Source organism: Erythrolamprus reginae, chromosome 8, assembly GCF_031021105.1.
Source record: "Erythrolamprus reginae isolate rEryReg1 chromosome 8, rEryReg1.hap1, whole genome shotgun sequence".
Classification (NCBI taxonomy): Eukaryota; Metazoa; Chordata; class Lepidosauria; order Squamata; family Dipsadidae; genus Erythrolamprus; species Erythrolamprus reginae.
The window spans coordinates 36,232,740-36,376,918 of NC_091957.1; the positions used below are offsets into that span (position 1 = coordinate 36,232,740).

Below are 144,179 nucleotides of genomic sequence, written 5' to 3' on the forward strand. Positions count from 1 at the left end.
CTGGACATTTTCTAGAGTGTTTATGTCCAAAATGTGGTACAGATTCCAGACAGGTGAGCTGTATTCAAGGATTGGTCTGGCGAAAGTTTTGTATGCTCTGGTTAATAGTGTGAGATTACCGGAGCAGAAGCTATGTAGGATTCGGTTAACAACTCTAGAAGCCTTTTTGGTGATGTTGTTGCAGTGGGCTTTGGCACTGAGGTCATTTGATATGAGTATTCCAAGGTCTTTTTTTAAAACAATGTCCATAACGGGACCCTCTATTCTGTCTTTCTCAACTAACTGGGGAATTCTGGGAGCTGAAGTCCACAATCTTAAAATTGCCAAGGTTGAGAAACACTGGTTTATTCAAAAGTCATCTATTGCCTTTTCCAACTGTCTGTGCCAAAGTATTCCCCCCCCCCAGCTTTTGAACATGGAAAAATGTTGGGTTCGAGTAAGAGGCAAGGAATTATTTCAAAACAAATAGACGCTGGAATTCTTAACTACAGAAATGTAATTTGAAACAGTTGTCCTTAAAAAAAAAATCAAACTTCTCACCATCTATAAAAGAACTTTTTTTTTTCCTTATGTCACTTCTATCTCAAGGGAGAGCATCCTTTTTGGCAACCTGGAATCCAATATTATTAGAGTCCAGAAACGAGGGTATCGGGAAAGGTTTCTTGGTTTTGCTTACTGAAACCATGTGAAGTCTATTTTCTGAATTTACAACACTGTTTCTTGCCAGGGGCATCCAAGGAATGTGTGAACAGATGATCATGCGTAATATGTGCAAAACAGATCCATTTTACACGCATTATGCATGAAACATCACATAGAAAAAGCATGACTTATTTAATTTAATTAGATTTATAGGCCACCCTTCTCCTCGTGGACTCAAAAAATTGCCAAGGCAGTCCTTGACTTACAGCAGTTCATTTAGTGGCTGTTTGAAGTTACACTGGCACTGGAAAATGTGACTGATGATTACACTGGGGGAAGAATTTGTAACACAATTTCTGTTGAGTTTGATTTTTGAGCTGTTTTATAGGTAATTAGGCAAGCTGGTTTCAAAACTCTAGTTAGTTTTCTTCTACTTATATATATATATTATATAGTTAATTAGGCAACATGAGCATCAAATTGTATTTTTGACATAGCCATCTTGCTAACTTCCCGGGAAATCTTGGTGCAGTCAGTGAGGAGCAGGATGAGCGATTCCACCAAGATTTGAAGGTCATGGGGGCACGGGATCAAGGTAGATGAGATGATGGCTGACTACTGTTGGAGCATCAAGTGAGAATGATGCTCCACAGATTAAACATCCCAGAAAAAGCTATAAGCAAAACTTTTTACCTTAATATGTCTACTAATTATTGTTTGATTAAAAAAACCTTTTTGTATGAATACAATTTAACTTGCAGTAACCTTTGTATGAATAAAATTAAACAGTATATTTGTTAAGTTTTTACTTTCCTTTATATGCACAATTTGTATGAGTTTTGAAGGTATCCTGTAGCTTAAAAAGTTGACATGACAGACAGAAACTGTGGTCATTTTTGGATCCAGAGACAAAAAGTTAGTTGAAAACAAGTCACAGATTTAAGACAATGAAATTGCTGTGTTACTTTTCACACTTACAACTGTTGCAGTACTGTATTCCCATGATCACTTGATCAAAATCCAGACACTTGGCAACCGACTCACATTTATGACAGTTGCAGTGTGGGGAGGGGGGGAGGGGGTCATTGTGATCACATTTTGCAATCTTCTGACAAGTGAAATGAATGGGGAAGGCGGATTCATTTAACAATCATGTTACTAAAATAACAACTGCAACAATTCACTTAACAACGGTGGCAGGAAATGTTGTAAAACAGAGCGAAACTCGCTTAACAAATGTTTCACTTAGCGGCAGAAATTTTGGGTGCAATGGTTGTCGAAAGGGCAAGGACGCAAGGACAACCTGTGCACAAAATCAAAGGGAACTAATTTTGAGCAACTATTTATTTATTTATTAGATTTGTATGCCGCTCCTCTCCGTAGACAGGTGGCACCAAGGCAGTAGCAGGTTCCTACTGGTATGGTCAATGCCATTGTACCAGTAGTGAAAATTGAGCTGTGCGAGCAGCTCCATGATTCCGGTACATGTGTGTGTGCGCATCTGAGCAAGATTTTGCTTCTGTGCATGCGTTGAAAGCAAATCACATGAGGGGATGTGTGCTTGTTGTGGTTGGCTCACAGCCAGTTCCTCTGGTGGCAGATTTTGAACCAGATGAGCCAGGTCTGTCCGAGCATCGGAGACCTGTGTAGCTATCGGAGGTTTCAGAGAGTGAGGGGGAAGGAGAGACGGAAGCTGAAGGTGCTGGAGAGGTAGAGGCGGAGGCCCCTGCAATGCCTGTGGAACCCCCAGTTAGAGCCTCATCTGGGTCGGATGAGGAGGGGGTGATTAATGACCCCCTCCTCAATATCTGGGTGCGCAGGATTATGGAAAGACAGGAGCAGCTGCACAGACACGAAAGAAGATCTTAAATCACAGCTGAGAGTAATTAGGGAATCCTGCAACAGGCTTAAAAGGGGAGGTTTTGTGGGAGAGCTCTTTGCAGGCGTTATTGTTCATGGTTTAACAGAGAACAAGAAACAGACCTGGTGTTCCATCTCTAAACCAACATCTTGCATCTTTGGAAAACTACCCAGTTTTTGGACACTTGTGTTTCGAAAGACTGTAGCTCTTGAACAATAGAGTAGCTTTGCTGCAGCCCAGTTTGAAGGTCTTCTGTACAAACTTTGGGGGTGGGTGGGGGTTGAGACATTCGTTATCGGCTTGGCAGATAATCTCGACCTTTTGGTCATAAACAGACATTCTTCCGCTGTCATTGCAGTTCTCAGCCAATTTTTAAAGCAATATATTTTGTGTTTCGGAAACCTCCAGTCGGTATGTGTGTGTGTTTTGTATTTCCTTGCTGCTCAACAGGCCCATCAGGCGGAACAGTGTGTATGTGAGATTTTGGCAACTTTTTTCCTTCTGCGCATGCGCAGAAGCAAAAAAAAAATCACCAAGATCTCTCTCAAGTGTGCATCCAAGCAAGATTTTGCTTTTGCGCACGCCGGAGCTGTGGATCTGCATGCACAGCACACTGGGAATAGTGGGAGCGGCAGCCTCCCCTTGCACCGAGGCCACCCATGTTGTGGTTGGCTCTGGGCCAGCTCCGGCCCCAAGGACTGTGAGGGTTGATGTGGGTGAATCCTCCCATTGTCAGAGGCCAGTTTTACTGCCGACTGTTTCTGGCAGCGAAGCGTCTGTAGTTGATAGTGAAAGTGAAATGGGATCCTCCGAGGGGGTAATGGCAGACAGCCCATTAGTTAGTCGCCCCGTGAGTGATTTATCATCGTTATCATCACTGGATTCAGGAGACATATATTGATGTGCGCAGATGGAGGGCAATGTTTAGGAAAGAGTAACTGCGTAAATACTACAGGAAATAAGGTAGATCACCTGTGGCTGGGTGTAATTAGACTAATTGGGGCTGCTGTTAAATAGTCAGTGTTCTGGCCTCTGGGTGTGGAAGTTTATCAGTTCGGTAAAGGAGGACGTGTATTTTGTATCAGGATTCTACAAGTATTCTTTGAACTGTTTCCAGGACTTTTGAACTAAATCATAGTCAAGTTTGTGACTTTGAGAACTCTTGAAGGAGAGTGGCTGTGACGTCTTCACAGCTGCTTGTTATCTGCTTTGTGTTTGTTTATTGTTCTTCTCAGCATTCAAGGCAGTTGCTTTGAAGGTGAGCATTTTGCCTGACTAAACGTGTGTTTGGCTCCTCTTTTACTTTCGATAAACAACAGTGTTATTGACTTACAACTGCGTGTGTCTGAATTCCTACCTTTGAACTTAACCGAGGGCTCGTGCCGAACACCCCAGCGCACAGCTTCAAGTCTCTCCCCCTTCATTTATCCAGAAGGAAAAGCAAAGGTACAAAAATGTGAACATTATTTCATCAGAAGACAGAAGACTTAGAACAATTGGCCATACGTTTAACATTGGATACATACGATGGTTCTATGAAACAGAGAAATTGCTCAGAGGAGACAAGAAAACCTTTGGGAGTAACAAAGCTTACACAACCTTTACACTTCTCTGTGTAAAAAAAAAAGGCATGAAGACCATTTACGTAAGCGTTCTTTACAAAAGTAAAAAAAGTGTCACACGTTGGTTATGCAGGAATGCGATTGGATTTCATGGAACATGCTTCGATCATGCTGGGATAATTTCACGTCTGGATCGGAAGGGCTTTCCCTGCTGATAAATGTTGAGGCTGAACATGGCAAGCCCAGGTGGGTGCGTTGGAAGGGAAATACAGGATTGTGGCTAAGCTTCCCCATCAACTTTGAATGAGCTTCTGCTTTTAGTTTCTTGTCTTAAAAGGTGCGAGGCAAGAAGTATAGCAGGGACAACTAAGGACTGCGAAGGGCAAGGTTGAATTGCTTGATCTTTTTTCGGTTGGATAGAGTGCTTGGGGGAATTTTAAAGGGCAAAAATCTCTTTAATAGAGGCTTAAGGCATTCCTTGCAGCAGAGGTCTTCAAGCTTTGCACCTTTAAGACTTGTAGACTTCAACTCCCAGAATTCTCCAGCCAGCGTAGCTATGCTGGCTGGAGAATTCTGGGAATTGAAGTCCACAAGTCTTAAAGTTGCCAAGTTTGGAGACCCCCTGCCTTGCAGACTGGCACTCCATCCTGCCTGACATACATCTGACTCCCTTCTGAACCAAGTTCAGAAGAGGTCTGACAATTCAGACCTTGAGTGGGTGGTCAGTCCTGCCAGTTTGATTGTCTTTGACCGCAGTGTCTCTTACAGTGGCTGGGTTGATTTATTTTAATTACAATGTATAAATTGCTTTTGTGGAATGCCACCCAGGTTTGTTGTGGAGCTGTGTGGCCTTCTACATTTCTATTTTTTTTTTTAAAAAAACCCAAAATAAATGTTCTTGTCTAGAGAGTTTTAAGGGGCAAAATGAATCCTTTTAATTTCTAGAAGCCTTAAAACTTCTGTTTTACTAAATGGGCCAAGACATTGTGACATCATTAGCAAAATCTTCAGCAAAGACAAAAAGGGTTGCCGTTTATGTGTTAGGACTTAGAGTGTCTGAATGTCATCAAAATGTGGTTTACTCAACAAACTCAAGTCCCATAGTTATATCTTAGAACCCTGAGCAGGAGACGGATAGAAAACCTGCAAAGATTTCTTTTAAAAAAAAAAAAAAGAAAAATATGGAATCAGTGGGTTGTTGGCTACACAGCAACAAATTAGCGCATTTCTTCAATGTGTGTTTTATAACTTGCAAGAGTACAAGATTGTACTCTTTCTGTAAAATAATATTTTCTCACGTTGCTTCTGATAATTCCCCCACCTAATCTCAGATTGTGCCCCCTTATTCTTGTGTTCACTTTCCTATTGAAAACACTTCCCTCCTGAACCTTATTTAACCCTTTTAACATCTTTAAATGTTTCAATCGTGTCCCCCCTTTTCCTTCTGTCTTCCAAACTACAGTATACAGATTGAGTTCATAAAATCTTTCCTGATAGGTTTTATGCTTAAGACCTTCCACCATTTTTGTAGCCCATCTTTGGACCCCTTCAATTTTATCAATACCTTTTTGTAGGTGAGGTCTCCAGAACTGGACACAGTACAGTGATCCCTCGATTATCGCGAGGGTTCCGTTCCAAGACCCCTCGCGATAATAGATTTTTCGCGATGTAGGGTTGCGGAAGTAAAAACACCATCTGCGTATGCGTGCCCTTTTTTCATAGCCATGCATGCGCAGATGGTGGAGTTTGCATGGGCGGCGGGGAAGACCCAGGGAAGGTTCCTTCGGCCGCCCAGCAGCTGATCTGCTCGGCAGCGCAGCAGCAGCGAGCAGACGAAGATCGGGGTTTCCCCGCCGCCCACGCAAAGGGGAAACCCCGATTCGGCTCCTCGCTGCTGCCTCGCAGATCAGCTGCTGGGCGGCCAAAGGAACCTTCCCTGGGTTTTCCTCGCTGATGCCCCCGCCCGCCCGCCCGCCCGCCGCCCGCCAGCAAGAGGGGGAGAGATAGAGAAAGAGAGAGAAGGAAAGAAAGAGATGAGAGAGGGAGGAAGAGAGTGTGAGAGAGGAAGAAGCAAGATAGAAAAAGAGAGAGAAAGAAAGATGAGAAAGGAAGAGAGTGACGTCATCGGGTGGGAAAAATTGCGATATAGCATTTCGCGAAGAACGAGATCGCGAAAATCGAGGGATCACTGTATTTCAAATGGGGTCTCACCAGCACTTTATGCAGCGGGATCACAATCTCCCTCTTCCTGCTTGTTATACCTCTAGCTATGCAGCCAAGCCTTCTACCCGCTTTCCCTACCGCCTGACCGCACTGTTCACCCATTTTGAGACTGTCAGAAATCACGACCACTAAATCAAGTGTGAACCAGTTGTCAAGCAACTGAATTTTGATCATGTCACTGTAGGGATGCTCCAAAGGTAGTAAGTGTGGAAAATGGTTGTAAATCCTATTTTCTGGTGCTGTTGTAACTTTGTTCACTAAATGAACTGTTGTAAGTCGAGGATTACCTGTGGCTTCTGACAAGCAAAACCAACGGGGCAAGCTGGAGCGGCTTAAGAGCTACACAATTCACTTAACAATGCAGTTATTTACTTAACAATGGTGACAAAAGAGGCTGTACAATTGAGTGCAACTCCTTTTAACAACGGCCTGGTTTACTGATGGAAAGTCTGCTCCCAATTCTGGTCATAAAGTTGAGGACTACCTATAGATGGTAATGAAGAATGCAGATCTTGAATAATAAGGTCAAAACCCAGTGAATCTTCATTCCAGGAATGATTTGAGAAATGGGAAATTAGAAGCCCAGGTTTGTTACATCTCAGGACAAGAGATTCTCCACAAGCCTCCATTAACTTGGATGCTGTCAGCAAGCCAGGTTAATGTTTTGCATTTGTTTCTCCCTCCTGGGTTGTTTTCAGGCCCCGAAGGAAAAAAGAAAATCTTCGTTCCCCGAATGAAAGGGAGACACCTGCCCACTTCCATGGGCTCCTTCCTCTGTGATAAGGCTAGAGCCTCAGTTTCCTCCTCTGCAGCCTTTGGTGTAAACGTCCACTGGATTTTTATTTTCTTCCAGCTACCTTTCTGGAAACCATTACCATATTTTTTGACGTATAAGATGTACCTTTTTCCTCCCTAAAAGAGGCTGAAAATTCAGGTGAGTCTTATATTCTGAATGTAGCTTTTCCCCAACCTTTCTCCCCACAGCCCAAACTAGCTGCTAACGATCTTCCCAGCTCTTACCTTGCAGGCTCTTTCATTGTTACTGTCTGCAAATAATGTTTTCCAAGCCCTAAGTCTTTGCAGAGTTTTTTTTCATGACTATAACTTGCTCCAAATAAGTTTCTTTCCAGCCCTAAACAGATACTAACAACGTTCCCAGCTCTTACTGGCTTGCAAGCTCTTTCATTGTTATTCTCTGCAAATAATGTTTTCCAAGCCCTAAGTCTTTGCAGGGTTTTTTTCCATTGCTCTGCTTGCTCAGAATGTTTCTTTCCAGCCCTAACCAGGTGCTAATGATGTTCTTAGCTCTTACTGGCCTGCAAGCTCTTTCATTGTTACTCTCTCCAAATAAGGTGTTTTTTTTTTAAAAAGTCCTTAAACAGGGGATAAAATAATGTGCTGAAACTGACCAGACTAAGGATGCTAGCCAGATGACTATCTGGTAAGCAGATTCTTTTCCTTATTTTCCTCCCCCCAAACTAAGGTGCATCTTATACATCAGTGCGCCTTATACTCCGAAAAATATGGTATATTGGTGATTCAAAATAACAGCTTGTGAAAACTTGCATTTCTACAAGAATTGCATTTTGATGCAGGTTCTAGAAGGCCCTGGATGACTGGTACAGTTCAAGGCCCAAATATCTGTCAGCTTCTGGGTTAATGGCACTCCCAGGTATCTCCTAGGTAATCCCCCTTTCCCCAAGTAAGAAAATCCGAGATCTCTTGGGGGTCCAGAACAGCAGCATCCATGTTTTCAACTGGGTCCCTCAACTGTATCCATAAACGAGGAATTGTTCTTCCTTTTGAGATTCATTTAATATGCAAAAGAAATCAAATAAAGAATTCATAACCCAATGGAACTGGAAATGGGGGAAAGGCTAATTACTGGTTCGGGGACAGATTTTAGAGAGACAGGAGAAAAGGGCTAAACTTGCTGATCGAAAACTTCTTAGAAAAGGATTCGGAACCCACCCGTTCAGCTCTTGTCCTTCTGTCTCCATCAGTATTGATTAATTTACCTCTTGAGAATTTGGCAGCCTCACCAATTGCTCCGGATGGAGTATCCAGTGAATTTAAGCTCACCGTCAGCAAAATCACTAAGTATGGCTACAGGCTCTATTTTGGGGGAGGAGAGGAAGTGGTCCGACATAATCAATTAAAAATGTTATCACAGTCATCTATGCATAATCCACTAAGGTGCTAACTGGAAAAAGGAAATCACAACTGGGACATAAATGTGAAATCACAGCTGGGACATGAGAATGTTCGATAGGAAAGAAAGAGGCCAAGGAAACTCAAATTCAACTTGAAAGCCAAAGACTTTGATCAGGACCAACCGACAGAATGATTTTCTGTTATCACACAAGAGGCGAAGTTCGTCTTTCAAAAGATCTCGGCTCAGGTGGGGGATAAGAAAACGCTGCTGCTGGTGATGGGAAGGGTAACCAAGCCAGAGTTTACAACGTCGCTCCCTCCGTGCTTGGAGAGCCTGGGAGGAGTTCTCCATTTGGGACCAACTCTGAACCCAACATCTTGTCTTTGCCCGAATCCAGCCGTTCCTTCTTGAGCTGATACTGGTGGATGAGGGGAACAAATGCAAGAATCAGGCCTCCAATTATTGGAGGAACTCCAGCAAAGTAGAAGGCAAGCTTGTAATTTCCAAAATAGTCACGAAGGAGTCCTAAAAAAAGAAGAAGAAAAGCAGCAGGTGACATATAGTCTTCCCGAGTCTTCGGAGAGGGGTGGCATACAAATCTAAATAATAAATAAATAATAATAAATAAAATAATAAATATAATGAAAAATCAAGTTGGAGAAGGCTTCTGCCCTTGAGTTATGGAATCTTAGCAACTTCATTACTGGTTTTTTTTTATGCCCAATGATAAAGAATTCTGGACTTCAATAACTATTTGGATCTAACATTTGAACTCGGAAACCAGAAAAACAGAAACAGAATAAGGACCTTGGAGGTCTTCTAGTCCAACCCGCTGCTTAGGCAGGAAACCCTACATTACTTCAGACAGATGGATATCCAACATCTGCTTAAAAACTTCCAGTGTTGGAGCAACCACAACTTCTGGAGGCAACCTGTTCCACTGATTAATTGTTCTAACAGTCAGTGAATGCCCCAACACTGGAAGTTTTTAAGCAGATGTTGAATAACCATCTGCCTGAGGTAGTCTAGTTTCCTGCCTAAGCAGGGAGGTTGGACTAGAAGACCTCCAAGATCCCTTCCAACTCTGTTGTTGTTGTTGTTGTTGTTAAGATGGGAAGAAAAGCCAAACATAACAATGTCAAGCTAGGAAAAGAACAGCTAAGAACCCATTGATTCAGAAAGGTGAATGAAAAAGACCCAGGGTTTAAAATATGGACCTAACATACAGAGGGCTTAATTCCTGTGTTCTACAGAAGGCAGATATCACTTCTGTCTCATTTAAAATAAAAGCAACTTCTCTAAGTGGGCTGTGTCTTTGAAGTTGAGCGACTGGGTGAAGGGCCAGGTTTCAGAAGAAAGGAAAAGAATTTCTGATATAACATCTGACAGTTGGTGCCATCAATTCCTTGACCCTTTTGCAAAATATGCCCTCATTTTAATTGGAGGCATTCTGAACTAAATGATTAAAAAAAATGTTCATAGCGTTGTACAGTTCTGAGCCTTGAATTCTTTTTTAAAAATATTAGAAATAAACTTTATTTATAACACACATAACACAAACAACAAAACACAAAAAACATTTTTTTAAAAAAGTTGGACAATTTGTGATGTGCCTGTAGTACAACTCTAAAAGTACGGTACTTATTTTCTATTACATAAATTATATTTACATAATATACATCAAATCCCTTCCCTTGTTTTCCTTTTGTGACCAATCCTCTGACATTTGGTCTCCATATTTTCTAACATTTATTAACTCTCCGTCTTTGCTTATTCCTTTTTTTTTCATCCAATCATAGAACGTATCCCAACAGTTGGTATACTCTATAGTTCATCTATATTTTTTTCTTTGGTTAAGCTACCCATTTCTGCACACAATTATATCTTCCTCAGTGGGCGTATTTTCAGCCTTGAATTCAAGTAAAGTCTTTCAATTTAGCTTTTAATGGGCTTTAATAAAAAATACTATTAAATGTTACTTATTCCAAATTCAGATGACCGCTTGGGGAGGAGGCAATCTGATTTTTAAAGAGTACAAATTATTCCCAGAAGAAGGGGAACAACTGGTCCTGAAACCTTCCAGCTGCAGCACTTCTTGTGCAAAACCTTTTGATCTTTTTAATCTGGGAAAATGGGAATTTATTGAGCAACATTTGGCTATTTTCGAAGGAGTAAAATAATCTGGGCCTGCTGATAGTTGCCAAATTACTTCTAAAACCAGCCAGCATTTACACAGTGTCCAACAACATTATTTATTACCACTTATGAACCTCGCTACAGGGTTTTAGAGGTTTTTCTTATACAAGTTGAAGTACAAAGAATTTGATGGAGGTTAGTGTTAGTCTGAGATGAATAATTAGTTTACAACTACTTTTGTTGGCTGGTGGGGTGATGCATCCCAAGCTCATTTTAGATGTTTGGCTAAAAATTATAAATTATTAGGAATTGAGGATTTCTTGGTGCTCTGTGAGCTTATTTTCTTGCAGGTGTTTCATTACCTAAACTATTAACATCTTCAGTACTAGTAAGGAGTAAGAAACTGACAGTAAAAGGTCAGTTTCCTTCCCTTAGAGCTTCGGGTAGAGGACAATTTTCTCTGCTTCTGCAAGGCATTAAAGACATGCCTCTTTGATTCGGCAGAATAAAACATCCTTGTTCCGGGGATCAGCAAGAAGGGAAGACATTGGAGAGGTTGGGAATGGTTTTAACAAGGGTTGTGGTCTCAGCTGTGTTTTAGCTAAGTGTGTGTATTGCCTACTGTCTCTTCTTGTTAGTTGCTTGCTGTCATGCCCTTTGTTAAAAGGGAATTATAAATAAACGTTTATTATTATTATTATTATTATTATTATTATTATTATTATTATTTGTAGTAGTAGTAGTAGTAGTAGTAGTAGTAGTAGTAGTAGTAGTAGTGGTTTATATTTTGGTATCTTCTGGAGAATGAAAGCTTTGTCAACTTGTTTTGACAAATGAAGATGCAGTCAAATTCAGTTTTCTTCCGGCCTCTCCTACCCATTCCTGCCCTCCCCTTCACAAATACGGCTACTAAAAAGGAGCATCCAGACTACGTACATTTCCTGCTTCTTCTTGCAACCAAGAATCTGTGAAATGGGTCTATTAGCTCACAAACATCTCATCAACTTCCTTAAATATGGATAAATCTGAGAGGACCTGACATATGTGGGGGGTGGCAACTGAGGAGACAGTTTCCTGCCATTCCCCCTTTAATCCCGGCCATCTCGGGCTGCCAGAGGAGCCTTTCAGTGGTGCTTTGGCAGCCCAGAGCGAACGGAGCGTTTTCCTTTCTCTGGGTGCTTGGAGAGGGAATAAACCACTTCGTTGTGGTGACTCCTTCGCGCTGCCTCCCATACACCAGGTGCGAGATTGCCTCCCGGAGCATCTCAGTGTGGAAAGGCAAAAGGGGGCGCTTCACCCGAGCCGGATCAACTCGGCTTCAGCCAAACCGAGGAGACACCACAATGAAGGAAAGGTTCCGTCTACAAAGCAAGCGAGCGAGAGGAGAGGGGAGCCCTTCAGCATGGGAAGGAAGAGGAAGCAGGTAGCAGCAGCAGCAGCCACCTTTCAGTCAAAGGAGCAAGAGGTTCCCCCCTCTTGGCCACCTGGGTTTCTCTCTTGCGCGCAATGTATGGGATGCAGCCTCATGCCGGGTGTATGGGAGGCGCGTGTTCCTCCTGGCCGCCTCAGAGTCCCTCTTTCTTTTTTTTAAGCCTTAAAGTTTTGGATTTTTTGATTCCCCTCACCTCAACTTCTTCCTTCGGCAGCGACTGTCCTCCTCCTCTTCTTCTTCCTCCTCCTCCTCCCACCCAAATTCTGAGCTTTTATTTCTTTCCTAATGGGTTTGCACGCATTATTTGCTTTTACATTGATTCTGCTTCTACTTAAGAACGTTTCTACTTATGGGGCGAATTAAGTTCTTAAGTAGAGGTACCATTGTATACTTATACTGTTTATTCACGCAATACAGATTTGTCCATTTGTCATTTACGACAGTGTTATAGTTAGTGAGTTAGTTGAGCTACTGATGGCTGGCCAAGTCAAAGAATCTACAGATCCTGAGAAAATATTATTTGACTGAAAGAGGAGTGGATGCTTGGAACAAACCTCCAGCAGACGTGGTTGGTAAATCCACAGTCACTGAATTGAAACATGCCTGGGATAAACATAGATCCATCCTAAGATAAGATACAGGAAATAGTATAAGGGCAGATTAGATGGACCAGGAGGTCTTTTTCCGCCATCAATCTTCTATGTTTCTATCCTGGATTAAAGCTGAGAGACAACTATGACCCTCTACTAACTCTTTATATCTTGCTTGGATAAGAACTTTTTAGACATATTGGAAACAGCTTTCTGTCATCAAACTAGAAAGTTCTCTCACCTGCAATTGGTGGGCCAGCTGACATGGGAATGGCCATGAGTCCCAGGAGATAGCCAATGGCTTGAGAAGCCTCCATGGGCCCCACCAGCTCAAAGGCGATGGGGGCCATGATGGTGATGAAGAGTCCATCACAGAGTCCAAGGAAGAGGCAGACGACAATCACCCCCCAAAATGCTTGGCACTGTAGCAACATCATGCACATGATGCCCAAGGTGATGAAGGATGCAACCTGAGGAGTCAAAACAAGGAGGCTGTTTAGACCACCAAGACAAATATGGAGGAATTCCCTAAACGAGGGGGCTGAGAGCAGTGATGGGCTCCTACGGGTACGGTCAGGTACGCAGTACCGGAAGAAAAATTTGGGTCAGGTACGCAGAACCAGTAGAAAAATTTTGAATTTTTTTCTTTTTCCCCCCTTCTGGGCTCTGGGTATGTTTTTATTATCGCAGTAAATGAGGTTGAATGTGTATAATTTTAGAAGAGCTGTTCGTGCACATACACATATAGTTTATATGTGTATGTACATATAACATATAAAATATACAATAGATAATCGGTATTTTTATGTGCCTTTGTGCAATATGTATGTATACCTATGGCATATATATATATAGAATTAAATAGTATGTTTTGGATGTTCAGTAATAGTAAATAGGTGGGGAAATTGTATCTCTTTGAGGCGTGGCGAGGCCACCCACCCTAACCCTAACCCTTGATGTGAGTGACGTCTAGTTGGCCACCTTTAAGCCAGTCACATGACCTTTAAGCCAACCCCCAGTCACATGATCTTCAAGCCACTCCACCTGGTCACATGACCTGCAAGCCACACCCACAAAATAAGCCACACCCACAGTGTGGTAGTAAAAATATTTGTAGCCCATCACTAGCTGAGGGCAATCAGTGAGGGGAACACTTCATAAGTGACGAGAGGAAGTGACTTCTTTCTCTTTCTCCCTCCCTCATTCAAGTATTCAAACTCACATAAGTTTTCTGACGTCCCTGGGATTTCATGTGAAAATGCAACACTCTGTCATTCTTGCTTAGGAACCTGTGGGATTCTGCTACTCTCACCTGCAATCTCATCACATTTTGACATCTTCACCTGAAGTTACTGAAATCTCACCATTTCTTTTTTAAAAAGCTTTTTTTATTAATAATGCAATTAAAAACATTGAACATGATGTGACTTTTCCAGTTTGAACATTTCTGTCAAGTTTTACCTTACTAAATATACAGTTGCTTTTTCCTAATATAACTATGTTCAATCCATCACTATTCAAACACATACATTCTTTCGTCTGTGAAGCTTACATCCATATCAATTCTATACCTACCTGTCACCAAGTACTAACATAAATATTTCTACACTTTCAACTTATCGATAATCCTGACTACGATATTACTGAGTATGCTAAAGACTATAAAGACAATAAATCCTTTATCCCAATATTCCTCCTCGTCTCCAACCAATGGTACATTTTATTCCAGATTTCATAATATTCCATTTCACTCTTATCTTTGAGTTCCAGAGTCCATTTCAGCACAAGATCATATCTTGTTTAATACCTCTTCTTTTGAGGGGGAAAGAAGAGGTATTAAAAAATATTCTTTATTTTTCCACCATTGCACAAACGTTAATCTTGCTGCTGTTAGAATATGTAACATTAGATACCTTGTTCCCTTGATATATTTGTCCTTTGTAATGCACAGTAAACAAAAGTTCTGGCTTTAACTCTATGTTTTGTGTTAACATCTTTTCCAGCCATTCTCTTACTTGGTGTCAAAAATTCCCACCACATATGATAGAAAGTCCCTGGCATTGCTTTACATTTCCAAATGAGAGGTTTTTTTCTCATTTTACCTAGTCTAATGGGTAGCAGAAATCTTACTATTTCATCAGTATTCATTTTTAAACTGAATGCTGATATTTTGCAAATGCGACTTCAGATTGTTGCAGAAATCTTAACCATTTTTTGATTAAACAAACAAACAAATAAACGCCTTCCTGATCTCTGGTTAAGGAGGAGGAAAATATATCCACAGACTATGTTTAGAGAGCAGGATCCACTTTCCAGACTTTCTAATCTGGGGTGGGAGTGGGGGCAGGATTCCCCAAATCTTTTCATGGATGATCAATTCTATATGAAATTTGGCTGGGCAACTAATAGCTTGAAAGGCCACTTTGAGTCTAGATGTGTGTGGCTAGGCCAAAATTATTAAACTTCTTTGTAAGAATATAAATATTGTCTTCCACTTTGGTTTAGTAAGTTCTTCCATTCCTAAGCCTCTGAACAGTTCTCTTCTTTCCTGTATCTGATGTTCTCTTCTCTTTTTCCCAAAAAGTAGCAAATTACCTATAAAGCCCTACATGGCATCGGACCAGAATACCTCCGGGATTGCCTTCTGCCACACGAATCCCAGCCGCCAATTAGGTCCCACAGAGTTGGCCATCTCTGGGTCCCGTCGACTAAACAATGCCATTTGGCGGGACCCAGGGAAGAGCCTTCTCTGTGGCGAATCAACTCCCCCCGGAGATTCGAATTGCCCCTACTCTTCCCGCCTTCCGCAAGATGTTGAAGACCTACTTATGTCGCCAGGCATGGGGGAAAATAACTATCTTGTCCTCCCAGCACCACCTTTTTTCTGACTGTAATATATGAGAATGGTATGATTGTGCAGTAATGATCGTTTTTTAATATTTAAGGGTTTTAAATTGTTTTTAACTTATTGGATTTGTACTTTTTATTTATTTATTTATTTATTTATTTGTTTATTTATTCATTCATTCATTCATTCATTCATTCATTTATTTATTTATTAGATTTGTATGCCACCCCTCTCCGTAGACTCGGGACGGCTAACAACAATAATGAAACAACATGTAACAAATTTAATATTTAAAATAATTTTAAAAACCCTTATTTTAAAAAAACCCAAACATACACCCAAACATACCATGCATAAATTGTATAGGCCTAGGGGGAAGGGAATATCTCAGTTCCCCAATGCCTGACGACAAAGGTGGGTTTTAAGGAGATTACGAAAGGCAAGGAGGATGGGGGGGTATATTGTATTGCGGTTGTTGTGAGCCGCCCCGAGTCTTCGGAGAGGGATGGCATACAAATCTAATAAAACTTAACTACGGTAACTTAAATTAGCCAAAGTGTTTAAGATTTGACAACTGGAGTACAGTACTGTGGTTCAATGTCTCAGGCCCCAAGGCAGTCAAAGACAATGTGCTCTAGATATCTGAGAAGCACAGATAAAGCTAAGTTTCAAAGAAGGTGAAAATTTTGGAAGCAACCAGAGGAGAAAGTTGGAAGGTGATAGCAACTCTTGTGCCATCCCTTGCTCTTAGCAAAGTGCCGACCCCATTATAGGGATTCTTAAAGAGTTGTTTCCATCCATTAAATGTTTTTTTTGTCTGTTTAGATAATCTGAAATCTCTGCCATGCTTCCAACTTTACAACATACTCTCCTTGGCAACGAATGGAAGGTCAGCTCTAGGCCAAGTCTGGAGTTTTGGAAGGCTAATTCTTCCCTTCAGACTTTTATAATGTTCACAAATGGCTTAGTTCCATTGATTTTTTTAAACAAATTACATAAAATAAACTGCTTCTTCCAGTCAACAGGAAAGACTCCCACTATGGACAGCATGCAGAACATTCAAAGCTCAGATCTGACTTTGGGAGTTGAGGGAACACAAGTCCTCAACTTTCTGAACTAAAGATGGCTTGGAATAAGGCTATTTCTGCTAGGCCTGTAGAAATATTGTGAGGTCAAATGTCGATATGCATCCTTAAATTGGTTGGAGAGCTAATCCATCTTTTTCCTTCTATTTAATCATGTCTGATTCCTGGAGACTGCCTGGATGACCTCTTGCAGCATTCTTGTCAAGGTTTTTCATTATCTCCTTCCTAGGGCTGAGAAAAGGATTAACCACCCAACTGTCCTTTTGCCCAGGACTGGATTAGAATGGATAAGTAGACTAATACCTTAAACAAACACCCGACTGGTTCTTATGTAGTACTGTATGCTCATCTTAATTAATTTTCTTTGCTAATGTTATTTGGTCATTTATGGACAGTATAAATGGGAAATTGTGAGAACCAGCTAATTTGAACTTCTCTGTTTCTCTGAACCATCATGAGCAATCTTCTGGTTACCACAGCTGTTTTTATTGCCTTCCTATCTTCCTTTTCTCTGAGAGGTCAAGAAGACCTAGATGGAGACAACATCTATCTAACTTTCCTTCTGGAAGAGTTCCAGGAGGTGGGTCAAGTAGACTATGACGTAGATTACAATTGCGTAATCATAGATTAGGATTGTAGATTACAACTACGACGCCTTAAACATGATCTAAGTATTGCCCACAAAATCATATGCTGCAATGCCCTGCCTGTCAATGACTACTTCAGCTTCAATGACAACAACACAAGAGCACACAACAGATACAAGCTTAATATTAACCGCTCCAAATTGGACTGTAAAAAATATGACTTTAGTAATCGAGTTGTCGAAGCGTGGAACTCATTACCAGACTCCGTAGTATCTTTCCCTAACACACAAAATTTTACCCTCGGGCTATCCACAGTTGACCTCTCCAGATTCCTAAGAGGTCAGTAAGGGGTGTGCATAAGTGCACTAGTGTGCCTTCCAACCCCTGTTCTATTGTCTCTCCGATATCTCATATCTACTATTCTTCTATTCTATTCTTCTTACACTGCTCTCATAATATCCTTCTATTCTCTAATTGATATATTCTATTCCTAAATTTTCACTTCTATTCTTTCTCTAATATATTTTACTTGAGTATAACCTCTATAACTTTCATTGTGTATTGTTGTGCATTGGAATAAACAAACAAACAAACAAACAGTCTCCCAATGAGGTCTATCATGACTCTACTTAGGCCCAGGATCTTATTCACTCCTCTGCATTGCCTTCTGAATGAATAATAAAGGACCCATCTCTACTCTGATTGACTGACACGAAGACTGGCCTATTAGACAATCCAAAAATGCAAAAATGTTTAAAAATAAAAATAAATAAATAAGGAGGTTTAAATAAATCAGGACACGCAGAGCAAACTAAAGCTGGGTCTTCTTTGACCTTCATTAAAGCAAATTTGTGCAGTGCAGAAGGATTCCAGAACAGACTGTACTTACATTTTCTGCCTTAAAAAAAAATCTTTTAAATTTAAAAAAATAATTGGACATACTCATAAGTATGGCTTTGTATTTCATCAGAAAACCTTACTGGCTACACAATTTCCAGATGTTAGACTAAAATATATGGGAGAGAGCAATAGCAAAAGCAATAGCACTTACACGTATATCTCACTTCATGGTGCTTTATCCTCTCTGAGCAGTTTACAATGTCAGCATATTGTCCCCCAACAATCTGGGTCTGCATTTTACCAACCTCAGAAGGATGGAAGGCAGAGTCAACCTTGAGCCAGTCAGGACTGAACTGCTGGCAGTGGGCAGAGATTGCCTGCAATACTGCATTCTAACCATTGCGTCACTACAGTTGCTTCTTCTGCACTTTTTCTAGAGTATCAATATCTCTTTTGTAGTGTGGTGACCAAAACCAGATGCAGTACACTAGGTGTTGTGGTTGGCTCTGGCCCAGCTCCTGCCCCAGGGAATGTGGAGGTGGATGCAGGGGAAACTTCAACACGTCATAGGCCTGTGTTATTGCCGACAGAGTCAGTTCAGAGTTTAGTTTCCTCGGACGAAGAAGAAGGTGGGAGTGACTTGGAAGAGGGGGGCTTGGCACACAGCCCAGGCAGTCAATCTCCATTATCTTCCATTGATTCAGATGAAGACGTCTTGGACCCACGCAAGCGCAGAATTATGCATAGAAGAGACCAAGTAAGGACATATTACAGGAGATAAGAGAGGCCACCTGTGTTTGGATGCGGCTCCAGTAATTAGGGCTGCTGCTATAAATAGCAGTGTGTGGGTTTGGCCGTTGTGGAAGAGTATCTGATCGCAGTTCTTCAGGAATCCTGTGTTGCTGTTTTCTGGACTTCTGTTTGTTGATTTTTCACGCCTTTGAAACCAAAGCAGAGCAACGTGTGTGTGTGTCACTTCATTGGAAGAAGAAGGGGTGTGAAGTTTCTTCACAGCTGCTAGCTAAGTACTTAATGACTGCTTAAGAGAAATTGTACAGACTACCCGGTTGTTTTGGGACGAGTGCTCTTTGCAATACAAAAAGAGTGCTTAGTTTATTTTGACTTTTGGGGTAAAGAACATTGTTTTGAATTTTCAAACGTGTATGTGTCTGAAATTTGTACCCTTGAATTTTCGGGAGGCTCCTACCAGAGAGCCCAGCAGAACACTAGGTGGGGCTAACTAGGGCATTATAGTGGAATTAGCACCTTTCTTGCTTTGGAGTGTATTCCTCTGTTGATGCAGCTCAAGATTGTGTTGACTCATGTTTAGTTTGTTGTCCACCAAGACTCCAAGATTTCTCTCATATTCACTGCTGTTGAGAGGGTTTTCACCCAGTTTGTGTTTTTGGTTTTTCTTACCTAGGTGTAGGATCCTACTTGTTGTGGTTAGCTCTGGCCCAGCTCCTGCCCCAAGGACTGTGGATGTGGGGGAGACATCCACATGTTGCAGGCCTATTTTGCCCCCGGTGGAATCTGCTGATGAAGGCTCCTCTGACCAAGAAGACATGAGTGACAGGGAGGAGGAGAGTGTGGCAGACAGCTCAGAAGGAGATCAATAATCTCTCTCCTCCTTGGATTCAGAACAAGAGTTAATGATACAGCCACGCATGCGGAGAGCGATGCATAGGCAACAACAACTGAGAGATTATTATCAAAGAAAATGAGGCCACCTGTGGTTGGGTGGGGCTATGGTCATTAGTGAGGCTGCTATAAATAGCAGCCTGTGGGTTTGGCCATTGTGGAGGATTATCTGATCGTTGTGTTTCGTGACTGCTTTACTGACTTTGACCTTTTGTGTGCTGCTTTTTCCCCACTTTGAAACTAAACCTGAGCAAAGTGTGTTTCACTTTGTGAAAGAAGAACTGTGAATTGCCTCACAGCTGCAAGCTAAGTATCACAGAACTGATAAGGGACTTGTACATATTACCAGTTTGTTTGGAGACAAGTGCTCTTTGCTATACCAAAAGAGGGCTTAGGTTAAGTGGATTTTCATTATAAAGAACATTGTTTTGAATTTTCAAACGTGTGTGTGTCTGAAATTTGTACCTGTGAATTTTGGGGAGGAGGCTACCAGAGAGCCCAGCAGAACACCTACTTTTCTCTGCGTTGAACTTCATATTGTTTGTTTGGGCCCATTGCACCAGTCTGTCTAGATCCCTCTGTATCCTGAACCTATCCTCTGGGGTGTTGGCGTATTTATCCCAAACAAAACGGTGGATGGTGGAGAGTGTCTCAAACACAGATGAGACATTCTGGAGGAAGTACAAAGTAATCAATAAACAGTACTTTGAAATAAATACTTGTCTCATACCTGCAAATATATCTTCTTCAATCCAGGGATTAGATCCCCAATGTGTCCAGAGGCCAGGCGCCCAATTCCTGACATGGATCCTATGCAAACAAGCACAATCCAGGATCTTTCCTTTTCTTCGAATGTCACTTCGACGAACTTCACCTGAAAAAAAAAATGGAAGAGAGGCATCAGTCTTGAGTTTTTTTCTAACCCGCTTCGGAGTTGCCGGTTCCAAATTGTTAGATCCAGTGTGCATCTTGATAAAGGGAGATATCTGCGCACTGTGCCACTTCACAAAAAACTGAACATGCATGAAAAGAGGACGATAGCCCATGATTTGTGGTCTCCCCTTTGTATATTTTGGACAGGTATGGAGCGGGAATTTTTGGCCTGCTTTGTACTCCTTAAGCAGAGGTCTCCAACTTTGGCAACTTTTTAAACTGGTGGACTTCAACTCCCAGAATTCCTCAGCCAGATTCCTCAGTCCCCAAGTCCCAAAGTTGCCAAGGTTGGAGACTCCTGCCTTAAAGGCTTCCTAGTTCATATTTCTAGGGGGGTAGTTGAGGGGGTAATGGGTGGTTTCAGATTCTGTAAAGTCTAAGGCCGCATTTCCTCAGCTTTGCAACTTTAAGACATGCAGACCTCAACTTTCAGAGTTCCCCAGCCAGCATGGGGAAGGGCAGACTAGGTGGACCATGAGGTCTTTTTCTGCAGTCAATCTTCTATGTTTCTATTTTGATTGCACCAAAGAGTAAAACTGTTTTGTTGTGGTTAGTTCTGGCCCAGCTCCTGCCCCAAGGACTGTGGATGTGGGGGAGACATCCACATGCCGCAGGTCTGTTGTGCTCCCGGTGGAATCTGATGATGAAGGCTCCTCTGACAAAGAAGACATGAGTGACAGGGAGGAGGAGAGTGTGGCAGACAGCTCAGAAGGAGATCAATTATCTAGCTCCTCCTTGGATTTGGAACAAGAGTTAATGATACAGCCACGCATGCGGAGAGCGATGCATAGGCAGCAACAACTGAGAGATTATTATCAAAGAAAATGAGGCCACCTGTGGTTGGGTGGGGCTGTGGTAATTAGTGAGGCTGCTATAAATAGCAGTCTGTGGGTTTGGCCATTGTGGAGGATTATCTGATCACTGTGTTTCGTGCCTGCCTTGCTGACTTCGACCTTTGTGTGCTGATTTTCCCCCGCTTTGAAACTAAACCAGAGCAAAGTGTGTTTCACTTTGTGAAAGAAGAAGGACTGTGAATTGCCTCACAGCTGCAAGCTAAGTATCTCAGGACTGATAAGAGACTTGTACAAATTACCAGTTTGTTTGGAGACAAGTGCTCTTTGCTACACAAAAGGAGTGCTTAGTTCATTTGGATTTTTCGGTATAAAGAACATTGTTTTGAATTTTCAAACGTGTGTGTGTCTGACATTTGTTTCTGTGGATTTTTGGGAGGATTCTACCAGAGACCTCGACAGAACACTGTTTACCACTGCTTTTCTACAAAAGTGTCTTCGTTATTTCTCTGCACTGGTTCCTAAATTGCCACACTATAAATTCTGGCATCTTGTCAAATCCTACCGCGTAGCTCTGTATAACCGGACAGCCCCACTCTCCCTTCCCCTCTCCGTCTCACCAGATGCATGAAAGGGACAAAGTATCCTAAGATGGCGGTAGCGATGCCAAAGGCCCAAACGCTGTACGTCATTCTTCTGAAGACCCGCAAGTTGAAATATTTCCGCATCTGCGACATGCATTGCTGCATCCAGCTCCGGGTGTCCAGCTTGACCTCCCTGTCTCGGGGACTTGAGACAGAGGGAAACATCGGGCGGAAAGTCAGCGACAAGAAGATCTGGACCAGCAGGAAGGCGCTCAGCATCTGGAAGGTGCGCGCCAGGCCCAGGGTCTTCCCCACAACTTTCAGGAGGAACGGGAGGCCCACGGAGAAGAGGCAGCTGCCGGTCGTCACCAGCCCATTGGCCAGACCGAGTCGCCGCTTGAAATAGTGGCCCAGAATGACCAGGGACGGATGGAAGGCGAAGGAGCTGCCACAGCCAAAGAGGATTCCGTAGGTGAAGTAGCGGACCTCCAGGGACCTGTGAGAAAAAGAGAGAACCACAACAGGATTCGGTAAGAAATCCCACAGTCTCTCTTTAGAATTTTAAACATACAAATAATAAAATGAAATAAATAAATAAATACTTTTATTGTCATTGAATGTATATACACAGTGTACCCATGCAATGGAATTCATATGATGCCAAAGACCAATCTATTGTATTGGCAGTTCTGTGTTAGCAAAAACTTCAGAAGAGAAGGATTTAGGGGTCGTGATTTCTGACCATCACAAAATGGGTGAACAGTGCGGTCAGGCGGTAGGGAAAGCGAGTGGAAAACATGGCTGCATAGCTAGAGGTATAACAAGCAGGAAGAGGGAGATTGTGATCCCGCTGCATAGAGCGCTGGTGAGACCACATTTGGAATACTGTGTTCAGTTCTGGAGAGCTCACCTACAAAAAGATATTGATAAAATTGAACGGGTCCAAAGACGGACTACAAAAATGGTGGAAGGTCTTAAGCATAAAACTGATCAGGAAAGACTTCATGAACTCAATCTGTACAGTCTGGAGGACAGAAGGGAAAGTGGGGGGGGGGAGTCTTTTCAATAGGAAAGTGAACCCAAGAACAAGGGGGCACAATCTGAGGTTAGCTGGGGGAAAGATCAGAAGCAGCGTGAGAAAATATTATTTGACTGAAAGAGTAGTAGATGCTTGGAACAAACTTCCAGCAGACATGGTTGGTAAATCCACAGTCATTGAATTTAAACATGCCTGGGATAAACATCTATTCATCCTAAGATAAAATTCAGGAAATAGTACCAGGGCAGACTAGATGGACCATGAGGTCTTTTTCTGCCGTCAATCTTCTATGTTTCTAATCTCAACATACATAACAATCTGAAAGAACATACTCAACCAGCCACAATTTCCCACCTGAACCATCCAGTATCCACACAAGAGACCAAGTCGTATTGTCCAGCAGTTCACTGATGGCGACCTCCTAGCACCGGGGGTAGGCAAAGTTGGCTCTTCTATGACTTGTGGAATTCAACTCCCAGAATTCCTGAGCCAATCATGCTAGGTCAGGAATTCTGGGAGTTGAAGTCCACATGTCATAGAAGAGCCAAGTTTGCCTATCCCTGCCCTAGTACAGTACATTGTTAAGTACAATTATACTCTGGGATAGAAACTGTTCAGAAAACGTATGGTTCGCGTTTTAATCGTTCTGTATCTTCTGGCAGAAGGCAACAGTTCAAAAAGTTTGTAAACAGAATGAGAACAGCCTCTGAGAATGTTGTGCACCTTTCTAAAAGAGCGAGATGTGAAGATATCATCCAGGGCTTTTAGAATAGAATAGAATAGAATAGAATTTTATTGGCCAAGTGTGATTGGACACACAAGGAATTTGTCTTTGGTGCAGATGCTCTCAACGTACATAAAAGAAAAAGATACATTTGTCAAGAATCATGTGGTACAACACTTAATGATTGTCATAGGGGTCAAATAAGCAATGAAGAAACAATCAATATTAATAAAAATCTTAGGATACAAGCAACAAGTTAGTCATACAGTCCTAAGTGGGAGGGAAAGGATGATAGGAATGATGAGAAAAACTAGTAGAAATAGAAGTGCAGATTTAGTAAAAAGTCTGACAGTGTTTAGGGAATTATTTGTTTAGCAGAGTGATGGCGTTCGGGGAAAACTGTTCTTGTGTCTAGTTATCTTGGTGTGTAGTGCTCTGTAGCGACGTTTTGCGGGTAGGAGTTGAAACAGTTTATGTCCAGGATGCGAGGGGTCAGTACCTTTTTTACGTTTTAGAATGTGAAATTGGAGCTACAGAAGACTTCACAGAAGATTGTAGATACAGTGCAACAAAGAAAGTTAAAACATATGAAACAGTAACTGGGAGTATCTAGTTTAATGAAAAACAAAGATTACGGGTGACATGATGGCAGTGTTCCAATATTTGAGGGGATGCCATTAGAGAAAGAGCGAGTCAATGTATTCTATAAAGCACTTGAAGGCAGGACAAAAAGTAAAGGATGGAAAATAATTTTTGGAAAAACACTGAAATACCTCCAGAAAAAGCAATAATGAATAAAATCTACGATTTCTCCAAGATGGATAAACTCACATTGGAACTAAGAGATCAAAAGGAATCAGAATACTATGAAACATCGGATCAATGGCGCAAATGGGTTGAATGAAGAAAAACAAATAGGAAAATTATAGGCAATGGTCAAAATTATCAGCAATGCAAATTGTAAATATGTAAATATAAAGATATATTTTTATGCAATTGCATAATAGCAATATACAACTATATTGATTATCGAGTTAAAGAAATATTTTTGAATGAAAGTATTGTGATGAAATATAGATATGTGATTGTTTGTTTTTCTCTTTCTATGAACCAATGCAGAATTACTAAAAGTATAATTATGTCAACTACGTCATTGTTTTTAAAGAAAATGTTTTAAAAAACCAATAGAGTTTATTTTTTAAATAAAGGAAAATAAACAGGAAGAGATCCAACCTAGAAATAAAGAGAAATTTCCTGGTAGAACAATTAACCAGCATAATTTATTTATTTATTTATTTATTGTTAGAGTTGAAAGGGACCATGAAGGGCATCAAGTTCAACCCCCTGCCCAAGCAGGAACCCTATAGCACACCAGTCAAGTGGCTATAGATTGACTCCAAAAACTTTGGGTGCTCCATCACTAGAGGTTTTTAAGAAAAGACTGGGCAGCCATTTCTCTGGAATGGAATAAGGCTGTGATGGCAAACCTATGGCACGGGTGCCACAGGTGGCACATGGAGTCATACTGGAGAGCATACGAGACATTGTCCTGTATCAGTTCCAGCACACAAAAGTGTAGCTCCATCAGATGGACAGATTGATTTGTAGTTCGACCTCTGTAAAAACAAACAACCAAAAATGTTTTACTACACGCGAACATGATATCATTTACTTTGGCATGTCACTTCCTATGAATATAGCTACTGTGGCCTGTTAACCTGAGTTGGTTGAGGGTATGGTGGAAAACTGATATAATCAGTGATGGGCTGCTACAGGTATAGTCAGGTACACAGTACCGGTAGAAAAAAAATGATTTTTTTTCTTTTTTTCCCTTCTGGGCTCTGGCTATGTTATTCCTATCGCAATAACTGAACGTGTATAATTTTAGAAGAGCTGTGTGTGTGTGTGTGTGTACATCCATATACAATTTATATAGTATATAATGTATATTTTTGTGTGTCTGTGTGTAATATGTATGTACTCATATGGCGTATATACATAGAATTAAATAGAATATTTTGGATGTTCAGTGATAGTAAATAGAGAGGGAAATTGTATCTCTTTGAGGTGAGGAGAGGCCAGGCACCCTAACTCTAACCCTTGATGTTTGTGACATCAAGTTGGCCACCTTTAAGCCAGTCACATGACTTTTAAGCCACCACCGATCACATGATCATCAAGCCACTCCCACCTGGTCACATGGCTAACAAGCCACACCCACAGTGTGGTAGTAAAACATTTTGCAGCCCTTCACTGGATATGTTGTTCTTCTTTATCAGACATTCGGCAGAGGAAAGGATTACAGGTAGTCCTTGCTTACTGACAAGGAGGTTGTCAGGTTGGGAAAGAGAATTTTCAAAACCCACAAACGGAAAATGACGGAGTGTGTAATTCTTGAAGTCAGATTCTCTCCAGGCTATGGAGTCTCTTTTCTGCAGAAGCTGTCTCTGCTTTTCTTATGCCAACTGCCTGCCTTAAATCTCACCGAATTTGATGGGACAATTGCTACCACCCCTGAACAAGTCTGCGGTGTGTGGGTTTTAAATAGAATCTGAAATTAATATCAAACAACTGCTATGTTTACACAATCCCCCAACTGCAAATAATTTGAACTGAGTGGTTGGCTCTAAAAATTAGCCCAATTAAGAGAGGATTGCACAAACATTGCACCATTTTTAAAATAGAATCACAAGATTATTAATATTTATTTTCATATTTTTCCAGGAAATTCTTCCTTTGAGTAACTAATAGGCTATAATTTATTTTAAGTCTGAATTATTGTAACGGTGCTTGTTAGGAAAGCTGTGGAGAGTCCAAAGAACAGGCAAAGACAAAACGTTTATAAGGGATAAAAATGAACAGGAGCCATGTACTGCATAAGAGAAGATAATGTGAGATAAATGTATTCTCCTCCCAAAAAAGCTTTGCTCATCATCCTGATATTTAGAGCACACAGTCAAGTCAAGTCAACAAAGATAATTTGTCTCCATTCCAGCTTATAAGAAAACACAGATTTCCTTTCTTTCTTTTATTTTTTTTAAAAAAAGCATTTTATTAATGGTGTCAATTTGGAATAGCATTTCTTTTAAAAGCTAAACAATATGGATGAAAACATTTTGGACAGGCCGGTGGGTGCAATAAACCGTAGAGAGCCAAGCAGGAAAATTCAAAAGAGAATAAGTTGGCTTGAGCCAAATTTGCTAGTAGTCCAATTATCTCCCCAGTTTTCAAACCAACAAACATCCTTTCCAAGGGATAAAGATTCCCAGCCAGAGATAAAAAGGCCTGCAGCTCCTGCCATCTGGGTTTGCCTTAGCTGGGCTACAAAATGCAGACGGACCATGCTTGCGAAGGGCCTGGTGCTGAGAAGGGGGAGGCAGGAGGAGCTGGCCAAGGGCCCAGACCCGGAAGAGAGAAACTAGGCAGGACCGTGTCATTCTACCCTGAAACCAGAGAAGCCTTCCAGGAATCCTTGCAGTTGCCCGTCTCTTGACCTGGTGGGCTTCAGAGGGCTGACATGGGGAAAGGACAGCCAAGGGAACCTCCTGAGGGTTTCTGTAGGCCACCCCTGGTCACTTGATCTCCAGTCTCAGCTGGAGGCCAGAGAATACACCTGACCTTTGAGTGGGATGGCAGAAGAGCAAGAAGGGATAAGAAGAGGAGGAGGATGCTCCTTGAATGGCAGGGCAGGAGCCACTGAGAAATAAATAAATGAAGAAATAGAGGGAAGGAAGGAGGGAGAAAAGGAAGGAAGGAAGGAAGGAAAGAAGGATAAAAAATGAAGAAAGGGAATGTAGGAGGAAAGTGGGGAAGGGAGAGAGTGAGGAAGCAGAAAGAAAATGGGAAAGACAGGGAAGAAAGGAAGGAAAGAAAGAAAAAAGAAAGAAGGGAGGGAGGAAGGAAGGATATACCGGTATGTAAGAAATGGGACGGGAAGATGGGACGGAGGAAGGAAGGAGGGAAGGAAGACGCATAAAGAGAATGAGAAAGACAAGGGGGGGGGAGGTTATATGGTACCTAGGACATGGAAAGGGAAGGAAGGATGGATGGATATAGGAAATGTGAAGGGAAAAGGGAGGGAGGGAGGAAAGGAGGAAGTATAAAATAAATGAGAAAGACAGGGAAGGAAGGAAAGAAAGAAAAAAGAAAGAAAGAAGGAGGGAAGGAAGGAAGGAAGGAAGGGCAAAAATGATAGGAAGGAGGGAAGAGGGGGAGCTACGATTTTGGAGTTGAGGTGGTCCTGGTGTGAAGAACGTCCCCTTCCAGAAATCCTGGGGGTTGAGGACATTTGCACTGACATTTTAGGGAGCTCGCCTGCTTATCAGCAGTGGAGTCCTTCCTGAGCACCAAGCCTGGGAGATGCCTACGGTTTGTGTGCCTCGGCCTGGAGGACCCTTGGAGGTTCATGGGAGGATACGCGGCTCTCTGGTTGGAGGGCAAAGGGTCTAGAGACCAAAAGAAACTCCCCTCCCCCAGGCCAGATCCATGGCCCCTCCCACCCTCCATTTCGGAACCTTACTTGGTGAAGGAACTGGAGAGGAGGCCAATGAAAGCTATGGCAGCTCCCGAGGCAGCCGTGGTCCGGCATCCGATCCGATCGGTGAAGATGCTGACGATGGGAGAGCACAAGAAAACCATCCCCATGCCGATGGATCCAACCAAGGCTGCAGGAGGAGAAAAGAAAGGAAAGGGTTGTCAGCAAGGGTGGAGGTCGCCCCATGTTATGTGTCAGGAAGGGAGGGAGAAGCCCAGGGTGTCTGGGGGCTTGGAGAAGAAAAGCACGCTGGATCTGGGAGCGTAAGGCAATGGGTCCCCTCCTTGGAAGCTTGACCTGTGCGATAGTCTAGACTAGAGCAGTGTTTCCCAACCTTGGCAACTTGAATATACTGTATTTGGACTTCAACTCCCAGAATTCCCCAGCCAGCAAACGCTGGCTAGGGAATTCTGGGAGTTGAAGTCCAGATATCTTCAAGTTGCCAAGTTTGGGAAACACCGGTCTAGAGTTAGGGTTAGGGCCCAGCCCAGCCTAGCGTTGTCGGCACCAAGGTTGCACGGCAATGAATCCCAAATTTATCCAGCAAAACAAGAACAAAGCAAGGAGTTCAGACTCCGACAGGCGCATGAGACTTTTCTATTTATTTACTTATTTATCTGAACCACAATTTGCTTGTGAAAAAAAGCTTCTCAGCTTTAAAAGAAACAGCCGCTGGCGGTAATATATGGTTTGGTTTGCTGCAATACCTGGATTCCTTCACTGCAAGGGGAATTCCCCGGCTGGTTGTTCCAATCAAGTATCTGGGCTTGGCCCAGATCCTCCCCGGGCCTTCAGTTCACGCCTGTGCCTCAGGCAGCATTGGATCAGAAGGCACAATTATTATTATTATTATTATTATTATTATTATTATTATTATTAATTAGATTTTATGCCGCCCCTCTCCGGAGACTCGAAGTGGCTTACAACAGGAAAACACAGTACAAATCTAATGATTAAAAGACAGTTAAAACCCTTAATATAAAAACAGTCATACATCCCAAACAAACCATACATAAAACGGAAACGGCCAAGGGGAATCAATTTCCCCATGCCTGATGGCAGAGGTGGGTTTTAAGGAGTTTGCGAAAGGCAAGGAGGGTGGGGGCAGTCCTAATCTCCGGGGGGAGTTGGTTCAGAGGGTCGGGGCCACCACAGAGAAGGCTCTTCCCCTGGGTCCCGCCAGATGACATTGTTTCGTCAATGGGATCCGGAGAAGGCCGACTCTGTGGGACCTAATCAGTCGCTGGGATTCGTGCGGCAGAAGGCGGTCCAGGAGGTATTCTGGTCTGACGCCATGAAGGGCTTTATAACTCTTAACCAACACTTTGAATTGTGACCGGAAACTGATTGGCAACCAATGCAGACTGCGGAGTGTTGGTGTAACATGGGCATATCTGGGCAAGCCCATGATTGCTCTCTGCACAATCTGAAGTTTCAATCCTTGCCTGATGCTCTGGTTTCCCCTTTCTTTCCACCTTCACCAGAGAAGTGTGACAGGGCACACTCCGCAGCTTCTTCTCTGGTAACATTGATTTGCTAACTAGAGCATCCAAAACATTTGTCAGACCAATCCTCGAATACAGCTCGCCTGTATGGAACCCACATTGCATATCAGACTTCTATACAATTGGGAGAATCCTGAAATGTTTCACAAGAAGAGTCCTTCACTCCGCTTCCCGCAACGAAAAACTTTACTCCACCAGATTTGAAATATTTGATTAGACAACTTACAACTTTGATGCCTCCGTTCCGACTTAACCACAGTTCACAAAATCATATACTAAAATGTCCTTCCTGTTAACAACTACTTCACCTTCAACCCCAACAACACATGAGCATGTAATAGAGTTAAACTAAATGTCAACTGCTCTAAACTAGACTGCAGAAAATACGACTTCAGCAATGAAGTGATCAACACCTGGAATGCTCTACCTGATTCTGTGGGTTCTTCCCCCAACCCCAAAAACTTTAACCTCAGACTGTCTACAGTCGACCTCTCCCCGTTTTCTAATAGTCTGTAAGGGGCGTGCATAAGTGCACCATTGTACCTACCATCCCTGTCCTACTGTCCTATTGTCTTTTATCATTACTTTTTATCATTACTTTTTCTAATGTTATGTTGATACAAACTACCATCCTGTAATTGTTTGACAAATATAAATAAATAAATAAAAATAATTAAACCCTGTAAAACCCTTCATTTAGAATAGAATAGAATAGAAAAAAAGGAGAAGAAAAAAAGACAAATAACTTAAACCCTGTAAAATAATTAAACCCTGTAAAACCCTTCATTTAGAATAGAATAGAATAGAATAGAAAAAAAGGAGAAGAAAAAAAGAAAAAAGAAAAAAGAAGACAAATATAAATAAATAAATAAAAACAATTAAACCCTGTAAAACCCTTCATATAGAATAGAATAGAATAGAATAAAATAGAATAGAATAGAAAATAGAATAGAATAGAAAATAGAATAGAATAGAAAATACAGTGGTACCTCGAGATACGAGTTTAATTCGTTCCGGACCTGGGCTCTTAAGTCGAGCAGCTCTTATCTCGAACGACTTTTCCCCATAGGAATTAATGTAAATAATTTTAATTGGTTCCAGCCCTCAAAAAACTCACAAAGTTAGTCTAAATTATGCAGAAAGACATGTTTTTAATGAAGAAATGTACATGTACATATAAATGAATAATGAAGTTTCTTTCACTTAACTTGTAAACTTTCTTAAACTTTTAAATTTACATATGTTCAACTTCTCTGCCACCCAATCCTGTAGGACAGAGGTCCCCAACCCTTTTTGCACCAGGGACCGGCTTTAAGCGATCAAGAGAGGAATGGGTGAATGAATGGACGGAGGGTGGGAAGGAAGGAAAGAGGGAAGGGACAGGAACAGAGGAAGGAAGCAAGGAAACTTATGAAAGGGGAGAGTAAGAGAGGAATGAGTGAAGGGAGGGAGGGAAGAAGGTGGGAAGGAGAAAGAAAAGAAGAAATAGAAGAAGGGAAGGTAAAAGAGAGAAAGAAAAAGAGCAAGAAAGCAAGCAAGCAAGCAAGCAAGAAAGAAAGAAAGAAAGAAAGAAAGAAAGGGGGAAGGGACAGGAACAGAGGAAGGAAGCAAGGAAACTTATGAAAGGGGAGAGTAAGAGAGGGATGAGTGAAGGGAGGGAGGGAGGGAAGAAGGTGGGAAGGAGAAAGAAAATAGGCGTTGATTGCTTACCTGAACGCCTCTTCTCGTACGGTGAGCGGGTACAGCAGTCACATGGGTTGCTCATGTCCAATCCGGTGGAACTGAGCCTAGTGTTAAAAAAGCTTGCCGGATCCGCCCCTTCCCCAGAATTCGCGAATCCATAGACTAGGCTCAGCTGTGAAGCTCTGTAGTGTTCAACTCTTATAGTTAGAGGAAAAGGATTATAGAAGGTAAAGAAGACACATACAAGGGCGGGAAGTGACTGCTGTACCCGCTCACCGTACGAGAAGAGGCGTTCAGGTAAGCAATCAACGCCTATTCTCCGTACTGAAGGAGCGGGTCCAGCAGTCACATGGGACATACCCAATAGATGGTCCCTAGGGAGGGATTAGATTGCTATCGTGTGAGATAACGGATTGGAGTACCCTTCTGCCGAAGGCAGCGTCCGCTGAAGCGTAAGCATCAATCTTGTAGTGCCTGATGAAGGAATTTGGCGAGGCCCAAGTGGCTGCTTTGCAGACCTCCTCCAACGGGGCTTGAGTCGCCCAAGCGGCCGAGGTGGCTGCGCTCCTGGTGGAATGCGCTGTGATGTTCCTTGGGACTGAGAGGGAGGCCGATTCATAGGCCTTAGATATAGTCCCTCTGATCCAACGGCCTATTACTGTTGAAGACACTTTGGCCCCCATGACTCTGGGGTGATAGGCTATAAACAGTGCTTCTGACCTCCGAAAGGGTCCAGTGCGTTGGATATAGATTCTCAGCGCTCTAATAAGATCCAGGGTGTGCCATCTAATTGCCAAGGGATGGTCTCGTTGGAGGCAGAAGGATGGTAGGACAATATCCTGAGTTCTGTGGAACATGGAACTGACCTTGGGTAAGAAGGTGGGGTCCAGTCGCAAGACTACCTTGTCCTGATGGAATTGACAAAGGTCCTGCCTGATTGAGAGGGCAGCCAACTCCGAAATGCGTCGTGCAGAGGTAATAGCCACCAGGAATGCTACCTTAAAGGATAGGTACCTGAGGGACGCCGATTTTAGGGGTTCGTATGGTGCCTGCGTGAGGGAATGGAGAACCCGTGGCAAATCCCAGGATGGATACCTGTGGACCTTGGAAGGTCTGAGGTTGGCTATGCCCTTGAGGAATTCCTGAACTTCAGGGAAGGATCGGAGAGGCTGTCTGCGGGGACCCCCTAGGACAGATGAAATGGCTGCCAGATGACGCCGGAGGGTGCTGGTGGAAAGTCCTTTATGGAAGCCTTGCATAAGGAAGGAAATGATTCTGTGTATGGGGATGCACAGAGGAGAGAGACCTTCCTGTAGACACCACTGGTGAAACTTGGACCACGTGTGGTCGTAGATTCGATTGGTCGAACCCCTTCTGGCCTTTAAAATGACCTCCACTGAATCGGGGTCATGACCACGCAGTTCTAAGTCTCTCCTGATAACAGCCAGGCGGTGAGGTGGAACCACTCCGGGTCTGGATGGAATGAGGCCCCCTGCCGCAGCATATCCCCCGAAACGGGGAGTCGCCAAGGGTCCTGGACGGACAGCTGTTGGAGATCCGCGAACCAGGGCCGGCGGGGCCAATGAGGGGCGATTAAGATTACTCGGGCCCACTCGGTGATACCCAGCTGTACATCTCCACCCCATGCCCAGTCAACGAAGCAGTGGAAGTGATGTGCCGGTGCCTGGAGGCTGTTGGGGCCTGGATGGGTGTCAACAAACTCAAACTCAATCCAGACAAGACGGAGTGGCTGTGGGTCTTGCCTCCCAAGGACAACTCGATCTGTCCATCCATTACCCTGGGGGGGGAATTATTGACCCCTTCAGAGAGGGTCCGCAACTTGGGCGTCCTCCTCGATCCACAGCTCACACTAGAGAAACATCTTTCAGCTGTGGCGAGGGGGGCGTTTGCCCAGGTTCGCCTGGTGCGCCAGTTGCGGCCCTACTTGGACCGGGAGTCATTGCTCACAGTCACTCATGCCCTAATCACCTCGAGGTTCGACTACTGTAACGCTCTCTACATGGGGCTACCTTTGAAAAGTGTTCGGAAACTTCAGATCGTGCAGAATGCAGCTGCGAGAGCAATTATGGGCTTCTCTAAGTATGCCCATATCACTCCAACACTCCGCAGCCTGCATTGGTTGCCGATCAGTTTCCGGTCACAATTCAAAGTGTTGGTTATGACCTATAAAGCCCTTCATGGCACTGGACCAGAATACCTTCGGGACCGCCTTCTGCCGCACGAATCCCAGCGACCGGTTCGGTCCCACAGAGTTGGCCTTCTCCGGGTCCCGTCGACTAAACAATGTCGTCTGGCGGGACCCAGGGGAAGAGCCTTCTCTGTGGCGGCTCCAACCCTCTGGAACCAACTCCCCCCTGAGATTAGGATTGCCCCCACCCTCCTTGCCTTTCGCAAACTTCTTAAAACCCACCTCTGCCGTCAGGCATGGGGGAACTGAAACATCTCCCCCTTGCCCATGTTGTTTTGGTATTAGATTGATTGTATGTGTGTTTTGTTTATTTGTTTTAATACTTGGGGTTGTTTTTGTGAATTTTTAGCTTAAAACTGAAATTGGATTGGTGGGTATTGGATTGTCATTATATATTGTTTTTTGTCTTGCTGTGAGCCGCCCCGAGTTTTCGGAGAGGGGCGGCATATAAATCCAATAAATCTAATCTAATCTAACCTTGTGAATCACGTCCGGGAGAATTGGAATTGGAGGAAATGCGTAGAGTAGGCCTGGAGGCCATGGACTCCGGAGGGCATTGATTGCTTCCGCTCCCGGGGATGGAAATCTGGAAAAGAAGCGAGGGAGTTGGGCGTTCGCATTGGTCGCGAAGAGATCCAGGATTGGTAGGCCGAATCTGAGGCTGATCTGATGGAACAGGTCTTGATGGAGGTTCCACTCTCCTGGGTCTATCGTTGCTCGAGATAGCCAATCCGCCTGGACGTTGAGGCTCCCCGAGATGTGGTCGGCTAGGAGCGACCGAAGATGTTTTTCCGCCCAAAGGCCTAACTTGAGGGCCTCCCTCATGAGGGCCTTGGATCTCGTGCCCCCCTGTCTGCAGATATGGCTTTTTGTGGCAATGTTGTCGGTGAGAATGAGAACGTGCCGGTTGGGAATGCGAGGAGAGAAATGCTTCAGAGCCAGGGAAACGGCTCTTAACTCTAGCCAATTGATTGGCCTGGAAGCTTCCTCCGGGGACCACGTGCCCTGGGCTATCATCCCCTGGGCGTGGGCGCCCCATCCCGATAGACTGGCATCTGTGGTGATGACAAATTGATCCGGGCACCTGAACGGGGATCCTTTGTCCATGGCTGGAGACTTCCACCACTTGAAGGATCTGCGAACACTTGGTGGGATGACAATGCGACGATTTGAGTTGCTGTGCCCCGATCTCTGAAAGGGTAATAGGAGCCACTGGAGTTCCCTAGCATGAAGGCGAGCCCAGGGAATGATGCCTATGCATGACACCATCTTCCCCAAAAGGGATGACAGAGTTACTATGGATACTGAAGAATTAGATAAAATGTTAGAAATTAACTCCCCTATACTGAGTTTTCTCTCGGGAGAGAGAAAAACCTGGGAGGATTCTGAATTAATAATGGATCCCAGGTGTAAGATGGATGTGGAAGGTTGGAGGTGACTTTTATCAAAGTTGATGGAAAATCCATGGTCCTGAAGGACTGACATGGTGACAGAAAGGTCTGTTTTCACTTTCTCTAGGGAGTTCCCATGAATCAAAATATCATCAAGATAACATAAAATGTGGATGGGAGACGCCCGGATATAGGCCGCCAGGGACCCCAAGAGCTTTGTAAAGACCCGAGGGGCCGAGGAAAGGCCAAATGGCATCGCCCTATACTGGAAATGCCTGCCTTGAAAAGAAAAACGTAAAAATTTTCTGTGGCATTTGGCTATAGGAATGTGGAGGTAGGCCTCAGTGAGGTCTAAGGAGACCATGAAATCTCCCGTGTGGATGGCGGCCAAAATAGAAGATAAGGAGTGCATCTTAAACTTCCTATATTTGATGAATAGGTTTAGCTTCTTTAAATCCAAAATAGCTCTCCAACCTCCGGAGGACTTTGGAACCATAAATAGGATGGAGTAAAAACCTAGGCCCTTCTGACCGGAAGGAACCGGTTGAATGGCTCTGATGGACAATAAATGAGAAATGGCCTCCTCCATACGGTTACAATCTGAGGAGGACCTGGGAGAAGGGCAGGAAATAAAACGTTTCGGGGGAGGAGAAATAAATTCTAAAAGAAGGCCTGATTGAACAGTGTCAATGACCCAGGGGTCCTTGGAGGTGAGACGCCAATTAGAGGCGAAATGGGCTAGGCGACCCCCTATGGGAATTGAGGAAAGATTACCATCTAGGTTTTTTTGAAGCCCTGTTAGAGGACGCTCCCCTTTGGAAGCGAAAACCTCTGCCCCTGGAGTTCCTACCTTGGGAACGAAAGCGGGGGGAATACTGACCTGGAGATCTCTGATAGGAAGCCGCTTGATCTTGCTGGCGCCCTGGGCGACGAAAGGACTGCGTTTTGGTAGCCTTTTTTGTGGTTGGACCCAAAACTTTCTTCTTGTCCGTGGTTTCCGTGAGGAGTGGATCCAGAAGATCACCGAAAAGAAGGTCGCGCTTTAAGGGTCCCTGGGATAACTGCCACTTCTGGCGTACTCCCGCTTGCCAAGGGCGAATCCATAGGAGTCTTCTTGCCGTTGTAGAAGCTGCAATAGACTTAGCAGAAAATCTAGTAGATTGCAAGGTGGCATCAGCCACGTACTGGGCAGCTGCAAAGACCTTGTTGAAGTCTTGTTGACCTCTCAAGTCATCGGGAGGAATATGCTGTTGAAGTTGACGAAGCCACAGAAGCATGGCTCTGGAGAAAAAGGAAGCTGCTGCAGAACTTTTAATGGCCCAGGAATCTGCGGTGAATCCTCTTTTGAGCATTTGTTCAATCCGCTTGTCCTCTGGGCGGAGGACTTCCTCCGCTTCGCCTGGCACAGCCGCTGCCGAGTGAAGGATCTTGACAGGTTCATCCGGTTTGGGAAAAGATAGGAGCTCTTCATAGGAAGAGGAAAGTTTGTACAACTTTCTGTCCTTGGTGGAGGGATTAAGGCCAGAGGCTGGGAAATCCCACTGTTTGAGTAAAGCATCTTTAAACAATTTAGGCATAGGAATTACCTCGTTATCCTCCTGTTCCTCTGTGAAGTAAGGTAAATTCTCCTCCGGGGGATCAGTGGAAGTGGAGGCTTGTTTCTCCTGGGCCGCTAATCCCGTAGAAATTCTAGCTTTGAGGAGAAGAGATTTGAATAATTGAGAAGGAAAAATAGTAATTGGAGAAGGAACCTTTATTTGGGATTCCTCATCATCTGAGAGGCCTTGAAAGGGATCCTCATCATCCTCCATATCCTCATATTCGTCCTGAGAGGAATCTGAATCATCCTGAATAGGAGCTCTAACCGCTGGGGAAGAACCCAAGGGGCGGGAGGGACGAGGAGGAGGAGGAGGTAAGGGAAGCTCATTGATGGTGGAGAGTTTGGCATCAATGGCCTTGGACAACACAGCAAAAATAGATTGGAACTCAGGAGGTAAAGTAGAAATATCAGCAGGAATGGCAGAAGAATCCCTAAAGGCCTGGGAGGATCCTGGCTGGGGGGAATCTTCAATAATATCTGGTTCCTCTGGACCTATGCCCCATAGGTTAGGTTGGGGTCTGTCTAGGTTAGGCTCATCCAGAGATAACACAGGGACCCCAGAAGGAGGTAGACTAGAAGCCTCTGGGGGGTCTTGACTACTGAGTACTTGGGCCTGTACTTTCAAACGTTTTGCTGATTTGTCATGTATTCTTTGTAGGGCTAGGTCCCTTCTCTTCTCGGCCCTGGTGACCTTGGTCGAGGGGCGGGCCCCTGGAGAAGAGGAGGAAGAGGCCTGGGGGATACTAGTAATCTCATCGCCTGTAGGCCTGGCCTCTCTGGGACCTTTAGTTGTGCCTCTCTTGGGAAAAGTAGCCATAGTCTGACAATTAACAGAAGACAAGGCTGAGCCAATAACTGAATAATTAAGGAGAAGAATTTCAAGGACTTCCCAAGAGGAATGGATCCTGCTTCGAGGCCTCGAAGCTGCTGAGACTTGAGGGCAATCTGGGCAAACCCAGAGTTCGTGTCCCCAAATCCAGCGGGGCCAGCCTCCCTAAACTTTATAATTAAGTAAACCAAGGCACTCTGGTTGGAGGCTTAGCCGGTGGAGAATTAAGCCTGGGCGTCCCAAGGCCCGCTCCGGGATCCACGCGGTGGACTGAGGCCTACGCGGCTGGCAGGAGGCCAACACGAGAGGCCTAAATTTAAAAAGGGCGCGAAGGCCTTCGCGCCGAAAAATCGCTCCGTATATTTCTTAAAGGGGAAGCGATCGACTAAGTCCAGGAGACTAGCAAGACGTCTCACTCCGCAGGAGGTATTTCTTAAGCCCTTTAATAATATACAATAATGAATCAATAAATCAATAAATCAATACTTGCACCAAGACCTCCAGGCCAAAGGATTAGAGGAATCCACAAGCGGCAGCGGGGATCGTACACGGCAAAACCGCCGGGGGAAAACGAAACCGCAACTTCTCCAAAGGAAAAAAGCCGAGCCACAAACGGCTGGCGCTATAGTGCAAGTAAATAATAATGGTAAAATAATTCTTACTACTTTTGAAGGAAAAGATCGAAGGGAAGGTGTTAGAATGTTGAACGAGCTATCACAATACAACCGCAGGATATGCGAACTGAGCGAATTCTGGGGAAGGGGCGGATCCGGCAAGCTTTTTTAACACTAGGCTCAGTTCCACCGGATTGGACATGAGCAACCCATGTGACTGCTGGACCCGCTCCTTCAGTACGGAGAAGAAGAAATAGAGGAAGGGAAGGTAAAAGAGAGAAAGAAAAAGAGCAAGAAAGAAAGCTGCAAGCACCCCCCCGAGCCCCCCAGGCCGGCTGCAACCTTTTAAAACACGCGCGCCGCTTCGCAGCTGTCTCCTGAAGCCGAACGCGGAAGTTAGCGTTTGGCTTCAGGAGACAGCTCCTTGGCGCTTGTATCTCGAATTTGGGCTTGTAAGTAGAACAAAAATATCTCTCCCCTCCCAGCTCTTATTTCGAGTTGCTCTTAAGTAGAGCAGCTCTTATGTCGGGGTTCCACTGTAGAATAGAATAGAATAGAATAGAATTCTATATTGGCCAAGGGGGGATTTGGACACACAAGGAATTTGCCTTTGGTGCAGATGCTCTGTCACACTTCTCTGTTCCCAAGCAATACTTCCACCGAATGAACGAGATGACCAAACTACTATTTTTTTTTAAAAAAAAAACCTTTACTGGTTTGTTTTTTCAGAAGGAGGAAAGGAAAAAGGAAGTTATGTTTTATGCTTATTCTTCCCCACGGCCCCACCTCTTGATCCACTGAAGTCACGACAAAAATATCCCCTTGAGATAACCACGCGTTACATCACCGCGAGGGAACTTCAAGGGTGATCGTGAGAAAGCCTCTGCTCCGGGGATTTGGCATTTCCCCTTCTCCCCCCAGGACAGGAAGGGGGCACAATAGCTCGACAGCCAGCCTGCTGGTCCAAAGACGGCCACACATCCTCAGCCCTGGCTGGAAACAGCATCCTCAGCCTTCCCCTTGGGGAGGAGAAAGCAGCGCGACAACGCACCAAGCGCCTGGCTAGACAAAGCAACGCTCCAACATTAGGAGGGATGCTTTTCTCGCTCGCTATTGCAAAAAGGAACTCAGAAATCTTCCTTTTGCAGGTACTCAGAGGTGGGCTGCTAAGGTGGGACAGCGATGTGTGCTCGCCCCTGTGGCTTTGAGTGCTAGCGGAGTCCAGAGCAATTATGCTACTGCACCTGGGCAGGTAGCAAAATCATATGCAGAGCCGCAGGTGTGCCCGTGTTTCGGCGCGGTAACCGTGGAGTCCAGTGTAATTATGCTACGGCATGTGGGCAGGTAGCGAAATTGTGTGTGGACACGCAAGGGTGCCTCTGGCACCCCTCCGTGTCTGTGCATGATTTTGCTACCTGCCCAGGTATAGTTGCAGAATTCCGCTGGTCTCCGCTAGCACTCAGAGCCATGGGGATGAGCACAAATCACCATTGCACCTGAGCAGCCCACCTCTGCATGTACTCCCCAACTTACGGCCACAGCTGAGCCCAAGATTTCTGTGGCTAAGTGGGGCAGCTGTTCAATGACCATTTTACCACCTTTCTCTGCCACCATTGTTAGGTGAATCACTGCAGGGGTTTGGTTAGCACAGTTGTGAGTGAATCTGATTTCCTCATTAACTTTGCTGGTCAGAAGTTCCCAAAACAGGATCACATGAGCCATGAGGCAATTGGTTGGGTCTTTAAAAAAACCTTATTTGGAGAGAGTAACAATGAAAGAGCTTGCAAGCCAGTAAGAGCTGGGAACATGGTTAGCACCTGGTTAGGGCTGGAAAGAAACTTACTTGGAGCAAGTTAATGAAAAAAAAACTCTGCAAAGACTTAGGGCTTGGAAAGCATTCTTCGCAGAGAGTAACAATGAAAGAACCTGCAAGATAAGAGCTGGGAAGATCATTAGCACCTAGTTAGGGCTGGGAAAAAAGCTTCAAAAAAAAAAGCTGCATTCAGAGTATAAGATGCACCTGAATTTTCAGCCTCTTTTAGGGAGGCAAAAGGTGTCAAAAATAGTCATAAGTCGAATGGTGTTCGGTCAAAAAATTACCTGCTGTAATCTTGAGTACAGCATCCAATTCTGGTGACCACACTACAAAAAAGACATTGAAACTCTAGAGAAAGTACAGAAGAGAACAACCAAGATGATAAAGGGGCTGGAAACTAAAACATACAATGAGTGGTTGCAGGAACTAAGCATGGCCAGACTGGCGAACAGAAGGACCAGGGAAGACATGATAGCAGTCTTCCAATACCTCAGGGGCTGCAACAGAGAGGAGGGTGTCAGGCTGTTTTCCAAGGCACCAGAAGATCAGACAAGGAACAATGGACCAAGGAACAATTGACCAAGGAGAGATTCAACCTGGAAATAAGGAGGAACTTTCTGACAGTGAGAGCGATCAACCAGTGGAACAGCGGTTGCCTGTGGAGGTTGTGAGCGCACCAACACTTGAGACTTTCAAAGGGAGATTAGACTGCCATTTGTGTAGGGATTCCTGCTAGAAGCGGGAGTAGGTGGGTTGGACTAGATGACCTTTCAACTCTAATAATCTGGAAATCTGACTACCTGTAATCACACAATCCCCCTCTGATGGACTACTAAGCCATCTTGAGTGGAAAAAGCAAGTGCTGAGCTACCTATTTTGGGAAGTTATTATGGGACATAATAATCTGGAATGGAAATTTGTACAGTTATGGCCATCTTGATTTTATTTTAACCCCTTCCTGGCCACCTTTGCAAGTGGCATAATCCTGCTTACTTTATGACAATGTCCACCCAGGGCAGGGGTAGGCAGAGTTGGCTCTTCTAAGACTTCAACTCCCAGAATTCCTGAGCTAGCATGATTGGCTCAGGAATTCTGGGAGTTGAAGTCCACAAGTCATAGGAGAGCCAACATTGCCTAACTCTGACTCAGGGTATCTACATAGTATTGGGTGTGTGTGGGGGAATCATTATCTTGAAATTAATGGGCATGACAGTGAGATCAAAGCAATGCACAAAAAGGACACTTGTATTTTAATGATGCTTTTGTGGTTGCCATCTTGACCCTTCTGCTGAGTCTCATTGCTGGCTGACTTGCTGTATACTCACAAAAGGCATTTCTACTTTCGGAGGTCAGTAATTCATGGTATCAATTGCAACACAGCTCCTCTCTAAAGTCTGAACCGAAAACTGGATTCTTCTTTAGAATTAGGCCTGTAACATTCTTGCACTGCTATGAGCCCAAAGAAGATCTTGCAAAATTGTACCCCGTGCCTCATTCTCGAGGGCGTTGTAAGCGATCATTGTGAAGGATTAAATGTAAAGGATATGAAGGACTATTGCAGGATTTCCCAACAGCAGGGCTGGCTGGGGAATTCTGAGAGTTGAAATCCACATGCCTTAAAGTTGCCAAAGTTGGGAGCTTTTGGTGTGGTATTTATACAAAAGCTTTATGGTCATCATCAAACTATTTGCTTAGGGTGGGTGATCCATTTATCCAAAATCCCAATTTTCCTTGTTCTTTGGTGGCCTGGTAGTGGGCCATGTCAGATTTCCCCCAACTGAATGAAGCTAAAACTTGCTAAGCTGTCCTGGAGAGGCTTTGGGAGTGGGGGGGAGGAGGAGGAGGAGGAGGAGAAGGAGGAGGAGGAAGAAGAAGAAGAAGACGACGACGTAGTAGTAGTAGTAGTAGTAGTAGCCGTAGTAGTCCAAAGACGGGCTACAAAAATGGTGGAAGGTCTTAAGCATAAAATTTACCAGGAAAGACTTAATGAACTCAATCTTTATAGTCTGGAGGACAGAAAGGAAAGGGGGGGGGCATGATCAAAACATTTAAATATGTGAAAGGGTTAAATAAGGTTCAGGAGGGAAGTGTTTTTCATAGGAAAGTGAACCCAAGAACAAGGGGGAACAATCTGAGGTTAATTGCGGGAAAGATCAGAAGCAATGTGAGAAAATATTTATTTTACTGAAAGAGGAGTAGATGCTTGGAACAAAGTTACAGCAGACATGGTTGGTAAATCCATAGGAACTGAATTGAAACATGACTGGGATAAACACATATCCATTCTAAGATAAAATACAGGAAATAGTATAAGGGCAGACTAGATGGACCATGAGGTCTTTTTCTGCTGTCAATCTTCTATGTTTTTATGTTTCTAAGAAGAAGAAAACCAGTGCTGAAATCAGAAAGAATTCTTCCAAACTGTGCAAATGTCCCAACTTCTTCTGCCTTGAATGAGCTGACTAAGTGAGTCTCCCTCTTTTCAAATATGAGAAGAGCATCATTCAAATGGGAAATCAAGACATTCTTCCCGATGTGCTGGGTCCACCTACAGCCCTCTTCTTTGGAAGTCAAGGGAGGAATATTTGGATAAGCTTAGACTGAGCAAAGGAAAAAACAGTGAACTGAAAATGACGAGTAAGCTTCCTCCAGCCCATTTCATTAGACACGTCAAGAGTGCTGGCACTTGTAGCCAAATGTCTTTGGAGAGCAGAAGGTTTGGAGATAAGGTCCTTTTGAGCAAACATCTACTTGTCCAAGAACAATTTTGAAGCCACAGCAAGCAGGTGGAATTTAAGTTACAGGAACCCCTTTTTCCCCCATTTCAGTGGAAGAGGAATAATGCCCCTTGCTTCTCTGCTCCAAACAAGCCAGATATTTGACTTGGCAAAGTCAACATTTTCAGGGTTTCCTCTCCCACACCTCTGAAAGACGAATCTGAGGAAACTCAACTTTCCCTAGAGAGCCAAACTAAGAACGAAGCTGACTTGGATTACGGTTTCTGTTTTTTTGTTTTGTTTTTAAAAATTGGCTGACAAGCTGAAATCTGGGACTAGCAATAAAAAAGGTTTGTTGTTTGTCGAGCTGTTGGAATTGCCATGTGCAACTGAGCGAAATTGCCAAACCCCACTGGACAGCAGTTAAATGGCCTTTATTCAGGTTTACGAAATCCTATCAACTCGATGTTTGTAGCAAATTCCAGATTCAAGATTGTTCTGTTCCAGGCACTCTTTGCTTTTAAAACCCTTTTCCATATATTACCAGGGCAGTCAAACAGCCACAACTCCTCTGCACCATAAACATTAACATTTTGTGTAAAATTTCAGCCGTCAATCTAGACCAGTGATGGTAAACCTATGGCACGGGTGCCACAGGTAGCACACGGAGCCACATCTACTGGCATGCAAGCCGTTGCCCTAGCTCAGTTCCAATGTGCATGTGTGTGATTTTTGCTGATTTTTGGCTTGTACAGAGGCTCTGGGAAGGCATTTTTGGCTTCCAGAGAGCCTCCAGGGGGGCATTTTTACCCTCCCTGGCTCCAGGGAAGCCTTTGGAGCCTGGGGAGGGTGAAACACGAGCCTACTGGGCCCACCAGGAGTTGGGAAACAGGCTGGTTTTGTCCTCCAAAGGGCCTCCGGGGGGGGGAAAGCTATTTTTGCCCTCCCCAGGCATTGAATTATGGGTGTGGGCACTCGTGCATGCACAACAGCACAAGCACATGCTCTTTCGACACCCCAGGAAAAAAAGGTTTGCAATCACTGATATAGGGTATGTTGCTTGAGCAAAAGAGTTGGACTAGAAGACTTCCAAGATCCCTTTCAACTCTGTTAAATGCTGGGAAATGGTGTGCAATCCAAGAGCTTTTTCAAGGAGATGTTGTCTAAACCTTTCCCCCATCACATGCTTTTTAAAAAAATTGAGTTTTATAATAATGAAGCATGCACACAATATATAACAATGTGCTTAGTGTTCAAAGTGCCCGCCACCAGACAACATTCGTACCCCACCACCAAAATGGGGGCATATTTTCTATATACTGTTTTAACTAAAGAGCAATATATCTATTTACATATTATAAAGTAATTCTAATTTATTCTTTATGGCTTGGCCTTGAATTCTACTGACCACATATCCTCCTACCCTGTCCCATCATCCCATCAATTCCTGCAGATTAGTTTCATTGGCCAAATTTATCCTCTTATCCATAATCTCAAACTGAATATGATCCACCATGTGCCGATACCAATTTTGTGTTGTCCATTGTGTCGCATCCTTCCAGCCTAGGTCTATTACCGCCTGAGCGCTTTCTATCACTGCTTCTTTTATTTCTCTAAATTCTCCCATCTCGTTCCTTTTAACTAATACCGCCATTTCCTTTGTAATTGTCCAACGTATGTTTAACATCCTATTAGTGCCCTCTTGCACTTCTTTCCAAAAGTTTTGCACTACCGGACATTCCTAAAACATATGCATAAATACCCCCTTATCGTGACACCTGTGCCAACAGGTACTGTTAACATTCTGCTGAAAGCATGCAAGTTGAGCAGGTGTATGATACCACTTATGTAGTATTTTCCTTCTCATTTCTCTGACCCTTGTATTCTTAATTTTTCTTATATTCTCCGCTATATTCTTCATCTCTTGCACATCTACTTGTAATTCACTTTGCCACCATTTAGTCAATCCTTGGATCACACAAGCATCTGCCTGCACTAACAACTTGTACCCCCATCCCATGCTTGATTATTATTATTATTATTATTATTATTATTATTATTATTATTATTATTAATTAGATTTGTATGCTGCCCCTCTCCACAGACTTGGGTCGGCTCACAACAGTGTACAATGAACAAATCTTTATCGCCAGGCATGGGGGAACTGAGACATCCTCCCCCAGGCTTTTATATTTTATGTTTGGTATGTATGTGTCGTATGGCTTTTAAATTGTTGGGGTTTTAGATATGTTTTATTTTAATATTAGATTTGTCTAACTGTTATATTGTTTTTGTATTACTGTTGTGAGCCGCCCCGAGTCTTCGGAGAGGGGCGGCATACAAATCTAATAAATAATAATAATAATAATAAATCTAATATTTAAAAAATATCTAAAAACCCATTATTTTAAAAACATACAACACAAGCATACCATACATAAAACTTTATAAGCCTGGGGGAGATGTCCCAATTCCCCCATGCCTGACGGCAGAGGTGGGTTTTAAGGAGTTTGCTAAAGACAAGTAGGACGGGGGCTATCCTAATCTCCGGGGGGGGGGGGAGCTGGTTCCAGAGGGTCGGGGCCGCCACAGAGAAGGCTCTTCCCCTGGGTCCCGCCAGACGACATTGTTTGATGCTCATCAACAGGGGCAGGCTCCTGTTGCAGGGATGGGCAACATGTTGAGTCAGCAAAGAAACAAAATGGAAGCCGCAGACACAAAGAGAAAGAACACAATTTCCTTGGCAGACCTCGGCGTGGCTTTCCCTGGACACACAAGTGTTGCGCAAGCAGAAGAAATCATCCCCTGTCCTGTTGCTGGCTTGGAAAGCTCCAAACCCCGATGGTTGACTTGCTGTGACAAGTCGGAGAAGGATGCTGCTTTCCTCCCACAGGGAAATGGGGGAAGGTTGCTTGTTCATGGAGCCCCCCCCCCTCCTGTGGCTGGAGCTTTGCAGGCCAGATGGAGACTGACATGGCTAAACTCCCAAATCCTGGAAATGTCAACACTACCAGGGCTGTGGACATTAATCTGTCGGGAACATTCCAGGGCTGTCGTGCTGACATTTCCAATGATTTCTCTCTCTCTCTTTCTCTCCCCTGTCCCCAAGATCAACTGGATGCTGGCTTGTTCCCAGCTGTGTCTGCAGGAGGGCCAGAAAAGTTAAAATAGCGGCTGCACCTGTGGGACTGAAGCACAACCCTTTGTGGAGCATGAGGCAATTGTCCATCTTGGCTGTTTTGACAACCCTTTGCAGAAGTCCCTGCAAACGGCTGGTATTAAGCCCGACTCACAACACAACACCAGAGCATGCAAAACTTTCGGCAGACCAATCCTCGAATACAGCTCATCTGTCTGGAACCCACACCGCATTTCAGACATAAACACTCTAGAAAATGTCCAGAGATACTTTACAAGAAGAGCCCTCCACTCCTCCAGTCGCAAAAGAATATCCTATGCAACTAGACTTACAATCCTAGGTTTAGAAAGCTTAGAACTACGTCGCCTGCAGCACGACCCAAACATAGCCCATGAAATCATCTGCTACAATGTCCTTCCTGTCAGTGACTACTTCAGCTTCAACCACAACAACACACGAGCACACAACAGATACAAACTTAAAGTAAACCGTTCCAAACTCAACTGTAGGAAATACAATTTTATTAACCGAATAGTTGATGCATGGAACTCACTACCTGACTCTGTAGTATCATCACCAATCCCCAAAACGTTAGCCTTAGACTCTCCACTGTTGACCTCACCCGATTCCTAAGTGCACCAGAGTGCCTTCCGTCCCCTGTCCTAATATTTCTTTTACTATTATCATGTATATAAATATTATTATGTATACTATCAATACGTACTTGACAAAATAAACAAACAAATAAATAATAAAGAATGTTTCAATTATCTGACTGAACATTATCCTAAATCTCTATGTAAAACAGACTTGCAAATCTGCTTTAATGCTCAAACATGCCCAGACTAATTGTCCCTTCGTTCATACAATGTCCTCGTTACTGTTCATTTATCCCCAGGGTAGTGAATCAAAAGCAGGAACTCTGCCAAAAAATCAAAGGCAAAGACTCCAGTTTTGTGCACCCCAATCTGAGATCTAAAATCTCTCCCCCACCCCTCTAGGTATATATGTGAGTTTCTAGGCACATGAGGGACCAGGACATCATCAAATAATTCTGAAGGATATCAATCAGACCTCTTGGGTGATTTGAACACCTGGGTTGAAGGTCCGCCTGCATTTTGCGCAAGGAGAGAAGGACCCATATACTGCACAAGTCAAAAAGAGGGCTGTGAAAATATTGACTGACCCCTCACATCTTGGACATAAACTGTTTCAACTCCTACCCTCAAAACATTGCTACAGAGCACTGCACACAAAGACAACTAGACACAAGGACAGTTTTTCCCAAACGCCATCACTCTGCTAAACAAATAATTCCCTCAACACTGTCAAACTATTTACTAAGTCTGCATTTCAATTACTACTAGTTTTTTCTCATCATTCCTTTCACCCATTTCCTCCCACTTAGGATTGTATGACTGTAACTTGTTGCTTGTATCCCATATTTTATTAATATTGTTTCCTGATTACTTATTTGACCCCTACGACAATCACTAAGTGTTTTTAGCTCACAATTCTTGGCAAATGTCTATTTTCTGTTATGTACACTGAGAGCATTTGCACCAAAGAAAAATTCCTTGTGTGTCCAATCACTCTTGGCCAATAAAGAATTCTATTCTATTCTATTCTATTCTTCCTTGACCAGCTAAAGCCATGAATCCACATCAATTTTGTTAAACCAACAAGCCCTTCCTTCTAACAGATCTTGACACACGCACAAAATCAATTTTCAGAATGTTAAGCTGCCGGTTTAGGAAGACAAGGCCTTGGTGAGTTCAAGGTCCATTTATGTTACCTGCAGCAATTCCCCATGACCTTCCCTCTGTTTCCTGCTCCCCGATCTATCAAGAGAAGGAATGTCATCACAGTGGTCAGAAAAGTCAAAATAGGAGCCACACTGGTATCGTTGAAGCTCCACTCACTTTTATGGACGCTACAGAACTCTTATTGTTCACGCATCACTTGGTGGACTATATCTTACAACAGTGATGATGAACTTATGGCATGGGTGCCACAGGTGGCACGCGGAGCCATATCTGCTGTTGCCTTAGTTCAGCTCCAATGTGCATGTATGTGCTGGCCAATGATTTTTGGCTTGCACAGAGGCTCTGGAAGGGTGTTTTGGCTTCCAGAGAACCTCCGGGGTGGGGGAGGGTGTTTTTACCCTCCCTTGGCTCCAGGGAAGCACGAGCCTACTGGGCCCATCAGAAGTTGGGAAACAGGCCGTTTCCAACCTCCAGAAGGCTTCCAGAGGATGGGGGAAGGCGTTTTCACCCTCCCCAGGCATATAATAATAATAATAATAATAATAATAATAATAATAATAATAATAATAATTTATTCAATTTGTATGCCACCCCTCTTCAAGGACTCAATTATGAGTGTGGGTACTCACGCATGTGTGATAGCGCGCACACACACATCTTTCGGCACCCGAGGGAAAAAAAGATTTGCCATCACTGCCTTACAAGTGGTGGATGCTTCATCACTGGAGGTTTTTAAGAAGAGACTTGAAAGCTATTTGTCTGAAATGGTGTAGGGCAATGATGGCGAACTTTTTTTTGGTTCACATGTCAAAAGGGTTGTGTGGGGGTGTGCTAGCATGCATGCACATGCTCACACCCTTTGCTTCCGCCCCCCATGCATGTGCACCCTCCCCGGCACTGCCCTCCACGCATGCGCACAGACCTTTCTGAAACCGGATAGGTGAAAAAATGCCCAAATGGGCAAACCGGAAGTTTGGGAAAATGCACTTTCGGTTTGCAATTGTGCTGTTTTTTGCACTCCAGAGAGTTCAGGGAAGCTCTGGAGTGCAAAAAAACCAGCACAAGGGGCAAACCGGAGGTTTGGAAAATACACTTCCAGTTTGCCCATTATGCTGGGTTTTTTGCACTCCGGCGCTTTAGGAATCTTCCTTGCACCCTCCAAAGTGCAAAAAACAGCACAACAGCAAACAGGAAGTGTGTTTTTCCAAACTTCCGGTTTGCCCGTTGGGGGATTTTGTTTTGCCTCTGGGGCTTTAGAATTCCAAGGACAAAACGGCCTTTCCTAAGGCCGAAAATTAGCTGGCCAGATTCGCATGCGCACTGGAGCTGAAACATCGCAAAGTCTCCCGTCCCGTGCCCTCCGATATGGCTCCGTGTGCCATAACTTTACCATCATGGATCTGGGGTCTCCTGCTTGAGCAGGGGGTTGGACTAGAAGACCTCCAAGTTCCCTTCCAGCTCTATTCTGACTGACTTTGGGAGTTGGGACCTCCCACTTCTGAATAGCCCCAGGCTGGGAAAAGTTTAAATATTTTTTTTTCCAAATAGAAATTTTATTTTTCTCCAATATCAAATAAAAAACAATACATAAGCACAAACGCTAAAACCTTGCTGAAAATAAAACACATATAAAAATGTTCTTTTTCTATTGATCATTCAATGGAGGCTTATTTTCTTCCATTAAATAAAAAACATTCTATAGAACTTATGTAATACTATTAGCAAGTAAACAAAACATCAGAAAACAGAAAACACCATTTTCTCACCTTACACTAAAAAATTACATCAGTATAAACAATATCAAACTCTCAATTATGCTCATCTTAATAGAAACTTTCATTTCTACATTGTTAATTAATCCAACATCAGTTTATCCTGTAATTACTACAGGTTCTATATATATCTAAAATAAAAAAAAATGCTTATCATATATCACATAAGCTATATTAGAAAATTCTGTATGTTTAAATTCTTATTAATAAGTACATTTGTGTCTTATCTTATTTTGTCATCTGGCTAACCATAGTTTAATTCAATTTTCAAATCTCATACTTCCCCAAAATACCTAAATATGAATAAAGTTTAAATATTGGACCCAGTGATGGGTTTTCACTGCGGGCTTGTTGCCTGATTTCTGGCTAACAAACGCTGCCAAAAACCATCTTGTTCCCTCTTCATTCTAATTGCTCTCTAATGCTCTCAGAAGATACCGACCGGTGAAGAAATACTACCACAAGGGAAGAAATAGGGAACAGAACATGGGAGGGAATTATTTTTGTTGGCATGATATTAAATGCTTCTTCACATAACGTGAGCCACTTTTATCATACGCAGGCAATAAACAAGGAAATAACGGAACAAAGCATTAGCGGCCGCTGCAACCTTTGTGGGGTTGGCTGGCTTAATGGGTTTTAACAGAGCCAGCCAATAAAAATAAGACGCAGTTGAACAAAGAAGGTCCATTATTTTTGACGTTCAGTTACTCAATGCCACTTTTTCAACCCTGAACGTCAAAATACATTGCAATAATATATATATATATCTTTCTTTTCTCTTTCTTTTTCTATCTTCCCCTTTCTTTCCTTTCCTTTTCTCTTTTCTTTATCATGTACAAATTCAACTTAGGCTTATGTGATAAATTATAACAAATATATTTAACGGATTTAGGATCTATATAGAAAAAAGAATGGTAAACCGCTGAAATGTAAGCCTAAAAACTTCAACCAATGTGAAGCTTGTTTGTTAACTTTATTTCAATTGTCCAATAAAGTCTATCTTTAAAAGAAAAATACATTGTAAATGCAGGAGCAATAAATACAGATAGTCCTCGACTTACAACATGTTCACTTAGTGACTGTTTGAAGTTACAGCAGCACTGAAAAAAGGGGGCATGATTCTTTTCCACACTTATGACCGTTGCAACATCCCTATGTTCGCACGATCAAAATTCAGGCCCTTGAAAACTGGTTCATATTTATGACGGTCGCAGTGTCCCCTTTTGTAACCTTCTAACAAGCAAAGTCCACGGGGAAGCCAGCTTCGCTTAACAACGGTGCTACTAAGTTAACAGCTGCAGAGATTCGCTTAACAACTATGGCAAGAAAGGTCGTAAAATGGGGCAAAACTCACTTAACCAATTTCTCATTTAGCAACAGATATTTTGGGCTCAATTGTGTTCCTAAGTCGAGAACTCCCTGTACTTTCCCAAACCCCAAGCTTATATCTACCTGTCACATACAGTACATTACCACAGACTTGACCAGAAACACAATACAAGTGTGTCCTCAACTTATGACCGCAGTTAGGACCAGAATTTGCTTTGCTAAGCAAGGTGGTTGTTAAAGGAGTCATGCCCAATTTTACATCCTCTTCTGCTCCGGTTGATAAGATCGCTGCAATTAAAGTGAATTGTGTGGTCATTAAACAAATCTGACTTCCCCACACTGATTTTGTCTGTCAGAAGCTGGCTGGGAAGGTCACAAATATAAGGTTGTGTTAGTGCTCTGTACAAGACAGTTGGTTTAGCAATATATAAACAAGCTAACAATGAATGTTTGTATTGAAGTACTATAGCTTTAAGAGGTAGTGTTGCAAATGGCCATAAGAGGGAGCCAGAAAGCGTGATTCTTTCTCTCTGCTCACTCTGTTCTTTCTGCTGATTCACTGTGACTGATGTAGTAAGCTCTATGTTATTTGATGGTAGTTTAATGTATTTGTAAGCTATAATGTATGCCTGATTTGTAAGACAAAGGCAGGCTTGTAATATCATTATTGTATTGAGAGATATTGACTGATTTGAATGGGAATGACTGGACTGTTTAACTTGACTGTGCTATTTCTAAAGCAAACATTATTTTATGCACTTTAATGTATCTGTCTTGTATGACTGAATAATTACTCATATCTCCTGGATATTTGCTGGAATCCCACGTTTTTCCTCTCTACATGTCCTTGATAACTCAAGAGTTCTGCACACTCCTTAACATGTTGTAAGGCCAGCTATGACCTTTACAGCATCCTCATGGATGTGTGATCCAAGTTGGGGCATTTGGCAACAGGTATGTGTAGCTGCAGAATCCTGGAATCATAGGTTCATTGGTGCTAGTGAGTGTGGGGCTTGCTCTATATACTTAAAAAAAAAAAGAATATAATCTTTATTGAAAATAAGTGGGGAAGGGATACATAAAATAAAAGGACTGTACACATACCGATACAAATGTATATGATTTTTGCATTTATACACTGCTCAAAAAAAAAATAAAGGGAACACTTAGACAACACAGCATAACTCCAAGTAAATCAAACTTCTGTGAAATCAAACTGTCCACTTAGGAAGCAACACTGATTGACAGTCAATTTCACCTGCTGTGGTGCACATTCAACTTTGTACAGAACAAAGTATTCAATGGAAATATTTCATTCATTCAGATCTAGGATGTGTTCTTTGAGGGTTCCCTTTATTTTTTTGAGCAGTATAGTTGTACATCAGAATACACATTTATATATAAAAGAAAGAAGAAAGGAAGAAAAAGGAGAGGAAATAAAAAGAAAAAAGAAAGAAAAAGGGAGAGAAATAAATTCATTACTCTAAGTTTGACAAGTGTCATAATTGTTGTCCACTTATCTGTTGACCCGATTGCTCTACAGCTTCTAAGATCTTTACTATCAGTATACATAGTACAGTGGTACCTCTATTAAAAACTTGATTCGTTCCGTGACCAGGTTCTTAAGTAGAAATGTTCTTAAGAAGAAGCAATTTTTCCCATAGGAATCAATGTAAAAGCAAATAATGCGTGCAAACCCATTAGGACAGAAATAAAAGCTCAGAATTTGGGTGGCAGGAGGAGGAGGAAGAAGAGGAGGAGGAGAGTCGCTGCCGAAGGAAGAAAGTAAGGTGAGGAGAATCAAAAAAATCTAAAACTTTAAGGCTTAAAAAAAAAGAGGGACTCTGAGGTGGCAAGGAGGAGCATGTGCCTCCCATACACCCGGTGTGAGGCTGCCTCCCATGCACTGGCTGCTGCTGCTGCTGCCTGCTTCTTCTTCCTTCCCATGCTGAAGGGCTCCCCTCTCCTTTCGCTCACTTTGTAGCCAGCACCTTTCCTTTGCTATGGTGAGTCCCCTGCTTACCAGAGTGAAGGGAGCATTTCTTTTCTATGGGCACTGGCAGAGGTTTATTCCCTGTCCAAGCACCCAAAGAAAGGAAAATGCTTCATTCACTCTGGGATCCAAAGCCTCCTTAAGTGCCACCAAAAGGCTCCTCTGGCAGCTCAGAAAACCCCGAGATGGCCGGGATTAAAGGGGGAATGGCAAGAAACTAGCCGTGCCTTCGTGCCGCTCTCAAATTTCCTGGGAAATTTTTCCGGGTTCAGGTTCTTAAGTAGAAAATGGTTCTTAAGAAGAGGCAAAAAAATCTTGAACACCTGGTTCTTATCTAGAAAAATTCTTAAGTAGAGGCGTTCTTAAGTAGAGATACCACTGTATTTGTATACTACAATTTTGAACTTGGGTTTGAGTTAACATTTTTGTCATTTGTATTTGTCTTTTTTCGTTGATTTTTGTTATTGTTTTGTGGATTTGTGGGGTGGTTATTCGGATGGAAATTATGGCCTTCATGATGAATTTATGTATTCTCTTTTCCCCAGCCAAGTATACCACTTGTTCCACGCTTTGTAGAACTCGGATTCTTCTTTGTCCTGTAGTTCAAGGGTCATTTTTGTCAGCTCAGCACATTCGTCAGTTTTATTTGTAAAGTTTAGGGTAGATGGGATATGATCCAATTTCCATATTTTTGCAATTGTCATTCTTGCAGTTGTTAGTATATTTACCAATAGGTATCTATCTTCTTTGTCTAACGGCTGTCTAATTATTCTAAAAGAAATCATTCTGGGGTTTGCTCTCTGTTAAGATGGAAAAGAAAAACAACAAAGTCCAGTTGCCTCTTGAACAAGCACCTTTGGGACTCACTTTCTTCTATCATGGATGGTGTTACCTAGTAGGGTAATGAGACCTCTGCAAGAAAACAGCCAAGCTCAGACCTAACCAAAGCACAACTTTCACACAGCTCCCAAGGGCCAGCATAAATAAATAATACATTTCTTTTTCTTGCGATTGAATGAGAAGCCAGGATTACCGCAGACTCCTGGACGGAGGATGGGATAATGGAAATCATGAAGTTCCCACAAGGCTATTGTCCATCTTCTCAGATCGTGGAAAGCCCATTTCCTCTAAGAGCGTTTCTCTAAAGTTCTCTTTGGATGGAATTTCTACACTAAATCCTTTTCCAGCAAAGTGAACGAGAACTAGAGAAGTTTGAAGATGTGTGCTGGCTGGGGAATTCTGGGAGTTGAAACCCACACATCTTCACACTGCTATGGTTGAGAAACACTGGTCTAGTTTAATGAAAAGAAGGACCAGGGGAGACATGATAGCAGCCTTCCAATATCTCAGGGGTTATCTCCCAAAGAGGGAGTGAAGCTATTCTCTAAAGCAGTGTTTCCCAACCTTGGCAACTTGAAGATATTTGGACTTCAAATCCCAGAATTCCCCAGCCAGTGAATTCTGGGAGTTGAAGTCCAGATATCTTCAAGTTGCCAAGGTTGGGAAACACTGCTCTAAAGAATCGGAGGGTAAAAGAAGAAGCAATGGGTGGAAACTAAAGAAGGAGAAGTAACTTAGAACTAAGGAGACATTTGCTGACAATTAAAACAATTGATCAGTGGAACTGCTTGCCTCCAGAAGTTGTGAACGCTCCAACATTGGAAGTTTTAAAGAAGATGTTGGATAGCCATTTGTCTGGAGTAGTGTAGGTTCTCCTGCCTAAGCAGAGGTTTGGACTAGGGTCCCTTCCAACCCTGCTATTCTGTTATCTCCCCCCACCACATTATGCCCCCTCATCAAGCAGGGTTCAAAACCCACCAGCCTTTTTTCAACCAGAGTGAATACTGGACATAATGTAAATGAAACCATCCATAACAAACACTCAGTTCTCAGTGGGCTGCCTTGAGCTCTCCACCTTCTGATTGGCCCAGTTCTGGTTTTTTCAACAAAGGGAGGGCTTCCAAAATCCAAGACAATCCTACCTTGTTAGAGTTCTTATAATGAGCCAAGGAAAGTAGGTCACTGCCGTCATCCTCTAAGGCTAAACTGAAAAACAGCCGTCTTGCCTAACTTCTCAGCATGGAGTTGTTTATTTATTTATTGGGTTTATAAGGCTGCACAATTCGAGAACAACACGGGGCGCTGCAGAATTATGAAAAATAGATAAAAACAACCAGCAACAGGGAACTAATGTGACCTAGAAGAACCCAAAGCCAAGAGGCAGAAGAGATCTTTGAAGTCTTGCTCTGCAATCCAGACATGCCAATTTAGGAAGTCTTATTGAAGCTGATCTGAAATCTTGGGCAATTTCAAGAATACTTTGGGGGCCTTTTTTTAGAATAACAGGGTAACAGACGGCTCGCTGTTTTCTTCTCCTGGTTTTCCTGCCTAGCTGGCAAACTTGAGACTTCAGGGTGGTCCAGGAGTAGGCTCTAGACCAGGGGTAGGCAAGGTTGGTTCTTCTGTGACATGTGGACTTCAACTCCCAGAATTCCTGAGCCAATTATTCTAGCTAGGAATTCTGGGAGTTGAAGTCCACATGTCATAGAGGAGCCTACTTTGCCTACCCCTGCTCTAGACTGACTTTTGTGAAAGAGCAGCCGAGATCTGGAATCCCTTCTAGATCATGTCAACTCTTCTAAAACCTCGGGAAGAGAATGGAAACTGTAGGAAAACTGTCCCCTTCCCCATCTCCAGAGATAAGCATGGTTTAAAATCATGATGCAGAGCCCCTTCAGTGGCTAGCTCAAAGAGAAATGTTTTTGGTGTCCTAACGTTGTCTTTTCTTTTCTTTTAATTTTTTTAATATATATACATACACAAACATAAAAATGACAAACGAAACAAAGAGAAAAAAAACTTGATAAATTGAACAGGTCCAAAGACAGGCTACAAAAATGGTGGAAGGTCTCAAGCATCAAACTGATCAAACTGATCCAGAAGGGAAAGTGGGGACATGATCTAAACATTTAAATCCGTTAAAGGGTTAAATAAGACTCAGGAGGGAAGTGTTTTTAATAGGAAAGTGAACATAAGAGCAAGGGGGCACAATCGGAGGTTAGTTGGGGGAAAGATCAGAAGCAAAGTGAAAATATTATTTGACTGAAAGAGGAGTAGATATTTGGAACAAACTTCCAGCAGATGTGGTTGGTAAATCCACAGGAACTGAATGGGATAAACATAGATCCATCCTAAGATAAAATACAGGAAATAGTATAAGGGCAGACTAGATAGACCAGGAGGTCTTTTTCTGCCGTCAATGTTCTAGGTTTCTAGATCCCCCATCGAAGGATGAATCAGACCAAGCCCCGATTAGCATCCAGGCTCAAAAGGCATCTTGCTGCTGTCATCTACTGGCCACCTAGAAAGATAGGAGAGCTACTGCTTGGATATATTTGATGGAGATAAGGTTCCCCCTGCATGCCAGTGGGCAGTTTTCCTCATTCAAAGCAGAATAACAGAGTTGGAAGGGACCTTGGAGATATTCTAATCCAGGGGTCCCCAACCACCGGGCCGCGGACCAGTACCGGGCCGCGAGGCATGTTGCACCGGTCCGTGGAGTCAGCAGCTGCCGGCCCTCATGCCGCCACCCCTCCCTCCAGCGCTTCGCCTCCCGCCGGGCAAGAGGCCTCGGGAGGCAGGTTCTGCCGGCCACAGGACGATGGATGGGACAGAGGGGCGGGAAGGACCGAGAGGCTCAAGCCTCTTTTGGCTTCTGCTGCGGGGCGCTTTTGCGTTTTTGGCTGGGGGAAGGCAGGAGGGCCAGCCTGACCCCCTCTCTCCAGCGCTTAGCTCCCGCTGGGCAAGAGGGCTTGGGAGGCAGGTTCTGCCGGCCACAGGACGATGGCGGGAAAGAGGGGCGGGGAGGACCAGCACCCCCATGCTTAATCCCGCCCCCAACCACGCCCCTTTCCGCCCCCACTGGGCCATAGAAAAATTGTCTTGCTGAAACTGGTCCCTGGTGGAAAAAACGTTGGGGACCACTGTTCTAATCCAACCCCCCTGCTCAAGTAAGAGACCCTCAACCCAAAAAGACTGACCCAGACTTCAGAGGAGAATCAGAACTGCAGAAAAAACAATTGCTGCCAACCTGCCTTCCATTGAGGACCTGGATACTGCACAAGTCAAAAAGAGGACTGTGAAAATATTTACTGACCCTTCGCATCCTGGACACAAAATATTTCAACTCCTACCCTCAAAACGTCGCTACAGAGCATTGCACACCAAGACAACTGCAAACAAGAACAGTTTTTCCCGAATGCCATCACTCTGCTAAACAAATAATTCCGTCCACACTGTCATACTATTTCCTAAGTCTGCACTACTATTACTAGTTTTTTCTCAACATTCCTATCACCCATTTCCTCCCACTAATGACTGTATGACTGTAACTTGTTGCTTGTATCCTTAAGATTTTTATTAATATTGTTTCCTCGTTGCTTATTTGTCCCCTATAATCATTAAGTGTTGCACCTCATGATTCTTGACAAATGTCTATTTTCTGTTATGTACACTGAGAGCATCTGCACCAAAGACAAATTCCTTGTGTGTCCAATCGCACTTGGCCAATAAAGAATTCTATTCTCTTCTGTTCTGTTCTCTTCTGTTCTGCTCTATTCTTATAAAACCTCCAGTGATGGAGCACCCACAACTTCTGGAGGGAAGCCGTTCCACTGGCTAATTGTTCTCACTGTCAGGAAGTTTCTCCGTAATTCCAGGTTGCTTCTCTCCTTGGTGAGTTTCCATCCGTTGCTCCTTGTCCTGCCTTCTGGTGCTTTGGAGAATAAGTTGACCCCCTCTTCTTTGTGGCAACCCTTCAAATATTGGAATACTGCTATCATATCATCCCTAATCTTTCTTTGTATTAAACTTGACATATCCAATTCCTGCAATGGTCACACTTCCAACATAAGCACTGAGATGAAGCAACTGTCTATCATTTGCAACTGTCTTATCTGTTATATAACAACAACAAAAACAACAGCAGCAACAACAACAACGAGTTGAGGACCTTGGAGGTCTTCTAGTCCAACCCCCTACTTAGGCAGGAAACCCCACACTATTTCAGACAAATGGTTGTCCAACATCTTAAAAACTTCCAATGCTGGGGCATTCGCAACTTCTGGAGGCAAGCTATTCTACTGATCAATTGTTCTAACGGTCAGGAAATTTCTCCTTAGTTCTACATTACTTCTTGAGTAGTTTCCACTCATTCCTCAGGTGTTTTGGAGAATAGCTTGACTCCCTCTTCTTTGTGGCAACCCCTGAGATATTGGAAGACTGCTATCATGTGTCCCCTGGTCCTCCTTCTCATTAAACTAGCCAGGCCCACTTCCTGCAGCCGTTCTTCATATGTTTTAGCCTCCAGTAACCCTCTTTGTTGCTTTTCTCTACACTTTTTCAAAAGTCTCAATGTCCTTTCTGCATCGTGGCGACCAAAACCGAATGCAATATTCCAAGTGTGGCCATACCAAGGCCTTATAAAGTGCTATCAACACTTTCTTTATTGTTATAAAAATAGGGATAAAAATGGGATGGGAGTCTATCTAGGGAGTTAGCTAGAAATAACTCAACAGAACAGTTTTGATACAAGACGGGCAGCAAATAAATTTAATACATACATACACACACACATACATACATACAGGGGTGGGCTACTGGCCGGACGGGGGGGGGAACAGTGGGGTAGCAAAACTGGAGTTCCACCCCAGAGTACCCAATTTGCATTGAAACGTTGAAAGAAAATGCTGGGCGTCCTGCATAAGCCACACCCACAGTGTGGTAGTAAAAATTTTGGTAGCTCTTCACTGCATGCATAGATACGTACACACATATATACATACATGATGGGGAACTGTTAGAATGAGGGTATGTGTGCACGAGAGAGAGAAAGAGAGAGAGGGAGGAGGGAGGGAGGGAGAGGGAAGGAGTTCTTTTCAATAAATTATGTCCCACCTCGTCCTGCCAAATAAGCTAAAAGCAATGATGTTAAATTAATGTTTTCTTCCTCCTGGGAAGGATGAACAATCACAGGGATCATTTGATATTTTAATGGCTTTAGAGCCGGACAAATTGCACTCAGGAGTTCCATAGCGCTGGATCAACAGTCCACATTCCTCTCTAAGCAGCAGCCCTTTCGCCAAGCGCAGGAGGGGTTGAGAGTTGGCCAAGCACCTAATAATTAACTCCCTTGACTGACCATCCCTCTGCGAAAACACTGGCTGTCTGCAGCACATTCCAAGAAAGAGATCTCCCGTTACCTCCCAGCTGCGGCCCTGAAAAAAGCAGGGACTGAAGGAGCAGACGAGGGGGGGCCTTCCTCAGGGGTCCCCAAACTTGGCAACTTTAAGACTTGCGGACTTCAGTTCCCAGAATTCTCCAGCCAATTATGAGCCACATTTGAAGACTTCTGTTCTGTATGATGGAGTTTCATAACATCTCCAGAAAGGCTTCAAGAGTTGTTAACTTAATCCTACGTAGCTTCTGCTCCAGTAATCTCACACTACTAACCAGAGCATAGAAAACTTTCACCAGACCAATCCTCGAATACAGCTCATCTGTCTGGAACCCACATTGCATTTCGGACATAAACATTCTAGAAAGTGTCCAGAGATACTTCACCAGAACAGCCCTCCACTCCTCCACTCACAATAGTTCCATCCAATTTGGTGATTAAAAAATGGGGCTGAATGATCGAAATGCAACTAATATAGTAACTAGACTTAACAATCCTAGGTTTAGAAAGCTTAGAACTGCGTTGCCTTAAACACAACCTAAACATAGCCCATAAAATCATCTGCTACAATGTCCTTCTTATCAACAGCTACTTCAGCATCAACCACATCAACACACGAGCACACAACAGATAGAAAACTCAAAATAAACCGCTGCAAACTCAACTGCAGGAAATACGACTTTAGTAACGGAGTAGTTGATGCATGGAGCTCACTACTAGACTCTGTAGTGTCATCACCTAACCCCCAAAACTTCACCCTTAAATCATCCACTGTTGACCTCTCCCGATTTCTAAGAGGTCAGTAAGGGGTGTGCATAAGTGCACTAGCATGCCTTCTGTCCCCTTTCCTAATGTTTCTTTCTTACTAGTACCATATATATAAATATTATTATATATTGTATACCACCAATATGCACTTGACAAAACAAATAAAAATAAATAAATAAACAAATAAATGCTAAATTCTGGGTTTCCCTTGTTGAACTGGCTGGCTAAAGCGTAGACATCAGAGTTATTGTTAATGGCAAGTATTCTGAGCAGAGACAGGTTACAAGCGGTGTGCCACAAGGGTCTGTTCTGGGTCCTATTCTTTTTAATATGTTTGTGAGTGACATAGGGGAAGGTTTGGTAGTGAAGGTTTGCCTTTTTGCCGATGACTCTAAAGTGTGCAATAGGGTTTATATTCCTGGAGGCATCAGTAATATGGTAAATGATTTAACTTTACTAGATAAATGGTCAAAGCAATGGAAACTGCAGTTTAATGTTTCCAAATTTAAAATAATACACTTGGGGAAAAGGAATCCTCAATCTGAGTATTGTATTGGCAGTTCTGTGTTAGCAAAAACTTCAGAAGAAAAGGATTTAGGGGTAGTGATTTCTGACAGTCTCAAAATGGGTGAACAGTGCAGTCAGGAGGTAGGGAAAGCAAGTAGGATGCTTGGCTGCATAGCTAGAGGTATAACAAGCAGGAAGAGGGAGATTGTGATCCCGCTGTATAGAGTGCTGATGAGACCACATTTGGAATACTGTGTTCAGTTCTGGAGACCTCACCTACAAAAAGATATTGATAAAATTGAACGGGTCCAAAGACAGGCTACAAGAATGGTGGAAGGTCTTAAGCATAAAACGTATCAGGAAAGACTTAATGAACTCAATCTGTATAGTCTGTAGGACAGAAGGAAAAGGGGGGACATGATCAAAACATTTAAATATGTTAAAGGGTTAAATAAGGTCCAGGAGGGAAGTGTTTTTAATAGGAAAGTGAACACAAGAACAAGGGGACACAATCTGAAGTTAGTTGGGGGAAAGATCAAAAGCAACATGAGAAAATATTATTTTACTGAAATAGTAGTAGATCCTTGGAACAAACTTCCAGCAGACGTGGTAGATAAATCCACAGTAACTGAATTTAAACATGCCTGGGATAAACATATATCCATCCTAAGATAAGATACAGAAAATATTATAAGGGCAGACTAGATGGACCATGAGGTCTTTTTCTGCCGTCAGACTTCTATGTTTCTATGCTTCTATGAACTGCAAAGTTTCATCAAAGAAAAGAAACAGACAACTTTTGGGGGCAAAGAGCAGGAAGGAAATAGGGGAAAGCTGTCCCCCCTCAGTTGTCAACCTTGAATTACATCTGCTAATGTGGTTTGTGTTCAGGAACAAAAGCCAAATGCACCTCCCAACTTGTCCTTGGGAATCTCTTAATTTTTACCTAGCTCACTGGCAGTATTCATCTTGGGCTGATTTTTATTATTATTACAAACCAGCTGAGATTTAGTTAAATGGGAAACAGCAAACTAAAGGAAATCTCTGAGATGCTCTTCAGACTGGAAAGAAGGAAACAAAGCCAAGCAGAACAAAAGCAGCAGCCAATTGAAAATGCTACATGGGTGCATCCATAAAATAAACAGCAGCTGTTTTCTTTATTTTTCCTTCATTTCTATTATATTTATTTTTGGTGCTCAATCTGGGTGGAACAAGGTACTGATTATAAATGCACATGTTGCGTGTGCCCAGAGGAAAAACCTCTGCCTGCTGACCACAATTGCTCATGCATTTAAATCTGTGTCTTATTTTTCATTCCAAACCTTGAAAACTGCAACAAAATCTGATCTTCAATAGCTGGGTCAAATAAATACAGGAAGGAAGGAAGGAAGGAAGGAAGGAAGGAAGGAAGGAAGGAAGGAAGGAAGGAAGGAAGGAAGGAAGGAAGGAAGGATGGGAAGGGAAGGAATAGGGAAGGAAGGAAGGGAGGGAGGAAGGAAGGAAGGAAGGAAGGAAGGAAGGAAGGAAGGAAGGAAGGGACGGTTGTTATCCAGAAAAGATGACACATATTTAGTGTCTAGTATTTATAGTGTAAATTTCATGCAGCTTAGCCATGTCTCAGAGCATCCCCAGGCACTAACAAACTAGATATTCTAAAGGACAACGATGCAAACAACCCTTTTCACCAGGAACTAAAATTCAATCTCGTCTCATATTTGTAACTCTACCAAGGATTTTTCAAACACGATGTGAAAGATTTTACATTCTAAAATTCACCCTTTCTTATCCCAAGAAAAAGGACGTTGCAACTCGTGGATAATTTGCCCACTTTGTAGGCCAAGGAGCTGCAGATGGAAGTTGGGCATTAGCTGCCTTTGCCTTGAAACAGCATTGAACTTCGGTCGGGGCAGGGTCCGAGCAGAGTCCCAGCCTGTCACCAATGTCTGCAAATGCTCCTTCCTGTTTTTGGCACACGCTCGTGGCTAACATACCGACCTCTCCTCTTGCATATTGTCTCGGGCAGGATAGAAAATGACGAGGCACTTTCTCCTCTTTAGGGCACCAAGCTCAATATGAAGGGAGGGGTGGATGTGATGACCCCATCTGGGGCCACTGGAGAGGGGTGAAATTTATTTATTTGTTTGTTTGTTTGTTTAGTTAGTTAGTTAGTCAGTTAGTCCAATACACAATGATGGTTTTAGTGGGTATACACATAGTAAAATACATAATGAAGGTTATAGAGGAGATACTCATAGTAAAATATATCTAAGAAAGAAGAGAAGATATAGGAATAAAACATATCAATGAAAGAATAGAAGAAGAGATATAGGAATAGAAGAAAGGTATAGGAGATATAGGAGAGCAATAGGACAGGGGACGGAAGACACTCTAGTGCACTTATGCACGCCCCTTATTGACCTCTTAGGAATCTGGATGGGTCAACCGGGGATAATCTAAGGGTAAAGTGTTGGGGGTTTTGGGGTTGACACTATGGAGTCTGGTAATGAGGTTCCATGCTTCGACAACTCGGTTACTGAAGACCCCACGAGCACTGGAAATGGGGAGGGCTTGTGTGTCTCTCTGCCCCCAACAAACTGGGCTGCAGATGCCAGAATAATACACTGCTCAAAAAAAATAATAAAGGGAACCCTCAATGAACCCATCCTAGATCTTGATGAATGAAATATTCTCCTTGGATACTTCATTCTGTACAAAGTTGAATGTGCACAACAGCAGGTGAAATTGATTGTCAATCAATGTTGCTTCCTAAGTGGACAGTTTGATTTCACAAAAGTTTGATTTACTTGGAGTTATATTCTGTTAAGTGTTCCCTTTATTTATTTATTTTTTGAGCAATGTAGAATAGAATAGAATTCTTTATTGGCCAAGTGTGATTGGACACACACGGAATTTGTCTTCGGTGCCTATGCTCTATGTGTACATAAAAGAAAAAGATGCATTTGTCAAGAATCATGAGGTACAACACTTAATGATTGTCACAGGGGTCAAATAAGCAATCAGGAAACAATCAATATTAATAAAAAATCTTTAGGTTACAAGCAACACGTTACAGTCATACAGTCATTAGTGGGAGGAAAAGGGTGATAGGAATCATGAGGAAAAACTAGTAGTAATAGTACTGCAGACTTAGTAAAGAGTCTGACAGTGTTGAGGGACTTATTTGTTTAACGGAGTGATGGCGTTCGGGAAAACACTCTTCTTGTGTCTAGTTGTCTTGGTGTGCAGTGCTCTGTAGCGACATTTTGAGGGTCGGAGTTGAAACAGGTTATGTCCAGGATGCGAGGGGTCAGTCAATATTTGCACAGCCCTCTTTTTGTTTTTGTTTTTTTTAAATAATTTTTATTGAATATAAATATTAAAATTACATTGAAAACATTGACATAACATAGATACATACAAACATGCAAACTAAGAAAACAAAAAAAAAGAAAAGAAAACCAACTTCTAGGCCTTTTCTTTTAACGGTAAATTATACTGTTGTTATATTCCAATCAGTTAAACTTATCAGTATTCCTTATGGTTCTTAACTTTCAATCTATTTCATTATTAATATCAATATCTCAATATCTACTATATATACAATGCAATCAAAATACAAACACTTACTTATTATTATTATTGTTGTTGTTGTTGTTATTATTATTATTATTATTATTATAATTTATTGCTTATATCTCTATCTATGGCTTTACACTACGGATTTCTCCTGCTCCCTCTATTCTCCTTATTTTCTTTCTTTCCTCTATCCAACTACAGAACATACACCAACTTTCATTAAATTCCGTATCTTCTTTGTTATACAATGTATATGTTAATTTGTCCAATTCTGCACACTCTAATATTTTTTTTATAATAATCCTATCACTTGGTATTTCATTCTGTTTCCAGTATTGCGCCATTACTATTCTTGTTGCTCTGAGAATATGTTGTGTAATGTACCTATACTTTTCCCCTAAATTTTTCTCAAATATTCCTAAAAAACAGGTTTCTGGTTTCATATTAATCTTTTGTTGTATTATTTCTTCTAACCATTTATGTATTTTAATCCATACTTTTTAATTTTAGGGCACGTCCACCACATATGATAGTAAGTTCCCTCGTGTTGCTGACATTTCCAACATTTGAGATCCATGTTTTTGTACATTTTTGCTAATCTTGCTGGCAGGAGGTGCCACCTATAAAAACTTTTATATAAATTTTCCTTATAGGATGTCGCTTTTGTCAATTTATAATTCCAAGTCCAGATTTTCTCCCATTGATCCAAGTTTATACTATATCCGAAATTCCTCCCCCCAACTAATCATACTCCCCTTAACAATTTCTACTTCCATTTTATAGTTCAATAAATATTTATGTATTTTGGTTATGAATTTTCTTCCCGGTCCCAATAGTATTTTTTGACTCATCAGTATACCCTCAATGGAAGGCAGGTTGGCAGCCATTGTTTTTTCTGCCGTTCTGATTCTCCTCTGAAGTCTGTGTCGGTCTTGGGATCTGCAAATGCCAGGACCAGAAAATGTCCCTTAAGAAGTGCAGGAAAGGCCAGTCAACCAATGGCAGAGAGGACTTTTTTGAAGACTGTTAAGACACAGGTCTCCAAACTTGGCAACTTTAAGATGTTAAGCTCTGCTGGCTGGAGAATTCTGGAAACTGAAGTCCACAAGTCTTAAAGTTGCCAAGTTTGGGGACCTCCAGTTAAGGAGAAAAAGAAGCCCCAGCTGATGGAGAAAGCTTCTTGGGACCAGAGGAAGACCTCCTGGACGTGTGGGGGGAGATAAGTCTTTTAACCCCCTGTGAGTTGTTTTCCTTTTCCTTCACTGGGGAAATGTGCCAGCCAAGGGGAGTTATCCTTGCCTGCACTCTGCAGATCAACAGTTGGGAAGTCTGTTGAGGCACCTGTCATGATTTTGCGAATGGCAACAGGTAACCAGATTATATACACAGTATATATAAAAATCAGCCCATTCTCTTCTTGCACTGATGATATTACCTAGTTGGGTTATGAAATGTCTACAAGAAAACCATTTGGTCCAGAGAGCACTGAAGAACCTACAATTTTTCTTCCCCTCCTCTTCTCCTCCACTCTGCAAACCCCCACCTCCTTCTAGCACTGACAATGTTATCTAGTTGGGTGATAAAGTGTCTGCAACATAACCACGAAGCTTAGAGAGCAACAAAGGCTCCACAGACAATAATAAAACAACCAGGATGATTTTGCAAGATTCAACAGTCCCAGACACTCTCCCGTGGTTGGCTGAGAAATGAGACAGGATACATGATGCTCTGCAGCCATGGGCTGCATCCTAAACAGCTGGAACGTTCTTCTGTGCCACCTCTGGAAAACTGGTTTGTTGGTTGCGATTCTCCTAATCTGCAGCCGCAAGCGACGGCTTCTCGTTGCCAACAGCCCACTCCAAGGATTCTTCTTTTCCACAGCCAAGTCAGGCTTCATTAGTGCTTCGCTGTGACGTCAGGCCTTTCATCTTTCAGTTTTGCTTGTACCTGTTGACTGGGTTGCCATGGCACTGCATCCCGTCTTTTCCAAGGTGGATTTGGGAGAGAGGAATTCACTGCTCAGCACGCTTTGCACCGCCCTTGAAGTTGTGGGAACATTATTTATTTATTTATTCGATTTTTATTTTTTTTTAATGCCGCCCTTCTCCATTGACTCAGGGGAGCCTACAACATCTTAACAATAGCACTTTTTAAACAAAGCCAGCATATTGCCCCCACACAATTTGGGTCCTCATTTGACCCACCTCGGAAGGATGGAAGGCTGAGTCAACCTTGAGCTGGTGATGAGAGTTGAACTGCTGACCTGCAGATCTAGCAGTCAGTTTTAGTGGCCTGCAGTCCTGCACTCTACCCACCGCGCCACCTCGGCTCATAAATGCTATCGCGGCTGTCCCTCAGGTCAAGAAAGGTTTTGATCACACTGTTGTGATTGCCATTTTCATTTTTTGATCACATCCCATAGACTCTCTGGCTGTGGCAAATAAAGGCACAAGCACAAAGATGTGGGAAACAGGACCTCTTTTGGACAGCTGGAGCTGACAATATCAGGACAAAAGCAGGAATGGTTTATCTCCCAGGGTTATTTTTCAACATTGGCAAGGTTAAGATGTGGGGACTTCATCTCCCAGAATTCCCCAAGGTTTTGGAGAATTCTGGGAATTGAATCTATCTTTTCAAGGCTGAGAGAGATTGATCTATGACAGAGACATTGGCTGAGGATAAACTGGCTGACGAATTTTGGGCGCTGAAGTCTACAAGTTGTTTTTTTTTAAAGAAAATTTTTATTTACAAATACATGTAACAAACAGAAAACATTTTAAAATATTGGACGTTGTGTGACAAGACAGTTTACATTTCTCATGATATTCATTAATATTTATTCATACTTATGAGGCTAACATTAACAATTCATTTACAATTTCTATGCATCCTTTCTGTTGTGTATGCTCCTGTTCAGTTTGGGGATTTTTCAGACTCTGCTTCAGAAAGTGGTTATGAATTGGTGCTAGGGCCTGATTTAGAGGCAGAAGAAGTGGGAGACCAACCACAGGACGTTTCTATGGGTTCAGATTCAAGTGAAGGAGAAGCAGATGCTAGATGGGTAAATCCTTATTTCAGACGCTTGCAGAGGCGAAGAGAGCAAGTGTCAGGGAAGAAATATTAAGGAGAGGAATGGGTTAATTAATTAAGTAATTAATTCATCACCTCCGTGTGTCAGAGGAAGAGAGAGTGGAGTCGTCAATCTGCGTTAAGAAAAATTGAGGTTTCTTTCAAGCAGCTCTGAATGTAAGCATGCCTTGTGTGCTTTTAATTGCAGTTTTTATCACTCTGGGCTAACTCTGACTAGCCATAAATCTTAGAATGACTTGTGGAATGTGTTAATGATTTTGATGTTGCCGTGCCGAGATGATTCAGTGTGGAACAAAGGAAAGAAAAATAAAGATGATGTGGTGTTTTACAAATATATGCATTTAGAATTCCTTTATTCCAATTACCAGTGGCCTTAGACGGAGATCAGAACACTTTCAAATAGGTCTTTCCTTCTTTCCCCCCTTTTTTCCCTTTCCCCCCAATATTTGAACTTTGATTTCTTTCTCCTTAATCATTACGTCTTTTATTTTAACGATCTATTTTGAACTTTTCCGTTTTTCCATTCAACAGTAGAATCCATCCCAGTTGCCACGGTTGGAGAGCCCTGATCTATCATAATGACTTGAGTGGTCAGTCTTCCAACCCTACAAAATAACAAACGGAGAAAAGCCTCTTTTCAGGACCAAAACTGTTAATGAAAACCTCTTTAAAGGCGTCAGCATTTTTCCTTTTTAACAGTTTTGGGTGGATAGGGCAGGATGACCCTTATTTAATGAAGCCTGCCCTTTATTCCAGTGTTCTTCACAGCACAGTTAAATCAGTTAAATCATTGTCATCATTACAGGAACCAGGTGAACTTCAGTCCCAAGTCATTGGCAATGTGGCGTCTCTGTCCCCAAATTACCCATGTGGTGCAGCCGAAAATATCATTTCTGCAGACCCTGCTGGTCAAGCTGCTGCAGCCAGTGGTCAGAGAAGAAGGACTGGGATTGCATGGTGGGATCTGGTGACCAGCTTTTGCAAACCTTTCAGGCTGGGCTTGTCCCTTCATGCCTACAGAGCTGCACTTCGTAGCAGAACAATCACCTCTGACACATAATCTCCCTTAAACTTAAATGGTGCAGAGTTGCCTTGCACCACCATGTGTCTGGCTCAAACAAGTCACTCACCAATTTAAAAAAATAATCATATCCTTATTTCTGAAACCAATAATTGGACGCAAGTTAAAAGCCCTTCATGCAGGGGTGGGCTGCTGCCCGGACAGGGGGAACGCAGTGGGGTAGCGAAAAGGGAGCTCCACTCTAAAGCACCCAATTTGCACTGAAAGAAGTTGAAGGAAAATGCAGGGCAGCCTGCATAAGCCACGGCCACAGTGTGGTAGTAAAAAATTGGGTAGCCCTTTGCTGCCTACATGTCATCGGGCCAGAGTACCTGCGGGACTGTCTCCTGCCACATGAATCCCAGTGACTAGTGAGGTCCCACAGAGCCGATCTTCTCCGGATCCCGTCAACTAGACAATGTCACTTGGGAAGAGCCTTACAACATAAGAATTTAAGAAGAGCCCTGCTGTGCTGCCAGGCTTGGGGCCACTAGACTCCAGCCCCCTGGCCGATGAATGGGTTGAGAGAAAGTTGAGGGGTTTTTTTAGATTTTAAATTGAATTAATTGGATTTAAGATGTTGTTCTATTATATGTTGTAAGCCACTCTGAGTCCTCGGAGAGGGGCGGCATAAAAGTCAAATAAATAAATACAGTCATACCTCGTCTTACGAACCTAATTGGTTCCAGGGGGAGGTTCGTAAGATGAAAGGTTCGTAAGATGAAACATTGTTTCCCATAGGAAACAATGTAAAGTCAATTAATCCGTGCAACCAAAAAAAACCCCCGCAAAAAAAGCGCTGCCGCCTGGCTGTCACCTTTTAAAACAGCCTGGGGGCTTCTCAGCGACCTCCCAAATGCCGAGAGGCCGCCGAGAAGCCCCCAGGCTGTTTTAAAAGGTGACAGCCGGGCGGCAGGGCTTCCCAGCAGCCTCTGAACGCCGAACGTGGAAGTTTGTGTTTGGCGTTCGGCTTCGGGAGACGGCTGGGAAGCCGTGCGGCTGTTTTAAAAGGTCACAGCCGGGCTGGAGGGGTTGCTGGGAAGCCCCCCAGCCCAGCTGTCACCTTTTAAAACAGCCACGCGGCTTCCCAGAAGCCTCCAAACGCCAAACGCGGAAGTTTGGGTTTGGCGTTTGGCTTCGGGAGACGGCTGGGAAGCCGCGCGGCTGTTTTAAAAGGTGACAGCCGGGCTGGGGGGCTTCCCAGCAGCCTCCCGAAGCCGAACGCCAAACCCGAACTTCCGGGTTCGGCATTCGGAGGCTGCTGGGAAGCCCCCCAGCCCGGCTGTCACCTTTTAAAACAGCCGCGCGGCTTCCCAGCAGCCTCCGAACGCCAAACCCGGAAGTTCGGGTTTGGCGTTCGTAACACAAAAAAAGTTCGTAAGAAAAGGCAAATTTTTTCTGAACCCCGGGTTCGTATCTTGAGTTGTTCCTAAGACGAGGGGTTCGTATCTTGAGGTACCACTGTAAATAAATAAATAAATAAATAAATAAATAAATAAATAAATACATACATACATACATACATACATACATACATACATACATACATACATAAATACATGGGGTGGACAAAAAATGGAAACACTTGACTTTTTGGCATCATAATGTTTGAACATGTTCAAATCAATCAAAACTTGACATATTTTAATGTTTTTTTTAATTCTGTTATTTGATATGTTTTTTTTAAACTACCTTTTTTTTGTACAGAAATTTAAGGAAATTAGTTCTAACCTTCTAGAAATGGCAGACCTCTCAGACTTTCAAAGAGGCCAAATTGTTGGTGCTCGAATGGCAGGTGCTCGTGTAACAGAAAGTGCCCGAATGTTTGGCGTTTCAAGAAGTAATGTCTCAAAACTAATGGCCGCTTTTGAAAGAGAAGGGAAAACGTCCTCAGCCAAGCACAGGTCTGGTCGAAAGTCAAAGTTGTCTGAGAGAGACCGTCGGACTCTAAAGCGAATTGTTAGAGCGGATCGCAAGACCGCTGCTCCTAAAATCACTGCAGAGCTCAACAGACATGTACAGAACCCAGTTTCCACAAAAACTGTTCGAAGGGAGCTTCACAAATCTGGATTCCACGGAAGAGCTGCAAGGTGTTTCCATTTTTCTGTCCCTGTATATATACACACACACACACATACATACATAAATATTGCTTTTAAACAGTTGATGGGCATCGGCGCACATTTGAAACCTGGAGCCAAATCTTATTTTTTTCCCCTTCCTCTCAATTCCCAGTGGGATAATGCCAAGTGAGCAGGGGATTTTGGACATCACAATTGTAACATGCCTGAAAATCATCAGCACGACTTAACAACCACAATTTCAAGATTTGCACTCTAGCCCTGCTCCAACCTTCACCACTGAATCTTAATTTTTACTCTCATGGAAGAGAGAAAGTACTACATGGATGAGAAGTAATAGGAGTCTAATTACGGTAGATTTCGGAATATAAGATGCACCTTTTTCCCCTAAAGGAGGGTGAAAACCTGAGTGTGTGCACATGTGTGTGGGGGAGAGGATGACTATTGGTACGTGCGCATATGCTATCATGTGCACCCACACACCCTTTTGGCACATGAACCAAAAGAAGCTTCGCCATCACAGCCCTAGGCGAGAACTCTTAAAGAAAGTGGGTCACTGGGCTTTAGTTGCTTAGCACCTCTCACAAATGAGTAGTGCCGTGGGAGTAAAAGCTTCACTGTTTCATGAGAGCATTACTACTCAAAGTGTATTTAACAGAATAACAAAATGAGTTGGAAGTGAACTTGGAAGTCTTCTAGTCCATCCCCCGGCTCAAGAAGAAAACCTCGTACCGTTCCAGACCCATAGAAACATAGAAGATTGATGGCAGAAAAAGACCTCATGGTCCATCTAGTCTGCCCTTATACTATTTCCTGTATTTAATCTTAGGATGGATAGATGTTTATCCCAGGCATGTTTACATTCAGTTACTGTGGATTTACCAACCAACGTCTGCTGGAAGTTTGTTCCAAGCATCTACTCCTCTTTCAGTAAAATAATATTTTCTCATGTTGCTTCTGATCTTTCCCCCAACTAACCTCAGATTGTGCCCCCTTGTTCTTATGTTCCCTTTCCTATTAAAAACACTTCCCTCCTGAACCTTATTTAACCCTTTAACATATTTGAGTCTTCGGAGAGGGGCGGCATACAAATCTAATAAATTATTATTATTATTAAAATTATTATTATATTTAAATGTTTCGATCATGTCCCCCCTTTCCCTTCTGTCCTCCAGACTATACAGATTGAGTTCATTAAGTCTTTCCCGATAGGTTTTATGCTTAAGACCTTCTTGTCTTTGGACCCGTTCAATTTTGTCAATATCTTTTTGTAGGTGAGGTCTCCAGAACTGAACACAGTATTCCAAATGTGGTCTCACCAGACTACCTACAGGACCATCTTCTGCCTCTTGTATCCCAGCAACCAGTCAGGTCCCACAGAGTCAGCCTTCTCCAGGTCCCGTCAGTCAGACAATGTCACTTGGTGGGGCCTAGGGGAAGAGCCTTCTCTGTGGTGGCCCCGGCCCTCTGGAATGAACTCCCTATGGAGATACAAACTGCCCCCTCCCTCCTGGTCTTTTGTAAAGCTCTGAAGACCCGCCTCTGCCGGCCGATATTATGAATGATTGATTTGGATGAATGTGTATGACTGTATATGGGGTTTTTAACACTATTAGCAATTTGTATAATTCTTTCAAAGTAATTTAGATTTCTTTTATACACTGCTCAAAAAAATAAAGGGGACACTCGAAAAACACATCCTAGATCCGAATGAATGAAATATTCTCACTGAACACTTTGTTCTGTACAAAGTTGAATGTGCACAACAGCAGGTGAAATTGATTGTCAATCAGTGTTGCTTCCTAAGTGGACAGTTTGATTTCACAGAAGTTTGATTTACTTGGAGTTATATTATGTTGTTTAAGTGTTCCCTTTATTTTTGTAAGCAGTATACAGTAATCCTTCATTTTTCGCGGGGGATGCATTCCAAGACCACCCGTGAAAAATGAATTTCCATGAAGTAGAGGAACGGTATTTTTTAATGTATTTAATGAGTATTTTGACTTTTAAAACCCACCCTTTGCATTAAACAGTCATTCTATAATGTTTCTTAGCTGGTGATATCCTACCAGTTTCTTTCATAGAGTAGAGCAGTACTATAGAAGAATTTCATGAATTTTTACTGGATTTAAAATTTTCAATGGATTTAATGGATTTAAGCCCCCTTTGAAAACCCGTGAAGTAGCGAATCCGCAAGAGATGAACCGCGAAGTAGCGAGGGATTACTGTGTATTGTTGCATTTATAACATTGTACGCCACCCTGAGTTGCCTCGAGAAGGGCGGCATAGAAATGTAATAAATAAGTAAGTAAGTAAGTAAGTAAGTAAGTAAGTAAGTAAGTAAGTAAGTAAGTAAGTAAGTAAGTAAGTAAGTAAGTAAGTAAATATTTGGGTATGGCATTCTCTGTCCCAATGGTACCACTATGACTGGTTGATGCCACAATTTTTCCATTTTGATTTTTAAATCTTGATTTTTGTGGTCTTAGAACATAGGATAATATGGTTGGGAGGGACCTTGGAGGTCTTCTAGTCCAACCCTCTGATCAAACAGGAGACCTATACATGGGCTGCCCAACTTTGGGAACTATAAGTCTTGTGGACTCAACTCTCAGAATTGCCCAGGCAGCTGTGAAGGAGCACTCAAAACGTCTGCGGGCTTATCATTCCACTGATTGATTGTTCTCACTGCCAGGAAAGTTTGATTTAGCTCTAGGTTGGATCGTCTCCAATTCCTTGTCTTCTGTTCTACACTATCTCCTACATTGCCACATAATTTATCCAGACGTTCTTCTTTTCAGCTGTTCAGAGCCAAAATTTTATTTGTTTGCATTTGGAAATCCTGCAGTATTTTAACCCAGACCATTAATATAGAGTCTTTTTGTATTAGATTTATTGTATTATTTGTATTAGATGTTTAGTTTACAATGGATTTGTTATGTGAGATGTATATGTGTATGTATTTTTTTATTTTTATGCTTTTACATTTCTTGTCCCCTATTCTCCTTAAAGTGGCTTTTGATTATAATAAAGGACGGTTTCATTTGACCTGTTCATTTTTGACTACTTTTTCAACTCTACGTTCCCACTTGATAACTGTCTACAAATATCTGAAGGGCTGTCACAGAGCAGAGGGATCAGCATTGTTCTCATTAGCACATGGAAGGACTAGAAACAATGGAATGAAACTGCGAGGGAGTAGATTTCGATGAGATATCAGAAAAAACTTTCTAACAGTAAGGGTGATAAAACAGTGGAACAGTTTGCCAAAGGAGGTGGTGGGCTCGCCTTCACTGGAGGTCTTCAAACAGAGACTGGGCAGTCATCTTTCTGGGATGGTTTAATGAATCCTACATTGAGCAGGGGGGTTGGACCCGATGACCCTGGAGGTCCCTTCCAACTCTATGATTCTATGATAAGTCAATTGATACATGATAATTTTTACAGTATTCCAATGAATTGTGTTGGCCACTGTGTTATGCCATTGTTTATGGTATTTTGCATAGTCTTGTTGCACAAGCGGAGTACACAAACTATTCTTTCTTCTGCTTCTTTGCACTAATTACACGTAAATCATTTAACAGTGTTTCAATTCTGGTCTTGATTGTGTCTGTTTGAATAGCTTCATTATTATTATTATTATTATTATTATTATTATTATTATTATTATGTGCTTCAGCTCAGCATTTGATATTTCTGAACAACGTTTAGGAACCCTCTCCCCCCCTTACTTGTGTGATTCTTTGCCCCCGTTATCTGATGTTCACTGACATCTCTTGCAACAATAATCCTGGTTTTGCATGTGAACTTACTGACTGTTGTTTGTAAACCATATTTATCATGCCAGTTAGGTTCTGGCTAAGTAAACAGAGGCTTAGGGCAAAGTTGACTCAGGTCTATGTTTGCAGAGGTTATCCTTTCTCTCCTTCATTAAAGAAAAATCAAGGCCATGTGCTGACAAGAAGAAGAAAGGAAAAAAGAAAGGAAAAAAGGAGAAGAAAATACATAATGAAGAAAAACATTAAGAAAAAAACATACATCTTCTTTCATTTCATTCTTGCAACTGTTATCACGCTGCCTCCCAAGGTTGAGGGTCTCTTCGTGGGGACTTAGCAATGGAGGGATGGATGAAAAGAAGAAGAAGGAGGAGGAGGAGGGGGAGAGGGAGAGGGAGGGGAAGGGGAAGGGGAAGAAGAAAAGGAAAATGGATGGGAAATTGTTGGAGAGAGAAACAAAGCCCAGCCTATAGGAAAGTGAACCCAAGAACAAGGGGGCACAATCTGGGGTGAGGTGTCGGAAAGATCAGAAGCAACGTAAGAAAATATTATTTGATGGAAAGAGTAGTAGATGCTTGGAACAAAATTCCAGCAGACATGGTTGGTAAATCCACAGTCACTGAATTGAAACATGCCTGGGATAAACATCTATCCATTCTAAGATAAAATACAGGAAATAGACTAGATGGACCAGGAGGTCTTTTTCTGCCGTCAATCTTCTATGTTTCTTGTCCCCTTGGCTCTCAAAGGAGAAGCAGACAAGAGTCACTTCATTGGCTGTCAGGTTGGTAGTCACCTTTGCTGTCCTCTCTGCCAAAGGTAGTTGTGCAGCTGCATTATGCACAATAACAGCTGCTTTCCAGGTGTTGCATGAAGAGGGAGGAATGGACCTGTTTAACGCAACAGATACATGTGCTGCAGGTGCCTGGGGAGAGGTCCAAAAAGTCAGGTTTGGTCAAAGGGCCATCCACCATTTCCAATCCAGGGGCCATTTTTGGAGAAGAAACAGGGTTAGGGTGACCATAATCTGTCATCTGCACCCTTCGAGTTTTATCTCTTCAGTTTCTATTTCATACACTTTTCATAAAATCTTCCCCTTTATGATCTCTGTGCCTGGCTGTGGAAAGGACACCAGACAGGGCCAAGTTTTATTTCATTTCAGAAAAGTGTCTGCAGAGATTCTCAGTCATCCAGGTCACACAAGGGTGCTGTTTTAAAAGGCATCTGGAGTCTTTTCCCCTGAGGAAGAAAACGTTTTGCTTCTCATCCAAGGAGCTTCATCAGTTCAGATAGGAACCCACCATTCTTCCAGAACTGATGAAGCTTCTTGGATGAGAAGCAAAACTTCTTCCTCTTCCTCTTCTTCCTCTTCTCCTTCTTCTCTTCCTTCTCCTTCTCCTTCTTTCTCTTCTTCTTCTTCCTCCTCCTATTTTTCTTCTTCAAAAAAAAGTCCAGTTGTCTTTTGAAAAAGCACCTTTGAGATTACAGTGTTCCCTCGATTTTTGCGGGTTCGAACTTCGCGAATAGCCTATACCATGGTTTTTCAAAAAATATTAATTAAAAAATACTGTGCAGTTTTTTTCTATACCACGGTTTTTCCCGCCCAATGATATCATACATCATCGCCAAACTAATATTTTTGCAAATAAATAATAAAAAAATAATTATTGTTAATAAATAATTATGTTTATAAATATCAGGATCACTAAATGTCTTATTCAATGATGAGTTCCAGTAATAATGGTGAGTAAATTGTTGTTAAGGGAATGGGAAATGGTAATTTAGGGGTTTAAAGTGTTAAGGTATGGCTTGTGATACTGTCCATAGCAAACAATTGTGTATTTACTTCCGCACCTCTACTTTGCGGAAATTCGACTTTCGGGGGCGGTCTCGGAACGCATCCCCCGCGAAAATCGAGGAAACACTGTACCAGAAAAGCTTTCAACCCAGACGATGGGCTTTTGCAAAACTGCATTTCATCAGCTTCTATAATTCACAAAAAAGAACACTTCCTACTGCGGCTAGACCCGAAGAACCAAAATTATGTATTTTGCAATAAAGCAAAATAAAGTCTGCAAGCATCCAAACCAAACATGTTCAGGGTTATGGCATCGTCTCCCACGAATTGGCGCAAGGAGTCAGGCGCCACTGATGATTCAGGAGAACGTTTTTTTCCAGAGAGTTGGCAATGGAAGAAAAGGAAAGGAAAGGCCTCAGATGAGAAGCTGCTGTGAGATGTGGGAAAATCCTGGAAGCAACTATGGAAGGGTAAAAGAAGAACGGCAGCGTCCCCCACATCCTGTCCCCGAGGGTGCAGGCAGCAGAAAAGGCTTAACGCCACTTGGGTGAAAAACATTGTTTTCTCCGAATGTTCAATCAAACACAAAGTTTGTACTAACAGAGCTCTCTTGTCATTGGGGCACGAAAAGGTCTGCTTTTTAATGTCATTATTGTTGTTGTTGTGTGTTTTAAAAACTAGGAAAGAGTAATCTGGCTGCCAACATGTGCGGAATAGGATTTGCACATTATGTGACATCTGCTGGGGATATAAATTGGGCATAGCATCCTCCCCTCAGTGTGACTGTGCAGTCCCAAGTCAAACAGTACACCACATTGGGATGGGCTGAGAGCATATATCAGGCCCAGTATCTGATGATGATGATGATATTATTATGAATAGAAAAGAATAGAATAAAATTATTTATTGGCCAAGTGTGAATATGGACACACAAGGAATTTGTCTTTTGTGCAGATGCTCTCAGCGTACATAAAAGAAAAAGATACATTGGTCAAGACTCATGTGGTACAACACTTAATGATTGTCATAGGGATCAAATAAGCAATGAAGAAACAATCAATATTAATAAAAATCTTAGGATACAAGCAACAAGTTACAGTCATACAGTCCTAAATGGGAGGAAAAAGATGATAGGAATGATGAGAAAAAATAGTAGAAATAGAAGTGCAGATTTAGTAAAAAGTCTGACAGTGTTGAGGGAATTATTTGTTTAGTAGACTGTTGGCGTTGGGGAAAAAACCGTTCTTGTGTCTAGTTGTCTTGGTGTGCAGTGCTCTGTAGCGACGTTTTAAGGGTAGGAGTTGAAACAGTTTATGTCCAGGATGCGAGGGGTCAGAAAATATTTTCCCCGCCCTCTTTTTGACTCGTGCAGTATCCAGGTCCTCAATGGAAGGCAGGTTGGCAGCAATTGTTTTATCTGCAGTTCTGATTCTCCTCTGAAGTCTGTGTCGGTCCTGTTGGGTTGCAGCACCAAACCAGACAGTTATAGTGTGTTTAGTATATAATGTGTTTAGTATTAATATTGACTTATTTTATTATTGTATTACATTGTGTTTTATATTGTTGTAAGCCATCCTGAGTCCCATTTGTTGTACATTTGTCAAGAATCAGGAGGTCCAACACTTAATGGTTGTCATAGGGGTTAAATAAGCAACCAGGAAGGAATCATGTCGTGTAGTCATGCTTTTATGTCCTTGTAAGATGCCTTGAGTCACCATATATGAGTAGGTGGCAATATAAATTTTATAAATAAATAAATCTCCATGGGATTTCAAATCTGAATAAAAATTGACATTTGATTATATCGCTAAACTTTGCAAGGTGAATTGCTACTAGATCTGGAATGAGAAGATTGAAAGCTTGCAAGATCATACAAATAATCACTGCTTAGACAAACGTGTTTTTGGATGCCCAGCACTCTCAACTTTTACCTCATGTTCACATGCAACTTTTCTACCAGGATACACCCAAGGCAGGAGCTACAAATCAAATTTCCGCTTGCTATATATAACTCTGTTGTTATCCTCAACTAAAAACATGCCGGTAACTTCCAGCTGTGCGACACTAAAGATATAAAGGCTAAAACTTCCGATTACAGGCAGATCTTGACTTTCAACCATTTGGGTAGCAACGGCTCAAAAGTTACAACCGCACTGAAAAATGTGACCGCTCTCCGCACTTACAACCATTGCCGCATCTTCAGAGTCACAATTACAAAATTTGGGCATTTGGCCACCAGCATGTGTATTCATGACGGTTGCAGCATCCCAGCGCCACAAAAAGACCATTTGCAAACTTCCCTGTCCTGCACCTGAAGTCAAAGGAGGGAAACCAGATTTGCTTAAGGACTATTAGCATGGGTGGTATTCACTCACCTTCCCTACTGGTTTGCAAATGTGAGTGCCCACGTGTGCTGGCTGACTTCACTTGCACATGGCATCTCCACACATTTGCACAGCATCCTGTGCATGCTCTTTATTCATGTGCGTGCCTTCCACGCATTGCGCCCAGACACAAAAACGTGACTAAATAGGACGGCATTACATCCAGGTGAGTGGGCAGGCAGGCCCACTTAGTTGGCACTACTGGTTTGCCCAAACTGATCAAAACTGGCAGAATATCCCCTCTGACTATGACACAAATAACAACAACAACAGAGTTGGAAGGGACCTTGGAGGTCTTCTAGTCCAACCCCCTGCTTAGGCAGGAAACCCTACACTACTTCAGGCAGATGGTTATCCAACATCTGCCTAAAAACTTCCAGAGTTGGGGCATTTACAACTTCAGGAGGCAACTTCTGTTCCACTGATCAACTGTTCTGACTGTCAGGAAATTTTTCCTTAGTTCTAGGCTGCTTCTTTCCTTGTTTAGTTTCCACCCATTGCTTCTTGTTCAACCCTCAGGTGCTTTGGAGTATAGCTTGACTCCTTCTTTTTTGTGGCAACCCCGGAGATATTGGAAGACTGCTATCCTGTCTCCCCTGATCTTTCTTTTCATTAAACCAGCCATGCCCAGTTCCTGCAACCATTCTTCGTATATTTTAGCCTCCAGTACCCTCATCATCTTGGTCGCTCTTCTCCGCACTCTTTCTAGAGTCTCAATGTCCTTTTTGCATCGTGGCGACCAAACAACTATACAACTACGCTAGCAACTGTAATGATGCAAAAACAATGACAGAATTGAGCTTGACTCACTTAGCCATGAAAGCTCTGGTCTCAATCATTGTCATACGCCAAGTTCTACCTGTGCTACTTTTTCTTCCTCAATATTCTTTGCTTTTAAAACATTGGATTTTTTTTCCTCAGTGGCATAATTTCTTCCCTGTTTCTTTCAACCTTCCGGGTATTAGAAAGGAGATTTTTAACTTCTGGGACATGAAACAGAGTCCAGGAATTCTACCAACAGGCAGAGAAAGCACGCAAAAGAAATAAAACTACAGTAGGGATATCGAGCTGGTCTTCTGTGTGCAACCTACTCAGCTTCCCTCCTCCCTGTCCAAATGCCCCACTTATATAAAACAAGCTCTTTTGTCTTCGGTGGGAACATTTGCTTCAAGAAGGTTTAGACCTCATTATTCAGCAAGAAATTAAATCTTTCCCGGCTCTTTGCATGCCAGCTTCTCTCCAGCACTTCGATGAAGGTTCTCTACCCCAGTGTTTCCCAACCTTGTCAACTTGAAGATATCTGGACTTCAACTCCCAGAATCCCCCAGCCAGCGAATGCTGGCTGGGGGATTCTGGGAGTTGAAGTCCAGATATCTTCAAGTTGATAAGGTTGGGAAACATTGCTCTACCCTTTAAAAAGTAAGCCAACAATTGGACTCTCCTTGTATGCAACAGCAGCAGGCAAGTTCCCAGTGGTTCCCGATAAACTACTTCTGAAAGTGAAATCCTACGGCATTTCTGGATCCATACGTGACCTGATAACAAGTGGTCAAAATAGGGAGCACCCTATCTAATCTTGTTCCTGTTAACAGTGGTGTACCCCAATGCAGAGTACTTGGGCCAGCACTCTTCATACTCTATATAAATGGCCTTACAAGCGACTGTGCTCTCTTCGCCAATGATATAAAACTCTTCAACACCACTGATAACACAGCTACTCTCCAAAAAGACCTTGACTTTGTGTCAGAATTGTCAAACATCTGGCAACTCCAAATCTCAACCAACCAATGCTCTGTTCTACATATTGGTGAAAAGAATCAGAACACCCAATACAAGCTGAATAAACAAGACCTTGCAAACAACCCTCACTCTGTGAAAGACCTTGGGATACTCATATCTAATGACCTAAGTGCCAAAGCCCACTGCAACAATATCGGCAAAAAGACTTCAAGAGCTGTTAACCCAATCTTAGCTTCCTCTCCGGTAATATCACACTACTAACCAGAGCATACAAAACTTTCACTGGACCAATCCTTGAATACAGCTCATTTGTCTGGAACCTACACCGCATTTTGGACATAAATACACTAGAAAGTGTCCAGAGATACTTTACGAGAAGAGCCCTCCACTCCTCCACTCGCAACAGAATATCTTATGCAGCCAAACTTGAAATCCTGGGCTTAGAAAGCTTAGAACTACATCGCCTTTGGCACGACCTAAGCATAGCCCATAAAATCATCTGCTACAATGTCCTTCTTCTCAACAACTACTTCAGCTTCCACCACAACAACACATGAGCACACAACAGATACAAACTTAAAATAAACCGCCCCAAACTTGACTGTAGTTAATGCCATCACCAAACCCCCAAAACTTTACCCTTAGACTATCCACTGTTGACCTCACCTGATTCCTAAGAGGTCAGTAAGGGGTGTGCATAAGTGCACCAACGTGCCTTCCGTCCCCTGTCCTAATGTTTCCCTCTTATTAGTACCTATCTCATGTATATAAGCAGGGTTATATCTGTGTATATTATCAACGCATATTTGACAAAATAAATAAATAAAAGAAAGAATTCTAGTATATTAAAATTTGGGGCAGGAGTGGAAAACGGGCCCCTCTAATCTGCTTGGTGCATTAAAGCTGATTAGGTCTGATGCTAATGATTAAAAAGGGGGGGGGGGGAAACAGGAGGTGCGATTTAGGAAGGCAAGAATCCAGTATTAGAAAAATGCAAGAAACTGAGTTTCTAAAAGGGGAAAATTCTGGAGAAAAGCCTTCAAAGACTTTACTAGAGGATCCAATGTAAATTGACTTTACCCGTAAGTTATGAAATGTTATTGGTTTTCCCCTCGAATGCAATCCCATATTTATTTATTCAACCATAACCCTTATTTCTGGAGGCTGAAATTTGCAAGCATCATCACCTCTCTTTAAAAATATTCTGGAAATCAAAAATTGCTTTCCCCCAACTAACCTCAAATTGTGCTCCCTTGTTCTGGTGTTCACTTTCCTATTAAAAACACTTCCTTCCTGAACCTTATTTAACTCTTTAGCATATTTAAATGTTTCAGTCATGTCCCCTCTTTCCCTTCTGTCCTCCAGACTAGACAGACTGAGTTCATGAAGTCTTTCCTGATAAGTTTGATGCTTAAGACCTTCCACCATTTTTGTAGCCCGTCTTTGGACCCGTTCAGTTTATCAATATATTTTTTTGTAAGCGAGGTCTCCAGAACTGAACACAATATTCCAAATGTGGTCTCACCAGCACTCTATACAGTGGGATCACAATCTCCCTCTTCCTGCTTGTTATACCTCTAGCTATGCAGCCAAGCATTCTACTCACTTTCCCTACCACCTGACCACACTGTTCACCCATTTTGAGATTGTCAGAAATCACTACCCCTAAATCCTTCTCTTCTGAAGGTTTTGCTGACATGGAACTGCCACAGAACTTAGCTTACTACAGCTCATTTAGTGACTGCTGGAAGCTACAACGGCACTGAACAAAAGTGACTTATGACTGTTTTTGAGTGTTGACCTTCACAGCATCCCCATCATCACGTGATCAAAAGTCAGAGGCTTGACAACTGGCTCATAATTATGATGGTTTCAGTGTCCCGTGGTCATGTGATCTCCTTTTGCAACCTTCTGAAAAGTCGTAATTCAATTGAGGAAGCCAGATTCACTTAACAACCGGGTTACTAACTTAACAACTGCCATGGTTCACTTAACAACTATGGCAAAGCTTTCTTAACAACTGTCTCACTTAGCAACAGGCTACCTGTACCGTGTAAATCCAGCCACCAAGTTAAACAGTCGGCCACTGCCTTCTTTCCCACAGGAGTAAAGCAGGAATGTCATTGCCCAGAATTCTGGGCTACGGTCAGCATAGGCCATAAAATCATCTGCTACAATGTTCTTCCTGACAACAACTACTTCAGCTTCAACCACAACAACACACGAGCACACGACAGATACAAACTCAAAGTAAACCACTCCAAACTCGACTGTACGAAATATGACTTCAGCAACCGAGTAGTTGATGCACGGAACTCACTACCTGACTCATCTAACCCCCAAAATGTTACCCTTAGACCAGTGATGGCGAACCTTTTTTTCCTTGGGTGCTGAAAGAGTGCATGCACGAATGCCCACACCTATAATTCAATGCCTGGGGAGGTAAAAACAGCTTTTCCCGGCCCCCAGAGGCCCTCCGGAGGCTGGAAACGGCCTGTTTCCCAACTTCTGGTGGACCCAGTAGGCTCATGTTTTGCCCTCCCCAGGCTCCAAAGGCTTCCCTGGAGCTATGGAGACGGTAAAAACGCCATCTCCCATCCACCTGGAGGCTCTCTGGAACCCAAAAACGCCCTCACAGAGCCTCTATGTGAGCCAAAAATCAGCTGGCCAGCACACACATGCATGTTGGAGCTGAGCTAGGGCAACAGTTCATGTGCCAGAGATATGGCTCCGCATGCCACCTGTGGCACCTGTGCCATAGGTTTGCCATCCCCGCCTTAGGCTATCCACCATTGACCTCTCCCAATTCCTAAGAGGTCAGTGAGGGTTGTGCATAAGTGAATCAGCGTGCCTTCCGTCCCCTGTCCTCTCTCACTAGTATCATGTATATAAACATTGTTATATCTTTGTTTGCCACCAAAATGTCCTTGACAAAACGAACAAATAAATACAATAAATAAAATAAAGTCCGGCAGTCCATTTCTGTCCATGTCTACCCCACATCTAGGGGGTTTCCAAGGATTTCCTCTCGGCCAGGCTGTTGTCCAGGTGCGCCCTACGTGCATTGTGTGTGGGATCCATGTTCCCTCTGGGCCACCTGCCCTTGACACATCAAAGCCCCTGTCTGGCCTGACTTGTCAACAAAGGAGGTGACGAGCAAAGGGGCCTCTTCCATCTCCTGGGCAGGAAGGACGTCGGGTGGGTCAGAGTAAACAGCAGGAGCTCAAATGTCACCCGATAGGACGAGCATCTTCCCTGGCAGGCGATCCGCTCTGCAGCCCAAACAGGTCGGCTCAACCAGGGGCCTCCAACCTTGGCCACTTTGAAAGATTGTGGACTTCAACTCCCAGAGTAAAATAACGCACTTGGGGGAAAGGAATCCTCAATCTGAGTATTGTATTGGCAGTTCTGTGCTAGCGAAGAGAAGGATTTAGGGGTAGTGATTTCTGACAGTCTCAAAATGGGTGAACAGCGTGGTCAGGCGGTGGGGAAAGTGAGTAGAATGCTTGACTGCATAGCTAGAGGTATAACAAGCAGGAAGAGGGAGATTGTGATCCTGCTGTATAGAGCGCTGGTGAGACCCCATTTGGAATACTGTGTCCAGTTCTGGAGACCTTACCTACAAAAAGATATGGATAAAATTGAACGGGTCCAAAGACGGGCTACAAAAATGGTGGAAGGTCGTAAGCATAAAACTTATCAGGAAAGACTTCATGAACTCAAACTGTATAGTCTGGAGGACAGAAGGGAAAGAGGGGACATGATTGAAACATTTAAATATGTTAAATAAGGTTCAGGAGGGAAGTGTTTTTAATAGGAAAATGAACACAAGAACAAGGGGGCACAATCTGAGGTTAGCTGGGGGAAAGATCAGAAGCAACATGAGAAAATATTATTTTACTGAAAGAGTAGTAGATGCTTGGAACAAACTTGCAGCACACATAGTTAGTAAGTCCACAGTAACTGAATTTAAAGTTGCCTGGGATAAACAATATTAATATTATTATTATTATTATTATTATTATTATTATTATTATTAACAATAATAATAATAATAATAATAATAATAATTGCATAAACTTAATATTCCCACTGCTCCCCCCCCCCTGGGGCACCCTCTCTCTCTCTTTTCTTTTTTTCCCTTCTGGGCTCTGGGTTTGTTCTTCCTATCGCAGTAAATGAGGCTGAATGTGTATAATTTTAGAAGAGCTGCAAGTGTATTTGTGTGTGTACATACGCATACAGTTTATATAATAGATAATGTTTATTTTTGTGGGCCTGTGTGTAATAAGTATGCACACATATGACATATATACATAGAATTAAAGAGTATATTTTGGATGTTCAGTAATAGTCAATAGATGGGGAAATTCTGTCTCTTGGGGGCGAGGGGAGGCCAGGCACCCTAACCCAAACCCTTGATGTGAGTAACGCCAAGTTGGTCACCTTTAAGCCAGTCACATGACCTTTAAGCCACCCCCAGTCACATGATCGTCAAGCCATTCCCACCTGATCACATGGCTGGCAAGCCACACCCACAAAATAAGCCACACCTACAGTGTGGTAGTAAAAAAATTTTGCGGCCCTTCACTGTCTATGTTCTAACATGTGCTCATACTGAACTATCCCAGAGCTGGCCAAGGAATGGCAAGGGAAACCCTGGGCTAAAACTCACATCAAATCTGAAGGGACACCTATGGTCCTGGCCCAGAGCCAAGTTGGCTCTTCTATGACACGTGGACTTCAACTCCCAGAATTTCTGAGCCAATCATGCTAGCTGAGGAATTCTGGGAGTTGAGGTCCATATGTCATAGAAGAGCCAACTTTGCCTACCCCTGCCCTGGCCCATCTTTGATTCTCTGGGGAGGCCAGAGCCAGAAGGAAAGGCTGACCGCTGCCCACGGCTCCTGCCTCGGATGGAACAGGTGGCCCAGGCGAAGAGGCTTTGCACCCCCTGCAGCTGTTGTTGGATGCTACCAGCTTGAGAGGATAAACCCTCTTTTCATAAGGCTAAGGACTTAATGGGATGAGACAAGGCAGGAGAGATCGCCTCCTCGGCACGGCTGAGCCCTGTCTTTGGAGCAAGTGGGGGGGAGGCCTCGCACAGGGAGCCCTCCACTTACAAGAGTCCGTTTAGTGAAGTCACCATGACACTGAAAAAAGGAACTTCAGATCACTTTTCACACTTCACGACTGTAGGCCACACGATTGAAACTCAGGCGCTCGGCAATTTACTCATGTTTATGAGGGTGGCAGCAGGGTCCCAGGGCCATCTGACCCCTTCTGCGACCTTCTGACAGGCAAAGTCCCCATGGTCACATGGCCAACATTCAGATGCTTGCAAATTGAGCAGGAGGCTGGACTAGAAGACCTCTAAGGCCCCTCCCAGCTCTATTCTGTTCTGTTCCGTTCCATTCCACTCTATTCTATTCCTATTCTATTTTCTATTCTATATTCTATTCTATTTTATTCCATTCTACTCTATTCCTATTTATTTTCTATTCTATTGTATCCTATCCTATCCTATATTCTATTCTATTTTTATTCTATTCTATATTCTATTCTATTCTACTCCACTCCTATTTATTTTCTATTCTATCCTATTCTATCATATCCTATATCCTATCCTGCTCTATTTTTTATTCTATTCTACTCCACTCTACTTCTATTTATTTTCTATTCTATTCTATCCCATTTTCTATTCTATTCTATATTTTATTCTATTCTATATTCTATTGTTCTATTCCACTCTATTCTATTCCTATTTATTTTCTAATCTATTCTATTCTGCCCTATTCTATTCTATATTCTATTCTATATTCTATATTTTATTCTACTCTAATCTATTGTATTCCTATTTATTTTCTAAGCTATTCCATTCTATATTTTATTCTACTCTGTTCTATTCTACTCTATTCCTATTTATTTTCTAAGCTATTCTATTCTATCCTATTTTCTATTCTATATTCTATTCTATTTTCTATTCTATTCTATTCCATTCTACTCTATTCCTATTTATTTTCTATTCTATTGTATCCTATCCTATTCTATATTCTATTCTATTTTTATTCTATTCTATATTGTATTCTATTCTACTCCACTCCTATTTATTTTCTATTCTATCCTATTCTATCCTATCCTATATCCTATCCTGCTCTATTTTTTATTCTATTCTATAGTATATTCTATTCTACTCCACTCTACTTCTATTTATTTTCTATTCTATTCTATCCTATTTTCTATTCTATATTTTATTCTATTTTATATTCTATTGTTCTATTCCACTCTACTCTATTCCTATTTATTTTCTAATCTATTCTATTCTGTCCTATTCTATTTTGTATTCTATTCTATATTCTATTCCAGTGTTTTTCAACCAGTGTGCCGTGGCACACTAGTGTGCCGCGAGACATGGTCAGGTGTGCCACGAAGCTCAGAGAGAAAGAAAGCAAGAGAGAAAGAAAGCAAGAGAGAGAGAGAAAGAAAGAGAGCTAAAGAGAGAGAGACAGAGACAGAGACCAAGAGAGAGAAAGAAAGAAAGAGAGAGAGAGAGAAAAAAGAGAGATAAAGAGATAGAGAGAAAGAGAGAGAAAGAAAGCAAGAGAGAGAGAAAGAGAGGGAGGTAGGGAGGGAGAGAGAAAGAGAGCAAAAAAGAGAGGAAGGAAGGAAGAGAACGAAAGAGGGATGGAGAGAGAAAGAAAGAGGAAGGAAGGGAGAGAAAGAGGGAGGGAGAAAGAAATAGAGTGAAGGGGAGGAAGAGAGAGAGAGAGAATTTTTTTGTCCAAAGTTTTTTAGCCGCCCCCCCCCCCGCTCAATGTGCCCAAGGGTTTCGTAAATGTAAAAAATGTGCCGCGGCTCAAAAAAGGTTGAAAATCACTGTTCTATTCTATATTTTATTCTACTCTAATCTATTGTATTCCTCTATTCCTATTTATTTTCTAAGCTATTCCATTCTATATTTTATTCTATTCTGTTGTATTCTACTCTATTCCTATTTATTTTCTAAGCTATTCTATTCTATTCTATCCTATTCTATTTTCTATTCTATATTCTATTCTATTTTCTATTATATTCTATATTTTATTCTATTCTATTATTTTCTGTTTTCTATTCTATTCTATTTTCTATTATATATTCTATTCTATTTTCTATTCTATTCTACTCTACTCCTATTTGTTTTGTAATCTATTCTATCCTCTTCTATTTTCTATTCTATATTGTATTCGATTCTACAACCGTTGCTGTGTCTTTGGGGGGTCAGATGATCCCCTTTCACAACCGTCCGATAAAGCAAAGTCAACGGAGAAGCTAGATTCATTTAGCAGCTGTGTCACTATCTTAACAACCGCAGTGGTTCATTTAACACCGGTGGCAAGAAAGATCGTAAAATGGGCACAAAACTCACTTAACAACTGTTTTAACTTAGCAACAGAAAATGTGGGGGCTGAATTGCGGTTGTAAGTCAAGGATCCCCACCTGCAGCCAGTTCTTCGTGTCTGCCTTGCCTGTTCACATCTTAATTCCCGGAAAGAGATACGATGTCCCTGACCCCTGGCTGAAGTCCATCCCTTTCTCTTCTGCAGCTGAAGGTCAGATGTGGTTGCAGATGTTGTTTTGCTAAAGCCGAGGCAGGCAGGGAGCACAGGCCTATTTTCAAAACCCTCCAGCTCCTATTTGCCAAGAGAGACCTCAGTTCCACTTCGGTTGTGCTCCCTCCCATTGGCCAACCAACCCCCTGGGCTACAAGCCGCCTCCCATCCTCCAGCCAAAAGAGCTAATACAATCCTGGGTTGCATAAACAGAGTCACAGAATCAACATCACGTGAAGCATTAATACCGCTTTACAAAACCCTAATAAGGCCATACCTGGAGTATTACGTCCAATCTTGGTCACCATGCTACAAAAAACCTGTTGAGCCTTTGGAAAAAGTGCACAAAAGAGCAATTAAGATGATTAAAGGCCTGGAGACTAAAATATATGAAGAATGGTTGCAGGATTTAGGTTTGGCTACTCCAATGTTTCTTAATTATTTTCTGTTACCAAATCCCCACCACACACCCTGGAAGAAATAAACTCTCCGCTGGGACAATTGTTTGCAATATTCAGCACATTTCCACTGAAAACCCTCAAGCGGTTTATCAGCATGATTGGGGTGTAATGTGTTTAAGTGATGCCTTAATTTATTTGGCTTCATGCTGTCTGCTGCCAACATTTTTGGACATAGTCAACATACCAATCTTTCCTCGTCTCCCTCTATAGTCACAGTGAAGCCAAGCACTACCCACGCTCCCTTCATCATATTTCCTTGTCTTAGCTTTCGGGAGACTTCCATTTGTCTCATGATGTCCGTCTCCCTCCTCCTTTCTTTTCATCCCTGTTAAATATTTTTCCATGGTGCCTCTTAAGGGCTTGTTATCTGCAATTCATATCTCCTGCTCTGTGATGTGTGCTATTGTTCAGTGCAAAAAAATTCTCACTCCTTGTGGCAAAAAAAGCCCGTTCCCCAGGGTCACCTGCGTCCCCCTTGGCATCACTCCATGTCCCCTGCCCCCACTATTTGAGAAACACTGGGCTAGTCTAAAGAAAAGAAGGACTAGGAGGAACATGATATTTTTATAGAATCTGAGTGGCTGCCACAAAGAGGAATTTATTTTCCAAAGCACCAGAGGACAGGACAAGAAATGATGGATGGAAACTAATCAAGGAGAGAAGCAACATGCAATTAAGCAGAAACTTCCTAATAATGAGGATAATCAATCATTGGAACAACTTGCCTTCAGACATTGTGGGTGCTCCATCACTGGAGCTTTTAAAGAAAATACTGGAGAGCTATTTGTCTGAAAGGTAGAGGGTCTCCTAACTCAGTGTTTCCCAACCTTGGCCACTTGAAGATATCTGGACTTCAACTCCCAGAATTCTGGGAGTTGAAGTCCAAATATCTTCAAGTTGCCAAGGTTGGAAAACACTGTCCTGAGTAGTGGGTTGGATTAGAAGACCTTCTAGGTCCTTTCCAGCACTATTCTGATTGATGGATCTCTTGCTATTATTATTATTATTATTATTATTATTATTATTATTATTATTATTATTATTATTATTATTATTATTATGTCAGTACAACACAGCAAACAAGATCACTATGCTGGATTTCGTATTTCATCACCAGTCGGGCTCTTCCCAAGCACCTAGGACTGTGTGATGTAGCGGCGAATTATGTTTGCCGATCCCAGTAAAGCGGCCTTTTGCAACTGACAGATGGAGATTTTGTCAATTCCGATGGTTTTCAATTATTATTATTATTATTATTATATTATTATTATTATTATTATTATTATTATTATTATTATTATTTATTAGATTTGCATGCCGGCCCTATCCGTAGACTAGGGGCGGCTCACAACAATAATATACTAGACATTTTAATATCAAGCAATTAGTTTCAACAGCAAGACTTTTATTATACAACCAAATGTGAGTTGTAGTGGTTCTTTCACACACACACATCAATGTTATACTAAACCTTGGATGAAAAAGCCAAATAATGTTATGCTTGTAATAGTGACATCCTAAATTATACTTAATACCTATAGAATTCTTTCCTCCTCTCTCTTCTCAGTACTCTCTAAGCTATCTAAATAATAGAAAGTTAATATTCTTTAATCATATTAGATACGCATCACTCTACTAAAATAATACAATGCAGCCAGATTTAAAATACCATAACAAAAAGCAAAGAAAATTCACTAGGTAGCTTTAATAGGATTGGCAGCCCAGCCATCTACATTTGGGGAGGAGGTCACAAAGACTTCCGACAGAAATCTCGCCCCCACCCCTCATCATTCCAGGTTTTTGGCCACTGGCTGGTTTGGAGGGGAGGCAGACAAGGACAGGATATGTTCAAGGCCACTAATTTTAGTTGCCATGGAAGAAAAGGAGGGGAAGCAGGGATGGCCACTATGAAGAACATTTGCAGGAACTGGGCATGGCTAGTTGAATGAAAAGAAGGACCAGGGGAGACATGATAGCAGCCTTTCAATATCTCAGCGGTTGGCACAAAGACGAGGGAGTCAACCTATTCTCCAAAGCACCTGAGGCTAGAACAAGAAGCAATGCGTGGAAACTAAACAAGGGGAGAAGTAACTTAGAACTAAGGAGAAATTTCCTGACAGTCAGCACGGTTGATAAGTGAAACAGCTTGCCTCCTGAAGTTCTGAATGCTCCAACACTGGAAGTTTTTAAGCAGATCTTGGATAACCATCTGTCTGAAGTAGTGTAGGGTTTCCTGCCAAAGCAGGGTGTTGTACTAGAAGACCTCCAAGGTCCCTTCCAACTCTGTTGTTCTTGTTTGTTTGTTTGTTTGTTTATTTGTTTATTTATTAGATTTGTATGCCGCCCCTCATAACAACAATATACAATACAAATCCAATGATTAAAAGCAAAACAATTAAAATCCTTGATATAAAAACAATCATACATCCCAAACAAACCATACATAAAACAGGACGGCCGAGGGGAATCAATTCTGGGAGTTAAAGTCCCCAAGTCTTAAAGTTCCCAAGTTTGAAGACCTCTGACCTCGAGCCTACTGAGATTCGATCAGCAGAAACTGCTGGCAGCCGGTGAGTCAACAGAAGTAGGGCTGCACTCTAACCACTGTGCACACAAGTCTTGATTCCAGAGCTCTTGCCACTGGCTGGGTTGGAGTGGGGGCTTCAAAGAGAGGATAGCTGGAGGATTAGCAAACATTTTCCAACCGCCAGCTTGGTCCAGTAGTTAGACCAGGTGTCTCCAACTTTAGCAACTTTAAGACTTTTGGACTTCAACTCCCAGAATCCCTCAGCTAGCAAAGTTGTGAATTCTAATCCCACCTTAGACATGAAAGCCTTTGGGCCAGTCTTCCGCTTTCAATCCAACCCGCCTCACAGGGTTGTTGTCCCAGGGAAAATAGGAGGAGGAAGGGGCATTAGACATTTTCACTGCCTTATTATAAAAAGTTGAGACGAAAACATTAAATATAACATATATGTTGACATATTTATATGTTTTTATAAGTGTTTTCCCCTTGCTAGGCTGAGAGAGAGGGACTGACTCAGGAATCACAAAAGGTGATCCCATGATCCTGGAACAGAGCAAAGGTCATAAATATACTGCTCAAAAAAATAAAGGGAACACTAGTAAAATACACTAATAAAAAACTCTAGTGAATACTAGTAAAGTCTTAATAATAATGTTACATGCTTTTTTTCTTTTTCTTTGTGCATTACTTGTATTATACTGTACTGTTTCCTTTTCTTGTTTTCTTGTTTTGGTCTTTTTGGTTTCCTGTTACATGTGTTTATCTTATTGTTATTTTTTGTCCTTATGTTTGTTTTGAAAACTCATAATAAAAATTAATAATAAATAATAATAAATGGAACACTTAAAACAACACAATATAACTCCAAGTAAATCAAACTTCTGTGAAATCTGTCCACCTAGGAAGCAACAGTGATTGGCAATCAACTTCACATGCTGTTGTGCACAGTCACCTTTGTACAGAACAAAGTATTCAGTGAGAATATTTCATTCATCAGATAGAGGATGTGTTATTTGAGGGTTCCCTTTATTTTTTTGGAGCAGTGTATGAACCAGTTGTCAAACATCTGAATTTTTGCCACCTAATCGTGAAAATTGGTCATAAATCGCTTTTTTCGCTGCTGTTGAAACTTTGAATAGTCACTTAATGTAGTTTTTCCCAACCTTGGCCACTTGAAGATATCTGGACTTCAACTCCCAGAATTCCCCAGCCAGCATTCGCTGGCTGGGGAATTCTGGGAGTTGAAGTCTAAATATCTTCAAGTGACCAAGGTTGGGAAACACTGATTTAATGAACTGTTGTAAGTGGAGGGCTACATATATATGTAGCATATACTGTACTGTATAAGTTCCTGTCTTTGCTGCCAACCCACCAGCACAACCAAGAAGCAAGAAACGCTTAACTCAGTTTATACCAGGCACCGTTGCCAGGAAACAGCTGAGCTGGAGCATACATTTCTATAGTGCATTTAATGAAAGCTTTGTCCCAACATCATGTCACTTTCCTGGTGTTCAGCATTAATTAGCTGCTGCTGCTACCTTCCTCTTAGCAATATTTCATTAGCTTATATAACAGCTTGTTCACGCTTCGCCTTAAGTAAAAATGCAATTTCTTTTTGGCTCGGCAGAAAATGAAAAAAACAAACCCAGCTGTTGTGTTTTGTAAGCCACAGGTTTTGGCACTCTGTTGCCTGTGAAGCAGGCTGCCTTGGCTTGTTTAAACATAGCATGAGTTTATGGGATGTATGAGCCAATGGATCGAATCCACTTTTTCCTTTCCTTCCCCTTTTTCTTTCTTTCTCTTTCTTTCCTTCCTTCCTCCTTTTTCTCTCTTTTCCTCTTTCTTTCTTTTTCTCTTTTTCCTCTTTCTTTCTTCCCCCCTCTCTTTTTCCTCCCTCCCTTCCTTCCTTCCTTGCTTCTTTTTCTTTCTCTTTTTCCTTTCTTTCTTTTTCTCTCTTTCTTCTTTCTTTCTCTCTCTCTCTCTCTCATCTTTCTCTTTCTTTTTCTCTCCTCTCCCCTCTTTCTCTCTCTTTCCCCTACTTACTTGCCTGTCTGCCTTTCTACCTCTCTCCATCACAGGGGGATTCAGAATTGTAAGAGATAGCAGTGATCTGGCAAATCTTGGACTGGTGTGAAGGGAGAGAAAGAGGTTTTCGGTGAAGGCAAGGGCGAGGCCCTCTGGCAATCTACCTGCTTACCTTTCCATTGTAATCAAAGATATCTGTTGATGCCAATAGGTTTGGGGCTTCTAAACCCTTTGTTGATTTGGGCTTTATTTAAAATGCCTGAGTATTGATTGGCTTTGTTTTGATCCTTCAGTTAGTCTGCATTTCATTTTGATTAGCTGCCTTGGATGAAAAAGCAAATAAATATATTAAAATGAGATGTTCAGCTATATGAATACTGTATAGTAAATAAATGCACACAACATTAATACAAAAATGTTGGGAGCAAGCTTCACGATACCGACTTTCCAAAAGGGGCTAATACTGTTCTTGGATGTGCCCCCACCTGAAGAAGCCAACTGCTTATCCTGACCCTAAAGAGCTTATCTCAGTCCCCCCCCACCTTTGCTTACTTCTCTTTCTTCCCGTCCAAACTCCAGCAGCATTTTTCTCATTCTTTAGCTGTAATTTCATGGGAAGGAAAGTCTGGGTGGGCTTGGAAAGGGAGAAAAAGAGGGACAACTTCAGGCAGCTGTTGGCATTTGAAGAATCGAAAGACCCTTTGGTATTTCCCCGAGAGGGGCGGCATACAAATCTAAATAATAATAATAATAATAATAATAATAATAATAATAATAATAATAATAATAATAATTATTATTATTATTATTATTATTATTATTATTATTATTATTTCAAGTGGGGTCTGGGGTTGGAAGGCTTGTCTTAAGCCAAAGATTGCACGGAATGATTTTAAAACACACAAATACACACACACACACACACACACATATATAAATGAAGATAGTTACGAGTAAAAAGGAGAAAGAAATATGTACATGTTAACCTTACTTCAAATATGACTTATATAGAAACTAACAAATACCGTGTTAATAGCCAGCAGATCACACAACAACATATATCACCTCTGCATATAATAATAATAATAATAATAATAATAATAATAATAATAATTTATTAGATTTGTATGCCACCCCTCTCCGAGGACTAAGAGCGGCTCACATATTTAGATATATATACTGTATATATATTATTCTGAATAAAAGTATCTTACTGCATAATAACTATGCATTTACAAATTAACAATTCACTAATTGCATAAATGTACTTAGGAACAGTTCGCTAAAATATGCGAGTCAACAGAAACAGTTGACTAATAGCGTTATTTTCTTTTTCCGTCCTTTTTCCTTCTTTATCTCTCTTTTCTTTTCTTTTTCTCTTCTTTTTTTCCCCTTTCCCCTTTTTCTTTATTTTCTTCTCTCTTTTCTTTCTTTTTCCCTTTATCATGGATAAATACAGTTTAGGCTTCTGTGATAAGACAACTATGTAACTAAATAAGAACAAACCATAATAAATATACTTAGTTGATATAAAATAAATAAAGATGAAAGAATGGTAAACTGTTGAAATGTAAGCCTAAAAACCTCAACCAATGTCAAACATGTTTGTCAATTTTGTTTGTTTTAATTGCTCAATAAAGTTTATTTATATATACAGTATATATATAAAATAAAACTAGGATCTGCATCATAGTATCTTAATTGTAATAAATAAACAAACTGAAAACTTGGATAAGGTTATAACAAACAACCCTAAATGGATACTTGTTGATTAACAAGTAGTTACAGTATATGAAACTATTTTCTATTACATTGCATAAGCTAAAAGAATACAAAAAAGCAAAGCATAAAGATACAAAAGGCCAAAGGAAAAGTAGATCATAAGTAAAAACATTGTGAAAGGTAATTTTGGTAACATTCACTCTTGCCTTCCATTCTCTTCCCCAGTCATTACACATAATTTCAATATTTATGTGATGGTTTTATTACTTAATATTAAACATTTGAGATTTTTGCTTATGACTGCTTGTAATTTTGTTTGTTGTTTTAAATTAGACTCTTTTTCTAAAAGCCATATTCCAAATTTCTGAATATGCCTTGCAGGGAAATGCACTCTATATAAAGGGAGTTTTTCTTGTTTATATTTGCTTAAATTTTTATTCTGAATATATGTTATCAGTTTTGTTATTGTTACTCCAATTTTGCACTGTTGGCACAATGTGATTTTTCCAATGCTATCATTCTTGCCATTGTCAGCATATAAGTAAAAAGTATCAAACTTAAAAAAAAAATGAAGACAGGAATAACAGAATAAAAACAGAGGTGGAAGGAATCTTGTAGCTCTTCCAGCCGAACCCTTGGGTCAAGGCAGAAGAGCTTATCATCCCAGGCAAATGATTTGTCCTGTCTGTTATTGAAAACCTCCAGCAATGGAGCTCCTGATTAATTATTCCACTGATTAATTGTTCTCACTGTCGGGAAATTTCTCCTTATTTCCCTCTTTAACGATCTGTTGTACAAATGATTGTAAGTCGAGGACTACAATCCTCAACTGATCTGAGGTTGAGCATTGTGGGGCTTCCTAGATTCGCCCACGTCTCGGCAACACTCCGCAGCCTGCACTGGCTGCCGATTAGTTTCCGGTCACAATGGCATCGGACCAGAATACCTTCGGAACCGTCTTCTGCCGCACGAAAACCAGAGGCCGATAAGGTCCCACAGAGTCGGCCTTCTCCGGGTCCCATCGACTAAGCAATGTCGTCTGGTGGGACCACGGGAAGAGTCTTCTCTGTGGCGGCCCCGGCCCTCTGGAATCAACTCCCCCCGGAGATTAGAACTGCCCTCACCCTCCTTGCTTTTCATAAGTTACTGAAGACCCACCTATGTTGCCAGGCATGGGGCAGTTGAGGTACCCCCAGGCTAATATATTTTATGTATGGTATGACTGAGTTGTATGGTTTTAATGATGTGGGTTTTTAGATGTTTTTAAGTATTGGATTTGTTACATTGCTTATCACTGTTGTGAACCGCTCTGAGTCTTCAGAGAGGGGTGGCATACAAATCTAATAAATTATTAAATTGTTATTATTATTCTCCCCAAACAATTTCAGCGAATTGAAGATTGCCATCAGATGTGGTGCTGGCTGATGGTTTGGCTCACAGGTGAAATTCAAAATTTCCTCCCTCCCCACCGTGTCATTAGGGTTTTCTCCATGTTGGCCATAGAGCCAAAGGATCTCACACAGAAACATCCCAAGGGTGTGTTTTGGTTGACCTCTATAAAGCCAGCATAGACTCTATGAGCTGCATCCAAAGGTGCAAATCACAGTGCTTCATTTTGGCAAAATCATCCATGCCCAGCCTAAGCCCTAAGCCAGTGATGGCGAACCTTTTTTTCCTTGCGTGCCAAAAGAGTGTATGTGCACGCTATTGCACATGCGTGAGTGCCCACACACATCATTCAATGCCCGGGGAGGGCGAAAACTGCTTCCTCCACCCCCAGGAGGCCCTCTGGAGGCTGGAAACAGCTTGTTTCCCAACTGCTGGTAAGCCCAATAAGCTTGTTTTTCACCCTCCCTAGGCTCCAAAGGCTTCCCTGGAGCCTGGAGAGGGTAAAAACGCCCTCCCCATCTCCCTGGAGGCTCTCTGGAAGCCAAAAACGCCCTTCCAGAGCCTCTGTGTGAGCCAAAAATCATCTGGCCAGCACACACATGAACGTTGGAGCTGAGCTAGGGCAACAGCTCGCATGCCAGCAGATATGGCTCCGCGTTCCACATGTGGCGCCCGTGCCATAGGTTCAACCTAAGTGTCCTAAGCTATCAAATGCTCAAATGTCTCTAAAGATACTTTGTTTAACTCTGGATTTACTAACCTTTTTCCTTCTTTATCCCAAACTGTTAATTAGAAAGTCCTTCTTTAAATGTCTCTCTTCTGACTGAGTAATGAGTTGGTGTGTGGTTACACAAACCAACAAACAAACCCCCACAATTTTTACTCAATTTGGGTTGGTGAAGCCAGCTTTGGGAAGCACAAACTGGTTTTCAAGACACCTGAAAGACCATTAGATATCAGTTCACTTTGATTCTAAAAATATGTGCTGCTCAAAATTCTGCATACAGCCCTGTACTGTCCTCCTAGCTTAGTGACACATCTCTACCACACTTAAATCTGTTAATTTCATTCAAACTTTTGGTTTTTTTTTAATTAATGGGAGGCTAGAATATTATTGTGCATCAATTTACAGATTAATTTCAGATTGACAAGAGCTGGAAGGGACCTCGTAGACCCCATTTTTTCACTGCCATTGCAACTGTGAAAGGTCACTAAGTGAACTGTTGTTAAGTCCATGACTGCACGCATGGCACCCGGGCATTGCCAGAGACATCGCCCAGCGCAGCTCCATGGCCAGCCAAAGTCTGTGATGCAAACACCTGGGTGGCAGCCAAGTCAGGTTTGCTGGCATGCAGAACGTCTGGGCTTCTATCCTGATCTTCCTGCTCCGAGTCTTTTGCGTTCTCCAAATGTTCAGGGCAGGTGCAGATAAATATCAGGTACTTCTTGACTTATAATTGACTCAGCTGATTACGATTGCAGGTTTGTATAGCGCAGAAGTCTTCAAACTGGGCAACTTTGAGACTTGTGGACTTCAACTCCTAGAATTGAAGTCCATAACCTTTAAAGTTGCCAAGTTTTAGGAGCCCTGATAAAGGCAAGTTATTAAGTGACTAGACCTAATGTTTTTTGTTGTGGCGGTAGTTAAATTAACACCATGGTCATTAAGTAAATCCATTGTTTGTTATTGGACTTTCCCCCCCAGAAACTGCAAGTAAGAGTCAAAAGTCAAAAACAGGGCCGTAAAAATATTGACTGACCCCTCGTATCATGGACATAAACTGTTTCAACTTCTACCCTCAAAACGTCGCTACAGAGCCCTGCACGCCAAGACAACTAGACCCAAGAACAGTTCCCCCCCGAATGCCATCACTCTGCTAAACAAATAATTCCCTCAACACTGTCAAACTATTTACTAAGTCTGCACTACTATTACTACTAGTTTTTTCTCATCATTCCTATCACTCATTTCCTCCCACTTAGGACTGTATCCTTAAGATTTTTATTAATATTGATTGTTTCCTGATTGCTTATTTGACCCCTATGACCATCATTAAGTGTTGTAACTCCTGATTCTAGACAAATGTATCTTTTCTTTTAGGTACACTGAGAGCATCTGCACCAAAGACAAATTCCCTCTGTTTCCAACAACACTTGCCCAATAAAGGATTCTATTCTGTTCTGTTCTGTTCTATTTCTATTCTATTCTGACTTATTCTGGCTTATCTGTACTGTATGACCCTCATTATGTACACTGAGAGCCAATGCACCAAAGACAAATTCCTTGTGGGTCCCATCACACTTGGCCAATAAAGAATTCATAGTAAAGAGAATTACTATTTGATAACGCATCAGTAAGGTTGGTGTTTGCACAAACTTGGAAAAAGGAAAATATACCAAATGAAGAAATGGTGATTAGGAAAATGCTAGATTGTACTAAGTTAAGCAAGTTAACATATGAATTACAGAATAAACAAAATAAAGACTACTACACGGTTTGGGGGAAATTATATAGTTGGATAGAAAAGAAAAAAGAATTGAATTAACGTCTAAGAAAAAGAATCATTGAAAACAGAATTGTAACATATTAAGATGATTCACTTTGTATATTTGAAAGTTTGTATGTCTTGTTTTGTTTTTTCATTATTAAAATAAATAAAAATATTTTTTAAAGAATTCTGCTCTGCTCAGCTCTGCTCTATTCTATTCTATTCTATTCTATTCTATTCTATTCTAAGAACCGATTTCCATAAACACTATTGTAAATCCTGATCACAGGACTGGAAAATGTTGCAAAGAGTTGTAAATGCAGTCTTGTTGCTGAGCACTGACAAAGCAGATCCCTGACTGCTGGGTGGCTCCTACCTGGTAACTTTGGAATTGGGATGTATGCAGTTTTTTTGGGGGGGTAGGGGTGATGTTTGTGTCCATTGCAACTTTGAACAGTCACAAATTGAGGACCACCTGTATATAATGGTGAAATGAGCATCTTGGATCACATGGCTGGCTCAGGAATTCTGGGAGTTGAAGTCCACAGAAGAGGTTTTCAAAAAATGATGCATAAACCTGCTTTCCCCAGCCTGTCCCTTCCCACAGTGTTGGACTGCAACTCCCATCACTCATCACTCCCATCACACCTTGAAGGATATCTGGTATGAAAAAGCAAGCATAAACAAAGTCAAAAATGAATCTTGACGCTCAGTGAAGGGCTACAAAACTTTTTTACTACCACACTGTGGTACTTATTTTGTGGGTGTGACTTGCCAACCATGTGACCAGGTGGGAGTGGCTTGACAATCATGTGACTTGGGGATGGCTTAAAGGTCATGTGACTGGCTTAAAGGTGGCCAACGTGACGTCACTCACATCAAGGGTTTGGGTTAGGTTGCCTGGCCTCTCCTCGCCTCAGAGAGATACAATTTTCCTCTCTATTTACTATTACTGAACATCCAAAATATACTCATTAATTCTATGTATACATGCCATAAGTGTGCATATATATTAGACTCAGGCACACAAAAATATACATTATCTACTATATAAATTGTATGTGTGCACACAGCTCTTCTAAAATTATACACATTCAACCTCATTTACGGCGATAGGAAAAACATACCCAGAGCCCAGAAGGGGGAAAAGAAAAAAAATCAAAGTTTTTCTACCGGTTCTGCGTACCTGACGGTACCCATAGGAGCCCCTCATTGTTGATGCTTCAATCCGCAGGAGCAGGGAAGGCAGATGTGACAAGGATTTGGGGGTGGAAACTGGCTGAACTGGAGAGGCCCCAGAGAGGACTGGATTCTCTGGATTCTTAAGGCAGGAGCCACCTAAGTGAACGTGCAAATGTTGAAATAATCCAAGCCTCCAGGCCTCTCTATGGGAGCCTCGGGCAGTCCTGTTTTAATCCTGCATTACAAGGAATCCTCCTCGACTTCTAAGCACCAGGAAGCCCCAAATTTCTGCCGCTGTGCAAGACAGCTGCTACGTGAGTGAAGAAGACTATCGAGACTGCCAATCCCTGGAAGGGAGAAGGGTGAGACATAGTCGTTTCATTGCTATGACAGGCAGTCCTCAACGTACGACGGAGTTTCGGTGTTATATGGGCGTACCAAGGTAAACCCGTAACAGCTAGCGTGGCTGCATTCTGGACTATCTGAGTCTCCGAACACTCTTCAAGGGTCGCCCCATGTAGAGCGCATTGCAGTAATCAAGACGGGAGGTGATGAGCGCCTTAGTATGGAGAGCCTCCTGGTCTAAATAGGGTCACAACTGGTAAACCAGACAAACCCGGTCAAAGGTCCCCCTGGCCACAGCCAAGAGGTGGTACTCGAGGCTCAGCTGTGGATCCAAGTTACAGACCTTGTCTGAGGGGGTCAAAGTCTCCCCCCCCCAAGAGCAATGGATGAACAGATGGAGCAGTCATTCGGAGGAAATGCCCACAGCCACTCGGTCTTGTCTGGGTTGAGCTTGAACTTGTTGGCGGCCATCCAGACCTTCACAGCTTCCAGGCACTGGCACATCACATCCGCCGCTTTACTGAAGTAGCATGAGGTGGAGATGTACACTGATGATATCTCACCTCATGCCATCAGATGATCTCACCTAGACTTATCATCTCAGAGGATGTGCCAGACTCTGGGAATCTGTTGTCCTCCAGGTCTTCCCTAGTGCAAGACCCAACCAGAAAGAAGGCCATCAGGTCTAACAAGCTGAATTCTCATGAAATCCTAAAGTAGAAGCCCAGTTCAACTTCTTGCCCTCTGCAGCAGTGACCAAATGGTCCTGTGGGAGGGATCCCATGGGGGGTGGGGGTTGCTGCTGGCATCCACATCCAAGCCAACCCAGCAATGTGTGGCTATAAAAGCCGGGCAGAGAGGCAACTGGGGGTGGCAGATGGAAGGTGGTTTGTGTTCATTTGGGAAACTCAAACAACCAGAAGCAACCTAAAACAAACAGAAGACTTAACTGTTCCCCAGAAGGAGAACTCACAAAGAGGAGTAGTGGAAGAACAGGAGTTGCAGAATTGGGGAAGGGTGATGTAGTAAACTATAGGAGCACAATGGCTCCGTGGTTAAAGATGCTGAGTTTGTCAGCTAAGAAGCGGATAGCCCTGCAATTCAAGGTGAGCTCCCATACCTTGCCCCAGCTCCTTGCAGTTTGAAAGCATATACATGCAAGTAAATAAACAGGTACCACTTTGTGTGGCAGATAACAGCCAGTGCGCCTTTGGCATATAGCCATTTTGGGTACATGAGCACGGAAATAATGCCCAGAAAGTAATGCACCACATTTTTTTCTTCAACAATTATTTATTGCACACAATGAAACTTACACACAAGAAAGAAGGATGTTTCTTCTACACTCCCTATTTTTCCACGTAATCTGTCCTGTTCTAGGACCTTCCTCCAACAAGACACAAGAGCGTGTATGCCCTGTCGGTACCACTCCTTGTTCTGGTCATGAAGCCTTGGAGCTCTGCTGGACCATTGTCTAATGGCCTCCCCCTCTGTGCCCAGTGACTAACTGTACTTCTGTCAACTGCAGATTCTCCATCAACTGTACACAAACATTTGTGAATGTTCCCAACAGTTTCTTTCTCGGCAGTGAAAAATTCAGTGACACACTGCTTGTAACGTACATCACTTACACTTACAGTTTGAAACACGGCTGCAGCTACACTATCTGTCTGAAGAAGTGAAAAATTTACACAGTTTATCATAGATTAACAGGTATCACTTTGGGTGGGAGGTAACAGCCAATGTGCCTTTGGCTTATAGCCATGTTGGTTACATTGACCACGGAAATATCTTCGGACAATTCTGGCTTGCTTGGCCAAAAAATGGAGATGAGCACCACCACCTTGAATTGGACACCACTGGACAGAGAAACCTTTACCTTTGATACAGTAAACAGTGAGTATTTGTGGCTGTGTTGCCTAATGTCCAGGTGGGGTTTTGCTGACTCTTTGAGACTTTGGAGCCCAAGGCCAACGCAACTCTCTATTCCTGTCCTGCTCTTGCCGCCCAATGATGTTCTCATCCATTTAACCCACAAATCTCATTGATGGTAGCCAACCAATCCACTTTCCGCATTTATCTTCCTACCTATCCTAGAAGGGAGACATTACAGGTAGTTCTTGGCTTACAACAGCTCATTTAGTGACCATTCAGAAGTTACAATGGAACTGAAAAAAAGATGAGCATTTTCTCACATTTAACAATCATTGCAGCATCCCCAGGATCACATGGTCAAAATTTGGACGCCTGACAAGTGACTCATATTTAAGACAGTTGCAACATCCCATGGCCACCTGACCTTTTGTGATCTTCTGACAAGCAAAATCAAAGGGAGGCCAAATTCATTTAACAACCGCAGGGATTTTTTATTATTATTATTATTATTATTATTATTATTATTATTAGTAGTAGTAGTAGTAGTAGTAGTAGTAGTAGTAGTAGCAGTAATTAGATTTGTATGCTGCCCCTCTCCGAAGACTCGGAGCGTCAACAATACACAATAGAAATGCAATGATTAAAAACAGAATAGTTAAAACCCTTGATTTAAAAACAATCATACATCCCAAACAAACCATACATACAAAGGAACGGCCAAGGGGAATCAATTTCCCCATGCCTGGTGGCAGAGGTGGGTTTTTAGGAGTTTGCGAAAGGCAAGGAGGGTGGGGGCAGTCGTAATCTGCGGGGGGAGTTGATTCCAGAGGACCGGGGCTGCCACAGAGAAGGCTCTTCCCCTGGGTCCCACCAAACGGCATTGTTTTGTCGACGGGACCCGGAGAAGGCCAACTCTGTGGGACCTAATCGGTCGCTGGGATTCGTGTGGCAGAAGGCAGTCCCAAAGGTATTCTGGTACGATGCCATGAAGAGCATGTAACAACTGTGACAATAAAGATCGTAAAAAAATCATTTTACCAGCTGACTCACTTAATAGTTTTGTGCTCAACTGTACAAACTAAAACATACCCACCAATTGACTTCAAACACACAAACATCCGCGTCCCACATCATGAATGTAAATTTCTTGACATTTTAATCTCAATTTTCCTGCCAGGAGCAGCACAGATGACTTTCTGAGTCACCAATTTTTGATCCTCAGCCTCACAAAGCAGACTATCTAATGAGCTTCCCAGCTAAGTGACTAAGTTTTTTCTCTAGGCCTCTTTCGCCTTTGTTCTCGCTCATTTCAATCCACAGGTCAACAAGCTCGCTAAATGCCAACGCATCACCTTTCCTGTCTGTGATGGGGAGATGCCAAAGTAAAGATTTAGAAAGGACTGGGATGGCAGTGATCTCGGGCATTCTCCTTTGAAATCTTGTCTTTTCCTACTGCGAGCAAACAGAAGTCTTGCCAGGATCACGTGAGGTGACCTGCAATTCTAAACAACAGTCCGTTTGCTTCTACTGGCAACTGGAGGTGACTTGCTTAAACCCGGTTACAACACTGTATTAATGTTAGAGCAAAAGAGAGGTGGGCTGCTAAGGTGGAACAGTGACGTGTGCTCGCTCCCGTGGCTCTGAGTGCTAGTGGAGTCCAGTGCAATCCTGCTACTGCACCTGGGCCATGGTTGCACCTGCGTGTCCGTGTACAATGTCACTACCTGCCCAGGTGCAGTAGCAGAATTGCGCTGGACTCTGGTAGCACTCAGAGCCACAGGAACGAGCACACATCACCGTTCCACCTTAGCAGCCCACCTTTGGCAAAATAATGCTAATGTTTGCCTCCGGTACCCACCAGATTCCATGTTCCACCCCTGACCTTTCCTTAAAAATTCTTTTAATTAAAAATGTAAACAGGAAACTTGCTATGAACCAATTCATTGGCACCAAATTCATTGGCACCAAAGCTCTATTTATTTGTAGCAAACTGTTTAATTTCCCCCCAAACCCCACTATAAATGGCCTAAAGCATCTTGGGTGTCTAGTTCACCTTCTGATAAATGGGTTTTGTAAGTAAACTATGGCAGCCATTTTGTGACTGCACCCACATGTCCCACAATGTCAGCTGGGAGAAAATGCAAACACATGCATATTATTGTGACATTAAAGTCCTGGGTAATGGTTTAGTAGGTTCGCATGAACATTGTAATTTATTCGGCACAGATGCACCCTGCTTACATTCGTGTGTGTTTGCGTCTGTGTGTATTTGTGAGTCACGAGGGTCTAAGCATGGAGCCTGAGCAGCCCAGATTGGTTTAGCAATTCTCACCCAAACTGAGAGCCTAAAATTGAATCTTTTTGGGCCTCTTCTTACAAAATGAAAAAAAACCCAGCTAGCTGAAAAGACATCCATTAAAAAATATGTGAGAGTTAGAATAAATCTATGCGTTTGCATAAACAAACCCATTTAAAAAGTCATTTTCATTCAGCGAAGCAAGTGCAAAAACGCTGAGGTCATTTTGGAAGAGGTCCAGTTTCCTAATCATCCCATATCCCCACGCATCCCTCGTCCTACCACGTTCCAACTGTAGTAACACACACACACACACACAAAAAACCTCTCCGCCACAGCCCTACTCCTTCTGCCACCAACCCTTGTGGAGGGGGCTTTTCCACACTCCCAACCCGTAGAAAATCTAGAAACAACAAATTGAGCTCTGCATGTTTTTAACACTCTTTCTCAGAATACCCAGCTTTTCCTGGAGACAGGCTTTCTACCCTTAAAAACACACCCAGAGCACTGTGAGTCAGTGTATGTGTGTGTGTGTCTGTGTGTACACACACACACCTGAGCATATGCCTGTTTTCTCTGTCTGTCAATAGAAGAAGCAAGCAAGCAGCACAAAATCTCAAGCAATCTGTTTCTACTTCCAAAATTATGCACCTATGTAAATAGCAGAGGACTTTCTGGGTTGGACAAGTGGCAAATGTTTTTCTTAAGGGATTCCGATGGAGAGAGGGAACATCCAATTGAGAAGTGATTTTACCTGTTTTGTGGAGGGGTTTGTGCTGGCTGGAGAATTCTGGGAGGCGAAGTCCGCAAGTCTTAAAGTTGCCAAGTTTGGGGACCCCTGCTTTGATTTGATCTGGGACCAGTGATTAGGGAGAATGTTTGGGATGATGGGGAATGGGAGCCGCAGTAAATTTTCTATAAGGCTTTTGGAATTTCAATCCTGTCTTTCTCGTTACTGTTTGCACTTTTTTAATGGTTTGTTTGTTTCTTTGCTTGATTGATTTAGATTTAGATACCACATGATTCTTGACAAATGTATCTTTTTCTTCTATGTACACTGAGAGCATATGCACCAAAGACAAATTCCTTGTGTGTCCAATCACACTTGGCCAATAAAAGAATTCCATTCTATTCTATTTAGATTTAGATACCACATGATTTTTGACAAATGTATCTTTTTCTTTTATGTACACTGAGAGCATATACACCAAAGACAAATTCCTTGTGTGTCCAATCACACTTGGCCAATAAAGAATTCAATTTTATTCTATTTAGATTTAGATGCTGCCCAACTCCTGAAGGACTCTAGGCGGCTTCCAACAAGATAGAAAACATTTAAATGCAATGTAAAACTTAAAATTTAATCTCATTGGAACGAGCTAAAATATTCATTAAAAAACAAAACCACACAGACAACCAGAGGACCTGAAGTGTTAGCAAAAGCTCTTATGGTCCTTTTGCTGTTTCTACTTCGTTGGGTTTAAACTGCTGTTGCTTCAGACGGAACACTTTAGGAAAAAGTGTGGAGTGCACATTGGAACATCACAAATGCATGTCCAGCATTTTGTTCCTGGGATGGGGCGGGGGGGATGCTGAGAGACCAGAGGAAGAAGCAGGAGACCAACCGACCTTTCGGCATTCAAGTTAAACTTAATAGAATAAAATTACAGAGTTGGAAGGGACCTCGGAGGTCCTGTAGTCCAGCCCCCTGCTCAAGCAAGAGACCTTACACTATCCCAGAAAAACGGATGCCCTTTTTTAATGAAACTTTCCAACGATGGAGCACCCCCAACTCATGGAGTAAAATCTCTGCAACCCACTTTTGAGCTCCAGTGTCAATTCCAGCTTCTCAAGTGAAGATGCCAGGGGTGCGTGGGACTTCAGTACATGGTCAAAAAAGTCAAGATGGTGGCTGCCATGGTTCAATTGAAGTGCAGCCTGATTTTTATTATTTTTCTATCGATTTATTTCTGATTTAGACATGTGCACAGACACACTCCACTGCATTGCAATTTATTCATTGTTTGCTTATATTCCTAATAAAATATAACCAATAGCAAGCAATTGCACATACTTAAACTATTTCTTTTTCACTAGCAAATCCCATTTGAAGGGATCAACACCCAAATCAAAGAACTATCAATTCCCACAATCAAATGGAAAGCAATATCGTAACCGAAGAACTGCTAAGGAGAAAAACTGCATCCCACTAACATGGACAAGGCAAGTTACTGTACACAAACAGTGAGCAAACCTCACCCCCACTGGCACTGACGAGATGACCTAGCTGGGTACTGAAACGTCTGAAAGCAAATGATCGAGTTGAGAGAGCCCCAAGGAACCCACTGATCTTCATTTTCCAAGGATGCATTTTGATGTAATCTAAGGACATTCTCAATAGAAGGGTCTTAACCATATAATTTGTCCCATGATGGATTACAATTGAGCCTTGAAAGGCATCACTTATGTGGACCTTCACTTGCTAACAATGGTATCGTGGAAGCTTGGCATAATTTAAACTGTAGAATCTCCTTGGACTCTATTAGGGTAGACAATTTTTTTTCAGATTGAATTGCTTGAATTAGTTTGCATCCTCAATTCTGCCCCTACAACTACCTCCAGAAGTTGTGGATGTTCCAACCAAGGAAGTTTTCAAGAAGAGATTGGACAACCATGGTGTTGTGGTTGGCTCTGGTCCAGCTCCTGCCCCAAGGAATATGGAGGTGGATGCAGGGGAAACATCAACATGTCATAGGCCTGTTTTATTGCCGACAGAGGCAGGTAATGCAGTTTCCTCGAAGAAGAAGGTGGGGGTGACTTGGAAGAGGGGGGCTTGGCACACAGCCCAGGAAGCCAATCTCCATTATCTTCTGTCGATTTGGATGATGAAGTGTTAGACCCACGCATGCACAGAATTATGCATAGAAAAGACCAATTGCAGAAATATTACAGGAGATAAGAGAGGCCACCTGTGTTTGGGTGGGGCTCCAGTAATTAGAGCTGCTGAGATAAATAGCAGCGTGTTGGTTTGGCCATTGTGGAAGATTATGTGATCGTTGTTCTTCAGGACTGTGCCTTGCTCTTTCTGGACTTTGTTGATTTTTCACGACTTTGAAACCAAAGCAGAGCAAAGTGTGTGTGTGTGTTTCATTCGTGGAAGAAGGAGGACCGTGATGGTTCTTCACAGCTGCTAGCTAAGTACTTAAAGACTGATTAAGGGGATTGTACAGACTACCAGGTTGTTTTGGGACAAGTGCTCTTTGCAATACAAAAAGGATGCTTTGTTTCTTTTGAATTTTGTGATAAAGAACATTGTTTTTGAACTTTCAAGCATGTGTGTCTGAAATTTGGACCCTTGAATTTTCAGGAGACTCATACCATAGAGCCAGGCAGAACACATGGGATAGGGCAGGAGTAGGCAAAGTTGGCTCTTCTATGTCATGTGGACTTCAATGCTAGCTCAGGAAATCTGGGAGTTGAAGTCCACATGTCATAGAAGAACCAACTTTGCCTAGCCCTGGAGTAAGGTCTCCTGCTTGAGTGTGGGAGGTTGGACTAGAAGACCTCCAAGGTCCTTCTGTTATTTTATTCATCGATGACTTCAATAAATGGCCAGAGTTTACTGGTGCTATATTATTCTGTAACTATACATCACAGTAAAACTAGACGTCTACGTCTGTTTGTACTTGCCCATGTCACGTGTGTAAATTCATTGGGGAAGTCAATGACACTAGAACGGTTACTGGAACAAGAAGAAAGAGCAAGCAAAGAACACAATTGGCTTCATACCATCAAAGCTGATGCAAAGATGAACAACCAACCACTGAAACGAGTTGATAGCATGGAAAAGCACTTGACTATAAACTCACCAAGAATCCGACACGGCTAAATGGTTTTAAAAACAACAACATCACAATACACACAGTCGGTTGACAATTCTGATCTTAACATATCTGAAAGGCAACAGTGGCTCTTCCCGAAAAATCTTTGCAAAGAATCCATTGTGAGAAGATGAGAATTCCAGCAACATTTGTATCAATCCCTGTCCCCAAAAGGAATCCTTAAAAAAACCTAAAACATCCTGGTGCTTGGTGATTATTTTTTAATTGAAAATGTGATTTAGCAGATCAGTTTAAATTGGATTTTTTTTAAAAATCATGACTTCTTAAACATAATGTCACCGATGGAAATGACCAAAGATGAGTAAAGAAAACTAGAGCTTTGTATTCTTGATAAAATTGCTTATGTTTCTCTCTTTTCTTGCAAGTAGCTGGTTGGCCTCGTTTAAAATGCAGCCAAGGATAATTAGTGGCAAACTTTGTTTTGGCTGAAGATGAAGGAGTCTCATTGGGCAGATTTCACTCATATTTTCCCATAATTATCATCCCATCAAGAGTGAATCCAAAGCAACATCTTGAGCTCAATCCTAACAAGGGCAACCAGTTTCACCCATTGTATAACTGGCACTGCAACTTTTGCACATGACCCTGAAAATGTACAGAAAACCAGATGCTGAGAACCATCATCCCAAAAGTGAACAGAGTTTGCCCGCAATACTGCATCCTAACCACCACAGCTCTTGCCGACTGCATCATTGAGCAGGTAATAGAAGTGTCATCCTTACAGCAAATGAAAAAAAAGAAAGAAAAGCATTTTCAAGCATATTCAGATATAACTCACATTAACAGCCATTCTCTTTAAAAACCATCCAAATTTATGAAAGCACCGGAAAAAGAAGTGATGTAGGCCTGGTCCTTGTACTTAGGACCATCACAGTGTCCCAAAATCATGTGATCCATTTTGGGCACTTGGTGATCCGTTTATATTTATGATGGCTACAGCATCCTAGGCTCGTGCGATCACCCACCTGCAGCCCATCCAGTCAGCTTCCCACAATCAAAGTCAAATTAGATTCACTTAACAACTGGCTTAAGAACTGCAACAAAAAGGTTGTAAAAGCAGGCACAAGTCAATTAATTAATTTATATTTTTTAATATGAACTTCTTGTAAAATATTTATTTGTGATTTTTGTTTCTTGAGTTTAGTCAATATTTGATTTCTTTTTTTTTGATTATTCAATCCATTAACATTGACTGGAAAAATTTTCAAGTCGTGTGTCATCTTTATTTATAGTATTTTTTGGTTTCTTTCGGTTCACGCAGTCTAGTATCTAAGACCAATTCTTGTTGGACCTGTGGTTGTTTCTTTTTAACTTCTTGTGTTTTTCCCCTTTCTCCACCAGTGGCCCCCCTTTCTTCTTCTTTGCTCTTAAGTTCTATCTGAAGTTGATCAATCTTGTCCAATCCGCTTTGTACAAAAAGGGCTCTTGCTTGGTCCACACTCTCTATCTTCACTTTCATTGCTTGTCAAGTTAAGGTGAGACCTTCTGGCACCAACCATCGAAAAACAATATTCTTTTTAATTAAAACACTTGTGAGGAAGTAATATTCTCTTTGGCTTTCTCTTACCCTCTTGGGAACTTGTTTCAAAATCGTGATATCTTTCCCTTTATGTTTCCAGGTCTGGTTTCTTGCCTGTCTTAAGATATCGTCTTTAATTATTCTTCTTGCAAACTTAAATGTGTACTTCTCTTGGTAAGTTGTGCCATCTTACATATCCTGTCTTACATATCCTGTTTGAACTCTATAAACTTCGTCTATTTCTCTTATCAGTTCTCCTGGATCAGCTTGTAAGATTTCACCTATTACTTCTGCCATTTTTGCTGATAAATCTTCATCCGTTTCTTCTTCGATATTTTGAAATCTCAAGCCATGTGATGCGGATTGGAGTTCAAGGTTGGTTATTGCTTCGTCGAAGCCTCTGCAGGCTGCATAGTTGTGTTCTTAATATTCTTCTACCTTCTGTCCCATGTCTTAGATTTTTTCTTCTGTTGCTTTTATTCTTTTTTCGTTCTCTTGTAAATTTTGTTGTATTGCTTTCATATTTCCGTCCATTTTACTCATACTCCCTTTAACTTCACCAATTTTGGTTTTAAGTTTACCAATCTCTTTTTTGATCTCTGTTTTCAGCGTGCCCATCTCGTTTTTCATCTCTTGCTTCATTTCTTCAAAATATTTTTTAAAACTTCCAGTGTTGGAGCATTCAACAGGTAAGCTGTTCCACTGGTTAATTTTTCTCTCTGGCAGGAAATTTCTCCAAGTTCTAGGTTGGTTCTCTCTTTGATTAGTTTCCATCCGTTGCTTCTTGTGGCGTCTTCTGGTGCTCTGGAAAATAAGTCATCCTCCCTCTTCTTTGTGGCGGCCCTTCAAATATCGGGAGGTTGCTATCCTGTCACCCCTAAATCTTTCTTTTCATTAAACCAAACATACCTGATTCCTGCAATTGTACTTCCTAGCTTCCAGCGCTACCTCTTATGGCAGAGGTCTTCAAACTTGGCAACTTTAAGACTTGTAGACTTCAAGTCCCAGAATTTTGAGAGTTGAAGTCCACAAGTCCTAAAGTTGCCAAAGTTTGGAGTCCCCTGCTCTAAGGCCAAAGATTGGCGTGTTGGAGAAAACATGTCAATATGAGCTCAAGGGTTTCCACTACTTCCTGTGCAGGCAGCCTCCTCCCCAGCCCCCAAGATGGCAAACAAATGCAAAGCATTTATTGTTGGGGAAACAAGAATAGGACAACCTGGAAACAGTATCTGAGTTTTGATTGGCGTAAGCTCAGCGGTCTGTTGGAGTCAAGGGCACCAAGGAATGTGTGAAAAGGGCTTCACCCGCCCAAGAAGGTAATCTCTTCCCTTGTTCTTGACCTGAAAACTCTCCCATGGCCTATTATGAGGAGAAGGTGGGGGAAGAATATGGGGAAGAATCAGGCCTTGGTGCTTTCATTGTTCTGCTTTCAGGCTGCAGAATTTAAAGCAGGGGGATTTAACAGAGGGATACAATCCACAACTAGGGAGGTATTAATACCACTCTATAAAGCAGAAGACTTCAAACTTGACAACTTGAAGACTTGTGGACTTCAACTCCCAGAATTCTCCAGGCAGCAGAGCTGGCTGGACAATTCTGGGAGTTGAAGTCCACAAGTCTTCAAGTTGCCAAGTTTGGGGACCCCTGCTGCCAGAAGCATAAATGCTGCCAGTGCCGCTTCCACCCACGCCTTCTGCTTGCACCTCAGGTGAGAGGTGGCCGCATGAGGCTGGAGGAGAGCCGGGCAGGAGAGAGGGAAGCGCATCCAAGGCCAGGAAGGAGGAAAGAGGAAAAAAACAAGGAGCGCAGACGCAGAAACAGAGGAATAAAGGAGAGCCGAGCTGAGACCAGTAATCCAGGAAGTGACAGCCACCGATCAGCTGGAGCTGCGCACGCATCTTCATTTATGCCCCGAGTCTACGGAGAGGGGCGGCATACAAATCTAATAAATTATTATTATTATTATTATTATTATTATTATTATTATTATTATTATTATTATTATTATTATTTCCACCGGTGGAACTGTGTTCCACTCCATCCTGCCTGCTGCCCACCCCTGCATACATACATACATACATACATAGAGGCAATTTTGTTCAGGAAAGATCAAAAACCCCACCAGATGCAGGAATGAGGCGATCTGCAACCAACTACCAGTGGTGAGTAACTGGCACTCATACAATTCAAGTAATCCTTGACTTACAACAGTTGGTTATGTGACCATTCATAGTTACAACAGCACTGAAAAAAAAGTGATTTACAACAGTTTTTCACACTTATGACAGTTGCAGTATCCCCAGGGTCACATGATCAAAATCCAGACACTTGGCCATTGACTCATATTTATGACGGTTGTGGTGTCCTGGTGTCATGCTATCAACTTTTGTAACTTTCTGACAAGCAAAGTTGAAAGGGAAGCCAGATTCACTTAACGTTGTTACTAACAACTGCAGTGGTTCACTTTAACAACAGTGTCAACAAAGATCGTAACGTTGTAACTTTGAACAGTCACTAAATGAACTGTTGTAAGTTGAGGACTACCTGTATTTTCAAGCAAACCCTCAAAATATCTATCTTCCGCTTGGAAGCTATTGCTTGAAAATTGAAAATTCAGCCCGGGGAAATTCCCTTGACTTCAAACGTTTATAGGACACTAACTCAATGTGCGTGAAATACACTGAAATGAAATGTGTCTTGTATAAACAATAAAGCTGCCTGCCTAATTTATGGCCTATGCAAGAAGTGTGTGGTGGTCCTATGACAAGACAATGAAATTGTTGTCGAGCCATTTTACAGGAAGAGATCTTCCTGTAACGTGGAGCAATTCACTCCAAACCTATCTCTCCTCTGGTCCCACTTGGATCGTTTCCAAAATATTGGTGCGGCTCCAAATCTTGACTTGCACGCGTGTAATTTCTCTTTAAAGGAGGAGCATAAACTAAAACACTGTGGCTTCTCCAACTCCCAAGTTTGACTCCAAACAGCTAGACTACAATCTAGTCCACGGAGAGGGGCGGCATACAAATCCAATAAATAAATAAATAAATCCCCATTAGCTACAAGTGGTTAAAAAACTGGAAGTCTCAGACAATTCATTCTCATGCACTACAAGGCAAAACACACCAGGATGCAACCTTGGAAGTAAATCGCAACTATTTGTTGCAGTATCCTCTGAATTCAATTTTTTTAAAAAATCTTGGAACCATCACACTTGTTATTTTGTTATATTTACTATAAATTTTCTAGCAATACTACGCTTTGGGTGGGTGTTTTTAAGTACAGTGTTCCCTCAATTTTTGCGGGTTCGAACTTAGCGAAAAGTCTATACCATGGTTTTTCAAAAATATTAATTAAAAAATACTTCGCGGGGTTTTTTATTTATTTATTTATTAGTTGGACTTGTATGCCGCCCCTCTCCGAAGACTCCGAAGTTTTTCCCTATACCATGGTTTTTCCTGCCCAATGACGTCATGTGTCATCACCAAACTTTTGTCTGCCTTTAATAAATATTTTTTTTAATAAACTTTAATAAATAGACATGGTGAGTAATAATCTAAATGGTTTCTAAGGGAATGGGAAATTGCAATTTAGGGGTTTAAAGTGTTAAGGGAAGGCTTGTGACACTGTTCATAGCAAAAAATAGTGTATTTACTTCCGCATCTCTACTTCGCGGAAATTCGACTTTCGCGGGCGGTCTCGGAACGCATCCCCCGCAAAACTCGAGGGAAAACTGTATAATAAAAGTAGCTAAAAGTTTTATTTTTTCCCCTGTAGCTCAAATTGTACGCTGATTCCAGTCATTCTATAATGAACCTATGGCACACACACGCCACAGGTGGCATGCAGAGTACTCTCGGTGGGCACACCAGCCGGCACCCGAGACCAGCTCTACCCCTCTACTGCGCATGCGCATCCTGTGGGCCACATAGCCTTTGGGTCTCTGCTACACATGCATGGGGGGTGGGGGGCATGCGCAGGGGGATTCCATGTGCAAGGGGTGAGGGCTGTGGGAGGAGTTGCACGATCTTGCAGGGGCAGCATACGGGGGGGGGGGGTCATGTGCACATGCACAGGGGTGCGGCGTGTAGGGGATGTGCACGCATATTGCAGCTGTCACACATGCTTTCAGCACCCGATGAGAAAAAGGTTAGCCACCACCGTTCCATAACAACGTACGTCATGGCTCTCAGGAGTATTTTCTTTCAAACCAAGGTTGCATATGATTTCATTGTTGTCGCATACCAGAAATGCAGAATGCATTTTATTTATTTATTTATTTATTATTATTAATAATAATAGAAATAATAATAATAATAATAATAATAATAATTTATTAGATTTGTATGCCGCTTGTCTCCGAAGACTCGGGGCGGCTCACAACATATAATGGAACAATATATAATGTCCTAAATACAATTAATTTAAATTTATAATCTTAAAAAAAAACAACCCAGAAAATCATTAAAAAAAACCAACCAACATGGAACAACATTGATTGGACTTTTATGCCACCCCTCTCCAAAGACTCGGAGCGGCTCACAACATATAACGGAACAATATATAATGTCTTAAATCCAATTAATTTAAATTTATAATCTAAACAAATCTACAGAAAATCATAAAAAAACCAACAGTCATTCCCATTCGTTCAACTTACTCTCAACATATTATTCGGCCAGGGGGCTGGAGTCCAGTGGCCCCAAGCCTGGCGGCATAAATGAGTCTTAAGACTCTTGCAGAAGGCGAGGAGGGTGGGGGCAGTACGAACCTCTGGGGAGGGGGGAGATTTATCCGAATTCTAAGACAATATCAAGGCCCAGATGCAGAATTTGCTTTCACTTGTGGTCAGCTTAAACTAGCTCTGCTGAAACAAGCAAATTATTTTGATGTTTTCACCAGGAGTTGTGTCTCAAAAGCAACTTACTCTGTTGCTGATGCTATTTCTAACACAGCAGCTGACCCACAGATTCTGGTTTAGTCCATGGACTAAAATCACAAGAAGCCAGAGCAACCTAAGTCTCAAGGCCCGACATGCTTGGCTTCTAGTTCACAATTCACTAATAAAGGAGAGTATTTGTAGATCTGAGTTGAAAAGAGGAATCCTCGGTGCTTTCTGAAGTTGGCTGTTTTCTTCCAGATGTTTCATTACACAAACTGAGTAACATCATCAGAACTAGCACTGATGCTCTTATCTAGTCTGGGTAATGAAACATCTGCAAGAAAGCAAGATGAGCACGGAGGATTCCTCATAATTTACTGCTTGGATCAGAAACTGGTTTCCAGCAGATCATTTACTACAATCTAGAAAACAGTTCAAGGAGGCTTTTTCTCCCCGTTATCTATTTTAGAGACAGGTTCTCTCTCCACACTGCCCTGGACTTCAATCAACAAGTCCTAAGGAAGCAGGCAGAGATCATTTTCACATAAAGTTCTAAGTAGAAATTATGGAAACATAGAAGATTGATGGCAGAAAAAGACCTCCTGGTCCATCTAGTCTGCCCTTATACTATTTCCTGTACTTTATCTTAGTATGGATCTATGTTTATCCCAGGCATGTTTAAATTCAGTTCCTATGGATTTACCAACCAGGTCTGCTGGAAGTTTGTTCCAAGCGTCTACTACTCTTTTAGTAAATTTTCAGTATATTTTCCCCAGGGTCGATTTCAAAATGATCCAACCATTCAGCATAGTTTGGGACATGGGGGAATCCTGGAGACAACCAGACCCAACTGAGATCGGTGAGGGGGCCAGAACCACCGGCCCAAAGCCAGACCAGCTCACAGGATGATGGGGATTGTAGTCTAAGGGATTAGCAGGGACCAGATTGGAGATTCCAGGTGGGAATGCCTGTTTCGTGACGATCCCCTCCTGGTCAATCACACTGGATCCCCCCCACCCTCGGGACCGAGGCCGGAGCCCACGCCATAGGCGTCCACGCGCGTGTAAACCCCGCGGAGCCTTTGCTGAAGTTACGCAGCGGCGGGGAAACAGGAGCCTGGGGAGGCGTCGGGTCGGGTCAGGCACCGGGCCAGCCGGGACGGAACCAGACGGCTTTCCCTCCAGACCCGCCGTCCCCTCGACTCGCCTGGCCCGGGAAAGGACCCGAAAAAAACTCAGCGTGGAGGCCGGCGCGGCGGCTGATCCGAGGGACGCCTTTCCACCCGGACGGGACGGGCGCCAACCGGGCAAGGAAAAGCAGCGACGACGCCCGTCGGAAGGAGCCGGGAAGGAGCCGTCGGGCCCGAGGGGTCGCCCGGCCTGCCTGCCCGACCCGGGGCCCCTCCTGGCGAAAGAAGGGCGCGAGGGGCGCTTGCCGTCGGGGCGGGAGGCGCCATTTCAGGGGGGCTTCAGGGAAGGAGGGAGGGAGGGAAGGGCCGCCCCGTCCCCGGGCAAAGGGCGGTCGGAGGGTCTGAGCCCGACGCAGCGGCGGCCGGGCGCCTCACCTGTGCGGAACTCCAGCGTGTGGTCCGCGTGGGCGCCGCCGCCCTCCTCCAGCAGCAGGACGTAGAGCATCCCGAAGGAGTTGTGGATGCCGAAGATGGAGCCGTGGCACCAGGTGGCGGCCAGCACCACCACCCAGCCGAAGCCGCCGTCGGGGGGCGTGAAGTCGGGCGCCGCCGTTCGCCTCTCGCGGGTCCCCGGCGCGCCCCGGCCGCCCTCCTCCTCCTCCGCCGCCTCCTCGGGCTCATCCTCCGCCTCCAGGGCGCCTTTTTCCTCAGCCAGCGCCGGCTCCTGCCGCCTCAGCGCCATGGCGCGCGCGACCCCGGGGTCGCTTGAGCCGCGCGAGGGAGCGAGCGAGCGGGCGGGCCAAGCCGGGTCCTCCTGGGCCGCTGCTGGGGCTGCTCCGCCGCCGCCGCTGGCTGAGCCGAGCTGAGCTGCGGCGGCCGAGCCGGTCCCCACGCCTCCCGGCCGCCCGGCTCCGCTCCGCCCCCCGGCCGCCCTCCTCCGCGCTGCGCCGGAGCCTCCCCCGCGCCGCCCGGCCCGCCTCCGCTGCGAGCCCGGCCTTCGCCGCTGGAAGCCGACGCGGCCCTCTGGCGCCCGGCGCGTCTCTCCGAGCCGGCGGGGCAGGAGCGGCGCCGAGACGGAAAGTGATGCCGCCCGGGTCCGCCGAGAAAAGAGGCGCCTCGGCCGGCGGGGAGGTGTCGCCTGAAGGGGAAACGGCCGCGCGGGGTGGAAGCAGCGGAGTCGCCTGAGGGCGGCGGGGTCTCCTGCGCTTTTGGGGGGGCGCCTGACAAGACTGTTCGGCTGAGGGGTGTGTGGAGGGGAACTCTCCTGAGGCAGTGAGGGAGCGGGCGGGGAGTCTCCCACGCGGGTCCCCTGAGTGGAGCCTGGAAGAAGCCGCCCCCCCTTGCTCCGCTCCTTGGAGGGCCCAAGAGACCCAGAGGCCCCTTTTTGGCCTGAGGGGTTGGACGAAGCGCCTGAAGTGCCCCCCTTCCGACGCCCCTTCGGCTTCTTCTCGCCTCAGCCGAGCGACTCTGAGGGGAGCAGCGCCATTGGCGCCAGGGGGGCCGAGAGGGAGGCGGAGCCGCCTCGGCCCGGCCCGGCGCCGCAGCGAAACCCAACCTCCCCCGAGGCCTCGGCGGAGGAGCCGCTTTTTTGCCCGCCGGGCAGTTCCGAACCTCTTCACACACACACCCTCGGAGGGGAGGGGATCATTGGGCCCAGCCGCTTTGACGGGCTGCGGGACAGAGAGCCCTTCGCCTGCTTTGGGCCGCTTCTCTGCTCTGGGAGTTGCGCTCTTTTATGACCTGTTGCGCTGCCTGAAGGGGGGAAGCGGCTTTCAAGGGGGGTTTCGGAACTGACAAAGAAAGAAGCCCTAGCCGTTACCCGGCCCGTTTTTCCTTGCTGGGTCTGCAGCGCTTCCGGGACTACCACCCCCAGCAGCCTCAAACGCCCTGGAGAAGAGGGGGAATGCTGGGAGATGCAGTTCCTCAGCAGCTGGCGAAACAAGGGCTCCCCATAGCTTTATTTGAAAAATCTTTCTTTCTTTCCTTTCCTCCTTTCCTTTCTTGCTGCTTCCTACCTATCTACCTTCCTTCTTTCCCTCCCTTCCTTCCCTCTTTTCTTCCCCCCATCCTGTCCTTCCTTTCTTCCCTCCTTTCTTCCTACCCTCCCTATTTGCCTTCCTTTCCTCCCCTCCTTCCTTTCCTTCTTCCTACTCTCCCCATTATCCTTCCTTTCTTCCCTTCCTTCCTTCCTGCTTCTTCACTTCCTTCTTCCTTCCTACCCTCCTTCCTTCCTTCCTTCCTTCCTTCCTTCCTTCCTTCCTTCCTTCCAACATCTTTGAACAAAGAAGAGTAAGAGTCTCCAGCCAACATGACTATGGCTGAAAATATGATCGGAATCTAAATATACAGGATTGTGGAAGAGCTGAAATAATCAAATATCATTTTAGTTTCACCACAGATTTGGAGAGCTGTAAAGAGCTGGAACTGTCCCAATAGGGCAGAGCCTTTAGGATAAGGGCGGAGCCTAGCAATACCTGCTGGGGTTGGAGCATGCTCAGATAATGTAATTGATTGCAGCCAGGTGAACTCCGGGCTCAATGGAAGGCGAGCAGCGATCAAGAAGTCTTTCAGAAACTAATGTTGGGACGTAGCAAAACTGCGTCCTTGATTTCAGCCATTGCTGAATGCAGGCAGTCCTCAAAGTATTGTGCATTGTTGTGGTTGAAGCTGAAGTAGTCGCTGACAGGAAGGACCTTGTAGTAGATAATTTTATGAGCTATGCTTAGGTCATGCCGAAGGCGACTTAGTTCTAAGCTTTCTAAAGCCTAGGTATTCTGTTGCAAGTAGAGGAGTGGAGATTCAAGGTCACAACAGCACTGAAAAAAGTGACAAGGCCATTTTCTCCACGACCATTGCAGCATCCTCAGGGTCATCATGGGACCAAAGTTTAGACATTTCTTAGTTGACTCATACCCTGTCCGAGGGTCGTGTGAATCCCCTTTTGCAACCTTCTGACAAGCAAAATCAGTGGGGAAGCCGGGTTCACTTCACAACCATCACTAACTCGACAAACTATAGAGATTCACAACTACCTCACTTGTCAACAGAAATTGTGGGCTCAATTGTGATTGAAAGCCGAGCGCTACCAGTAATCTCTTGTGGCTGGGTTTACAATGCAAAGCCATGATGGAGCCTTTGGATTTGGTTGTGGGATTGCCTGAGATCTGCTTTCAAGGAAGAGGATGATGGCCTGGCAGGATTAATATCAGCAATAGCATTTAGATTTATATACCGCTTTCCAGTGCTTTCCAGCCCTCTCTAAGCAGTTTATAGAGTCAGCCTCTTGCCACCAACTATCTGGGATTTCATTTTATCAGAAGGATGGAAGGCTGAGTCAACCTTGAGCCTGCTGAGATTCAATCCGCCAAACTTCCGACAGCCGGTGGTCAGCAGAAGTAGCTTGCAGTGCTGCACTCTAACTACTGCGCCGCCGAGGCTCAATATTAACACAGCACCTGCCTCTAGTTGTTATGGCATACAGGTAGTTGACTTTTGACTATTTGTTTAATGACTGATGATGCTGAGAAAACTGACAACTGACAAATTTCTATACAATTTGGGATGAACCCCCTTGGAATGGGGTGGGAGGAGGAATGGATTTCCCCAAGAAGAAATTGCAGACCCCAGGAACCAGGAGCAACACTCAGGTGACACTCAGGACACAGGTAAACCCCCAAGTGCTTCAAAGACCCTCTAAAAGGGTGCAAATTGCCAGCCGTCTGCAAGGCATGTAATTCTCTCCATTCCCCACTAAACTCTCAGAGCTGAAGAAGCATCTTGGGTGAGAAGCAAGACATCTTCAAAGAAAAAAATCAAGAATGTCCATTTGGCATTTGAGGATCAATGGAGAAAGCAGGATTTGTTCAACAATCGTGACCAAATGTAATAAAACAGAGCATGAGTTGCTTAATGACTGCATTGCTTAGTAAGTGAAGTTCCGGCCTCGATTCAAAGTGTTGGTTATGACCTATAAAACCCTAGATCAGTGTTTCCCAACCTTGGCAACTTGAAGATATTTGGACTTCAACTCCCAGAATTCCCCAGCCAGCGAATGCACCTGGTTGGCCAGCAAATGCTGGCTGGGGAATTCTGGGAGTTGAAGTGCAGATATCTTCAAGTTGCCAAGGTTGGGAAACACTGCCCTAGATGGCATCGGGCCAGAATACCTGTGGGACCGTCTCCTGCCCTATGAGTCCCAGCAACCGGTCAAGTCCCACAGAGTCGGCCTTCTCCAGGTCCCGTCAACTAGACTGTCACTTGGTGGGGCTTAGGGGAAGAGCCTTCTCTGTGGGGGGCCCGGCCCTCTGGAATCAGCTCCCCCCGGAGAGTCACGCTGCCCCCACCCTCCTCGCCTTCCACAAGAGTCTTAAGACTCATCTATGCTGCCAGGCTTGGGGCCTTTAGACCTTTGACCCCTGACCGATGAATGTGTTGAGAGTAAGTTGACCAAACGGGAATGACTGTCTTTTTATGCTTTTCTGGGTTTTTTAGATTATACATTTAAATTAATTGGATTTAGGACATTATATATTGTTAAGTTGTATGTTGTAGTCCAATAAATAAATCGATGTTGTGAGATAAGGACATTTTGCTTTTTGCTGATCCCCTAATTTTGTCAAAAAAGATTCTTTGCACGGTTCATTTAATCTATATCTGGTTCTGTGGCTATTGCACCACATGCTCCTTCGGTGTTTGGACTCCAATTCCCGCACTCTTTCTTGGCCTGGTTTGGGCTTAAACCAGTGTTTCTCAATCTCAGACTTGTGGATTTCAATCCCCAGAATTCCCCAGCCAGCAGGATTCTGGGAGTTGAAGTCCAGAGGCCTCGAAGCCACTGAAATTGTTTCTTTGTGACTTAAACCTACACAAACATTCCCAAGCGAGCAAAAACACAAGATAGGACACACCCAAATCCGCTTTTTTGTTTCTCCGGCTCACAGCTAAACAAGGCAGGCTTCTGGTTAGTCCTCGGACAGGAGTCTAGCAGGAAGTGTGATGACAATAGGCTAAACTGGGAGTCGAAAGAAGCCGCTTTATCCAGGAAAAAGGGGTTTTGTGCTTCAGCCAAGACCACAGCATGGAAGTTTCCATGAGGAGAGCTGGACTCAAAGCTGTTCCGGGCTCAACAGATGTTTGCAGGGCAAGAGCTGGTTGGGTTGATGCCAACATGAGTTTGACGGAAAGACCACTGCACTGCAAGACGTCTCTCGAAGCCCGGATTTAGCCTTCGCAACCTGGCAAGTTTTGGGTGTGTTTGGATTGTGAGGCACCACATAGATTGGTGGGAGAAAAAGACTTCATGGTCTATCTAGTCTGCCCTTATGCTATTTCCTGTATTTTATCTTAGGATGGATCTATGTTTATCCCAGGCATGTTTAAATTCAGTTACTGTGGATTTACCAACCACATCTGCTGGAAGTTTGTTCCAAGCGTCTACTACTCTTTTAGTAAATTTTCAGTATATTTTCCCCAGGGTCGATTTCAAAATGATCCAACCATTCAGCATAGTTTGGGACACGGGGAATCCTGGAGACAGCCAGACCCAACTGAGACCCTGCATCACGCTAGTCCAATAGCAGTAGAGTCTTTTCTTGAAAGTCTCCAGTGTTGGAGTGTTCACTACCTGTGCAGGCAGGCCGTTCCCCTGGTTGATCGCTCTCACCGTCAGAAAGTTAGAAACATAGAAACCTAGAAGATTGACAGCAGAAAAAGACCTCCTTGTCCATCTAGTCTGCCCTTATACTATTTCCTGTATTTGATCTTAGGATGGATCTACATTTATCCCAGGTATGTTTAAATTCAGGTCCTGTGGATTGACCAACCATGTCTGCTGGAAGTTTGTTCCAAGCATCTACTATTCTTTCAGGCAAATAAAATTTTCTCACATTGCTTCTGATCTTCCCCCCAACTCATCTCAGATTGTGATCCCTTGTTCTTCTGTTCACTTTCCTGTTAAAAACACTTCCCTCCTGAACCTTATTTAACCCTTTAACCCATTTAAATGTTTCGATCCCCCCCCCTTCCCTTCTGTCCTCCAGACTATACAGGTTGGGTTCATTAAGTTTTTCCTGATAAGTTTTATACTTAAGACCTTCCACCATTTTTGTAGCCCGTCTTTGGACCCATTCAATTTTATCAATATCTTTTTGTAGGTGAGGTCTCCAGAACTGAACACAGTATTATTCCAAATGGGATTTCACCACTGCTCTATACAGCGGGATCACAATCTCCCTCTTCCTGCTTTGTTATACCTCTAGCTATGCAGCCAAGCATTTTACTTGCTTTCCCTACCGCCTGACCGCACTGTTCACCCATTTTGAGACTGTCAGAAATCACTACCCCTAAATCCTTCTGACGTTTTTGCTAACACAGAACTGCCAATACAATACTCAGATTGAGGATTCTTTTTCCCCAAGTGCATTATTTTACATTTGGAAACATTAAGCTGCAGTTTCCATTGCTTTGACCATTTATCTAGTAAAGCTAAATCATTTGCCATATTACAGATGCCTTCACGCAATATCAACCCTATTGCATATAACCACAACTTCAATATTCCTGAATCAGGTGAGTCAAAAACATCACAATGGTGTGATCCATAGACAACCAACAAAAATGGTATGATCAAATGGATGCAAAATTTCAAGAAAATATTCACCATACAATGGGAAGAATGATGGATTAAACCTACCAAAATTACGCCCAGGTAGTCCTTGAGTTATGACTGTTATGGAGCCTATCGATTATGTTCATAAGTTACAGGAAGTCTTCAACATACAACCACAATTCAGATAGAATTTATGTTGCTGAGAAATTTGTTAAGTGAGTTTTGTCCCATTTTACAACTTTTCTTGCCATATTTGTTAAGTGAATCACTGCAATTAAGTTATTAACCCAGTTGTTCAGTGAATCTGGCTTTCCTCCATTGCTTTTACTTGTCAGAAGATCGCAAAAGGGGATCGCACATGGCAACGGTTGTAAGTATGAACCAGTTGCTAAGTGTCCAAATTTTGTTCCCATGTTCATGGGGAAGCAACACAGGTGGTAACGGTGAAAACAGTCATAAGTTATTTTTTTCAGTGCCATTGTGACTTTGAACAATCACTAAATGAACTGTTGTAAGTCAAGGACAATCTGTGTAACATTTGTAAAACCAATTTTACTATGTTTTCTCAGCAAATGTGTCAGTCGTTAGGGAAAATAACTACAGCTGTTAAGCAAAAGCTGCAGTTAATCAAACCCATTTGTTATGGTGTGGTTTTGCTGAACACAGAAGTACCGGTTTGGGGGAAAACATTGTAAAATGTAGCCATGTAACTGCGGGATACCGTAGATGTCAAGTTGACAAGCATCCAAAGCAATAGCAATAACGTAAGCAAGAGCACTTAGACTTCTGTATCACTGCATAGTGCTTTTACAGCCCTTTCTAAATGTTTTACAGAGAGTCAGCCTCTTGTCCCCAACAATGTGGGTCCTCATTTGACCAACCTCGGAAGGATGGAAGGCTGAGTCAACCTGGAGCTGATGGTGAGATTCGATCTGCCAAACTGCTGGCAGCTGTTGATCAGCAGAAGTAGCTTGTAGTACTGCACTCTAACCACTGCACTACCTTGGCTCCTATCCTCCCTCCCTCCCATCTCCTTCCTCCCTCCCTCCCTCCCTTCCTTCTCTCCCTCCCTCCCTTCCTTCTCTCCCTCCCTCCCTTCCTTCTCTCCCTCCCTTCCTTCCTTCTCTCCCTCCCTTCCCTCTCTCCCCCTCTCCCTTCTCCCTCCCTCCCTTTTCTCCCTCCCTCCCTTCCTTCTCTCCCTCCCTCCCTTCCTTCTCTCCCTCCCTCCCTTCCTTCTCTCCCTCCCTCCCTTCCTTTTCTCCCTCTCTCCCTTCCTTCTCTCCCTCCCTCCCTTCCTTCCTTCTCTCCCTCCCTTCCTTCCTTCTCTCCCTCCCTCCCTCCCTTCCTTCTCTCCCTCCCTTCCTTCTCTCTCTCCCTCGCTCCCTTCTCCTTCCTCCCTCCCTCCCTTTTCTCCCTCCCTCCCTTCCTTCTCTCCCTCCCTCCCTTCCTTCTCTCCCTCCCTCCCTCCCTTCTCTCCCTCCCTCCCTTCCTTCCTTCTCTCCCTCCCTTCCTTCTCTCTCTCCCTCCCTCCCATCTCCTCCCTCCCTCCCTCCCTTCCTTTTCTCCCTCCCTTCCTTCCTTTTCTCCCTCCCTCCCTTCCTTCTCTCCCTCCCTCCCTCCCTTCTCTCCCTCCCTCCCTCCCTTCCTTTTATCCCTCCCTCCCTTCTCTCCCTCCCTCCCTTCTCTCCCTCCCTTCCTTCTCTCCCTCCCTCCCTTCCTTCTCTCCCTCCCTCCCTTCCTTCTCTCCCTCCCTCCCTCCCTTCCTTTTATCCCTCCCTCCCTTCCTTCTCTCCCTCCCTCCCTTCCTTCTCTCCCTCCCTCCCTTCCTTCTCTCCCTCCCTCCCTTCCTTTTATCCCTCCCTCCCTTCTCTCCCTCCCTCCCTTCTCTCCCTCCCTCCCTTCTCTCCCTCCCTCCCTTCCTTCTCTCCCTCCCTCCCTTCCTTCTCTCCCTCCCTCCCTCCCTTCCTTTTCTCCCTCCCTCCCTTCTCTCCCTCCCTCCCTTCTCTCCCTCCCTCCCTTCCTTCTCTCCCTACCTACCAACCTACCTACCTACCTCTGTTCCTTCTATTTCATCCATAGCAATAGCATTTAGATTTATATACCACTTCACAGTGCTTTACAGCCCTCCCTAAGCAGTTTACAGAGAGTAAGCATATTGCCCCCAAACAATGTGAGTCCACATTTTACCAACCTTGGAAGGATGGAAGGCTGAGTCAACCTGGAGCCGGTGGTGAGAGTCGAACTGCCAAACTGCTGGCAACTGGTGATCAGCAGAAGGAGCCTGCAGTACTGAACTCTAACCACTGCGCCACCGAGCCCCCCCCCCCCCCCCCCCCCGCAAACTGTCAGAACTTTGGATCCAGTTCATACCCCTCTTTTTTAATCCGGGCTCTAATTCCAAATGGTTAGAAGTGGATGTCTCAACAAAAGTGCTTTTTCAGGAGGCAAATGGACATTCTTGTTTTTTTCTTTTTGAAGATGTTTCACTTCTCATTTACGAAGCTTCTTCCGCTCTGACAGTTTAGTGGGGAATGGAAGCATTTATATGCCTTGCAGACAGCTGGTCATTTGTAGAGGGTTGTAGAATATCTCCGGGACCGCCTTCTGCCGCACAAATCCCAGTGACCGGTTAGGTCCCACAGAGTTGGCCATCTCCGGGTCCTGTCGACAAAACAATGTCGTCTGGCGGGACCCGGGGAAGAGCCTTCTCTGTGGTGGCCCCAACCCTCTGGAATCAACTCCCCCCGGAGATTAGGATTGCCCCCACCTTCCTTGCCTTTCGCAAACTCCTTAAAACCTACCTCTGTCGCTAGGCATGGGGAAATTGATTCCCCAGGACCGTTTTCATTTTATGTATGGTTTGTATGAGATGTATGATTGCTTTTTATATTAAGGGTTTAAAATTGTTTTAATTAATGGATTTGTACTGTTTTTGTTGTTGTGAGTTCTTCCGAGTCTCCGGAGAGGGGCAGCATACAAATCTAATAAATAATAATAATAATAATAATAATAATAATAATAATAATAATAAATAATAATATCTGGGTCCTCGGGGTCACTTGAGGGGTGCTCCTATCAGGGGTGGGCTACTGCCTGGATAGGGCAAACACAGTGGGGTAATGAAAATGGAGCTCCTCCCCAGAGCACTCAATTTGCACTGAAAGATGTTGAAAGAAAATGCAGGGCGTCCTGCATAAGCCACAGTGTGATAGTAAAGATTTTGGTAGCCCTTCACTGGCTCCTACCCAGGAGGACTAGTCCTGTGACCCAGAGGACACACCTAAATGCTGCCAATTTTGGGGGTCACTAGATTCTGGCTTCTGGCCGACGAATGTGATGTATGCCTGTTGTTTGAATGAATGGTTTTGAATGTTTCAGGGTTTTTAGAGTACAGTAATTCCTCTCTACTTTGTGGTTGATCTTTTGTGGATTCGCTACTTCCCGGGTTTTCAAAGGAGGCTTTACTCCATTAAATCCATTGAAAAATTTAAATCCACTAAAAATTCATACAATTCTTCTACAGTACTACTGTACTCTATTAAAGAAACTGGTAGGATATCACATGTAGCTCCAGCTGAGAAACATTATACAATGGCTGTTTAATGCAGAGGGTGGGTTTTAAAAGTCCAAATACTTGTTAAATACATAAAAAATATCTTTCCTCTACTTCACGGAAATTCATTTTTCACAGGTGGTCTTGGAATGCATCCCCCGTGAAAAACGAGGGATCACTGTAGTTAGTTATATTAATTGCATTTTAGATATTGATATTGTATATCAATATGAGACGAGGTGGCGCAGTGGGTAGAGTGCAGTACTGCAGGCCACTGAAGCTGACTTGTAGATCTGCAGGGCAGCGGTTCAAAACTCATCACTGGCTCAAGGTCGACTCAGCCTTCCATCCTTCCGAGGTGGGTCAAATGAGGACCCAGATTGTAGGGGCGATACACTGGCTCTGTTAAAAAGCGGCATTGCTAACATGTTGTAAGCCGCCCTGAATCTAAGGAGAAGGGCAGCATTAAAAGAAGTCGAATAAATAAATAAATAAATAAACAAACAAACAAACAAACAAACAAACAAATAAATAGCACTGTTTTTTGTTATGATGTGAGCCGCCCCAAGTCCTCAGCATACAAATCTAATAAATAAATAAATCAACCAACCTCCAAGTGCTTCAACAACCTTCTAAGAGGATGCAAATGACCAGTTGTCTGCAAGGAATAACAATCCTTCCATTCTCAACTAAACTCTCGGAGCTGAAGAAGCCTTTCGGTTGAGGAGTGAAACGTCTTCAAAGAAAAAACAAGGAAATTCAGTTGTTTATCATTATTATTTATTAGATTTGTATGCCGCCCCTCTTCATAGACTCGGGGCGGCTCACAGCAGTGATAAAACAGTATACACTAGAAAATCTAATATTAAACTCTAAAATAACAATTTTACATTAAAAACCTAAAAAAAACCTTATATAAAAACATACACACAAACATTCCATACATAAAACTACATAGGCAAGGGGAGATGTCTCAGTTCCCCCATGCCTGACGGCAGAGGTGGGTTTTAAGAAGTTTACGAAAGGCAAGGAGGGTGGGGGCAGTCCTAATCTCTGGGGGGAGCTGGTTCCAGAGGGTCGGTGCTGTCACAGAGAAGGCTCTTCCCCTGGGACCCGCCAAACGACATTGTTTAGTCGACAGGACCTGGAGAAGGCCAACTCTGTGGGACCTAACCGGCCGCTGGGATTCATGCGGCAGAAGGCGGTCTCGCAGATATTCTGGTCCGGTGCCATGAAGGGCTTTATAGGTCATAACCAACACTTTGAATTGTGACCGGAAACTGATCGGCAACCAATGCGGACTGCGGAGTGTTGGTGTAACATGGGCATACCTAGGGAAGCGCATGATTGCTCTCGCAGCTGCATTCTGCACGATCTGAAGTTTTCAAACACTCTTCAAAGGTAGCCCCATGTAGAGAGCGTTACAGTAGTCGAGCCTCGAGGTGATGAGGGCATGAGTGACTGTGAGCAGTGACTCCCGGTCCAAGTAGGGCCGCAAGTGGTGCACCAGGCGAACCTGGGCAAACGCCCCCCTTGCCACAGCTGAAAGATGGTTCTCTAATGTGAGCTGTGGATCGAGGAGGACGCCCAAGTTGCGGACCCTCTCTGAGGGGGTCAATAATTCCCCCCCCCGGGTGATGGACGGACAGATAGAATTGTCCTTGGGAGGCAAAACCCACAGCCACTCCATCTTGTCAGGGTTGAGTTTGAGTCTGTTGACACCCATCCAGACCCCAACAGCCTCCATACACTGGCACATCACTTCCACTGCTTCATTGACTGAACTTCGTTGCCTCCTGAAAAAGCACCTTTAGGTCAACCATGACCTGGATTACCGAGAATCTCTATAGACTGTCAGGAATTAAAATCTCTGGGTAATATCATAATGCAGAAAGTAGGCCTCAGGTAAGAATGCTGAGTCATTCAGAGGCAGTTGAGTATGCAGCAATCTAGCAATTATGTGAAAAGTATTTAACTAGGCAAGAGCTCTTTGCTCTTTCTCTCTCTCTCTGTTTGCTGTTAGCTTTGTGCTGTTGCTGTTTGTGAGAACTGTGCTCTGAAGAAACTATAATGCTGTAAAAGTTGGTTTCTGTGAGTTATTGAACTAAGATAATTGTAGCAAGGAACTAGTAAGAGACTAGTTTATTGTAGGTATAGTATAGATAGTAGTAGTAGTAATAGTATACAGAAGTAAATATATTTTTCCACAACTGCCTACTGCTGCTGTGTTTCATTGAAGACTTCAACTCCATTTCCACTGGTCTGTGGCTGGCTGGCTGGCTGGTTGGATTGGCGGGCTGGCTGCACTGGTTTGGTGTTTGAGCATAAACTATCTAATTTCCGCAAATGCAGCTCTGATACAGACTACTACTGAGGACTACTGTATCACATAGGAAAATGGTTACAAAATGTTTTATGGATGTTGCACCACCCCATCAGTCATATCAAAGACACACAAGCCGTGCCATCACAAAATGCCTGAAATGTTGTGAAACAGAAGGACTGGTTCATTATCCCGTGGGGTGGAGACATTAAAAAGAAACCCAAAGACGGACAAAGGACAAGGCAGAAAATTTTGCAATTTAAATATCACATGCAGCCACAACTGTTAGGTATATCTTCATTATATATATATAATGGATATGGCTAGCTGATGAGGCCAAAATAAGGCCAAAATAGATCTATCCTAGTCTCCCTTAATTTTCAAATTCAGCAAAAAAACATGTGACACATACAGATAGAATTGTCGGCTATCAATAAAATTAACTGCCTTGGAAATGGCCCTGGGTTGGGCCGAGAGGCAAATAAGGAGTTGTGATGTTCCTTCAATACGCCAGGGTGATTCGACACAAAAATATGTAAGCCTTCCCTGGTGCAGAGCTGAAGGGATTGGATAATGTAGCCTAGAGGATAATTCTCTGCCTTACAAGGCAAACGTTGCAGGTTCAAGGCCCAGTGGGTATGGCTAGCTGATGAGGACAAAATACGGCCGAAATAGATCTATCCTAGTCTCCCTTAATTTTAAAATTCAGCAAAAAAACATGTGACATATATGTGTGTGTGTGTGTTTTCGTAGATTTGTATATAGTTTATTTGTGCATTTATTTATTTATTTATTAGTTGAGTTGAGTTGAGTTGAAAGGGACCTTGCAGGTCATCTAGTCCAACCCCCTGCTGAAGCAGGAATCCTACACTATGCCAGCCAGATGGCAGTCCAATCTCTTTTTGAATATGTCAAGTGTTAGTTGGGGGAAAGATCAGAAGCAATGTGAGAAAATATTACTTTACTGAAAGGGTAGTAGATGCTTGGAACAAACTTCCAGCAGATGTGGTTGGTCAATCCACAGTAACTGAATTTAAACATGCCTGAGAGAAACATAGATCCATCCTAAGATAAAATACAGGAAATGGTATAAGGGCAGACTAGATGGACCAGGAGGTCTTTTTCTGCCGTCAATCTTCTATATTTCTATGTTGGGGCATTCACAACCTCCGCTGGCAGGCCGTTCCACTGGTTGATCGCTCTCACTGTCAGGAAGTTCTTTCTTATTTCCTGATTGAATCTCTCCTTGGTCAGTTTCCATCTGTTGCTCCTGGTCTGGCGCCCTGGAAAACAGTGTGACCCCCTCCTCTCTTTGGCAACCCCTCAAGTACAGTACCTGTATACTGCTATCATGTCCCCTATGGTCCTTCTCTTTGCTAGACTATCCATGCCCAGTTTCAGCAACCTCTCTTTGTATGTCTTGGTTTCCAGGCCCCTGATCATCCTGGTTGCTCTCTTGGGGTGCACGTTGTCCCCCACAGAGGTCCCATGCAAGATAAGCTTCAGAGCGGAGAATACGAGGGATCTGGGCCAGTTCAAAGCAAAGTCTCACATTGAGGTGAATTCCTAATAAACTCGGTAAACAGGTCCGTGGCTATTTCGGAGGGCAGCATATAGATGTGGTTGGTTATTATTCTCTTTCTCCAAATTCCCAGTCCGGGCTACAACTTTGGCATGTCCTGGTGGTCTCCCATCCAAGTCTGATTATTTTTATTTTTTAATTTTATTATTAGAGTTGGAAGGGACCTTGCAGGTCATCTAGTCCAGCCCCCTACTGGTGCAGGAGAGCCTACATCACGCTAGTCCAATAGCAGTCCAGCCTTTTCTTGAAAGTCACCAGTGTTGGAGCATTCACCACCTCTGCAGGCAGGTCATTCCCCTGGTTGATCGCTCTCACCGTCAGAAAATTCCTCCTTATTTCCAGGTTGAATCTCTCCTTGGACAGCATCCACCTGTTGCTCCTTGTCTGGCTCTCTGGCGCTTTGGAAAATAATGTGACCCCCCCCTCCTCCCTGGGGCAGCCCCTATTTGTAGACTGCTATCATGTCCGCCCTGGACCTCCTCTTTGCTAGTCTTTCAATGCCCAGTTCCTGCAACCTTTCCTCATATGTTTTAGTTTCTAGTCCCTTTATCATTGTGGTTGCTCTCTTCTGCACTTTTCCTAGACTCATCAACATCTCTTTTGTAGTGTGGTGACCAAACCTGAATGCAAGACTCTAGGTGTGGCCTTACCAGGGCATTATAGAGTGGTATTAGCACCTCCCTTGTCTTGGAGTGTCTTCCTCTGTTGATATAGCTTAAGATTGTGTTGGCTTTTTTAGCCGCCGCTACACATTGTTGGCTCATGCTTAGTTTGTTGCTCACTAAGACTCCTTGATCACCTCTACTGGAGGTTGCCTATTTGAAGTCTCTTTCATTTAAATATGTGAGCCAACGGAAATAGTTGACCAATAGTATTTCTTTCTTTTTCTTTCTTTCCTCTTCTTTTCCTTTCTTTTTTCTTTTTTCTCTTCATCATGCATAAATTTAATCTAGGCTTAAGTGACAAGATAACTAGGTAACTAAATAAGAACAAATTATAGTAAAGATACTTAATTGATCTAGAATGTATATAGAAAAGAAGAATGGTGAACTACTGAAATGTAAGCCTAAAATCTTCAACCAATGTTAAGCATGTTTGTTCATTTTGTTTATTTTAATTGTTTAAATAAAGTCTATTTTTAAAACCTTTAAAAAAACGAATCCTCAAAAGTCACTGGGAGTTGCCAATAAGGTGTAGGCAGTGATGGTCTACCAAAAGTTTTACTACCACACTGTGGCTGTGGCTTATGCATTTTGTTTCAATTTCTTTCAGTGCAAATTCGGTGCTCTGGGATGGAGCTCTAAATTTTGCTACCGGAACTGCGTTCCTGACCGTTCCCGTAGGAGCCCATCACTGGTTGTAGGCCAGTGATGGTAAAAGGGGCACTTGGAGCCACATCTGAGGGTACCTGAGGCATTGCCCATGCCAGCACCACCACGCATGCACACTCTGGCCAGCTGATTTTTGACCTTCTTTTTGGACGTTTTTGCTTTGCCCAGGCTTCAGGAAAGCCGCCTGGAGATGTCGAAAAACAGCCTAACAGAAGAACCGGAAGTTCATTTCCGAACTTCCGGTTGACTCATTGAGCTGTTTTTGCCATCTCCAGGCTTAGGTTATCTCTGCAATCTGTCTGTATTGTAGTTATGTATATCAACTAAAATGTGTTTAGGCTTGATGCCTTTGTTTGATGATTATGACAAAAATAGCTGGTAAGAAAGACTATGTACTTTGTAATGATTGGACTGTTATTCTGATTATTGTGTGTATGACTTTAGACTGTACATCTGAACATGTTATTTCTCAAAGTAAACTTTAATTCAAATTAATATATCTGTGTGTGGCTGAGTAGTTATTCACATTGGACAAAATAAATAAATGAATAAAAATAAATAAACAATGAATCTCAATCTAAACATTTCTGTATGTACATAACCTTGGTAAACAAGGATTACTCTGTTCATACATTAACAACCAGTCTGACTTTTTGACCCCTGTCCACATACACCTCTGTTCCTTATCATCTGGAGATCATGGAGATTCCACCTCCTGTTACTGTTGAGTTGACCACTGGGGTTTCCCATATGAATTTATGTTAATGCAAACCACGCATAGCACAATGGGAATGTTAATAATAATAATAATAATAATAATAATAATAATAATAATAATAATAATTTATTAGATTGGTATGCCGCCCCTCTCCAAAGACTCAGGGTGGCTCACAACACAATACACAATGTAAAAATCAATATTAAAAAACAGACTAAAACCCTTATCATAAAAATTAATCACACAACCCAAACAAACCATACATAAATCATAGTAGCTAAGGAGAATATCAACTTCCCGAAACCTGGCGACATAGGTGGGTTTTTAGGAGCTTGCGAAAGGCAAGGAGGGTGGGGGCAGTTCTAATCTCCGGGGGGAGTTGATTCCAGAGGGCTGGGGCCGCCAAAGAGAAGGCTCTTCCCCTTGGTCCCACCAGACGGCATTGCTTAGTCGAAGGGACCTGGAGAAGGCCAACTCTGTGGGATCTTATGCAATATGTATAGTTTAGTTATGTCAGCCTGCACTTTTGTATTGCTTTAAATTTTTTGCAACAGAGAAAAAAACAATAGCTACTGTAACCACAATAATTAACGATAATGTAATGGAGCAGAGAAAACTAAGGAAAGTGCTAAAGCACAGACTAAAAGCAAAAATGTGGAGAAAACAGCCATTTACAGCAACAAAAATAAGCAATAAATCTGGTTTGTTGCTTTAAGCAGAGTCTCGTTGATGTTCAGATGACATTGTGATGTGGAATGACAGTATTTTTCGAGTTTAGGAGGTGCTCATTCTCACCTTGCATATTATGCTAAAGTCACAAAGTTAACATGCTTCAGCTAAGCAGGTTAATTAGCCGGACGGCTCTTACAGCTGGCCTGGATCTTAATCCCATTTTAGCAAAGGTTTCAATTTGTGGCTATTCAACTTGATTCTTTCCAGTGATTTGGACTGATTAATGATGATTACTTGCTGTCAAGTCACTGTCAGCTCTTAGCATCCACATAGAACAAATTTCTCCACGATGACCTGTCATTATCTTGGCCCTTCAGATCTTCTGGTGCTACAATAAAGAAGACTCAGACCCCAACAAGATGGAGTGGCTGTGGGTTCTGCCTCCCAAGGACATGTCCATCTGTCCGTCCATTACTCTGGGGGGGACTTGTGACCCCCTCAGAGAAGGTCCACCACTTGTCCTCCTCGATCCACAGTTGACTTTGGACCATCATCTTTCGGCTGTGGCAAGTGGGGGCATTTGCCCAGGTTCGTCTGGTGCACCAGTTAGATTAGAGTTAGATTAGATTTATTGGATTTATATGCCGCCCCTCTCCGCAAACTCGGGGCGGCTCACAACAATAGTAAAAACAGTACATAGTAACAAATCCAATGCCCACCAATCCAATTACAATTTTAAGTTAAGAAATTCATAAAACAATCCCAATATATATAAAAAACAGGCACACAGTCAATCAATCAAACGGCAAAACAACGTGGGCAAGGGGGAGATGTTTTAGTTCCCCCATGCCTGACGGCAGAGGTGGGTTTTAAGGAGTTTACGAAAGGCAGGGAGGGTGGGGGCAATCCTAATCTCTGGGGGGAACTGGTTCCAGAGGGTCGGAGCCACCACAGAGAAGGCTCTTCCCCTGGGTCCCGCCAGACGACATTGTTTAGTCGACGGGACCCGAAGAAGGCCAACTCTGTGGGACCTAACCGGTCGCTGGGATTCATGCGGCAGAAGGCGGTCCCAAAGATATTCTGGTCCGGTGCCATGAATATGCAGCCCTATTTGGACAGGGAGTCTCTACTCACAGTCACTCATGCCCTCATCACCTCGAGGTCCGACTACTATAATGCTGTCTACATGGGGCTGCCTTTGAAGAGCGTTCGGAAACTTCAAATCATGCAAAATGCAGCTGTGCGAGCGATCATGGGCCTCCGTAGATATGCTCATGTTTCTCCAACACTCCGTGGACTGCATTGGTTGCCGATTGGTTTCCAGACACAATTCAAAGTGTTGGTTATGACCTATAAAGCCCTACATGGCATCGGGCCAGATTATTTCTGGGACGACGTTCTGCCGTCTGAATCCCAGCTGCTGGTCAGGTCCCATAGAGTCGGCCTTCTCCAGTTCCCATCAACTAGACATTGTCTCTTGGTGGGGCTTAGGGAAAGAGCCTTCTCTGTGGGGGACCCAGCCCTCTGGAATCAGTTCCCCCTGGAGATTAGCACTGCCCCCACCCTCCTCACCTTCCGCAAGAGTCTTAAAAGTCACCTATATCTCCAGGCTTGGGGCAATTAGGTCTCAGCCCCCTGGCCAACAAAATGAGATATATGTTGTACGATCGAACTGGTATGATTGTTTTTAAATATTGGATTTTTAGATTGTAATTTTAAATTTAATGAGATTTGCCGTTGTACCGTGTTGTTATATTATATGCTGTGGGCCGCCTCGAGTCCTCAGAGAAGGAGGACATTCAAATCAAATCAAATCAAATCAAATCAAATCAAATCAAATCAAATCAAATCAAATCAAATCAAATCAAATCAAATCAAATCAATGTATGTATGTATGTATGTATGTATGTTTGTATGTATGTTTGTATGTATGTATGTATGTATGTATGTATGTATGTATGTGCCGGTGCTTGGGGGCTGTTGGGGTCTGGATGGGTGTCAACAGACTCAAACTCAACCGTGATAAGACTGAGTGGCTGTGGGTTTTGCCTCCCAAGGATAATTCTATCTGTCCGTCCATCACCCTGGGGGGGGGGGATTATTGATCCCCTCAGGGAGGGTCTGCAACTTGGGTGTCCTCCTCGATCCACAACTCACATTAGAGAAACATCTTTCAGCTGTGGCGAGGGGGACATTTGCCCAGGTCCACCTGGTGCACCAGTTGTGGCTCTACTTGGACCGGGAGTCATTGCTCACAGTCACTCATGCCCTCATCACATCGAGGTTTGACTACTGTAATGCTCTCTACATGGGGCTACCTTTGAAAAGTGTTCGGAAACTTCAGATCGTGCAGAATGCATCTGCGAGAGCAATCATGGGCTTCCCAAGGTATGGCCATGTTACACCAACACTCCGCAGTCTGCATTGGTTATGACCTATAAAGCCCTTCATGGCACCGGACCAGAATATCTACGAGACCGTCTTCTGCCAGCGGCCGGTTAGGTCCCATAGAGTTGGCCTTCTCCGGGTCCTGTTGACTAAAAAATGTCGGCTGGCGAGACCCAGGGGAAGGGCCTTCTCTGTGGCGGCCCCAGCCCTCTGGAACCAGCTCCCCCCAGAGATTAGGACTGCCCCCACCCTCCTTGCCTTTCGTAAACTTCTTAAAACCCACCTCTGCCGTCAAGCATGGGGGAACTGAGACATCTCCCCTTGCCTATGTAGTTTTATGTATGGTATGTTTGTATATATGCTTTTTATATAATGGGGGTTTTAGGTTTTTTAATGTAAAATTGTTATTTTAGACTTTGATATTGGATTTGTCATTGTATATTGTTTTAATTACTGTTGTGAGCCGCCCCGAGTCTACGGAGAGGGGCTGCATACAAATCTAATAAATAATAATACTAATGATAAATACATACATACATACATACATACTATGAGCAGTTCTTACAACTCAAAATTTCCATTGTTAAGCAGGACAGTCGTTAAGTGAATTTTGCCCCATTTCATGGCTTTTCTTGCCATGGTTGTTCAGTGAATCACTGCATGGGTTTAGTTAGTAACACAGTTTTAAATGAATCGGGGTTCATTGACCCCAGGACACTGCAGGTGTCATAAATGAGTCAGTTGCCAAATGTCCAGATTTTGATCCCATTACCACAGGGATGCTACAAGGATCATAAATGTGAAAAACGTCTATAGGCCACTTTTTTCAGCCTGTGATAACTTCAAATAGTTGTAACAAATGATTGTAAATCAAAAACTCACTGTACAGCAGTGGTCCTCAAATTTGGCAATTTGGGAGTTGAAGTCCACAAGTTTTGAAAGTTGCCCAGTTTGAAGACCTCTGCTGTCCAGAATAATCTGTATCTCAGATTCTGACTTCAAAGATTTAGGAGCTTTTGTTGTAAGACATTTCGCCTTCTGTGGCCAGTAGGACAACTGTTAATGCTGCTTTTTTCATCCGACCGCCTCTTAATGATGTCGGGGCCTTTGTGGATACCTGGAGGAGGAGAGTATTCTTTGAAAGAGCTTTGTAGCCGACATTAACATCAAAGCCAGCCATTGTTCTGAGCAGCAAGGGGGAAATTTTCCAGGTTTTGTTTTTCGGATTGCATTTCAACCGCGCCATCTCCTGGTTGAAAGAAAGATTGCATGCCCATTTCCGGGCAACATGTTCTGATTCCTACATTGCATAAGCCACAGTTTGTTTTAACATGGATTGTTGGATAAGCCACCATAGCAGTGGAGTTGCACAGCATGCTTTAACAACCACGGCAGCCTGCATAATATAAAGTGAGGCCAAAGCAAACTGAAAATCTTGTGGCTTAGCACAATGGCCTTGAAATCTGGAGCTTTCAAAATTAATTCTAAAATCCGTTACTCAGAAAATGGGGTACTAAATTCTGTTGTGGTTAGCTCTGGCCCAGCTCTTGCCCCAAGGACTGTGGATGTGGGGGAGACATCCACATGCTGCAGGCCTGTTTTGCCCCTGGTGGAATCTGCTGAGGAAAGACTCCTCTGACCAAGAAGACATGAGTGACAGGGAGGAGGAGAGTGTGGCAGACAGCTCAGAAGGAGATCAATTATCTAGCTCCTCCTTGGATTCGGAACAAGAGTTAATGATACAGCCACGCATGAGGAGAGCGATGCATAGGCAACAACTGAGAGATTATTATCAAAGAAAATGAGGCCACCTGTGGTTGGGTGGGGCTATGGTAATTAGTGAGGCTGCTATAAATAGCAGCCTGTGGGTTTGGCCATTGTGGAGGATTATCTGATTGTTGTGTTTCATGACTGCTTTGCTGACTTTGATCTTTGTGTGCTGATTTTCCCCCGCTTTGAAACTAAACCAGAGCAAAGGGTGTTTCACTTTGTGAAAGAAGAAGGACTGTGAATTGCCTCACAGCTGCAAGCTAAGTATCACAGAACTGATAAGGGACTTGTACCAATTACCCGTTTGTTTGGAGACAAGTGCTCTTTGCTATACAAAAAGAGTGCTTAGTTTATTTGCATTTTTTGGTATAAAGAACATTGTTTTGAATTTTCAAACGTGTGTGTGTCTGAAATTGTATCTGTGCATTTTGGGGAGGATTCTACCAGAGAGCTCGACAGAACAAATTCCCTCTGGTTTTTGGCTGTCATAGACTCAGTTCTCCTACAACGTACAGAATTGCTTAGTTTCCTTTTTTAATTTTATTTAAAATAAAGTTTTATTTATAGACATATATACATATAACATACAAAACAAAACAAAGACAATTAAAAACACTGGATGGTTGTATAGCAAATCTGTATAACAATTCTTACTGTGCTCACATTCTATTACACGCCTATTTTTACATACTTATTATAAACTGGTTTTAAAAACAATAATCATAGTTTATATAATTAATCTTATATCTATTTTCCCATTAACCAATTTATCACCAAGAACTTGCTCTTTTTTTGTTGATTAAATGTACATTAGTTACTTTATCCATTTTTCCAGCCAGCAGTAGAACAGACCCCAACATTTATAAAATACTTTTATACTTTTTTATTTCTAGTGTTAATTTGTCCATCTCTGCACATGCTTGGTTTGCTGAATGCTTTTTATACTCTTCTTATACTCTTCCTTTCCTACCCAATTTGAAATATGTTGGCCATTTTCTTGTCTGTTTTAAAAAAAATATGGCAGATTATTTATTTATTTATGTATTTATTTATTTATCGGATTTGTATGCCGCCCCTCTCCGTAGACTCGGGGCGGCTAACAACAGTAATAAAAAAAAGCATGTAAATCCAATACTAAAACAACTAAAAAAACCTTATTGTAAAACCAAACATACATACAAACAAACAAACAAACATATCATGCATAAATTGTAAAGGCCTAGGGGGAAAGAATATCTCAGTTTCCCTATACCTTATGGCAGAGGTGGGTTTTAAGGAACTTATGAAAGGCGAGGAGGATGGGGGCAATTCTAATCTCCGGGGGGGGGGAGTTGGTTCCAGAGGGCCGGGGCCGCCACAGAGAAGGCTCTTCCCCTGGGCCCCGCCAAACAACATTGTTTTGTTGACGGGACCCGGAGAAGGCCCACAATATGGGACCTAACTGGTCGCTGAGATTCGTGCAGCAGAAGGCGGTCCCTGAGATAATCTGGTCCGGTGCCATGAAGAGCTTTATAGATCATTACCATTTTATTTTATTTTTTAAGATGTAAAAATAATCACCTGGGAGCAACAGCTGGGTGGTAGCAGAAGAAGCTTTAGTAGGTTTTAGGTTCTGGTTTAAAACTTGGTAACTTTAAGACTTGTGGACTTCAACTCCCAGAATTCTCCAGCCAGCTATGGGAACTCTGGGAGTTGGAGTCTGCAAGTCTTAAAAGTTGCCAAGTTTGAAGGCCTCTGGTCTAGGGTCTCCTGCTTGAGGAGGTGTTGAAGACCTCCAAGGTCCTTTCCAACTCTGTTGTTCTGTGGGGTCCTAAGGTGGAAGGGTGATGTGGGCTTGCCCACGTGGCTCTGAGTGCTAGTGGAGTCCAGCACAATTGTGCTACTCCATGTAAGCCACAGGCTCCCCTGCATGCCCACGTGCAATTTCACTCCCTGCCCAGGTGCAGTAGCAGAATTGCACTGGACTCCACTAGCACTCAGAGCCATGGGAGCGAGCACACGTCAGTGTCACCCTTCCACTTTAGCAGCCCACCTCTGGCCAGAGGCTCTGTTGGGATCGTGGAAGTCAATAGGAGGGAGTCCAAAAAAAGAGTCAAGATAGCCTTTGTGGCTGTGAGGTCAAAGCCTGAGCCTCATTTCAGTGGGCTTCTCCCCTGTGGAGACCCCTGCCTGGCAACTTTGCCACAGGTTGCTCACTTTGGAAGGTTAAAGTTGGGCAAGTGCTGCCCCCTGCAGGAATGTCACTCCTGTTATAGTCACATTCGTTAGAAGGTCACACTGACTATCCCTGTGACATCAGGCAGACCGAGAAAATCTGGCCGGTGTCCTTTGGGGCCGATGGAGGCTGAATAGGGATCCCCAGTGGTTCCAAGGCAGCCCCTTCCTCAGCAGCCCACTAGATTAGTGAGTGGCACATTTGCATCACATCTTGATAAAGACCACGGGAACAAAAATCTTTGCAGTCTTCGGAGAGGGGCGGCATATAAATAAAATTATTATTATTATTATTATTATTATTATTATTATTATTATTATTATTGTTATTATTATTGTTGTTGTTGTTGTTATTGTTATTATTATTGTTGTTGTTGTTGTTATTATTATTATTAATAATAATAATATTAATATTAATAACATTATTATTAAGAATAATATAATAATAATAATAATAAAAATAAAATAAAATAAAATAAAATAAAATAAAATAAAATAAACATAGAAACATAGAAGTCTGACGGCAGAAAAAGACCTCATGGTCCATCTAGTCTGCCCTTATACTATTTTCTGTATTTTATCTTAGGATGGATATATGTTTATCCCAGGCATGTTTAAATTCAGTTACTGTGGATTTATCTACCACGTCTGCTGGAAGTTTGTTCCAAGGATCTACTACTCTTTCAGTAAAATAATATTTTCTCATGTTGCTTTTGGTCTTTCCCCCAACTAACTTCAGATTGTGTCCCCTTGTTCTTGTGTTCACTTTCCTATTAAAAACACTTCCCTCCTGGACCTTATTTAACCCTTTAATATATTTAAATGTTTCGATCATGTCCCCCCTTTTCCTTCTGTCCTCCAGACTATACAGATTGAGTTCATGAAGTCTTTCCTGATACGTTTTATACTTAAGACCTTCCACCATTCTTGTAGCCCGTCTTTGGACCCGTTCAATTTTGTCAATATCTTTTTGTAGGTGAGGTCTCCAGAACTGAACACAGTATTCCAAATGTGGTCTCACCAGCATTCTATATAGCGGGATCATAATCTCCCTCTTCCTGCTTGTTATACCTCTAGCTATGCAGCCAAGCATCCTACTTGCTTTCCCTACCGCCTGACTGCACTGTTCACCCATTTTGAGACTGTCAGAAATCACTACCCCTAAATCCTTTTCTTTTGAAGTATTTGCCAACACAGAACTGCCAATACAATACTCAGATTGAGGATTCCTTTTCCCCAAGTGCATTATTTTACATTTGGAAACATTAAACTGCAGTTTCCATTGCTTAGACCATTTATCTAGTAAAGCTAAATCATTTACCATATTACAGACGCCTCCAGGAATATCAACCCTATTGCACACTTTAGAGTCATCGGCAAATAGGCAAACCTTCCCTACCAAACCTTCCCCTATGTCACTCACAAATATATTAAAAAGAATAGGACCCAGAACCGCTTGTAACCTGACTCTGCTCAGAATACTCGCCATTAACAATAACTCTCTGATGTCTACGCTTCAGCCAGCTGCAAATCCATTGAACTATCCAGGGATTAAGTCCAATCTTCACTAATTTATCTATCAGCTCTTTATGTGGAACCGTATCAAAGGCTTTGCTGAAGTCCAGGTAGGCAATATCCACGGCACCACCTTCATCCAACACCTTTGTGACATAGTCAAAGAAATCAATGAGATTAGTCTGACATGATTTGCCTTCAGTAAAGCCATGCTGATTTGGGTCCAATAAGTTATTGTTTTTTAGGTGCTGATTTATCCTCTTTTTGAGTAGAGTCTCCATCATTTTAACTACAACTGATGTCAAGCTAACTGGCCTGTAGTTACCAGCTTCTTCTCTACTGCCCTTCTTGTGAATAGGCACAACACTGGCCATTCTCCAATCCTCAGGAACTTCTCCTGTTAACAACGATTGGTTAAACAAATCAGTCAGGGGGGTAGTAATGACAGATCTGAGTTCTTTAAGAACTCTGGGGTGGATGCCATCTGGACCCATTGCCTTATTTATCTTTAATCGTTCAAGTTCTTCTAAGACATCGGCTTCTAAGATCACTGGAGCTGAATCCGTACAGTTGGAAGCAATGCTATATCCCTCTATAGTATTATTTTGTAAGGTCTCTTTTGAGAAAACTGAACAGAAGTAGCTATTGAAATGGTCAGCGATCTCCTTATTCCCATTAATGTGTGTATTATTCCCGGTACTAAGCTTCGTGATGCCGCAGTTTTTCTTCTTCTTATCATTAATATATCTGAAGAAGGTTTTATCCCCCTTCTTTACAGATTTGGCAATTTCTTCCTCTTTTGAGGCTTTAGCAGCATATATTATCTGTTTCGCCTCCTTCTGTCTCATTTTATACACCTCCCTATCAGCTATACTTCCAGACTCTTTATACCTCCTATAGGCAGCCTTTTTTTCATTGACTATAGCCCTTACATCATTGCTAAACCATAGCGGTTTCTTCTTCCTTTTACCTTTACTTATTTGTCTTACATACAGTCCAGTGGCTTTTAAGATGGCCTTTTTTAATACAGGCCACTGGATGCTCGCTCCTGCCATTTTATCCCTCCCCTTTAATTCATTATCTAAATATTCTCCCATTGCATTAAAATTTGTTTTTCTGAAATCCAATACTTTGGTTGCATTATAGGATTGCTCACAATGAGTTTTTACATCAAACCACAAACATAGATGGTCACTGCAACCTAAATTTTCTCCCACCTTGACATCTGAAACCCAATTCCCATTCGTAAAAACTAAATCTAGAATATTCTCCCCTCTAGTTGGTGTCTTAACCAGCTGTGCCAGAGCTGCTCCTGTAAAGGCCTCTACTATATTCTTACTTTTGCATGTAAGGGCACTGGGGATATTCCAGTCAACATCAGGCATGTTGAAATCACCCATAACCACAATATCTCCCTTTACTGCCATTTGGGTAATTTCATCCACCATCTTGTTGTCATATTCCTCAGATTGCCCTAGATCACCCCAATTCCTCGGATTGCCCTAGATCACCCCAATTCTAATGACAGAACCTTCTTTATTTTGCATGCAAATCCAGAGAGTCTCTAGATCTTGACACGTATTTTGAATTAGTGTTGTTTTTAGACTTTCTTTAATATAAATGGCTACTCCACCTCCCCTTCTCTCTATTCTATCCTTCCTATACAGTGTATATCCTGGTATGGATATTTCCCATTCATTAGAATCCTTAAACCATGTCTCAGTTATGGCAACCAGGTCCAAATTATCTCTAGATATTATGGCCATTAATTCACAGAGCTTGTTGCTCAAGCTTCGATAAAATAAAATAAAATAAAATAAAATAAAATAAAATAAAATAAAATAAAATAAAATAATAAAATAAAATAAAATAAAATAAAATAAAATAAAATAAAATAAAATAAAATAAAATAAAATAAAATAAAATAAAATAAAATAAAATAAAATAAAATAAAATAAAATAAAATAAAATAAAATAAAATAAAATAAAATAAAATAAAATAAAATAAAATAAAATAAAATAAAATAAAATAAAATAAATAATAATAAAATAAAATAATGACCTATAAAGCACTATATGGCATCAGACCAGATTACCTGCGGGACCCCCTACCGCTGCATGCGTCCCAGCGACAGGTTAGGACTCACAGAGTCGGCCTTCTCCAGGTTCCATAAAACTAGACAATGTTGTTTGGTGGGACCTAGGGGAAGAGCCTTCTCTGTGGGGGGCCCAGCTTTTTGGAATCAGCTCACCCTGGAGATTCGTTCTGCCCCCACCCACCTCGCCTTCCGCAAGAGCCTCAAGATTCATCGGTGCCACTAGGTTTGGGACCACTAGATTTCAGCCCCCTGGCTGATGAGTGTTGTGGTTAGCTCTGGCCCAGCTCCTGCCCCAAGGAATTTGCAGGTGGATGTGGGGAAAACATCCACATGCCACAGGCCTGTTTTGCTCCCGATGGAATCTGTCAACGAAGCCTCCTCTGACCAAGGAAGCGTGAGTGACAGGGAAGAGGGGAGTTTGGCAGACATCCCAGGAGGTGATCAATTATCTGTATCATCCTTGGATTCTGAACAAGAATTAATGACACATCCACGCATGTGTAGAGTGATGCATAGAAGACAACAACTGAAGGATTATTACAAGAGAAAATGAGGCCACCTGTGGTTGGGTGGGGCTGCTGTAATTAGTGCTACAGATAAAAGTGCAACCTGGTGTTTTAGCCTCATGGCAGTTTATCTGATTCATTGTTTCGTCAAGATTATGGTTTTTGTGCTGTTCAAGATTGTGTGTGGACTCTCTGGACTTTAGAATTGGACTCAAGTTCCTAGTTATTGGGTGAGCAATTGGATTTCATTTAACCTGTGCCTTGTGTGTACCAGAAAATCCCTTTGACATTTAAAAAGGGAGCTGTTTCTGTTTTTCTGTTTATAAAAGCTTTTGGGTTTTCCTTTTATTGTGTGGTGTGTGTCTTCCTGGACTAATTACCCTGTAATTACAGGCGGTTGAAATACGCCGGCAGAACAATGAGTGTAGGTATTTTTTGCTGTGCGAATGGGAATGAGTGATTTTAAATGTTATTAAGGTTTCTTAAAGAAATTTTAGCTATATTAATTGGATTTTTAGATATCTATGCTGTATATTGTTTTGGATATGTTGTGAGCCACCTCAAGTCATTGGAGAAGGGCAGCATATCAAACAAACAAACAAACAAACAAACAAACAAACATGTTATAAATGTATGTCCAGATTGTAAATACAATTCTTTTGCTTCATTTGTCATCGGAAATGATTAAAATCTCTGATATACACTCCATTTTGGCACAATCATACTACATGGTGGGTAGTTTGCTTTTCAGTCCCATAGTCACAATCCAGTGATAATGTTTTGCCCCACTCACAGAGGGTCTCTGCACATCTGTGTGCAAATTCACTTCATTTTTGCCCATCTCAGATGGGGTGGATCAAATCCAGGTGGGTTTCCTCCCCCCCCCAAGATGTAAGACAGACTTGTGAGAGTCCTGAGAGATTGTAGCTGTCACTTCTTCTCAATAAAAGATTCCTTTTGAAATATCAACTTTCACGAGTCTACAGTTTCATTGGAAAAGAAGGAGAGTGAGGACCTTCCAGTAGCCCATAATATCTGTCCATTCAGATGGCACAAGTAAGTCCATACTTTCAGTGGTTCTCAACCTTTCTAATGCTGTGACCCCTTAATACAGTTCCTCATATTGTGGTGACCCACAACCATAAGTCTAGCGCCAATTCTCCCAACAGAGCGTGAAGCTGATTGGCAGAAAGATTAGAGGGACACCCCCATTGTAAACACCTGATTGGTCGGATTCAGTAGCAGGTTGCTACCGATACGGGCCACACCACCCATGTGAATGTTGTTGGCGGTACAGAAAGCAAGTAGGCTGCTTGGCTGCATAGCTAGAGGTATAACAAGCAGGAAGAGGGAGATTGTGATCCCGCTGTATAGAGCACTGGTGAGACCCCATTTGGAATCCTGTGTTCAGTTCTGGAGACCTCAGCTACAAAAAGATATTGATCAGATTGAACGGGTCTAAAGACAGGCTACAAAAATGGTGGAGGGTCTTAAGCATAAAACTTATCAGGAAAGAATTCATGAACTCCATCTATATAGTCTGGAGGACAGAAGGGAAAGGGGGACATGATCGAAGCATTTAAATAGATGAAAGGGTTAAATAAGGTTCAGGGGGGAAGTGTTTTTAATAGGAAAGTGAACACAATAACAAGGGGGCACAATCTGAGGTTAGTTGGGGGAAAGATCAAAAGCAACGTGAGAAAATATTATTTTATTGAAAGAGTGGTAGATGCTTGGAACAAACTTCCAGCAGACCTGGTTGCTAAATCCACAGTCACTGAATTTAAACATGCCTAGGATAAACATAGTTCCATCCTACGATAAAATACAGGAAATAGTATAAGGGATGGACCATGAGGTCTTTTTCTGCCGTCAATCTTCTATGTTTCTATGGATGTGATGTAGGTCCCACCCGTTGCCCCGTAGAGGGATTTGAACCTCAGCCAACGTGGCCCCTTGGGGAAGGCTGAGTTACACTTGTGGC

At 42.9% G+C, this 144,179-nt stretch overlaps 1 protein-coding gene across 1 annotated transcript; it reads right to left on the reverse strand.

The window, feature by feature from the left end:
* Positions 1 to 8,084: 8,084 nt before the first annotated feature.
* Positions 8,085 to 115,778, reverse strand: SLC16A2 (solute carrier family 16 member 2). Its single transcript, XM_070759656.1, has 6 exons — positions 115,353 to 115,778; positions 28,193 to 28,337; positions 21,947 to 22,406; positions 20,333 to 20,476; positions 12,843 to 13,071; positions 8,085 to 8,968 (listed from the first exon to the last, which is right to left on the reverse strand). The coding sequence occupies exons 1-6, from the start codon at positions 115,657 to 115,659 to the stop codon at positions 8,745 to 8,747; spliced, it is 1,509 nt and encodes a 502-aa protein (XP_070615757.1). The 5' UTR covers positions 115,660 to 115,778; the 3' UTR covers positions 8,085 to 8,744.
* Between the last annotated feature and the right edge of the window lie 28,401 nt (positions 115,779 to 144,179).

Coding starts and splice junctions, on each gene's coding strand:
- SLC16A2 (XM_070759656.1), bottom strand. CDS start 115,659: ATGGCGCTGAGGCGGCAGGAGCCGGCGCTGGCTGAGGAAAAAGGCGCC. Junction 13,072..20,332: donor TGAAGAAGATATATTTGCAG/GTATGAGACAAG, acceptor TTGACTCCTCAG/GTTGCATCCTTCATCACCTT. Junction 8,969..12,842: donor AGCTGGCCCACCAATTGCAG/GTGAGAGAACTT, acceptor TTCTTTTTTTAG/GACTCCTTCGTGACTATTTT.